This window comes from Cannabis sativa, chromosome 4 (genome assembly GCF_029168945.1).
Source record: "Cannabis sativa cultivar Pink pepper isolate KNU-18-1 chromosome 4, ASM2916894v1, whole genome shotgun sequence".
NCBI lineage: Eukaryota > Viridiplantae > Streptophyta > Magnoliopsida > Rosales > Cannabaceae > Cannabis > Cannabis sativa.
This window is the reverse complement of record NC_083604.1, coordinates 71,689,338-71,832,271: the sequence shown is the minus strand read 5'-3', so window position 1 is coordinate 71,832,271 and position 142,934 is coordinate 71,689,338. Positions and strand designations below refer to the sequence as shown.

The 142,934-nt window shown below is 35.1% G+C and overlaps 12 protein-coding genes and 3 non-coding genes across 20 annotated transcripts; 6 read left to right on the top strand and 9 right to left on the bottom strand.

Moving 5' to 3' along the window:
- Positions 1–861: 861 nt before the first annotated feature.
- On the bottom strand, positions 862–1,914 carry LOC133037129 (uncharacterized mitochondrial protein AtMg00310-like). Its single transcript, XM_061113958.1, has 2 exons — positions 1,246–1,914; positions 862–1,056 (listed from the first exon to the last, which is right to left on the bottom strand). The coding sequence occupies exons 1-2, from the start codon at positions 1,912–1,914 to the stop codon at positions 862–864; spliced, it is 864 nt and encodes a 287-aa protein (XP_060969941.1).
- A 913-nt stretch (positions 1,915–2,827) lies between these two features.
- LOC115714574 (uncharacterized) lies at positions 2,828–3,402 on the bottom strand. Its single transcript, XM_030643314.2, has one exon. The coding sequence runs from the start codon at positions 3,372–3,374 to the stop codon at positions 3,072–3,074; it is 303 nt and encodes a 100-aa protein (XP_030499174.2). The 5' UTR covers positions 3,375–3,402; the 3' UTR covers positions 2,828–3,071.
- A 2,349-nt stretch (positions 3,403–5,751) lies between these two features.
- Positions 5,752–8,524, bottom strand: LOC115712746 (subtilisin-like protease SBT1.7). Its single transcript, XM_030641098.2, has one exon. The coding sequence runs from the start codon at positions 8,363–8,365 to the stop codon at positions 6,092–6,094; it is 2,274 nt and encodes a 757-aa protein (XP_030496958.2). The 5' UTR covers positions 8,366–8,524; the 3' UTR covers positions 5,752–6,091.
- A 13,289-nt stretch (positions 8,525–21,813) lies between these two features.
- Positions 21,814–24,039, bottom strand: LOC115717658 (uncharacterized). Its single transcript, XM_061113957.1, has 2 exons — positions 22,467–24,039; positions 21,814–22,211 (listed from the first exon to the last, which is right to left on the bottom strand). Exons 1-2 carry the CDS (start codon positions 24,037–24,039, stop codon positions 21,814–21,816), a joined length of 1,971 nt encoding a protein of 656 aa, XP_060969940.1.
- On the top strand, positions 23,534–23,640 carry LOC115718263 (small nucleolar RNA R71). The gene has a single exon (XR_004011846.2). It is a non-coding gene; the product is annotated as a small nucleolar RNA R71 (small nucleolar RNA).
- Positions 24,040–52,816: 28,777 nt separating the features above from the next.
- Positions 52,817–56,760, top strand: LOC115712468 (uncharacterized). The gene is made up of 5 exons (XM_030640745.2): positions 52,817–53,831; positions 54,303–55,184; positions 55,269–55,354; positions 55,493–55,633; positions 56,021–56,760. Exons 1-5 carry the CDS (start codon positions 53,508–53,510, stop codon positions 56,163–56,165), a joined length of 1,578 nt encoding a protein of 525 aa, XP_030496605.1. The 5' UTR covers positions 52,817–53,507; the 3' UTR covers positions 56,166–56,760.
- Positions 56,688–59,342, bottom strand: LOC115712469 (protein CONSERVED IN THE GREEN LINEAGE AND DIATOMS 27, chloroplastic). Its single transcript, XM_030640747.2, has 7 exons — positions 58,920–59,342; positions 58,513–58,665; positions 58,192–58,269; positions 57,720–57,815; positions 57,438–57,473; positions 57,134–57,315; positions 56,688–56,988 (listed from the first exon to the last, which is right to left on the bottom strand). The coding sequence occupies exons 1-7, from the start codon at positions 59,151–59,153 to the stop codon at positions 56,826–56,828; spliced, it is 942 nt and encodes a 313-aa protein (XP_030496607.1). The 5' UTR covers positions 59,154–59,342; the 3' UTR covers positions 56,688–56,825.
- A 12,841-nt stretch (positions 59,343–72,183) lies between these two features.
- LOC115714987 (probable prolyl 4-hydroxylase 9) lies at positions 72,184–77,051 on the top strand. Of its 3 annotated transcripts, none has more exons than XM_061114437.1 (9): positions 72,184–72,476; positions 72,569–72,697; positions 73,075–73,232; positions 73,869–73,971; positions 74,533–74,628; positions 75,478–75,543; positions 75,629–75,748; positions 76,143–76,244; positions 76,660–77,051. In XM_061114437.1, the coding sequence occupies exons 1-8, from the start codon at positions 72,354–72,356 to the stop codon at positions 76,227–76,229; spliced, it is 882 nt and encodes a 293-aa protein (XP_060970420.1). In that variant the 5' UTR covers positions 72,184–72,353; the 3' UTR covers positions 76,230–76,244; positions 76,660–77,051. The 3 variants fall into 3 exon arrangements, with proteins under 3 accessions (XP_060970420.1, XP_060970421.1, XP_030499627.1); XM_061114438.1 differs by having other exon boundaries at positions 76,657–77,051; XM_030643767.2 differs by having other exon boundaries at positions 76,623–77,051.
- A 752-nt stretch (positions 77,052–77,803) lies between these two features.
- On the bottom strand, positions 77,804–81,267 carry LOC115715267 (uncharacterized). Its single transcript, XM_030644110.2, has 9 exons — positions 80,728–81,267; positions 80,291–80,435; positions 79,811–79,979; positions 79,395–79,653; positions 78,971–79,059; positions 78,625–78,807; positions 78,455–78,540; positions 78,261–78,345; positions 77,804–78,096 (listed from the first exon to the last, which is right to left on the bottom strand). Exons 1-9 carry the CDS (start codon positions 80,945–80,947, stop codon positions 77,962–77,964), a joined length of 1,371 nt encoding a protein of 456 aa, XP_030499970.2. The 5' UTR covers positions 80,948–81,267; the 3' UTR covers positions 77,804–77,961.
- Positions 81,268–82,162: 895 nt separating this feature from the next.
- On the bottom strand, positions 82,163–85,708 carry LOC115714627 (acyl-CoA-binding domain-containing protein 3). Of its 4 annotated transcripts, none has more exons than XR_004011088.2 (7): positions 85,549–85,708; positions 84,104–84,868; positions 83,356–83,461; positions 83,075–83,157; positions 82,882–82,961; positions 82,735–82,800; positions 82,163–82,620 (listed from the first exon to the last, which is right to left on the bottom strand). XR_004011088.2 is itself a non-coding variant. In XM_030643372.2 (6 exons), exons 1-5 carry the CDS (start codon positions 85,563–85,565, stop codon positions 82,931–82,933), a joined length of 1,002 nt encoding a protein of 333 aa, XP_030499232.2. In that variant the 5' UTR covers positions 85,566–85,706; the 3' UTR covers positions 82,163–82,620; positions 82,882–82,930. The 4 variants fall into 4 exon arrangements, 2 of the variants coding, with proteins under 2 accessions (XP_030499232.2, XP_030499233.2); XR_004011089.2 differs by having other exon boundaries at positions 82,735–82,786; XM_030643372.2 differs by lacking the exon at positions 82,735–82,800 and having other exon boundaries at positions 85,549–85,706.
- Positions 85,709–90,788: 5,080 nt separating this feature from the next.
- On the top strand, positions 90,789–92,307 carry LOC115715040 (uncharacterized protein At2g23090). The gene is made up of 3 exons (XM_030643828.2): positions 90,789–90,987; positions 91,261–91,301; positions 91,949–92,307. Exons 1-3 carry the CDS (start codon positions 90,912–90,914, stop codon positions 92,066–92,068), a joined length of 237 nt encoding a protein of 78 aa, XP_030499688.1. The 5' UTR covers positions 90,789–90,911; the 3' UTR covers positions 92,069–92,307.
- Positions 92,308–92,641: 334 nt separating this feature from the next.
- LOC115715039 (casein kinase II subunit alpha-2) lies at positions 92,642–96,272 on the bottom strand. Its single transcript, XM_030643827.2, has 10 exons — positions 95,805–96,272; positions 95,207–95,336; positions 94,842–95,036; positions 94,530–94,687; positions 94,344–94,434; positions 94,193–94,258; positions 93,666–93,748; positions 93,404–93,467; positions 93,226–93,294; positions 92,642–93,006 (listed from the first exon to the last, which is right to left on the bottom strand). The coding sequence occupies exons 1-10, from the start codon at positions 96,107–96,109 to the stop codon at positions 92,947–92,949; spliced, it is 1,221 nt and encodes a 406-aa protein (XP_030499687.2). The 5' UTR covers positions 96,110–96,272; the 3' UTR covers positions 92,642–92,946.
- Positions 96,273–97,307: 1,035 nt separating this feature from the next.
- On the bottom strand, positions 97,308–101,334 carry LOC115714129 (ribonuclease III domain-containing protein RNC1, chloroplastic). Its single transcript, XM_030642690.2, has 5 exons — positions 100,251–101,334; positions 99,304–99,508; positions 98,626–98,826; positions 98,113–98,199; positions 97,308–97,972 (listed from the first exon to the last, which is right to left on the bottom strand). The coding sequence occupies exons 1-5, from the start codon at positions 101,057–101,059 to the stop codon at positions 97,655–97,657; spliced, it is 1,620 nt and encodes a 539-aa protein (XP_030498550.1). The 5' UTR covers positions 101,060–101,334; the 3' UTR covers positions 97,308–97,654.
- A 6,935-nt stretch (positions 101,335–108,269) lies between these two features.
- On the top strand, positions 108,270–108,376 carry LOC133037532 (small nucleolar RNA R71). The gene has a single exon (XR_009687619.1). It is a non-coding gene; the product is annotated as a small nucleolar RNA R71 (small nucleolar RNA).
- Positions 108,377–118,143: 9,767 nt separating this feature from the next.
- LOC133037546 (small nucleolar RNA R71) lies at positions 118,144–118,250 on the top strand. The gene has a single exon (XR_009687634.1). It is a non-coding gene; the product is annotated as a small nucleolar RNA R71 (small nucleolar RNA).
- The last annotated feature ends 24,684 nt before the right edge of the window (positions 118,251–142,934 follow it).

The following is a 142,934-nucleotide window of genomic DNA, read 5'->3' as shown; positions in this document are numbered from 1 at the left end:
TCACTTTTTTTTAAAAAAAAAAAATAAATAAAATATCAATTTCATTGAAATGATTAGCATTCAGAATACAAGAGGGAGATTAAGTCATCCCAAGCATTATACTCAAAAATGCTACGATCAGAGAGAAAACGAGAGTGCCTTGCAACAACATGGGCAACTCAGTTTGCTGATCGTCTGATAAAACAAATCCTAACATTATTGAGAGAAGAAAGTAAAATTTGACAGTCATGAATAATCAAACCAAAAATAGAGTTCAAAGAGTGATTACTACAAATGCCTTGCACAGTGAGCATGCTATTCGTCTCAGTCTTAACATCAGACCAATTTTTGCTCTTAATCCAACTCAGAGCTTCTTTGACCCCCATTGTTTCAACAACTTCCGCATCATAGACACCGCCATAATACCACGTTTTGGCCTCAATGAGATTGCTAGAGCTATCTCTAGCAACGATCCTGAACCCATAAGAGTTATCATGTGGAAAAAGTGCAGCATCTACATTTATCTTGATTTTGTTTGCTTCAGGTTTAGTCCAACGCTCAGCTCCATCTCCTCGATTCTCAAAGAATAAAGAAGATAGTGAAGTGTTATCTTGAGCGTTACGCCAATGATCAAAAGTTATTTGTGCAGATGCAATAACTTCATTTCGTGAGAATGTTTTTTTCTTCCATACAACAAGGTTTCGGGCCTTCCAAATTGCCTTACAAAGCATAGCTGCCCGTGAGACAACCTCCTCATCAAGAGCCATAAGTACTTTCTCAAACCAACCTCCAAAAGATAAGGGATGAAGCGTGTCATAAGTGATACCAAGAGTATGCCAACATGACATAGCAAAAAGGACATGTAAGGAGAGCATGTACAATTTACTCGGCTTGGTTTGTGCACACAGGGCAGAGCGCAGAAATACTCACATGTTTAGTTACTAGTTGAAGGCAGGTGGGAAGACAATCAGTAATTGCACGCCATAGCAAGTTCTTAACCTTGGGTGGGATCTTCAAATGCCACATTTTACGCCAAAAACCAGAATTATCAGCACTAGAGTGCTGGGGTTTATTCTTCTGCAGCAAATAGTAGGCGGTTTTAACAGAAAAGAACCTAGTACGATCTCCCGACCAAGACTAGAAGTCAGTATCAGAATTTGGAGATAACGGAAGACCAAGAATCAAGCTAACATCTTGGTTGTTAAACAGATCCTTAACAACATCAGAATCCTAGGTACGAGTCTCCAAAGAGAAGAGAGAACTCACAGTATTATGCAAAAGAGCTGGATGAGTTGAGGTTACAAGTCTGTTTTCAGTGTCAGACATCCATGGGGTAGAGAGAATTCTGGTAGTTTCACCATTTCCAATAATACGCACGACCCCAAGACGAACCACACTTTGAGCAGCCCAAACACTACGCCAGACAAAGCTGGGATTATTTCCCAAATCAACAGAGAGATAATCACTGGTAGGAAAGTATTTAGCTTTGAAAATTTGACCCACCAGAGAGTCCGGTTTACACAAAAGTCTCCAATCTTGTTTAGCAAGCATTGCGATATTAAAGTAATGAAGATGTTGGAAACCCATACCACCTTCCAGCTTGGGCTTTGCCATTCTTTCCCAAGACATCCATGTAATGCCACGATCCTTGCTTGAAGTTGTTTTCCACCAAAAGCTGGCCATAAGCTTCTCAATATCCTCACAAATGCCTAGAGGAATTAAGAAGACACTCATAGCGTAAGTGGGCAAGGATTGAATCACAGTTTTAAGAAGGATTTCCTTGCCAGCTCGAGATAAAAATTTGCCATCCCAACTGTTGATCCGAGCCATTACCTTATTCTTTAAGAAGCCAAGAATAGAGGTTTTGTTTCGGCCAATAATATTAGGCAAACCAAGATAAAAGGTGCCATCTGTCGCTTCAAGCATCCCAAGCATCCCTTGAATATCACTTAAGAATACGTATAAATTAATTTTACAATTAACCTGAACTAAGGCAGATACACTTTTTTTTTTAATAATTTCTAAAACTACAATTAAAATATATATGTAAATTTCTTAAGATCTAACAAATCTCAAGACGACCCTGTTGTTTCCTGGGTGCGTAGACAACAATTTAAAGTTACTCTGTCTTTTAAGAATTTAAAGTGATGTTTAGTTGTAAGAAAAGAATAAAATTAAATTTAGAAAATGTATAAAAAATTTGATTAAAAAGATTATTAAATATTTTTTTATATAATTATTTCACTAAAATAATAAAAAATTAATACTTTAAAACAGAACCGCTTTCTATCAGAGAGAGTAATTCATCTTTTTTTTCTCTCTTTCAAAATTAAATTTAAGAATTTTGTGGTCATAAACATAAACATGCTAGTAGTGGTTCACGAGTCCAAGTTCAAATTCTCTCCAAAATTCAGAAAAAAAGTAAGAATTTTTAATACCCATTAATCTGTGCAGTAGAGACTAGAAATTACAATTTTTTAATCACAACAAACTAAATTTAATTTTTAAACACAATAAAAAGTTACTGCACACTAATTTAATTTTAATCACGACTAAAAATACATTTAGTCACAATAAATTATAATTTTTGTAATTAATATTTTTAACTACAGACTTTTTACTCACAACACAATAATGATAATTCATAATTAGGCATAATTTTTTTATCTTTAGTCACAATTTTCGTAGCGAATAGATTTTTAAAACGCTGACAGAAAATTACATTGATCGTTAAGGTTAAAATTATCAAGCTTACACTATTTAAACCTCAAAATTTAATATCCCATAATTGTATAATTTTTTTTTTGAATGAATAATTGTATAAATTTTAGTTACTGAGACAATAATCTGATACCATAAAATTAAGAATTATATATTATTTAAAATTACATAATGTATAAGAATTAACTTGGCGGTGGGAGACAAGAGTCTTCATTACGATATATTATTGCATGATATTAAATAATACTATTGTATTATTAATTATTATGTAGTTAAGAAAAGTGCTTGGTAATTAAAATCATATCATGCAAAAATTAATAATAAAGATGAAATACAATTAATTATATTAACTGACTACTATAGCAAGCTAGCTAGGGAACCCCAAGGCGGTTGATGGTATCAGTTGCGGAAGCTTTATTATGATTAGTCTGAGAAGTCGGGGCATCGGTTGAGGCTCCGGCACCGCGGCCGGCCACGGGCTCCAGATGTCCTTGGGCGCCGTACGCTTTCATCTTGTAATCCTCCAAGTCTTTGTACTGCAAGTACGGACTATCCTCCATCGCCAGCCCTTCTAATTTCTCACTCTTTCTCTTATCATCATCATCATCATTTATAATATTATCATTCACTGTTTTTTTCTCACTGCTCCGTTCTTCTTGCTTCTTATTCTCCATTATCGCTTTTCACTGATATTGCTTAAGCTTCGAGTCGTCTATTTATAATTAATACGTTACATTTACAATTAGAGTTGTTCCATAAGAGTTGACACGTGTTAGGTGTACGTGACACGTGTCAGTTTCTTAAGAGTTGTTTTTTCCACGTGTCACGTGGTTGGCATGCATTGTTAAACTATTGTTTAGGATTACTAGATAGTTTGATTAAATCTTTTTTCTTAAAAGTGATCAGCTAGCAATGAGAGTTTGGTTATTCTAAACTTGGACTTAATTTGATATTTGTGATGCGTCATGATATATTATTTCTGTCGGATTTGGTTTTTAATTTTCTTAAACAAAGATATCATTTTGAAAATTGAAATGTAAATATTCAGTCAAAAGCTAGTAGCTTCACATGCCTATATTGTATAACAAGAGATTCATTGGGAAATTCAAAATAGTATTTGTTTTTTTTTAAGCCAAAATAGTAGTATTTGCTTTAGTTATGTCTTTTTTTAAAAAAAAAAAATAAGTGAAAAAACTGTTAATAATATAAAAATAAATATGTTATTTTTTAAAAGAAAGTATAAAAGAAACAATAATGAACACAATAATAATAAATAAATAAATAAAATAAAAAGCTAACTCCATAAAAAGTTGATAAATTAAAAATTGCCAAATTTTTCGAACAATGTTTCAAAATACCATATTGACATTCAATTCTACCTCATCAAATAGTGATGGCCTTCTCAAGGCATGGCCGACCCAAATTACTGGGGCGGGCTGGCCCTCGGCCCAGGCTCCCACCCAAACCCAAAAATATTCTTAGAAGAAAAGGTCCTTACTTTATTTTTTAAGAATACCATTTTTAAACTTTTCCCATCATTATACGAAAACAGATTATTTGTTCAATGAAAAAAAAAATGTTTTTTTTGTTCCGAAGCTCCAACCTTGGCTGGGACGGCGTGTCTCAAGGCATAGGTCCATTGGGATGGCTTTCACTTCTATGAAATGATGTTTAAGTGTATGACTGTTATCAAAGCATGGAAGTGGAGAAGCTGCTGAGTCACATTGTTGGAGAATAATCTGGCATAGGCTTAATACGTTCGTTCATGACAAATTTTGGATAGCCGATGCATGATTATGTTTCTAACTGGTCATTGGCTTTCTTTCACGGTATCATGATATTATTGTGAAGATTGATCTTGGGGTTGTGATTAATAAATGATAAAGATTAATTTGAGTGAAACTAATAGATGATGTGTCATGAACAAATGAAACTCATTGAAGCATGGACTAAAACTCAAAATACGGCAGAGAGCGAGGGAGTTCATAAGAATAGAGCTCGGGGAATAAGGAGAAGGATATGAAAGTCTCATGACATGTTATTATTCCATTTATTTTATTACTATGAGGTTTTTGGGAAAGTGTTTAAAAAAAAAACTGAGGGTTTAAGTTTAAAGTGAACAATGTGAGAATTAAGGTAAGATGTTGACCCAACAAAATAAAAGAACATGGCCAACAAATAGAAGATTGTACATTCAAATTGGATCCTTGATCACACTAACTTGTCGAACCTTTGCTAAATTGCTTTTCCAATAAAATTTGCGACTTGAAAGTACACCATCGACTACGAAAATTGTGTGCCGCCAGGTGCCACCGGAAGAAAAGAACAATGAAGTAAAGTTTGTTTAAGAAGATCAAATCTAGTGTGAAAATTCCAAATCTAATTACAATTTTGTTGTTGAGCTATGCCACTGCAAGAAAAAAAGAATGAAGTAGAGGTTGTATGACGAGATTAAATATTATGTAAAAAATCTAAGTAAAGTCGTAATTTTATTTGTTGAACTAATTTTGAGTATCAACAAAATATATAATCAAGTAAAGTTACAATTTTGGATCTAGTGCTGTATTTGAGACTGGGGTATCTATCGCAAAGTTTATGCCTAAACTGATTGCTTGCCAAGCATTGAACAACAACCACGTGAATTTGGATTGGTGCTAGACGACTAATCGTCCTAACTATGTGATGAATCATTCCTTAGCAAACTTATCACTTTCCGTGAATGAATCCAAATTTGGTGATGTTATAACTTCTACCTTTTTAATGAAAGTACCCATTCAAAAAAAAAAAAAAGTTGGTAGAAAAAAGGGACAGATGAATACCATTGAAAATTGAAAAGCAACATAAATGCTCGTGAAAGGAAAAACAAAGGCTTTAATCCTTTTTTTTAATCAAAGGATTTAATATCTAAAACGGTGATTTCCCAATCCCATATAAAGCAGATAAAAGTCATCCGGAGTTGCATTGTATTAAACCGTTTATGCATATTTACAGCATATGTGATCTATCTTTTAAGATACTAAAAATTATAAAGTAGTTGTATGAGAGGAACAATGAAGCAAATCATTATAAAGCTTGAGTTTAAATCTTGGGCAAATAAATTTGACCAGACAATATTGTACACTGAAAAAAGAAAACACCCCACACTACCACCCATTCCCTTGTTGTGCTGTTTCTATTTTTCAAACTTTATCAGGTAACCAACATTAAAATACTAAAAACACTAATATTACAATAATTAACCTTAAAAACAATGACATTATATTATTTATAAATATTATATTATATTTAAAGAGCTTGAAATTCTGATTCAAACAAATCAAACCCCTCTTCGAGTGGGTGACGTTAGTATCTGTTTAAAACCATTTGTCCCAACTCTTATTAATAGTTATTTTCAGCTCCAGCTAAATGCAATAGGACTCCCCACTGTATGCTTCCCATCTGACCATTCAATGTGACCAAAGCTATTTGAGTTAGGCTTCATTGCTCCCACAGCATTAAACGTCACCGTATAGCTCTTCTTCTCGTTCCGTTGACTGAAAGTCAACGTTTCGGGCACAACAGATACTTTAACCATTTGGGTCTCGGACTTCAACGACACCTTATATGTTCCAGCTGGACCCACATTGGTCAGTGTTCGAGTGTATTTTGCTACGGTGGACCCACCTGTAGACTGAAAATTAACAGCGAACGATGGGTAATTGAAATCAGTGACACTGTACTTCTTTGCTTTACAACTTCCTTCTTTCCTGGTGAGACCACTGATCTGATCATCTGTATAATTTAATGCACAAAGGAAGTTCACGTAATCATCGACCGTTAGATCGTAGACTAGACCGGGATCATGTGCTGCGATGGGATCCACGTGTCCAGCACCGTGATCGAACGGTGTAGAAGGCTTTCCGGTGGCTATGTCAAGTATGTTTCGACCGTTTTTGTATACGGTGTAAGCTGTGGTCATAAGAGCCGATCTAATCGCGGCTGGGCTCCAATCAGGGTGGGCCCCTTTGAGCAGAGCTGCGAGCCCACTCACATGAGGGCATGACATGGAAGTACCGGAGATGATGTTGAAGGGCACGCGCCTGTCGTCGATGGGAAGACCCGTGGGACCCAATGCACCTGACCAACCCGCTAGGATGTTGACACCTGGAGCAATGATGTCAGGTTTTAGTATCTCTGGAGTTATTGAGTTTGGACCTCTCGAACTGAACGCCGCAACCACCGGCGATGGCTGTACTCCTACCTTTGTTCCTTCGAAGAGAATGGTTACCGATGGTTTTGGGTCTGAAGACAAGTACTTCTTGATGTCGTCGCCGGATTTTTGACCCACTGATGTTGCCGGTAATAGGTGCGCATCGGCTACTAGCTCTTCGCCGTTTGCGGCTGTGTTTGCCAATACCATTCCTAACCCACCGGCGGCTTTAACTACAGATCCTTTCTGGACCCTTGCGTTCACACCTCTATCGCAGAGAACAATTTTTCCTGCGACTTTCTCAGGTATCAATGTGCCCATCATGCACAAATTTCCATTGGTAGCATTGCTAGCGTTGGCTGCGTAAATAAACGGCAACAGGGTTCCGGGCAAAGTGTTTCCTTTGTAGAGCGAGACACCAGAGAAGTTTTTACCATTGCCGAGGCTGACGTAAGCTGGGAAATCCCGATCTAGTGTGCCGGCACCGACTGTTGTGATCCACGGAGCAAGGTTAGATAAGCTAAATGAACTGGGTCCGGCGTTTCCGGCAGAGCAAGAGACGAAAATGCCCTTCTCCATTGCCGCGAAAGCTCCGACCGCTACGCTGTCCCTGTAATAGTCTGACATTCCACCACCAAGAGACATAGAAAGGACATTAACGTTGTCCTCCACCGCCTGGTCTATGGCTTTCAAGATATCGGAGCTGAAACATCCGCCCACCCAGCAAACCTTGTAGGCAGCAATTCTAGCCCGCGTCGCCATCCCACGCGCCGATCCCTGTGCATACCCGAACAAACTAGCTCCCTCCACTACCGAACCAGCTGCTGTGCTCGCCGTATGGGTCCCGTGGCCATCGTCGTCTCTCGGAGACTTCGACTCCCGTGATGTATCGATGGGTCCAAGTGTGGCCTCGTAGCCTTTAGAGAAGAATCTCGCTCCGATCAGTTTCCGGTTACAATTAGAGGCACTGAAATTGGTGCCCGTTTCGCACGCGCCTTTCCAGCCACTGGGTACTGGTCCAAGACCGGTGTCGTCGAAGCTCTTACTCTCCGGCCAAACTCCGGTGTCTAGAACGCCAATTATGACATCACTACCCGAATCGGACTCTGGGTATATTGAATCGCTCTTGCCAAGGCCAAGAAATTCCGGCGTCCGAGTCGTGTGGAGCTCGTATTTGAGCTCAGGCCAAACGGAGAGAACTCCGGGTTGGGCTTTTAGAGCTTCGACTTCTTGAGCAGTTAACTTTGTGGAATACCCATGGACGACATTGTTGTAGGTGTAGAGCATTTCGGCAGACCCAGATACCGATTTCAGCGACGAGTCGTACCAGCGGGTATGGTGTTCGAAAACCGCCGGCATTTGGTATTTGGCCATTCTGATAATGTAAGTTGATTTTGGGTTCTCTTCCACGTTAGCCATGGAAACTTGGGTTAAACCCAGAAGAATAAAAAACACCAAATAAGGATTAAACATCATCGTTTCTTCTTTCTTCTTTCTAATTTGGATTTAGGAAGAAGAAGAAGGAAAATAACTATGGCAGAAATTATAATACTCTCTCAAAGAGAAGGAGAGTGACAGAGGTTGTAGGAGTGAAATCATTCACAACTTATAATAAAGTCATTTTTGAATAATTGCGTTATGACAAAAAGAGTGAGACCCATATTCATAAATAAATAATTAAAAAAAAACTAAAATTAATAATAATAAAAACAAACATTGAGATTAGCTTTCCTCACGTGCTTTCAGGCTTTTATGTTAACTTTCATTTTTCTTTTTACGTTCAGATTCTTTCAATGACCAAAACTTTCTCTCTCTACCTCTCTTTTATCAAAACTAAAAGATAACAATGTTTTTTTACGTCTTTTTTTCCTTTTTCTTTTTCAGAATATATTGAATTTTTAAAAAATAACATTATTTCTACACTCAATTTTTCTAAGGGGACCTACTCGACCAAGAGATTCCATCACCATGGGCCCATCCCATGGCACCAAATTCTTTGAATATATCACCTTGGGAAGGAGATAGCTTATAAATTTTATCACTAGTATATATATGAGCTTGATTTTGGGAGAGAGTAAAACATATAATTAAAAAGAGGCTTGAATTTGTAGCTTTATTTATCGTTATTAGTCACGGGTGTAGCTTATAAATTATGATTAAAATTAAATGTTGGTTGCTGAGTTTTTGAGTGATAATAGAAGGAGGTTCTACCTGCCAACTAACTTCTCTTTATAATTTTTATATATATTTTCTCCCACCGTAATAAACGGAGCTAAGCTTAGCCAATCTAATCTCACGGGGATATTTATTGAATTTTACAGATCTACCCCAGTTATGATGATTGATGACTATAAATTTCAAAATGTAATCTTTCTTACTTTCTTTTTTTAGGGTCTTTATGAGCTTTTAGATTGGTTGTTTTGCCTTTTAAAATTTTCTATTATTTTTGACGTAGTGATAAGAATTATTGAAGAAAATGTACAATCTAAAATAAGTTTTTCAAATTAGAATAACTCATCGTCTAATTGAAAAATAAATTTTGTCAAACCATGAACTTCTAAAATAGTTTCAAAAATTTAAACAGCAAAACAATAACATCCCTAAATAACATACTAAAAAAGCTAGAGCTTCAGCTTACATCACTGAAAAACTACAAGCTAACTCATTATGTTGGAACACTGTAAATTTTAATTTAACCCTAATTAATTCATGAGAATCAAATAATAGAATATAGATTAGCATAAGCGTACCGGAGTCTATTGAATTGCTTGAAAAAAGGTATGATCTTTCAATTTTGCATCAAAACCTTTAAAGCCTTATTTTTCTAATAATGGGGATTCATGAAGTCTAGATAATAATACGATATGTGAAGCGATGCAAAATGTTGCGATATTTAGCACACGCAAGTCTACGTATCGTTTCAAGTAGTAGACTCACTAGGAGTGAGGTCGATCCCACAGGGAGTGTAGTTAAGTACGTTAAAATTAAACTTTTACTTCTATTTGATTAAATAAAAAATAGGAAAAAAAAACAATGAAGTATAAGAAAAATAGTTGGAAGCAAAGATTCGAGAAAATTGATAGTTAATAAACTAGGGTGTTGATTTCAATTGTTTTTATTGAATATGGCCTAATATGATTATTTTCCTAAATATTAATTCCTATGCAATAGCAGGTTTACTAAGGTAATTTATAGTCTTCTCAGATATATAAACCTCTCGATTACATGTAAACTTTCTACTCTCGTGATAAATTTAACATGCAACAGGCATTAAACACAGAAACCTTATAAGCTATCTAAACCATATAGGTACTCTCGTCCTATATCGAAATTCAGTTCTATTCTACTATAGCATATTTGACACTCACTTCTCAGATCTCGCATCAAAATCATAAACAGTTAATTGGTGGCCAGACAATTAAAAATAATTAAGCACAAATAAAATAGAATACATAGAAATTAGGGGGGAAATAAATCAAATTAAAACCATAAAACAATGTTAAACAATATCCATCTAACCCTAATAAAGTGTTTAGTTACTCATGTTTATTGAAGCACAAATACACATATTAACTGATAGAAAAGAGATGAAAAATAGAGAAGAGAAGAAAAGAAGAATGCTCAAAACCCTGAGTAGTATGTCTCCAGTATTGCAGTTGATCTCTCTACTCTGTATCTGAACTATCACTTTTTTTCTCTCTGAAATTGCTTGCTGAAATCAACTCCCTTCTTCCCTTTATATAGGCATTGAAGGCATAAAAAGATGGAAAAAACGCACATGTTTAAATTCCAATTCGAATTTAAATGTTTGGGAAACCTCAAACAAGATATTTTTTCTGTTGCGTCGACTGATAGTATTTTGGTCATAACTCTCTTTGTAAAGCCCGCTTAGCTAATTTGGAAATTATCAGTTAATTGTGATTAATTATGAAATTATTTATAGCTATTTAAATAATTTATTACTGTTATTTATGGAATTCAGAAATGCATGATTATGTCATCAGTAGTTTTTATATTTCGCATTTCCGGTGTCCGGTATTTTGGAACTCGGCGTTTGGCTCAGTAGAAATCACAACTTAGTATGTTAGTAATTTGGGGACGGGTTTTAGACATTGGGAATGTCGGGAATGGCCGGGAATTTAGAATTTCCCAAAAATACCCCTTTAGTATGATTTATGTGATTTTATGGTGGAGGGGCAAAATGGTCTTTTTGCCCCAATGACTTTTTGTCTTTTAGTGACTTTTATTTGGAAATTAAATGTTTATTTTAATTGTTTTGTGGCTGAAATAAATGAGATAAATGGCTTTGTTTTATTCTCCAATTTTTACAAAATTAGACTAAGTGTTGAAAAGAAAGAAAAATTTCAAAGAAAAGCTCTTTTTTCCTCTCATTTTCGGCTGAAGCTTGAGCAGTAAGGAGTGGGTTTCCTCCTTTGATTTTTACTTGTTGATTCTTCTCATCTTAAGATCCTTTGCAAGCTAGGTTAGCTCATCTTCTTCCTTCCTTAAATTCTTGAGTTTTTGATGAAAAATATGAGTAAATGCATGTTAATTTGGATGTTGTTGCTGCTGCTTGTGATTGTTGTTATTTTTATGTTCAAAATATTGGATTAATTATGTTTAGTTAGGTTGGAAAGCATGCTAGATAGGTTGTGCAAAGCTTGAAATTTTCTATGCAAAATGTGTGATTTTGATGAAATATTGTGTAATACGTTACTATGTTGTTCTTTGTTGTTCTTGTGTGTTTTCAGAAGCTTATTCATGCTTAGTTAAGTAGAATTAACCAGGTTTTATTGCATGATTAGTGGATTTTAACCAAGTTGAGTTTTGGAACTCAAAGCTTGGTCTTTAATGGCATTTTGTGTATCTGTGAATTCTGGGTTAGTTTGATGCCTAGGATTTGTTCTTTAGGGTATTTAGAACAGGTCTGGAAGGTTTGGATTGATTTGGGTTTGAATTGATCAAGTTAGGAATTTTTGAAAAATTCCTGCGAGGAACCGGAATTCCGGTTGTGCAACCGGAATTCCGGATGGGTGTCCAGTAATTCCCAGAACCGGAATTCGGTTGGGCAACCGATCTAGGTTGGGGAATTTTTCCGAACCACTAGTTTTCCTCGTTTTTATGTTTTTAGGGGTATTGCCATGCTTTTTATCGATAGGGAAACTTTTAGTTCCAAGTTTTAGTCCCCGGGAAGTGATTTAGCGTGTCACTTATAGCGTTGTGATTTTTATGGTTTAGGAGCCAGTAATCCGCCGCTCAGCTTCGGTTCCGGTCGGGTTGACTCAGCACACCTGAAATCGGAATCCAGGTAAGATTAGTATAACAGTATGCATATGTAGATTACATGTTTAGCGTGCATGTAGGAAGCCTGCTAGATTACATTAGTTATGTATTTAGGCTTCGAACCATCCAACCCTGTCACGTCGGTACAGGCTGGAGTATGACCAGCAGCCGGAGTATGACCAGGATTCGGCCGTCAGTGACATTTGGTTGGTGGTTCGGTGCTATTGACCTATCCCGTCGGTACGAGTGGAGTATGACCGGCAGGCGGAGTATGACCAGGTTCGGCCAGATCGGAGGATACTTGTCAATAGTCATCCCTATGAACGTTCAAAACTCAGTACCATGTTGGACATGGCAGTAGTGGCTCAGTACCATGTTGGACATGGCAGTAGCGGGACTCAGTATCGTGTTGGACACGGCAGTTAGAATTATGTATGATATTATTATGCTTTTTTTACTGAGTCTGTCGACTCACAGTTTATGTTCATGTGTAGGTAAAGGCAAGGCTATAGCTGATGGACCGTGAGCGAGCTTATGAGATTGTACATGTCGGGGCGGTTAGGCCTGGAGCGTACGATCCTCGGGACAGCAAGGCTGAATTTTTGTAACTGGTCGTTAGACGACTTTTAATTTTATGTAATAGTTAAACAGTTAAAACTTTTGTAAATGATTTTGTAAATCGGGATCCCGAGTCTTTTGTAATATGGTTTATAAGTTTAATTAAAAAGCAAAATTTTAATTAATCACGTTTTTCCATAAACCTCGTTGATTAGCAACGAGCTGCACAGTACGTTTAAAAATCACGTAATACGCCTAAGTTAGTTAGGGTGTTAGAATTTGGTATCAGAGCCGCCAGGTTGTCTTCCGAAGATCGTCACGACATGTACAATCATCATCAGCAGTTAGCTCGGTTCACGGTTCAGTAAGCCTTTATTGCTTTAGTAGTTTATTTTATTCAGTTAAGAAAAAGAAAAGCCTGTTAGGAAGCATGTTAGTAGCCTGATAGTAGAATAGGCGCATGTTTCATTTCTAATTTCCAAATTAAGCGGCATTAGTAAGCTCGCCTTGAATACGACCTGATATGCCAACTCTTGGTTTCGCAAGTGGTTCTAACTAGATGGACGCCAGGCGGACTACCAGGAGTCAGGGCAACTCCGTAGGGTCGAATCAGGGACAGGGAGCTCAGTTTCCCCCACCTGCTAGGGGCCGAGGCAGAGGTCCCCGAGGCAGGGCTCGTGGCCGGGGTGATGAGAACCCGCCACAGGCTGCCCAGGCTCCCCCAGCCGATCAGGGAGCCCCGAATTGGGAGTTGCGGTTTGCGGAGATGCAAGCCCGGATCGAAGAACAAGACCTCGAGATTCAGAGGTTGAGACAGCAGGGTGCTCCTGCAGTTCCAGTGCCCATAGTTCCAGTGGAACCTGCCCCTGCTGCCCAGGCCGAGATAGTGGTGGCGGCCCATAGATTAGAACCATTGTACGAGCGGTTCCGGAAGCAAGCACCTCCGGTATTCCTGGGAGGTCCGGACGTGATGAAAGCCGAACAGTGGCTGACGGTGATCACTAAGATTTTGAACTTCATGGGTGTCACCGGTAACGACAGAGTGGTGTGCGTCACGTTTCAGTTCCAGGAGGACGCTCTAGTATGGTGGGACATGGTGTCTCAGATCCATGACGTCACCACCATGACCTGGGAAAGGTTCCAGGAACTCTTTAATGCGAAATACTACAACGAGGCGGTTAGAAGCGCCAAGAGGAAAGAGTTCGTTCACCTGACCCAGCGGGAGAACATGAGCGTCACTGAGTATACTACTCAGTTTGATCGGTTGGCGAGGTTAGCCTCGGGAATTGTGCCGACCGACTTCAGCAAGAAGGAGAAGTATCTGGACGGGTTGAATCCCAAGATCAGGCATGATCTGATGATTACCACCGTCGACAGCACCACCTATGCTCAGATGGTGGAGAAGGCACTGCGAGCTGAGGGCGCAGTGGGGTGCATGTCAGAATCAGCTAGTACTCCGGTTAGTGGCGGAGCTCCTACCCCTCCTGCATCAGGTTTTAGCAGGGGGAGTAGTGGTTCGGCCATTGATCAGAGGAAGAGAGCACCCACTGCTTCCGGCGGCTCGAGTCAGAACAAGAGGTTTCGGGGGAACCAGAACAGAGGGAGTCGTCCTGGTGGTACTGAGACCCGATTCTCCTACCCCGAGTGCCCTAGCTGCAAGAGGCATCATCGGGGTGAGTGCAAAGGTCAGGGATGCTTTCATTGTGGCATGCCCGGACACTTCAAGAGGGAATGTCCCCAGCTCCGACCAGAGGCACCGAGAGCTCCAGCGATACCCACTCCAGCCAGGGTGTTCGCTATCACGCAGGCTGATGCAGATGCCAGCCCATCAGTAGTCACAGGTCAGCTTTCTATTAACAACTCACTATATTCAGTGCTGTTTGATTCTGGGGCTACACATTCTTATGTGGCGGCCAGAATCTTTAGTAAATTGGGTAGACCCTATGATAGATATGAATCAGGGTTTGGAACCCTGTTACCTGGCGGGGAATTGGTTATCTCCAATAGGTGGATTAGGTCTATGCCGATCAGGATAGATGGTAGAGAGTTAAGCGCTGATCTGATAGAGATGAGCTTAGTCGAATTTGATATTATTTTAGGAATGGATTTCCTATCTAAATATTCGGCGAGCATTGACTGTAAAAGGAAGATGGTGGTCTTCCAACCGGAAAGTGAAGAACCATTTGTATTTGTTGGTTCAGTTCAGGGATCTCGGATCCCGGTGATCTCGGCTATGTCAGCGAGAGAATTGTTGCACGGTGGGTGCTTAGGGTTTCTGGCCGTGGTGGTGGACACCACTCGGCCAGACACCATTCGGCCAGAGGACATCAGAGTGGTTCGGGAATTTTTGGACGTCTTTCCCGAAGAACTTCCAGGGTTACCACCTCAGCGGGAGATTGATTTCGTGATTGACTTGGCACCAGGGGTGGATCCGGTTTCCAAAGCCCCGTATAGGATGGCTTCAGCTGAACTTAAGGAATTAAAGATTCAGCTCCAAGGGTTGCTTGACATAGGGTTCATTCGGCCCAGTGTGTCACCACAGGGAGCCCCGGTTTTGTTCGTCGAAGAAGGATGGGTCTATGAGGATGTGCATCGACTACGGGGAGTTGAACAAGTGACGGTGAAGAATAAATATCCATTACCTAGGATCGATGACTTGTTCGATCAGCTTCAGGGGAAGACGGTCTTTTCTAAGATTGATCTCCGTTCGGGTTATCATCAGTTGAGAATCCGAGAGGAGGACATTCCAAAGACGGCTTTCCGCACTAGGTATGGACATTATGAGTTTCTGGTTATGTCATTCGGACTAACCAATGCTCCTGCAGCATTCATGGACCTGATGAATAGAGTATTCAAGGATTTCCTCGATATTTGTGTGATTGTGTTTATCGACGACATCCTCGTGTACTCTCAATCAGAAGAGGAGCATGAGTTACATCTTCAGATGGTACTGCAACGACTTCGAGAACATAAGCTTTACGCTAAGTTCAAGAAATGTGAGTTCTGGCTATCTCAGGTGTCCTTCCTAGGGCACATTGTGAGCAAAGATGGGATCAAGGTAGATCCCGGGAAGATTGAATCCGTCAGGGATTGGCCGAGACCGAAGACAGTGACAGAGATCAGAAGCTTCTTGGGATTAGCTGGGTACTACCGTAGGTTCGTGGAGGGGTTCTCCAAAATTTCAATGCCCCTAACCGAGCTTACAAAGAAGAATCAGCGATTTATCTGGTCAGATAAATGTGAAGCTAGCTTTCAGGAGCTGAAGCAGATTGATTACCGCTCCGGTGCTAGCTTTGCCTTCAGACAAGGAGAAGTTCGTAGTCTACTGTGACGCATCCAAACAGGGTTTGGGGTGTGTATTGATGCAAGCCGACCGGGTTATCGCTTATGCCTCCCGTCAGTTAAAGGATTATGAACAGCGATACCCAACTCATGATTTAGAATTGGCCGCAGTGGTTTTTGCACTGAAGATTTGGCGGCATTACCTTTACGGGGAGAAGTGTGAGATCTATACCGACCATAAAAGTCTCAAGTATTTCTTTACTCAGAAAGATTTGAACATGAGACAAAGGCGTTGGTTGGAACTAGTAAAGGACTATGACTGCGAGATCCTCTATCATCCCGGAAAAGCCAATGTAGTGGCTGATGCCCTGAGCAGAAAGGGTCCCGGGCAAGTAGCTAGCATGGTTCAGATCTCACCTCAGCTAGCAGAGGATATGGTTAGATCCAGCATTGAGTTTGTGATAGGTCAGCTTCACAACTTGACGCTGCAATCTGATCTGTTGGAAAGAATAAAGGTCGCTCAGATGACAGATCCGGAGTTAGTGAAGATCCGAAATGAGGTATTGGCTGGTCAAGCCAAAGACTTTTCGATGTCAGATAGTGGGATGCTTTTGTATAAAGCCAGGGTTTGTGTTCCGAACAGTGCGGAACTTAGAAATGAGATCTTTGAGGAGGCTCATTCTACCCCATATTCTCTGCATCCCGGCACCACCAAGATGTACCAAGATTTGAAACCGTACTTCTGGTAGAGCGGTATGAAGAAGAATTTGGTAGAATTCGTATCGAGATGCCTCACGTGTCAGCAGATTAAGGCTGAACATCAGAGACCAGCAGGGTTGTTGCAGCCTCTAACCCTACCAGAATGGAAATGGGAAGATATTACGATGGATTTTGTGGTCGGGTTACCTAGGACCACGGGTTTATTTGATTCCATCTGGGTAGTAGTGGATCGATTTACGAAATCTGCTCATTTTCTGCCGGTCAGAACAACATTTTCAGTGGATCAGTTGGCAGAACTGTACGTCAGATAGATAGTGAGACTTCACGGGGTACCGAAGTCTATAGTTTCGGACAAGGATCCGAAATTCACCTCCAAATTTTGGCAAAGTTTGCAACGGGCAATGGGTACAAAGCTGAAATTCAGTACAGCATTCCATCCTCAGACAGATGGTCAGTCCGAAAGGACAATTCAGATATTGGAGGATATGTTGAGAGCCTGTGTTATGGACTTTGAAGGCTCATGGAGTAAGTATCTACCGTTGATAGAATTCTCTTACAACAACAGTTATCAGAGTACGATAGGGATGGCTCCCTATGAACTGTTGTACGGTAGGAAATGCAGATCCCCTATCCACTGGGATGAGACAGGGGAGAGGAAATACCTAGGTCCAGAGTCAGTTCAGCGGACCAATGAGGCGATAGAGAAGATAAAAGCTAGAATGCTTGCCTCACAGAGCAGACAAAAGAGTTACGCAGATCCGAAACGCAGGGATGTTGAGTTCCAATTAGGGGAACATGTGTTTTTACGGGTATCTCCGATGAAGGGGATTAAACGTTTCGGGAAAAGAGGCAAGTTATGCCCTAGATTTACAGGACCTTTCGAGATTCTCGAGAAGATAGGTCAAGTGGCATATCGGTTAGCATTGCCTCCAGCCTTGTCAGCAGTGCACAACGTATTCCATGTCTCAATGTTGAGAAAATACGTTTCAGACCCCTCTCATATACTCAGTTATGAGAGTCTTCAGCTTCAGCCAGACATGACCTATGAGGAACAGCCAGTGCAGATCCTGGATAGAAAGGATAAAGTCCTTCGGAATAAGACCATAGCTTTGGTCAAGGTTCTCTCGAGAAACAGTAAGGTGGAAGAAGCCACCTGGGAGCTTGAGTCAGATATGCGAGCTCAATACCCAGAGTTATTCAGGTTAGATTTCGGGGACGAAATCCTTTTAAGGGGGAATAGTTGTAAAGCCCGCTTAGCTAATTTGGAAATTATCAGTTAATTGTGATTAATTATGAAATTATTTATAGCTATTTAAATAATTTATTACTGTTATTTATGGAATTCAGAAATGCATGATTATGTCATCAGTAGTTTTTATATTTCGCATTTCCGGTGTCCGGTATTTTGGAACTCGGCGTTTGGCTCAGTAGAAATCACAACTTAGTATGTTAGTAATTTGGGGACGGGTTTTAGACATTGGGAATGTCGGGAATGGCCGGGAATTTAGAATTTCCCAAAAATACCCCTTTAGTATGATTTATGTGATTTTATGGTGGAGGGGCAAAATGGTCTTTTTGCCCCAATGACTTTTTGTCTTTTAGTGACTTTTATTTGGAAATTAAATGTTTATTTTAATTGTTTTGTGGCTGAAATAAATGAGATAAATGGCTTTGTTTTATTCTCCAATTTTTACAAAATTAGACTAAGTGTTGAAAAGAAAGAAAAATTTCAAAGAAAAGCTCTTTTTTCCTCTCATTTTCGGCTGAAGCTTGAGCAGCAAGGAGTGGGTTTCCTCCTTTGATTTTTACTTGTTGATTCTTCTCATCTTAAGATCCTTTGCAAGCTAGGTTAGCTCATCTTCTTCCTTCCTTAAATTCTTGAGTTTTTGATGAAAAATATGAGTAAATGCATGTTAATTTGGATGTTGTTGCTGCTGCTTGTGATTGTTGTTATTTTTATGTTCAAAATATTGGATTAATTATGTTTAGTTAGGTTGGAAAGCATGCTAGATAGGTTGTGCAAAGCTTGAAATTTTCTATGCAAAATGTGTGATTTTGATGAAATATTGTGTAATCTGTTACTATGTTGTTGCTGTTGTTCTTGTGTGTTTTCAGAAGCTTATTCATGCTTAGTTAAGTAGAATTAACCAGGTTTTATTGCATGATTAGTGGATTTTAACCAAGTTGAGTTTTGGAACTCAAAGCTTGGTCTTTAATGGCATTTTGTGTATCTGTGAATTCTGGGTTAGTTTGATGCCTAGGATTTGTTCTTTAGGGTACTTAGAACAGGTCTGGAAGGTTTGGATTGATTTGGGTTTGAATTGATCAAGTTAGGAATTTTTCAAAAATTCCTGCGAGGAACCGAAATTCCGGTTGTGCAACCGGAATTCCGGATGGGTGTCCAGTAATTCCCAGAACCGGAATTCCGGTTGGGCAACCGGTCTACCGGTTGGGGAATTTTTCCGAACCCTAGTTTTCCTCGTTTTTATGTTTTTAGGGGTATTGCCATGCTTTTTATCGATAGGGAAACTTTTAGTTCCAAGTTTTAGTCCCCGGGAAGTGATTTAGCGTGTCACTTATAGCGTTGTGATTTTTATGGTTTAGGAGCCAGTAATCCGCCGCTCAGCTTCAGTTCCAGTCAGGTTGACCGGCACACCTGAAATCGGAATCCAGGTAAGATTAGTATAACAGTATGCATATGTAGATTACATGTTTAGCGTGCATGTAGGAAGCCTGCTAGATTACATTAGTTATGTATTTAGGCTTCGAACCATCCAACCCTGTCACGTCGGTACAGGCTGGAGTATGACCAGCAGCCGGAGTATGACCGGTTCGACCGATCAGGCTGACACTTGGTTGGTGGTTCCGTGCTATTGACCTATCCCGTCGGTACAGGCTGGAGTATGACCAGCAGCCGGAGTATGACCGGTTCGACCGATCAGGAGGATACTTGTCAATAGTACCGTCCCTATGAACGTTCAAAACTCAGTACCATGTTGGACATGGCAGTAGTGGCTCAGTACCATGTTGGACATGGCAGTAGCGGGACTCAGTATCGTGTTGGACACGGCAGTTAGAATTATGTATGATATTATTATGCTTTTCTTGCTGAGTCTGTCGACTCACAGTTTATGTTCATGTGTAGGTAAAGGCAAGGCTATAGCTGATGGACCGTGAGCGAGCTTATGAGATTGTACATGTCGGGGCGGTTAGGCCTGGAGCGTACGATCCTCGGGACAGCAAGGCTGAATTTTTGTAACTGGTCGTTAGACGACTTTTAATTTTATGTAATAGTTAAACAGTTAAAACTTTTGTAAATGATTTTATAAATCGGGATCCCGAGTCTTTTGTAATATGGTTTATAAGTTTAATTAAAAAGCAAAATTTTAATTAATCACGTTTTTCCATAAACCTCGTTGATTAGCAACGAGCTGCACAGTACGTTTAAAAATCACGTAATACGCCTAAGTTAGTTAGGGTGTTAGACTCTTGATATTGCTTGGAATTGGACGATTCAAGGTGTTCCGGAAAGATAAAAGAGAGATCTAGAACTTTCATGTTTTGACCTTTTCCAAAATCTAATCAAAACATCGTCGAATTCAGGCTTTAAGTTTTGGCTTTATTTCCTTGCAGAATTTTCTCTATTTTAAATATCATGATATTTTTATCTTTTTTCCCATCTTTTTCTCTGATATTTTTCTAATCTTCTTCTATTTTAAATCTGCACAAATAAATAACAACAAGCGTAAAAATACTCCAAACATGATTAAAACTCAATTAAAAATATACTAAACTTAATCTAAAATTAATACTAAAAATAACTTAACAAATTCCCCCAAACTAAGCTTTTACTCGTCCTCGAGTAAGACACTAAATAAACATTAAACAAGTCAATATTCAAAACATGGGTAATTTTCAAGTAGCTTCAATAACATGATTGTGAAAAAAAATTCACTTATGCATATAATCCAGAATTTCAGTTCAATTACACCCTTGACAGATTTCAATTTATTTTCATTTAGCTCATGAAACCATAGAATGCAATTACCTAACAATTAAACCACTTTATGCATACCAATTAAAATCATCAATCCACTAACCCAAAATTCCATATGCTTGCACTACTTACTATTCTCCACTAATATAAATTAATGCACAACCAAGAATCAGAAGGTCTTTCTAGGCTTATAATGTTAGGCTTAGGGTAAAGGTAGTCGAAATAGTCATTTTAAGCTTTACTATACCATAAGCTTCTCCAATCATGTCTCCCAAAATATTTTTCACACAATCCCAATACCCCCTTTTCTAATTGTATGAGAGATATTTTTTTTTTCAACAAGGTTGCAACAACTTTATATTTATCACTTTTTTTTCTAGATTTGACACTAGTTGTCAGATTTTTTTTTTTTTTCAAGTTGTTGCCAATCAATTTTTTTTATATTCTCTCAATTTTGACACTTTTTTCACACACATACAACAAACTTCCCATCCAAATTCTCCCAAACTAAAGATCTACTTATGGTATGATTAGGTTTGAAATGTTGGATATTTATGGGTTTATCTTTTTAGGCTCAATATGTGTAGAACAAAGAATAGGTTAAGGCTCAAAAAGGGTAACTAGGATAAAAATTACAAGGATGGCTTGAAAGGCACAATCGATCCAAAAAATTGCCTAAATCACTTTCCTAGTCATGCATAATTTATTATTTCGCCTCAAATAGCAAGCAAGCAAGTTCTAGAATTTTTCAAACAACTTTTCACATATCAAATTAGCATACATAAACCAATTCAATTACTAGAAAATTACCTAATATGATTCTATGTTCTTTTAAGTATAAAATTAAAATTAGTCAAGAATGTGATATCACCAAGCACACGGATTTTTCGAAAAATAAATGAACTTTTCAAATCATGCTATCTACCTACTTTCAAATTGACTCATATTAAGAAAATTAACTTACATTAAAAATAAAAAATTAAAATTAAAATTTAAAATTTAAGTTCACCCCCCAAACTAAAGTGACACATTGTCCCTAATGTGACATTAAACTAAAGGGAAGGGAACTTACCTGAGCGCCATGTCAGTATGGCGGTGGTGGTGGTGGCGGGTAGAATCCACCTCTCGCATCCATGAGGGCCTTTGTGCCAAACGAAGAAAACTGACCTCCAATGTTGCAATTTTTAAAGCTTTCCTTAGATTGAGAGTCACCTTCATAATTCTCACACAATAGTCTTTTCATACGTCGTCGAAAAGTTCGAAAGCGTTCTTTAGACTTTCCTTTCTTCTTGTTAGTAGTTACTTCTCGATCATCCTTTACAACTTCCACTAGACAACAAGTAGGAATTTCAGTTGCGGCAAATACCTTGAAAGTCTCTTCTTCTTTTTGAACACGCAACTTTAACTCCCCCTTCTGTACATCAATTAATGCTCTTCCCGTTGCTAGGAATGGTCTTCCAAAGATGATAGGAATATTCTCATCTTCCTCCATGTCAAGTATTAAGAAATCAGCAGGGAAGATGAACTTACCAACCTTTACCAAAACATCTTCAATTATACCCCGAGGATGAGTCAAAGAACGATCTGCCATCTGTAAAGTCACTGTTGTGGGCTTGGCTTCCCCTAATTTTAATCTTTTAAACATAGATAAGGGCATTAAGTTGATACTGGCTCCCAAGTCACATAAAGCTTTTGTTTGTATCGAACCCCCTATTGAGCATGGAATGTTGAAACTACCCGGATCTTTTAGCTTGGGTGGTAGTTTCTTTTGCAGGACCGCACTGCACTCTTCAGTAAGTGCCACCATCTCAAATTCTTCCAACTTTCTTTTCTTAGATAGGATATCTTTCATGAACTTCAGATAAGTTGGCATCTGTTCCAAAGCCTCTATGAATGGGATGTTGATATGCAGTTTCTTGAATATTTCCAGGAATTTCAAAAACTGCTTATCCATCTTGTTCTTGTGAAGTCTTTGAGGATAAGGAATTTTGATGTGATGGTCAATGCTGATTGGAGGTGGTGTTTCTTTTTGTGGAAGACCATCAGTAGTCTTCTCTTTCTCTGGTGTAGGTGTTGTCTCTACATCATCTTCCTCCTTTGGCTTGTCTTTGTTTGGCCCATCATAGGTCTTACCACTTCTCAAGGTAATTGCATTACAATTCTCCTTTGGATTGACTTCAGTAGTGCTAGGCAAGTTACCTTGAGTCCTGTTAGTGTTTTGAGAAGCCAACTGCTCCACTTTGTTTTCCAAGACCTTAATGGATGACTTAATCTCTGTCATGAATTGTAGCAACATGTCTAATTGAGGATTAGACCCTACACTAGAGTCCTGTTGTTGTTGATGTTGGCTTTGCTGAGGATAAAACCCTTGTTGTTGCTGATTAGGAAACTGCTTCTGGAAGTTCTGCTGACGACCATAATTATTCTGATAGTTTCCAATGGCGTGGGCTTGCTCCATTGGCAAACTGTCGACATCTATAGGGCAGGTGTCAGTAGTATGAGGTCCTCCACACAACTTGCAGACAACTTGAGCTTGTTTGGCTTGTGCAGTCACCAACTTTGTTAATGCCTCCACCTGGGCTGTCAACTTGGTGATTGCATCAACTTCTTGCATACCTGCAACCTTTTTAGTTGGGCCTCTCTCTGTTGACCATTGTTGATTAGTTATGGCCATTTCTTCAAGTAATTCAAAGGCCTCATTAGCACTTTTCCTCATGAAAGCTCCACCAGCGGCAGCATCTATCAGTGTTCGGGTGTTGTTCAGTAATCCAGTATAGAAGTTATGCACTTGTAACCACTTTTCAATCCCATGGTTTGGGCACTTCCTCAATAAGTCCTTGAATCTCTCCCAGGCTTCATAAAGAGATTCGTCGTCATGTTGGGTGAAGTTGTTGATGTCAGCTCTCAGCTTGGCAATCTTCGCAGGAGGAAAGAATTTGGACAGGAATTTCAGGGCCAATTCCTCCCAAGTGTTGATTGAGTGAGTTGGTAAAGAAACTAACCAACTTTTGGCTCGCTCCCTTAGTGAGAATGGGAACAACCTTAACCTAATGGCGTCATCGCTAACTCCATTCACCTTGAATGTCTGACACAGCTCTTCGAAGTTGGCGAGGTGCATGTTTGGGTCTTCTGATGGCAGTCCCCCAAACTGGACTGAAGATTGGACCATCTGCAGTATGGCTGGATTGATTTCAAAATTGTTGGCATCGATGGCAGGTGGTCTTATACAAGATCTAGCCCCTGTCAAGTTAGGAAGCAAATAATCCCTCAGGCTACGGTCATTGTTGCCATTATTGGCGTTGTCAGCCATGACTTTGTTCAATCTCTACTGCCGCTCTTTCCAATCTCTTCCTTCTTCTGTTCTTTTTACAAGTCTTCTCTATTTCAAGTAATCTCACGATTGCACCTTGACTTAAACCTGAAAAAGATAAGATTCTAAAACAAACAGGATTAGTACTATAATTGAAAAGAAAAACCAAATTAGAACAAAATTTAATTTTTAATAATATTAACTAACAATCCCCGGCAACGGCGCCAAAAACTTGTTGCGATATTTAGCACACGCAAGTGTACGTATCGTTTCAAGTAGTAGACTCACTAGGAGTGAGGTCGATCCCACAGGGAGTGTAGTTAAGTACGTTAAAATTAAACTTTTACTTCTATTTGATTAAATAAAAGATAGGAAAAAAAAACAATGAAGTATAAGAAAAATAGTTGGAAGCAAAGATTCGAGAAAATTGATAGTTAATAAACTAGGGTGTCGATTTCAATTGTTTTTATTGAATATGGCCTAATATGATTATTTTCCTAAATATTAATTCCTATGCAATAGCAGGTTTACTAAGGTAATTTATAGTCTTCTCAGATATATAAACCTCAATTACATGTAAACTTTCTACTCTCGTGATAAATTTAACATGCAACAGGCATTAAACACAGAAACCTTATAAGCTATCTAAACCATATAGGTACTCTCGTCCTATATCGAAATTCAGTTCTATTCTACTATAGCATATTTGACACTCACTTCTCAGATCTCGCATCAAAATCATAAACAGTTAATTGGTGGCCAGACAATTAAAAATAATTAAGCACAAATAAAATAGAATACATAGAAATTAGGGGGAAAATAAATCAAATTAAAACCATAAAACAATGTTAAACAATATCCATCTAACCCTAATAAAGTGTTTAGTTACTCATGTTCATTGAAGCACAAATACACATATTAACTGATAGAAAAGAGATGAAAAATAGAGAAGAGAAGAAAAGAAGAATGCTGAAAACCCTGAGTAGTATGTCTCCAGTATTGCAGTTGATCTCTCTACTCTGTATCTGAACTCTCACTTTTTTTCTCTCTGAAATTGCTTGCTGAAATCAACTCCCTTCTTCCCTTTATATAGGCATTGAAGGCATAAAAAGATGGAAAAAACGCACATGTTTAAATTCCAATTCAAATTTAAATTTTTGGGAAACCTCAAACGAGATATTTTTTCTGCTGCGTCGACTGATAGTATTTTGGTCATAACTCTCTTGATATTGCTTGGAATTGGACGATTCAAGATGTTCCGAAAAGATAAAAGAGAGATCTAGAACTTTCATGTTTCGACCTTTTCCAAAATCTAATCAAAACATCGTTGAATTCAGGATTTAAGTTTTGGCTTTATTTCCTTGCACAATTTTCTCTATTTTAAATATCATGATATTTTTATCTTTTTTCCCATCTTTTTCTCTGATATTTTTCTAATCTTCTTCTATTTTAAATCTGCACAAATAAATAACAACAAGCGTAAAAATGCTCCAAACATGATTAAAACTCAATTAAAAATATACTAAACTTAATCTATAATTAATACTAAAAATAACTTAACACAAAAATGAAGATCAATATCTGTTTATTAATAACTGAAAAACAGTCATTAATCCTTTTTGACTATTTCTAATTTGACCCCTCATCAAATTAAAAATTATCTTTATGGTATCTACGTATTAAAATCATGACAATTATGCCCTTAAATCATAAACTTTATTCCAAAATAGACCACATAAATTTGATTTATTTATTTGATGACTCAACACACATTTTATATATACTATTGTAACCACAATAAATTTCTAACAATCTCTCACTGGTCCACATATGTATTAATATAATTGTGTTAACCTTATTAAACTCATAACTGTAGGCATGTACAATCTCGTCTATTAGCTATATCAACATAAGATCAAAGCGGTTTTCGTTGTATCAATCACAACTAAACCCATCAATGGTTACATATATCGATATAGTTAAATCATGACATAGATCAATCATGATAATGTGGTATGAAAATTATATCTATATATGGTGATCTATTTATGTTAATTTTTAATTGGTCTTACTTTACTTTATAGAGATTAAAACTTTAGCTTACAAATCTGTGTTTAGGGATACACAAAGAGGATACCAAAGCAATATATGATACTCGATTTTTTCAACAGCAATAAGAGAGAGATAAATTTTCTCACCTTGAATCTTTTAGTTGACCCTACTTCAAATAAAGCCAATTTATCAATGGTTTTTTTGAATTTTGTGACCTTCTTAAAATACCAACTAGAATCTGAATTGAGGAGAAACACCAAAAAACAATCTCTTTTAAATAAATATAATTCACTCATTTTAATCAGAAACTATCATACTTTGTTGAAATGGCCCAAAACAAACTTTACCATCAAAGCTACATATATGTTGAAATTCCGTATTTTAATATTCCCAGTTTTATTATTTAATTAAATGCAGAATAATGAAACTGGTACTGAAAACAGTTTTTCCATAGTTACAGAAAACAACTCTGTAACTCCAGAAGAAACCAGAAAAACAAACAGTACAGAAAAGTAAAAACACACAAGGTTTTTGTACGTAGTTTCAACAATCCTTTCACATTGTTACTAGTCCACGGGGTCACGCCCAGAGATTAGATTCATTAGATAGGTCTAAAAAATACAAAGTAATTGACTTATGCATAAAAAGACTCCCTCTTATTTTATGCCGCAAGCTTGATGTATTTCACCTTCTAACCGAACCTTGATGAAACTCCAAGAGCTTGAAATCCCTTTGATCTCCTTGAAGAGTGCTTGCTTCCTCCCAATGCAAGACTTGAAAAACAATCTCTCGAAAGCTTTGTAAAATCTTCTCCCGAAAGTAGCACTGATGTTCTTCTTCTTTGTAGACTTGAATATAGACTCAAGGCAATACATACAAATAATTGAGTAAGAGTCGAACAAGCTCTTCTCTACAAAACAAAGACTCTCTTTTCTAAAAATATGAGTGAAATTCAAAGATACAAGAGAGGTACTAAACCTAGCTGCAATAAGGAGTATTTATAACCAATATATACCTTATTGACAGCTTACACACGGTCTGAACAAGACCCCAGCCAACTAGAAAATACCCTAAAATAAATCTTCATCGATCAGCCCAGAAATTTCTATTTCTGTGCCTATAAAATCGTGGGCAGTAAGTACAACTTTCCTTTTCTATAAAAGGAAAGTTTAGCTCCGGTTTTCTCTTCAAGAAATCTGATCTAAGAAAATGGATAACTCATAGTACAAGATCAGAATATACCAGCTGGTTAGATAAGAATCAATTGTGTAAATCAAACTTACAATTTTTACCTCAATTTTCATAAATAAGAAAGCTAGACAACTTTCCTTCCAAGTTTAGATACACAAAATATGGACACAAATTAAAACACACCAGCCGAAATATACAATAAATAATAAAATATTTTTGTCAATTAAATATGCCAAAAATAAAATTAACATATTTAATACACAATATACTATTACAAAAATATTGTATAAATATATTTTCTTTTTCTAAAAAATAACTATATAAATATTATGAAATACAATAATTGACGTTCTAGACCTATAATTGCTTGCACATTATCCAAAAACTATAAGATCAAATAATTAAATTAATATAACACCATAACCAACCAGAATGTCCTAGCTACTCCAACTTCTAATAAGGTGGCCTTTGGTTAGCACTAATGAATTAAAATAGAATGGAAATAAAATAATTTTTATTTTATTTATTTGTTTGGTTATATTTTTAAGTATCAGAATGTTATTTTAATAAAATAATTTTTCTATCATTTCAGTAAAATAATTATTCTATTTTAAAATAAAATGAAAGATCATTCTAATGTGAAATAAAAAAAATATATAATTATTTTTTTTATCAATTTTTATATATATTTTAAATATGATTTGATTTTATTCTTATTCTCTTTTTTAATTTTATGTTTTTATTTCTTCTAATTAACGTCACTTATATTCTAACCTTCTATACAAAGCCGAAGTCTCACCCATGCCACCATCCGACAAAGTTTTCGATCGTATTACTACCAATTTGTGAATAAACTACTCACACATGTCATTAATTAATGGATCTATCTCATATTTAAAAAAAAAAATTATAATATTTCAATGAACTAAAAAAGATTATATTCTAATAAAACTAAAAATTGTTTTAAGTATAAGGTATACAAAATTCATATTTTATTATTCAAAAAAAAATCTGATTTTAGAAATGAGACAAAAGATTATGTTATTGTTACGTACGTTTTGTTGGGGAGTAAAGAGGGTAGTGGGGTCAAGGGATCACGTGCATGGTGCATTACCCTTCTTTGGTGATGATAAAGATTGAATTAAGAATTAATTAATTTTGTATTTACCATTCTTGGAAATATGTATATATATATATTACTAGTAGTAGAGGGCACGTGCGTTGCACGTGCTTATAAATAATTAGTGAAAAAAGTGCACAAAATATAAGTGCAATATTATAGATTAAATAGTCTTTTTTTCTAATACAATGTTAATAATTCAAAAGACAAAGCACTCATTAGCAAATTATTGGCACAAAATTTAAAATATCAAAAAATTAAGAGAAGCGTCCTTAACTTTGAGTCAGTGATAATATATTACACCCCACTGCTTGCAAAATGACTTGATCCTAAAACTAAAAATAATATCAAAGTAAATGAGATTTTACAAATTGACTTACCAAGCTATATAGTTTAATTTTTACTTATAATATGTATTCCATCTTTTTTGTATTGAATAGATTACTCTAAATTATATATGTAAATATATCTCATACATATATATTTATATGGGTGCACTCTTAATGGGTATTGCCCATCAATGGGTAAAATTGAACATTTTTGAGTTTTTATGCTTAATTTTTTCTATCTAATTAAAAAAATCTCTCATTTTTATATCATATGGGCTGAGATTGTTCCATCGGTAAAAAAAATTAAAAAAAAAAAGTTTTTTAGCAAGAAAAATAAGAAAAGAAAAAGTTGAGTTTCAATTAAATATTTTTGTATGAACATATTTTTGATATATGTAAAAATAGATATTTTTTGATATTTTTTTTAATTAAGTAGTTAAATTAAGCATATAAATTCAAATTTGTGATTTCATTATTCGTTATTAGATCAAAATTTGATGGTTTGATATTTTTAAAATTAATATTTATATTTAAATTTGTTTAATAATCATTCATGCATGGGAAGTGTTCCATATTTATATATACATAAATCAGGCTATAAATGTATCCTATAAACATAAAAGTTAAAAATTTTAGTTGTAAAAGAAACAAAGGAAGGCGCATTCTAATATAGAATTAATAATAATAATAAAAAAAAACTAATCTAACATAATCAAACAAAGCAAAGGCAAATGAAATGAACACAAATGAGCAAACCTTAGTGTACCATCAGAAGCAAGAGAATAAGTATTTTTTTGATTTAAGCTTTTATATATTACAATCATGTTTTAAGCAAGAGAACAAGTATACAATAATATAAAAAGTTGCTTTGATGACTTTGTTGTGGAATACAAAGCATTTCTACAAAAACATTGACTACAACAACAAAATAAATATGATAATAATTAAAATCCACAAAATTTACAAAAGGCATTGAGAGAGAACAATAACTTAGCCAATTATGAGAAATTAAATAAATATCTTGATAATTAAAATCCTCAAAGTATATTTATAAGTTTAGGATTTAGGGTTGAATAAAACAGTTGAATTTTAGTAGGTTGGGGTGTATTTATTAAGAATAAATTTTAAAAGAAACTTAATTTTAGAATTGTCTAATTTAGTCATTTTATAAAAGGATAAAAATACATTTAATTTGTGGGAAATTTTAGTGCCGTTTGGTAACACTTTTGTTTTCTAATTTTTAAATCACAAAACGAAAGTAAAATTTTTATTTTTGAAAAATAAAAATACGTTCTGGAACCACTTTTGTTTTTTAATTTTAAAATTAAAAAACAAAAGTGTGTTCTGTAAAATTTATTTTTATTTTTATTTTTTAATTTTATTTAAGTCGGGTTTAGGTCCGGGGTTGAATTCGGGTTCGGGTCAGAGGTCGGGTTTAGCGCCAGGGCCGTGGCGGGGGAGATTTAGGTCTGAGTCTGGTCAAAGTCTAAAATATTGATTAAAAAAACTGTTTAAAAAATATTGAAAGTGATTTTTTTTAAAAAAAAAAATTTGATTCTTAATTAAAAAATTGAAAAGTGCAAACAATTTTACAGAACATGTTTTTAAAAAATATTTCACTTTTCTAATTTTAAAAACAAAAAACTGAATAAAAAAGTGTGACCAAACGCCTGTAAAGACACTCTATTTTAATAATATTTATTTTATATAAAATTTATATCTTTAATTATACTAAATTTTCTTAACTTTTTTCTTCCAATTCATATTCTTAAAAAATATACCTATAAAATAAAAATAAATTATATTTTAAATATTATGACAAAAAATTAAAATAAAAAATTATATAAATTTTTCTTAGAAAAAAACAAAAATATATATCATGATTTGAAGAAAAAAATAATGAAAATAAAATTAAAATAAGTATTGAAATTCATATAAAATAATGTAAGGAAATAAATTTTAAAAAAAATATTAAGAGTAATTTTAAAAAATTATTCAAGTTTATATTTTTTGTAAATAATAGATTGTATATATTATTTTATGAGGTGTAAATAGAACTTTTATTAATTTGTTAGAGTGTAGTTATAATTATTTGGAATGTAAATATAACTCCCTTTTATATTATTGAGAGATTGGAAAGGGCTAGGGGTGGGAGTAGAATTGACAGTAAAGAAGGTGAAGTAGGAGGTTGAGTATAATACGTGTCGATTTTTGGAGAGTGGTGATACTGAAAGTCGGTGAAGCAAGGTAATTAAGAAGGTGAAGACTAAATGACACACAGGAGGTTTGATGTTTGAAAGAGAAACTTAAAAAGACAATTAAGGGTAATGAAAAATTAAAAAACTGAGGGTATATAAGAGAATCAAGCAGGACGTGATTAAGAGACTTATAATATATAAGATAAGATATGCAATGGTTATTAATGGATTGAACACATCGCATTCATAAACCACCATCACCACCACCACTATCACCATCTCATTTGGCTTTCTTATTATTTTCTTTTCAAAGCGCGTTCTATAGTTCATGAGTAAAAAGAATCTTCAATGATGTAATTATCATAATAAAAAGATTATTAGCTTTGGAATTTTACAAAACTCATATATAAATGTATGAGTGGTGACTTAAGAATTATAAGAGTGATGTGAATGAGAGATAAATAAGTCCAAATAAAATAAGCAGTAGTGATGCAAGAAACACGTACATACCTTTTACACGTTATATATAAGGGAAGGGAGATGTGCTGCCATAATCATTACAACAATAAAGCTTATTAACACTATCGCCCACTAATAAGGAGGTCATTAGCGGTGGAAAACGGAATTCGGTTCAAAATTTTTATTATTAGCAGATAATAATTCTTAAAACAAACGAAAAAATATTAGTGATGAAATCTGCCACTAATAATATTTTTTAATCACTAAAATATAAAAAAATTATTTTAGTACTGTTGACCGAGATTTTCGGCAAACAATAAAATAATAATAACTTAGAGAGCTGTAACAAATTAGAAGAGAGATTTTTTACGTGGTTGGGGCGTTAATGAGCCTTAGTCCACGAGTCTGTGTATTTATGATAGTATTTAATACAAAGAATGTTCTTGGTGAGTTTTTACTCTTCTAGCTCTTAAAAACCTAGAATTCTCGACTCCTCTTTAATGAGCTTTAGGGGGTACTTATAGTGTTTTTGTGGGGTGATCCCTAGAATTAAGGTACATGCCTTTCTGTAACTATCAGTAAAGTTATGCATTCCCAATGAATATATCGTGGGTAATGCATGGTCTAATCCCTATGTGCTGTAGGGATTTTATGAAGGTAGTCCTTAATCCTTTTTGACTGATGTGATTCCTCATAGAGTAGCCGTCACTAGACTTTATTGATCATAGCCTAGTAGGTACAAATTGGGGGTTGTGTCGTCAGACTTTATTGCGTGTGGCAGTTCCAATACGCTTCCTCCCATGCGGCATTAAATGCGAGATGACTATTCAGATGGAATCTGACACCACCCGGAGGTGCTTTGTGGCCATCTTGCTCTCCGGGAGCACATGAGGCTTACATGCCTTCTCCGGGAGGCATGTTTGAGATAATCCTTTGCTTTCAAGAAGACTTAGCTGTTTTATTTAAATGCTAAACCCTTCCCATCCACGTGTCATCATCCGGTTGGTCCACGTATTTTGGGCAAAATCAGGGGCAACAAGTACCATTAATACTATGGGTCCGCCGCTAATAGTTTTGTATATATAAAAAATACTAACTATTTTTTCTGCTTCTCATTTTTCCTCTTCTCTTCTTCTCTTCAACCCCCGACGGCGAGACTTCCTCCGCCTACCTCCAAGCACCATTCAGCCAATCTCAGCCCCTCCGCCACCTGTCCCAGGCTCCCAGCCCCCTCCAGCTCGCCTCACATCCACTTCCAGTCCACCATTCGTCCCCCTTCCAGAACAGAACATCTTTCCAGTCCCCATTCATTTTGATCGGCTCTCATTGGTAATATATATTTTTACATAAATATATAAATATAATATTGAATATATATATACTTAAATTAAAAAATATAAAAATTAATTTTTATTACTAAACTACCTCTACACGATATTTAAAATTTTTATACATGTATATTAACAATTTATAAAAATACCTCCTCCTCTTGCCTCACTCATTTTACACTTCTCACTTTCAATGGCAGCCACTTCCAACCTCCTACTGCCAGAAATCTCGTCTCTAATCCTCGTCGTCACTAGTCTCGTAACCTCCCCGGCACAAATTTTGTCTCTGAGCCCAAACGCCGTACGTCGTCACCAGTTCCTAGTTGTGAAGAACGCAACCCCTCCTATGTTGCGATCTAATGGGAAAATAACATTTTGGATTTCTCAGAATTGTACATATGTTCTTAAAACTATCACCTATGATTCAAAGTTTATTTTGTTGCTATTAATATTTTTATATTAAGATTTGTGAGTTTTTTTCCCTCTTATCTTGTTTGAATTTTATGAATAGAATTTTTGAATTTAGTATTTTTATTAAAAAAATCTTGCTGTTGATTTATTTATTTATTATTGCCTATGCTAATTTGCCCACAATTTTTTTTTATTGTTTCTTCTTTTATAAGTTGAGTTTTTGTATATATATGTATATAGAGGTACATTTGTCATATGTTTGATGAAATGTCTTAAAGAAAGAAATCATCTCCAATTTCTATTTTTCTTTAAGTTGTTTTTATTATGATATTATTCTGGTGTTCTTTTTGTTGATTTGGTTTTTATAATTTAGTATTTATTTACAAATTCTTATAGGTTATGTTAATTTATCGCTGTTTATTAGTTGTTTTGTAGTTTTTTATTTTATCAGTATTGTTATGTTTTACTTATTTATGAATTTTGTTATCGTTGTTTGAATTATTTTTTATTATTTTGTTATGTACTGATTGTGATGCTTTTGTTGATGCATTTGTTAAATTTTTCATTCAAGGGATATAATTATGTTTTAGTTATTTATAAGTTTTGTTATCCTTGTTTGAATAATTTTATTATTTTTGTTATGCATTGATTCTCACTACAAGAAAAAGTATTTTTGCCAGAAAATTTCATGAATATCACCGACAAAAATTGTATTTTATTAGTGAAACAAACTAAATTGCCAGCATAAGGTTGCCAATTTTTTGGCTTAAGTAAATACTTTTTCGGGCGCATAATTTTGACAGTGAAAGGTGGTTTTGCCAATGAAATTGACTTAATTCACTGGCAAAAAGTCATGGTGGGAATAGCCAAAGCACACGGAGTTTTTCGCGGGAAAAATAATTTTTACGGGCGCATTTACTCACCGGCAAAAGTATTGAAAATGTTGGTGGGAAAAATCCCATCTAAGAAAAATGTGCGTAGCAAAATTAGGGGGAAAATATTTTGCTGGTGAGATATTTTACTGGCAAAACATTTTGCTGAAAAAAAAATTCTAAATTGGTTTTTTGTCCTTGTCATAAATGTGGTAACATGGAGCATATCAACATTACTAAGATAAAAGAGCATTTGTTTAGAAACAGAATAGACAAGAGTTATAAAATTTGGTTCACCATGGGGAAAAGATTTAGAGTTCTAGGCAAGGGAACATCTAAGTCTAAGAAGGTTAGGGGTGTTAATTTAGACTATGAGGATAATCACATTCCAGAAGTGATAGGAGATGCACAATTTGAATCAAATGTCGATTCATTAAAATGTCAAAGTTTTGTAGAGAATGTTGACAAGCCTATTTACCCTAATTGTACTATGTTTACTAAATTATCGACACTTTTTAGATTATACAATATAAAATCAAACACGGGTGGAGTGATAAGAGTTTTACGGATTTACTAGTTTTTCTAATAGAGTTATTACCCAAAGGTAACGTGATACCTTTGTCTTTCTACGAGAAAAAGAAGATATTATCTTCCTTAGGCGTACAATATGAAAAAAATTCATGCATGTCCTAACGATTGCATCCTATACCGTGATAGGTTTGTGGATGCAATATCATGTCCCACATGTGGTGAGTCTAGGTAGTAAAAGAAAAAGAATTATGATGAGGTAAAGGTTGGTGTCCCTATAAAGGTATTATGGTACTTAACCCCAATACATCATTTGTTTCGGTTCTTTCTAAATGTTAATCATGCTAACAATTTGACATTGCATGCCAGCGATAGAAAATTAGATGGTTAGATGAGACATCCAATTGACTCACCCACTTGGAAATCAATTGATGCTTGGTGGCATGAATTTGGCAATGAACCTAGGAATATCTGTCTTGATCTTTCTGCAGACGAAATCATTCCACATACCACCCTTAGAAGTAAGTATAGTTCTTGGCCACTTTTGCTTGTGATGTATAATTTGCTGCCTAGGTTGGTAATGAAGAGAAAGTTCACTATGCTTACACTGTTGATATCAGGCCTTTCACAGCCTGGTAATGACATCGATGGGTACTTCGTCCCTTTAGTTGATTACTTGAGTCAATTGTTGTATGAGGGTGTTCCTACATACGATACCTTTAGAAAAGAAGAATTCAATCGTAAGGCCATATTAGTGTGGACCATAAATGATTTTCCAGTTTTCGAAAATCTTTCTTGATATAGTGTGAAAGGGTACAATGCATGTCCTATTTATGAAGAGAAAACATGCTCTATGTATTTAAAACACTCGAAGAAAATGAGTTATATAGGACACCAAAGGTTTTCACCAGTCGAACATGTATTTCGGACTTGAAAAAAAGTATTTGACGGTAAGCAGGAATTTAAAATACCACCGCTACCTTTGCAAGGAGAACAACAATTAGAAAAGTTGAATAAATTTCAATTCTACCTTGGAAAGCAAAAAGTAATTTCAAAAAAAAAGAAAAGGTTTGTGTGAGAAATGTGACGTTACAAATGAACCTCATGGGCCATGGTAGAAGAAGTCAATATTTTTTGAGCTCGAATATTGGAAGCATTTGCTGTTACATCATAATTTAGATGTGATGCATATTGAGAAAAATGTGTTAGACAACTTGCTTATTACCTTGTTCAATATTACTGGGCAGAGCAAAGATAGAATCAAATTCTGCCTAGATTTGAAATAGTTAGGGATCTGGGCCAATTTAGACCCACAAGTTGTTGGTGGACAAACATTTTTACCACCCGCTTATCATGCTCTAACTAAAGTAAAAGAGCAATCTTTGTGTTGTTCTATCTCCCAGGTGAAGGTACTTGAAGGGTACTCCTCAAATGTCTCAGATTGGGTAGATATGGACAAATTAATTTTGAGTGGTCTGAAATCTCACGATCATCATATATTGATTCAACATATTCTACCAGTGAGTATCTGTTCTGTGTTTCCTAAGAAATGCATTCACGAGGTTGTCTTTGTTCTTCAAATCTCTTTGTTGTAAAGTGGTTGATGTGACTAAATTTGAGAATCTCGGGTTAGAAATTGTAGAAGTTTTGTGTCATTTGGAACAATTTTTCTCGCCTTCTTTTTTCGACATAGTGGTTCACCTAATAATGCATTTAGTCTAAGAGGTGTAGTTGTGTGGACCTATGTACATGAGATGAATGTATCCATTTGAACGATACATAAAAATCTTGAAGGGTTATGTTAGAAATAGAAGTGTCCAAGAGTTGTATTGTTGAATCATACATCAATGAAGAGACGATTGAATTTTGCTTAGACAACTTGTCAAAGGTTACAATTATTGGCTTTCACCCTACTCGGGTCGATATTGAAATAAGTAGAAGGAGTAGAGGGGATTTTGTTTGCGGTGTAAGCTAAGCTGATCGTGAAGAAGCGCGCCGACTCATTTCGCAAAATATTGATGAGGTCCAACCATACATTGAGTAAGTTTAACTTACCTTTTCATACTTAAAAAATAATAATATTCAATCGAAACTAAAATAAATCGAATACTTGAAGAGAATATTTTAATTGAATCAAGACCACTAATCGACTAAGGCAGGGAATCAAAAATGGGTACAAGATGAACATTATCAAAATTTCAATACATGGTTAAAAAATATATTATTAACATATTGTTTTGTTACGTATTATATTAATTTACATCTGCTCACTAATTCACTTGTATGTGGAAATGTGTGAATCCCCAAGCAACGTATCCAACACACTACTTTGCATACAACGAGGTCCTTCGTGTGATGTACTCAAGTACCGATCGTATATAGATAGTACTCAATTTTGCACTCAAGACCGTGATAAATCTAGAAAAAATACAGAATAGCAGTGTTATGATAGTTGCTAAGACTTTCCAAATATCCAGTTCAAAAGAAAAAAAAACTTATTGAGACATGTCTTTTTACAGTGTAATTCAAGAAAATTGAAAATTAGATTACAATAGTTTTTGAATCCTTGTTTTCCTTTGTGGTTGGGTTAGGAGTGATAATGGGATTAAAGACGATGAATTTGGATTCAAGTTAGTGGACTTGAATCGAATTGTTCACAAGTCTGATAGGTTTATAATGGTGTCGTAAGCCACTCAAGCGTTTTACATGAGCAATTCATTAGATGCACACTTGTCAGTTGTCTTGATAACACAACCAAAAGATTATGCTATCTAAGAGTCTAATGGCGATGATCTAATGCTTAGTGACCAAATCATCAAATTACTCCATAACCTATTGATGTCACCGTTGGGGACGGTATTATATCATCTCGTGATGATGGGTGAACCAACCTATCAATACATGAGTTATCGAACATGTATTGGTATTTAGTTTTTTTTGATATATTTACTTTTAACTATCAATTTACATATTTTTTTTTACATATTTTTGTATGTTTTCAAATTTGTGTAGGACTATTCATTATGGAACCATCACCAGACAATGATTGGAATAATTGAGATCATTTCGTTTATGATCGTGAAGAAGCACCATCCATGCCAGAAGAACCAAGTGTTGAACCTGAAGAACCAAAGTAAAAAAATACTCGTGGTAGAAGCAAATGAGTCGATATAAATAAACAAAAAGCAAGGGAAAAAAATGGAAGTTGAGTACAGCAACTATAGACAACATTGGGGAAAAGGAGCGACTGCATCAGTTACCTGAATTGGGGCATGGGTGAGAGTTAATATTCCCCTAAGAGATATATCGTAGCCTAATGAGGATGAGGAACTTAAAAACCAATTATGTAATTACATTGAGGTAATATTAATTTTATTATTCGTATTTTTTACTGTTGACTATGATTTGTACTTATAACTATGGTTGTCAATTTTTTCAGTCTGAGTTTGATTTGTCAAAGACGGCGATGAAACAAACCATTTCAAAGCTGGAGAAAAATGGAGGGATTGGAAAAATATCCTAACAACATGTATTTTCAAATTTAAAGATAGGGCTCCCCACCTTCTTGAGAAGCCACTGAGATTGTATGAAGAGATAATTGATGAGGACAAATGGAAAGAGTTTGTGGCATTGAGATTGAGTACAGAATTTGCGGAGAAGAGGAAAAAGCCCAAAAGAGAAGGGCAAAAAATGTTTACAACCATCGCACCAGATGAGGTGGTGTGAGAATGGTACAAGAACAAATGGAGAAAGAGGCAGGCCACCATATTATCGATATTCATAGATTGAAAGTATGGAAAAGACTTCACGAGAACAAGAAAGGTGAGGTGGAGGGCCCAGCTGGGGAAATTGCTAAATGGATTGTAATTTTAAAGTATAATTCATTTATATTTTTATGCCAACGATATCTTGTTGGTAGAACTTCTACCGAGGATATTTGTTGTCGGGAGAAACCCATGGTAAAGATGATGCTCACTAAAAATAATAGATTCTTTACTAAATTGATAACAAAAAAAAAATACAAAAAACAAAAAAGGTACAACCATTAGAGAATACGTTCAATATTTGTACTATCTAAACATTTGAACTTCCTCGCGAAGGTACCCTACCCATTTGTAATGGAAAATTTTATTTCACATGCTTAAAAAATAGGGCTTTTTTCATAAATGTACAACAAAAACAACATAATTACAAAAAAATGTGCAAAAAAAAATTATTTTAAAAACTTATACATTTTAAAAACTTATTACATGAAACCATACATTTTAATCATTAAATAATATAATATGTTTATTAAAACTCAAAATAAATAATTTCGTAAAATTAATTAAATAGTTTTATAAAAATAAACAAGTTAATTTTTTTATTAAAAAATAAATATTTATTATCTATTTTTAGTATGAATTATTATAATTTAATATTTTTTTAAAATAAAATACAATATCAAAATTATAAACATTAATTTATATACATGTAAATCAATACTTAAAATTACTAAAAATAAACATGACACATAAAGTGATATAATAAACATATGTGAATATTATTATTTTATTTATTAAATTAGTATATATGTTTAATAAATAGAAAATAAAATAAACATATATATACAAAGTATTTTATATTATTAGTATGTTTATTATAATTGTAAACATAAAAATAGACATAGCCAATTTATATTATACTAAAATAAGTATATTTCATTTCTATTGTTTCTATATATTGATTATTTTCTAATCAGTTAGTGAACGAATTTTCTATTGAAGTATAATTCTTACATCAAAAAATAAATAAACAAACATATAACTTTATAAACTCTAAAAATTATTTAATTAGAAAAAAATACATAACACAATAAACAAAGAAAAAGATAAAGATAAATAATTTTTTTTATATATATATTATTTATTTTTTAAAAAATTACTAAAACATAAACATAACACACATAGAGTGATATAATAAACTTATGTGAATATTATTATTTTGTTTATTAAATATAAAAAATAAAATAAACACATATATAAAATATTTTATATTATTAGTACGTTTATTATAATTGTAAACATAAAAATAAACATAACCAATATTACCATATATATATATAATAATCAATAATTATTACCATATATATTATAAAAAAAATTGAAAAAAGTTTTTAATTATATATAAAAATGTATGAGAAAATGATAATAATTTTTTTTGCACATATTTTGTAATTAATTAAAATAATGTATACAAAATTGTAAAATGCCCTAAAAAATATCCCTTAATAAAATTTAGACTCCTAATTAATTTATACAATTAAATGCTATTGTTTTTCATTTCTACCCAAAATACCCTCCCTTTCATTTTTCTCTCTTTGTCTCTTCCTCTTTCTCGCTCTCTCTTCCTCTTCCTCGCACCACCGAGACACCCAGACCAGGCATCGAGACAACCAACCACTACCACCAAACCTCCTTATCTACCCAAAAACTCAGACGAAACCCAAAGGCCCAAGACCGGACCTCCATAGCACTTAATTGTCAAAAAATCCAGAGGCCTCGAACCTTTGTCTTTGTCTTTATCTGCGAGCGTTGACCATACTGAGAAGGCGACCTCATCCTTGAGCCCAACTAGAAGCTCACCAGATTTTCCTTCATCTTCATATTCGTGTTTATTTGTTTTTTTTTATTGGATTTGTATTTGTTTCAGACCTTAGATGGTTGTGGTTATGGTTTTTTCTGGCAAAAACATGCTTATCGATAGTTTATCGATGATTTATGATAGTGTAACATAATTTTGTCAATTTAACTTTATCGATAGGTTATCGATGTCATTTATCAATATGTTATCGATGATTTCTGTTTGCACACAAAAATAGCGGTGCAACCATCGATAAACTATCAATAACCCATCGATAATCACATTTTAGCTAGAAAAACCATACAAATACAAAAGAAGAAGAGAGAGCGAGGAAGAGCTTATAGTGGTCTATCTCAATCTCAATTCATGGGGTGCTGATGAGTGGCGATGGTGGTTGAGAGAAGCTAAGGAGGAGGAGGAAGAGAGAAAGATTTGGGTAGGTGAGATTTGGAGGTTGTTGGGTTGAGTTTTGGGTAGATGAGGAGATTTAGTGGTGGAGGAGAGGAGGTTCGGTAGTGGTAGTTGGTGGTTTCGGTGTCTAGGTCTGGGTGTCTCGGTGGTGCGAGAAAGAGGAAGAGAGAGCAAGGAAGTGGAAGAAACAGAGAGAGAGAGAAATGAAAGGAAATGTATTTTTGATAAAGATTGAAAATAATAGCATTTAATTATATAAATTAATTAGAAATCTAATTTTATTAGGAGGTATTTTTTTTAAATATGTAAAATAAAATTTCCTTCTAAAATTATTCTTCTTGGTTTTCAAACTCAATTTCTCATTTTCTATAATGTATATTGACTAGAGCATTGTGTTAGGTTCATTGTTTTGACAGATTATATTAATAGTGGGGTAAATACCATTTTAGACCCTGTGTTTTGCAAAAGTTACAGATTGGATCCTGTGTTTTGTTAAATGACAAAATGGACCCTATATTTTCTAAAATAGTAAAAATAGGACCCTGAGCTTAATTTTAGACAACTTTTTTTTTTAATACAACCAACTTGAAGATATTCCTGATACGAACAGATACAAAAAATGTAAACAGTTTTGTCATAGCAGTTTTAGATCGAATTATAATTAAACTTTAAAAATCAATTCAGGGTCCTATTTGTACTATTTTAAAAAATACAGGGTCCATTTTGTCATTTAACAAAATACAGGGTCCAATTAGTAACTTTTACAAAACACAGGGTTTAAAATGGTATTTACCCTTAATAGTGATTCCAATCTTATCTGTGCTATTAATTTATTATAACTGTATATCAGTATTCTTTTAATGTCCACGTGAGTCTGTTATATTTTAACAGTTGGCATAAATTGTTCTTATGTCGGTTGAACTATTGTCTATAAATAGCTAGTTTCATTCTGTAGCAGAGTTAGCTAGCTAATTCATAATCTTGGTTAGTTCAGATATATCGTGTTGTATTGTGTGTGGTATCTTGTATAGTTTGTTGCTATTTTTCAGGTCTGATTGTATAGCTTGGTGATGGATATCCATACTAGAAAGATCAGAGCCTGGTGGTGCTGAGTTCAGACTGAAGGGAGTTCAGTGTCATCTTCGTCATCAGATCTGAAGGGATTTCAGATTGAAGAAAAGTGTCGAAGAAGAACTTAGCTGATGCACAGGGAATCTTGTGTGTACAACCAAGAATCTTGGTTGTTGTTGGTAATACATTACGTATTGTTGTAAAGATTGCATTAAATTCCTAATAGTGAACTGGAGATTGTAATACGAATCTTTTGGATTTAGTGGATGTTATTACCCTGGTTTGGAGAACCCAAGCACTAGTCGACTGAGATTTGTTCTCAGTGCAGACGAAGCTTGTAAGTCACTGTGTTCTTTACTGCTTACTCTTTAATCCGATTCTTGAACGATAAAGTTGAGATTAATCAACCTAATCTTGAGCAAGTTGGTAAATTGAATCATGAAATTTGGATAAGTTGTTCTTTCAAGTGTATCAGAGCCAAATCTCAAAATTAGCCATGTGAATGTATCTCTGGATTGCCAAACAAAAAGAAGGTGAAGCTTGCTGCTAGAGCCGTCGGAGGTTTAGATTTGGTTCGAAGGGATTTCGAGTCTTGCTGGTGAATGAATTCATCTAGCTTACTCAAGGGGATCTTGAGTGGTTGAATCGAGGGATTCTTGTATTCGAAGGGATTTCGAATCTAGCTGGTGAAGGGATTCATCTAGCTTACTCAAGGGGATCTTGAGTGTTGGAATCGAGGGATTCAGGTTTAGATCTGTAATCGTTTGAGGGGAGGCAAAGTGATCCTTAGTTTGAGGGGAGGATTGTTGGGTGTACATCCAAAGTCCCACATTGGCTAGAAATGGGAAAGATCTTAGGTATATAAGGATGAACACTATCTTCATTGAAATGAGGCCTTTTGGAAGGTGCCTAAAAATGAATCCGTGAGGGCTTAGGCCCAAAGCGGACAATATCATACCAATAGAGAAATAGATGGTGTCCGACGGTCCTTACACATTGCTATAGTAAATGTGTTTCTCAATAACAGAATTCCTTACCTCGCTTACTCATCACAACTCAAACTAATATTCTTCTACAATACTCATACACTAATATTCTTAAAATAGATGCACTAATGTATACTTCTTTATTCTAATATTAAAAATAATTTTGTACTCAATTTTTTTATGATCATGTATGTTATAATTATTTAAAATATTTTACAAAATTTTAAGAAATTTAGAAAAATTTAACATGTCGAAAATAGGATTTAAGCAGTGTGTTTTACTTGTGACTTTTTTATTTTATACGCGTGTGAAAAAGACTATTTAAATACTCTTTTCTATATTGTTAATTATTTTGAATTTCTCAAAATTTTATAGAATATCTTAAATTATTATAACGTACACAAAAATAAAAAAAAAATGACTATAATTTTTTTAAATACCAAAATAAATAAATAGTGCATCAATTATTTTTTTTAAGATGTGCATTGTAAAAGTATCTTATTTTTTCGTTATTATTATTAATTTTTTTTATAGGAATTATCTTCTTCATTATTCCTAAAATGTGAATTATTATTTTTCATTTTGTTTGAGAGATACTAAACTTATAAATTATTGTGGGTTAAAGATATTCAATATTCTCACATCCACTCCTCTCTACCCCAATGGTACCACACTAACTAGTTGTTTCAGATAAGGATCAATCAAGTGACACATGGCATAGGTTATTATTTTTGAGTGGGATTAGAATAAATATGTATATGTACATTTCATACCAGAAATATTTAGGGGTACTAGTGGTGCTTAGTACATTCTTATGTGTTAATATCGCTATTGGTCTAACTGAGTATCGGGTCTCATATAATATAATTTAATATAATAACTTTTAAAAAGTATTACTAACCAATCGCAATGCGACATACAGAAAAAGTGTTAGACACTACTAGTTGCTTACTAGCGATGCTCATTTCATATTTCTTTTTTATGATCATGAAATCTAATGATGTGAGCACCGTACTCTATAATATGTATGTACGACACGTAATACTTTCTAGAATATTTTTCAACAAGTGACAGAAAACGACTATTATATCTCCATTGCATCTCTCTCTCCACCATATTAACTCCGCTCGTGAACACACAACACAACAAATTAAATATTCTCCAATTTGTTTGTGTGTATAAGACTAAGTCTATCCTACACCTTAGAAGTGAAAGTTCTTTTATTTTTTATTTTTTATTTTATAATTATAACTATTTAAAATTATTTATAAATTTAAAAAAAAAAATTAAAAAATTTATAATGTAAAAAATAAAATTTATATATTTTATTATATGCATAATTGTTTTTTTGTTAAGTGTGGTAAGTAATTATTTAAATTTTATTTTCGACACTATAAACTATTCAGAATTTTATAAAAATTTAGAACTGATCTTAAATAATTACAAAATATATAATTATAAAATAATTAGATTAAAAGTATTTTTTAAATATCGAAATGAATAAAAAATCTATCAAAACGAGGATCTCCTACATAAATAATTTCTTATCTTTTTCTATATAATGTCTTTTTCCAAAGCTCAGGCCCTAGCTAGCTACATGTTTTCCAAAATGGTCTTTTCATCCAAGTTCCGAATTAAAGAGTTTGATTTTTGTTGCTCATATATCCATCTCCTCATCATATTAATTTGGCATCACATTATTAATGTTCAGAAAATTAAAACAATTAAAATAAATATCATATCTTAAAGTTAAAACAAATTATGATCATAACCTTAGTTGGTGTGATCGGACAAAAAGCATGGAGAGCAACAACATCAATTATTGACCCAAATTAATGGGTGCTTAAATATTCACTGGTCACTCATGAGCATGACTGATTGATATCACAAAAGAAAAAAGAAAAACTAACATAGCTTTGTTAATTGTAGTGAAACTGACCCATATATGCCCATAACATATTATTAATTATTACGATTTACTTGTTTATTAATACTGTATTATACCCTTAGTGTGAGCTGTAATTGTGAATGTGAATGTTTTTTTACGTGGATATATAGGTAAAAGATGGCCTTAAATATCCACTTTACATATATTGATTGTAAATTGGTCAGTTTGTTTTTGTTCCCTATAGTTTGGCCGACGTTGTGTGAAGTTGAATTGTATGTATAGCATGAGCCTAACTAGTTTATATATTTGAGACTTCTATTTTTTACCCCACAAAATTATAAATATACTTTAGTATAAAAAAAAAACTTAAATTAATTTGAAAAAATTATTCTTAACATTTTTTTTATTTCCTTTTTTTCATATATATATTATCTCATGTTAATTTTAATAATTACTTAAGAAAAATTCATATGTTTTTTAATTATATATTATTATTATTTTTTAATTTTTATCTTATAAAATTTCATATTTTGTATTTTAATTTTTTTTTAATATTAAAAATATATATATTTTTTGCAATGAATAAATATATTTTCTATGCATATTTTTTAACAATATTACATGGAAAAAATTAATAAAACAAAAATACATTAAAGATATAATTTCATAAAAAAAGTAAAAATTATGAAAAAAAAGGTGCCTTTTAAGATTTTAGTTAGGTGCAAATAAAACTCTCCATACTCTCCATAGTTAATTAATTAGTTCAAGTATTGCCTAGTACTGCATATAAATTGTAACCCATTTTTTAGGATTCTCATTAACTATTATACTCACCATGTTTAATTTTATTTGTAATTATTCTTAGACATACAAAACAGAAAGAAAAAAACATTAATAGAAAGATATATTTTTTAAAATAATAACTTTACTTGGGAGTAAGCAACAATAATATATATTTATTTATGTGCTCCACTTACTATTATTTTTAAGACATATTAATATTGTTTAAAGAACGAGGCAATTAAACAAGAGTAATTGCAGTTGAACGAAACTAAATGTTAGTTGGAGTAAAGATATTGTTGAAGTCACATTTCTAATCACAAATAATTATAGTGTCCCTTTAACTTTATCAATATCTATATTCATAAGGTATATAGATAGAGAGTAACATTAATGCCGCCCTACCCAACTCTATAATTCGGTATTTTCTCATTTATGCAATGCAGCATGATGTGATCATGTGAGCCTGTCATCGTTCTATTTCTTATAATTATAACTGAATAAAAGCCACTATGTATATATAATATACATTCTATAAGAAAATACTTCTCTACCAAGCTATTAATAGCACAATACAAAAAATTAAAGTTTGTTTAGGGGATGGTGGAAAGACTAGAATAGATCTTACTTTAGGGTTGTTTAGAAATGAATTTGTATTTTGTAGGGTTGTTATTGTTACTCAAGTCAACTGTGTACAAATGTGAAACGTAGTTAATATAAAAGAGAGTCTTACATTAACTGTTGCGGCGTAATTTGTTAACTTTGCTCGTTGTGAATACAATATCACGTGAAAATTATATTGTGGTTTGGCAATAATAGGCGCAGTAGAAATTAAAGGCTGATCACAGGGTTGTTGTTTGTTGTGGAATTAATAGCATTCCTTCAGCTTTAGGTTTTCTTAAAAGGAAAAAAGACAAATATGTTAGCAAAGAAACTATTAGGCATCTATCTTCGATTGGTTCATTTACATGATCCCATCTTCAATGTAAAACCCAAAATGAATTGTTGTTGTAAATTATAATTACTCATATAAAAGAGTATATATAAATAAAGTGTTGTATGTCAACATAAATAAAGTGTTATATGTGAACATAAAGACACTTTTCTGGATTTTTGAAATTAAGTCAAAGCCTTTTTCACTAAGCATTTGAGTTGTCAAATGTGGTGATCTTTCTACACAATGTAAGAAAAAGATTATACAACTGTAGTAATAAAAATTATGAAAAGGGTCAATATTCCGTACAGGTAATTTGAAATCGCCCAGTATTGCCAGAGAGTGGCTCCGATGGGTTGCTGAGGGTGGCGCCGATAGTTTTCTGTGTTATTTCACTCTGTTTCTCTTGTAGTCTACTATGTTCAACAATTCCCTTCTTTGAAGTTTTTATGGGTATCCAATTTGGTTTATTATTACGAAATATCTTCTCCATGAGGTTTAGGGTTTCGAAAGGGGCCTGATTTTGGTAGTTTTGGTTTGGTCGTTTAAAGGGCTTTCTGGCCGGTTGGTTACTATTTAGATGTGCCTTAAGAGCTTCTTACTAGCAATATCTTCTATTGAAGTTTTCGAGACCTTTCGAAACCCTTAACAAGACAACTAATGGTCACCATTTTGTGACAACCACTCGCTTCTCTCTCTCTCTCTCTCTCTCTCTCTCTCTCTCTCTCTCTCTCTCTCTCTCTCTCTCTCTCTCTCTCTCTCTCTCTCTCTCTCTCTCTCTCTCTCTCTCATAGTTTCCCAAATGACATAGTTGTCAGTCGCAAAAATAGGGGCATGCGTTATAGTGCGAATTTTTTGCCTAGAAACTCGAGATCAAGCTCCCATAAGAATGACACGTGGACACGCATCCCTTGAGGATTGCTGAGCTGTCAAGAAGAGGCTCCTCGAGAATAAGCCTCCCCTGAATCAAACTCGCGAGATGATGTGATCGAGATAGAGTTTAGTCGCATTATTACGCCTCGCATAATGTAAAATAAGCAGGACTAAGAAAAAAGTATACAAGTTACGCATTTATTGAGATATATATGCGATGACCAAAGTAGTCTTCTCCTGCGACTTAATAAAGACTGTTTCTTTACTAAACGAATTGGTCCAAGTGACCCATCGTAGTCGATGACTCGATAAGAACTCGCATGTCCTATGTTATCAACGCTAATAAGGTATCCACATACGCGATTCAATTAGGATGCAGATACCTTAATACAAGGTCTGTTATAGCTTCCTTTATTGTGATAAAACGCACCTTAAGCCTGCGAACTTGTGCGAGAAGATGAACAGGCAACTCGCGCTATGAAAGTCGCATACGCGGTTGCATTTAGTATTAAAATTATTGGCCCACTGGGCCTCTTTCTCGGCCCATTCCTCTAGGGCAGATGCCTCCTTCCTTCTATATATACCTAAGTTGTATTATACATTCCATTCTTTTGGCATAGCCGTGTAAAGCATTACACAGATATAAAATGAGTCTTATTCTCTCTATCATGGTATCAGAAGTTAACCCCAAACCCTAGCCTCCATTTCCTTCACACCTTTTCCTTCCTTCCTTCTTCTTCATGGCTCCAAGAACTAGACATTCCATGGCCGCCGCCTCCCTCTCCGAACCCACCTCTGTCTCCGGCCACGAAATCTCCACCGCCGAAACCATCATCGCCGACGTCGAAGCTCCGCCGCCCGGTCCGATCGCAGCTCCGACTGCTCCTTCTTCGTCGGACACGATCGCAGCTCCCCTTCCCCGGTCCGATCCTCCCACTTCTGGTGTTTTTGGCTCCGGCAACGGTGCCGATCTCCCCATTAGTGGAACGATCGGACCACCCTCTTCTGTTCCGATCTTCTCCACCACGACGCCGGCCCCATCTTTCTCGGCACCTTCACCTTATAATCCGCTTCCGCATTTTTCCGCCACCACCACCACCCCGACGGTTCAACCGACGACGGCCACTTTTTCCGGCACCACCGCGGTCCCTGCCCCTATCTTTGGCCAGCCGACCTTCGGCCAGCAGAACCACAACAATGCATTCGGACCGAACCATGTCCTCCTTGGTGGTAATATTCCTAATCTTGAACATCCGAGCCATGTATCTTTTAATGATAACTCTATGTTTAATGTTAATCACGGCCTATCTCGTGCCGTTTTTGATCGACCTTCTCATGATGAGCGTACTCCGCTTTATCTAGGAACTGGAGATCACCCAAACAATCTCATTGCTTCATTTCTCTTGACTGGTCAAGAAAATTTCCAGTCATGGAAGCGTGCAGCCTCTATCAATATTGCTGCCAAAAACAAAACCCCCTTCATTGAAGGCACCATACCCCGTCCTCCTCTTAATGATCATTCTCGATCTGCTTGGGACATTTGCAACAATATGGTTATGTCATGGATTCTTCAGTCTGTATCTCGTGAGATCGCTGCAAGTATCATGTTCAAAACTACTGCTAGTGAGATGTGGTCCAACCTCCATGACCGCTTTAACCAAAGCAATGGTCCCCGCATCTTACAGCTTAAAACCGCTGTTGGAAATGTCAAACAGGGTGATAATTCCGTCACCACATATTTTACTCAGTTGCAAGCTCTTTGGGACGAGCTCAATGAATATCAACCTAATATTCCATGCACTTGTGGTTGTACTTGCGGCGCAATGCAAAAGGTTCAAGACTACTATACAAGGGACCAGACTATTCAATTCTTGATTGGTCTCAATGAGTCTTACTGGGGTATTCGGGCTCAGATTTTGCTTTACGAGCCATTACCTTCTTTATCCAAGGTGTTTTCCATGGTCGTTCAACAAGAACGACAACGCTGCCTTGGCAATACCAGCGTTGTTGCTGCTACTTCGGCCAAACCCAACCCCAACCAACCATCTCGAAACAAGAAACCCCGACCAACTTGTTCCAACTGTCTCAAACCGGGTCACCTTGTTGACAAATGCTATTTCCTACACGGTTTTCCTCCCGGATATGGAGACAAGAAAAAGACCACCACCACTGCTCGGGCTAATCAAGCCACGGTGACTCCCACTCCAGACCCCTCCGCGGCTGGCTCTTCACAAATCCAGCTCAGTCAACAGCTGATCTCTCTTCTCAATCAACAAATCCAAGGCGCCCCCTCCACCAGTGAAAACCTTCCTGTGGTCTCAAACGTCTTCGGTAATAACAACTCTTTTCCCCTTTTTTTATGGATTGTAGATAGTGGTGCTACTCATCATATTTGTCACTCTCTTCATTGTTTTACATCTTTAAATAAAACTAATGTTGCTAACTTGGTCACTTTACCTAATGGTCATCAGATTCATATCAACAAAACGGGAACTGTTAAAATTTCCGACCAAATTGTCTTAACGAATGTCTTGTATATTCCTCAATTTAAATTCAATTTATTTTCGGTTAATGCTTATCTTGAACATTGTCCTAACAAAGTTACTTTCACTTTTGATCAATGTTTGGTTCAGGATCCCTCCCTGACTTTTACGATTGGGACAGCTAAGAAAGTTGGACAACTGTTTTTCTTTGAACAAGATCATCGTCTTCTTACTACGGATATTTCTGTTTTTGCAAACACTGCATGTAATTTGAAGGATCCCTGGCATTTCCGCCTTGGACATCCTTCTATGAACATTTCTACTATGTTAAACAATAGTTTGCAATTTTGTGATAAACCTATCAATTTTATGTGCTCTATATGTCATTTTGCTAAACAAAGGCGTCTTCCTTTTCCATCTAGTAATAACTTTGCTAATTCTGCTTTTGATTTAATACATCTTGATATATGGGGTCCTTTTCATATTAGTAGTATTGAAGGTTATCGCTATTTCTTAACAATTGTTGATGATTTTTCTCGCTATACTTGGGTTTACATGCTCACTTGCAAATCTGATGTTTCTTTCATTATTCCCCAATTTTTTGCTCTTATCGCCACTCAATTTTCAGTCAACATTAAAGCTGTTCGATGTGACAATGCTAAAGAGCTCAATCTAACAGCCTTCTACGCCACTAAGGGAATCTCAATCAACAATTCTTGTGTTGGCCGTCCTCAACAAAATTCTGTAGTTGAGCGAAAACATCAACACATATTAAATGTTGGTAGAGCCTTATTATTCCAATCTCATTTATCTTTACCTTATTGGAGTCATGTTATTAATACTGCTGTTTATCTCATAAATCGTACTCCATCCAAATTACTTAACAAGAAAACTTCTTTTGAGATACTATATAACAAAGCTCCCAATTATACTCATCTCAAAGTCTTTGGTTGTCTTGCTTTTGCTTCGACATTAGAAACCAAACGGCACAAGTTTTCTCCGAGATCTCAACCTTATACTTTTATAGGTTACCCCCCTGGTATGAAAGCTTATAACCTTTTAAATATCGAAACTCAAGAGATCATTCAATCTAGAGATGTTTACTTTCATGAAGATATTTTTCCTCTTGCTAACACTACATCTCCAACATCTATAAATGAATTATTCTCACTCTCTTTAATTCCCTCTACAGGACATTCACATACATCCTCTGAGGACCCTCCACATGTTCCCACATCTGATGGAACTTCATCCTCTAACAGTTTACCTATCACCACTATTACTCACGATGAAGTTCCCTCCACACCTAAGAACATGTCTAAGTCTCCTCTTATCACTTCAACAATGGGAAGACTTTTATCTAAACCAAAACGTCTTTCTGATTATATTTGCAATACTACTATTGCTTCTTCTACTGCTCACCCTATTAATAAACATTTGTCTTACAATAGGTTGACACAGCCCTTTCGAGCCGCTGTTCTCGCTGCTCATACAATTGTAGAACCCACCAGCTACAAAATGGCAGCAAAAGATCCTATATGGCGACAAGCTATGGACACTGAAACTGATGCTCTAGAAGCCAATGATACTTGGATAGTTGTGACTCTTCCTGATGGTCACTATGCTATTGGCTGTAAATGGGTATACAAAATAAAATACAATGCTGATGGCTCTGTTGATCGCTGTAAAGCTCGACTAGTTGCCAAAGGCTTCAACCAAAAACAAGGTATTGATTATCTTCACACCTTTGCTCCTGTTGCAAAGTTTAATACCTTAAAACTTATGCTTGCCATTGCGGCCATTAACAATTGGTCTCTGTACCAACTTGATATAAACAATGCCTTTCTTCATGGCGATTTAAATGAAACTGTCTATATGACACTACCAAAAGGGTATAAACCCAAGGGACAAATTCCCCCAAATGTTGTTTGTAAGTTAACCAAAAGTCTCTATGGCTTGAAACAAGCCTCTAGACAATGGTACTCGAAACTCAGCAATTACCTTCTATCCACTGGTTTCACCCAGTCCCTTTCTGATCACACTTTGTTCATCAAAAATGATAAAGGTCTTTTTCTTGCCCTTCTAATATACGTTGATGACATTGTAATTACATCTAACAATGATGATGCTGTTTCTGATTTTAAACAGCAACTTAACTCTGTGTTTCAACTTAAAGACCTGGGTCCGTTACGTTTTTTTTTGGGATTGGAGATAGGTCGTTCTTCCTCCGGAATATCTGTCTCTCAACGCCCTTTTACCCTTCAACTTTTAACTGACACAGGTTTTTTAGGAGCATCTTCTGTCTCTACCCCAATGGAATCCAACATTAGGCTCTCATCCGATGTTGGAAAACCATTAGACAATCCCAAAACCTATCGTAGCCTCATTGGTAAACTCCTTTACTTAACTATTACACGGCCTGATATCTCATTCGCCGTAAACAAGTTAAGTCAATTTCTATCCAATCCAAGGGTTCCCCACCTCACTGCTGCACACAGAATATTACAATATCTCAAGGGTACCTCTGGTCAAGGACTATTCTTTTACTCAGCATCTTCTACTAATCTATCTGCTCATGCTGAAACTGATATGTCTAGCAAAGACTTTCACCTCAAATTTTTTTCAGATGCTGATTGGGCCTCTTGCAGTGACACTAGAAGGTCTGTCTCTGGCTACTGTGTTTTTCTTGGCAGATCTCTCATCTCTTGGAAATCTAAAAAGCAGTCAACAGTTTCCCGCTCTTCTGCTGAAGCTGAATACCGGGCTATGGCTCATGCCACATGTGAGATCACTTGGTTTTTGGCACTTCTTCGCGATTTTGGCATTTTTCACAAAGATCCCGCCATCCTATATTGCGACAACACTGCCGCCATTCATATCTCCGAGAATCCCGTCTTTCATGAACGCACCAAGCACATAGAGATTGACTGCCATGTCGTCCGAGAGAAGATCCAAGAAGGCACACTAAAGCTCATTCATGTCACTACAAAAAACAACATTGCTGATATACTTACCAAGCCCCTTCTCCCAAGCTATTTCCAATCAATTGTAACCAAAATGAACTTAAAAAACATATATAGTTCATCTTGAGGGGAGGGTATTAAAATTATTGGCCCACTGGGCCTCTTTCTCGGCCCATTCCTCTAGGGCAGATGCCTCCTTCCTTCTATATATACCTAAGTTGTATTATACATTCCATTCTTTTGGCATAGCCGTGTAAAGCATTACACAGATATAAAATGAGTCTTATTCTCTCTATCATTTAGTAAAACGAATTTAAACTGTTCTTCATTTACTCCCTTACGTTTATTTCAATTTAATGTTATAATATTTAATGTAAAACGATTCTATAACCGATTAAGTTTTGTGTAAATAATAAGACACTTCTTTTGTATATGAAAGAGTGATCCGACATGAATAAAATAAGACAGAAAATTTCTTGCAACAGTGTATTAATCAGACCGTGATCTAATTGAACCATTATATTTTTTTATATTCATTGTTTTCATTACTTTTCTATTTGTTTGGACAATTTTGGTTGAATACTCAGCTGTTTTCTAAGTATCAAATCTTTATTTTATATTTGGTGTTATTTAAATTTCTCCAACAGTTCACTTGAGAAACTTGTAATTTAGTTTTCTAGGTAGGTACCAATTTTGAATTTGACAAAGATAAAATATGCCAAAAGAACAAAGAAGAAATTAGCATGCTGTGTAATGGTGGTGTCCGTGGTTAGAGAGAAGTTTAGAGAGAAGCGGAAACAAAAAAATAAGTGTTGACTGTAAAATTGATTAAAAAAGAATAAATATAATGTAAAAATTCGTAAAAAAATAAAAAGAAGGGTAAATAGAGTGATTTGCCAAAATAAGGATAATAGTATAATAAAAAAAATATTTCTGAAATTTTCAAAAGCTGAAACATAGAGAAAACCGATGACGGGCGGCGCCATTTCGGCCGGGGTAAACGTCCGCCGGTGGATCTCCAGGATATTAATTAGACCAAACTGCAGCAGTTCGAGGCATTGCTTCTATCCGAGTTTCAGAGTTCAGTGGTTCAGTGGCGGCGCCGAGTCAGCTAGGTCGGAGTTCTCGAACCAGAACGCGTATGAGCTCTTGGGAGTTTCAGAGACCAGCTCATTCGCCGAAATCAAAGCTTCCTTTCGCAAATTGGCCAAGGAAACTCACCCGGACCTTGCTGAGTCGACGAACGATTCCGATGCTTCTAAGAGATTTGTGCAAATCCTTGCGGCCTATGAGGTGAATACTCTTTAACTCGATGAATCTAAGTACACAATTTCCTGTATTTCTTCTCAGAACTATACCTAGAAAGGTTTTGATTAATGTTCAAAGAGTTTTATTGGGTTTCTATTCATATGATTAATCTCTTCATCGTTTACATATGGGTAGGATATTTTGATTTTTTTTTGCTATTAATTGGGATAGAATGAATTTTACTGTAAATTAGCAATCAATATAAGTCTGAATTGTCCATTTTCCAATCTTTTATGAAGTTATCAGCTTTGTTTCTAGTTTAGTTTTTGGTACTCAATTGGCCATGGGCTTGCATTCACTTCTCTGCATGATTTATTTCCTGGGGATTTTATATATATGCTGATATCATGGTTCGTATGTGAATTTTATAGTTGGGTAATGGTGATGTTCGTCTTTGATAAATGCTGTGATACACAGGTGTTCTGACCTCACAGCATGATCAATAATGGATTGCAGATTCTTTCGGATTCTGAAAAGCGAGCCCATTATGATATGTATCTTATCTCACAGAGGAAGCTTGTGGTCAAACAATCTGAAAAAGGTGTAAGGTTTTATGCGAATGAATCCAATATTTCAAGTTATAAGGAGATGGAAGTAGTGGAATGGTTAAGGTGGTACAGATCTGCAATAAAAGATATTTTGTCAGAGAAGAAAGTGGTTGTTGGGACTGGATACTTTGATGTGCTTGAAGCAGATTTTTATTCAGCCATACATGCAGCTTACTATGGCCCCGAAATAGAATCGATGGATTTTCTTCCAGACTGCTTTGAAGCTGAGGAAAGATCAGTGTTTGATACTCCAGAGGTGCTTCATTTGGTTTCAGGGCGTGATCTTTTTGGGATGGTCTGTCTGATAAATAAATATCCAGAACTATCATTTAGCAGTAACCGAAAGCTGAATTCTTCAACATCTCGGGATATGGGGATTTGTCAGTCTGAGGAGAATGTCAACATTTCCGCTAACTTTGATGGCACGAGTGACTTTGATAACCCTCAGTTGCGAACATTGACTCTGGAAGATCGTAAATTGCATGCATATGCTGATTTGGAAATGCATGTGTATGGAAAAGTGGTTGCTCTTGCAACAAGGGTCCCTCCTAAAGGCTATTGCAATGGCATACAGAATGAAGAAAATCAAGATTGTATACATGTATTTCTCAACTCATATGAATGCCCCGAAAAGATTGGCAAAGAATTCATTCCAGGGGAGGCTGTTGGATCTAGAATTCCTCTGGGAACCATAACTGGATTAGGAACTAGCCCAGAAGAAGGGTCCTGCTTTGTCTACAATAGCATTGGTACTAAAACCCATGTGATTATGAAACATAGAACAATGCTGGTTAGTAAAATTTGCCTCCTTTGATTCCTACACTTTTCTAGCTTTTATCCTTGTTGACATATATCCTACCTCATATGTGTTCAGGTGAAGCACATGCACTGGTATGGAATGGAAAATGAAGTTTCTGTTTGCGAGTGTAGATGCAGTAGGGCCAGGTTACCGTCGAGCAAGTAAGCCATGGAGTTTTAATTAATTATTTGTGAAGGTGTTGTAATTGGTGCAGTTCAACCTAATGTATAGAAGTCCTGAAGCTAACTCTTCCTAATCCTTTAGATGTAGTGATGTTTTTAATTTGCTTACGTATACAGATTTTGGCTATTTGAGCCTCGGTGTGGTATGCACGACATAGGTGGTTGGTATATTGAAACATTTGGTAAAGACAAGAAAGGGCGAACGATACCTTCACAAAGGTATTGGGATGGTTTCAGCTCAAACGAACCATTTGAAAAGTAAGTAGACATTAGGCATCTCTAAAAAGTTGGGCTATGTTTGAAGGTTTCTCTTTATCAATAATATAAGCTTTGTTGGACACGGTGGTACCCTTGCATTTCATCATTGAATTATTGTCATTTCATAAAGCATGTCCTGTATATAATATCATATATTTTATGGTTCATATAATATTCCATAATCTTGTAAAAGTACTGGCTTTTGCATGTTTTGAATTCAGGGGAACATTTCTTTCCATCTCTGAATTAAGGGGAACATTTCTTTCCATGTCTGAATTTAATGCTTAGATGGTTACTAATGAATTAGGTGTAATTTAATTATTAGTATTTGTATTATGGATAGTTGTCTTTGGCACAAACTTACCATATCATTGATGTTATTTACAGGAGACTACATCCCGCGATGTATATCCTTGCTCTTGCATATAGAACTTTAGATCTTGAAGATGCAAAAATAAGGAAACATACTGTCAGAGATGTTGTTTCACGAAATTTGTATAAAATGCTTAGTTGGTGCAAGAAATTTGTTTAGCGAAGTCAGCATTGACCTGATGAAGTGCCTCGTCTCAAAAGATTTGCTCTGTTTTTATTCTTCAAGCTAATCAAGAGGTCCAGCAGTTATGCAAAAGCCAATCTTCCTAAATGTTGCTAAAAGCTTCACGAGTTCCTTGTTATGTATGATTCACTGGAATACATGTCCATAGTGTGGTAAACTTGTCACAAAGATGACTTGCCATGCTACCAGGATTCATGATCATTTGTGGAATATCTTGCGAACATGATCCTCATGCTGCTTTTGTGTTGTTACTCCTAAATATGTTTTCTGGCAACGCTCTTCGGGAATTGCAAACTGACTGGTGAAACTCAAATTTTGGCATGTTTCTGATGTTCGCATCTCACAAAAGGCCCCACTTTGAATAAACTATGTTCATATTTACAAATAAAAATATGTAGAGGCAACTGTAAATCAAGTATTGTTGGCTCCTCAACTTAGCCATTCATATGGTCTAAACTGTAACTTTTTGTTCATATTTTTTTGGATTGATGCTTGTGATTCCAATAGAATATATGTAGTTCCTTAAAAAATAATGCAATGATTCATAATGACATGTTCTATTTGATACAAACAGAAGGCATTCTATTAAATGTAGCTATATTTATTTATATGATTTATGCCTCCTTTGTAACCGCTTTACTTAACTAGATCTTCCCATTTGCAATATTGTCCACCGGCTAATGCACGATAAAACCTATCTCTGCAGTAAACCGGTCTTCCGTCAGCAGTCTCAGCAGCGGCTGCTGCGAGATCATCATCGGACAATACATCCACTGGCAATTTAAGCAAGTCTTCTTTCCTACATTTACAAGAAAAACGAAATCAAACGAGTTTGAATGAGTGAGTTTATCTTTATGTACATTACTAAAATACACAATAAGAGTCCAAGATTGAAATAGATACTAGACTCAGGTTTGTTAATTCTGTTTGTTTATTATTATTACCTTAAATTGAACTTTGTGTTGAGCTTTGAAGCTTGAACACTTGAGGAGTTTTCTTTTGTGATGAAAGTCGTCCGAAAAAAATCCTCCACTGGAGTTGCGAAGACGAAGAGTAAAACTGAACTTACAAGTAAGGCCCCTGTTCCCACTAGTATCTGTTTCAGTAGCTTCACAACTGGTTTTACCTATAACCATACAGGTACAATTTTACAATGAATTTTATATTCTACACAAACTAAGCCAATACAAATTTACCATGTTTTTTAAATTGCTTAAGATGTTAGTAATACTGGCTCATTTTTAGTACCTTGTAAGAACCCAACAATCTGTCACGAGCCAAAACCTACGAGAAAAGTAGAAAACAAAACATTACTCTAAAATTATTCAATTGGCCATATATTCTTAAGCTTGATTGTATTCAGAACTACATTCTATGTAAGTTCTAATCTTTCCTCCAACACTATTAGAATTTCTTCTTAGCTACAAATAATCCATAGAAACAAGAATCAAAGAAACCGAAACTTGTTTATCATCGGTGATTACTCTAGCAAGAGAAAAGGGAAGGAGGAAGCTAGAAAAGGGTGCTAACCTCAGGTGGCTTCACCCACATTTGTCCATCATACCATCCACTCTCCTCGTAAGGTATCACTGCTGATAAGAGTCTATCACCTACATAACTCCATCCCTGCAATATTCATATTCATGATTTGATTTAGTCACTTTGTTTGAAGACTGTTTCTTAAACTACATATTATGGATGAAAAACTGAAGGGCAGATCTTTATTCAGTTAAAATTGAAACAGAAGTATCTAGAATAATTATGAAACCCCAACTTAGAGGAATCATGTCATGAGTTTGTTTCCTTGGATTAATATTTACTAGAGTGAACTAGCAGCCTTTAGGACTGTGTGCATGTCAACATATAATGCATTGACTAGTAGTGCAAGTCTTTCATGCTCTTCCCCCTGAATGGGATGTGTTTTTGTTAATATAACTAGTCAACATTCTTGGTCTATTCTCTTTTTTTTAAAAAAAAAAATAAATAAAAAAGACAACCATACCAGATAGATTCGCAAAATAATCAGTGAAACAAGGAAAAGGGTTCCTGTCCCAGCAGCAAGCACAAATCTTAGAGGTTCCTGCAAGTTGAAACAAAAAAAAAAGCATAGACATAAGATATCTTTAGCAAATGAAATAAGTCTCACGCATATAAGATTCTCAAATGATAATAATAATAGTAAGAGAAAAAAGAAAAGAAACTGAATTGTGTATTGTTTTTCTAGCAGAGTAGTAGTTGGTGTGAGTCTTTTTCAACTTTCTGTAAACTGTTCTAATCCAACAAGTGCTGTATGCTTATTTACAAGAATGGCGTTTGAACTTACTCGAGAAGGATTAAAGCTTGCAGCTGCAATTGGAACACCAAGAACAGTAAAAGTCACCAGCCACAGTCCTCCAAGGCGAAGCAAAAACTCTCCAGGTCCCAGTTCGCCCCACGAATACAAGGCTCCATCTTTCAGAGATGAATACTCATTCACCTATTACTCAAACATACTACTCGTAAAATAACAAAAACAAGAACACTTACTTGCTTCAACTTAAATTATGCTATGCTATGCTTAGCCCAGATGGCATTTCAATTCACTCATTTTTTTCAACCCTCCAACATTAGACTTTGTTAAAAAGTCTGCATACTAGTTTTTAAGGTATTGATAGGTGAGAATCTTTAAAGATGATTTATGGCCTGATAAACATTATCATGTAAACATATATGTGTAGATACTGTACATACCGGTCTTTGCTCAAAAGGGACCTCAATTTCCAAGCCAGGCTCCCAACTCTGGCCAGGGGAACCGCTTCTTCCTCCACCGCCACCGGTTTCATCTTTCAGGGCCTTGACTGAGGCACCCTGATAAGGCCTGCGAGTTATAGTACGGTATTGGATCACCCAAGAGCCATAGTTATTGAATGCCTTCAATTGTCTTGGACTAGAAATCAGTGTGCAATAAACATTTGCTCTGAGCATCTATTCCAAGACTTGAATTGTAACTCTGCAATATGATTTAATCTTTTTCTTTTTTCTTTAATTTTTTTTTAGTTTTAAGTGAGAAAATAAGAGGAGGAAAGAGGGTTTAAGCAGCCTCTCTCATTAAAAAGGATGGTTGTGTTTTATTTAGGGACCATGTGTTGTTTACGTGGAGGGAAATAATGCATACCAAATAGTTTTTGTTGTTTTCTTGCCACTAAACTAATTATTTGAAAAACCCCATCAAGAAAAAAAGAGTATTATTTGTAGAGATTAAAATGGACGGCCAGTGGCAGTGTGCTTGGCTTTGCAGTATTCTCAGCCGTCCATCAAATGAGAATGGTCAATTAGATTATCCAAATTTTATGTGGTTTGTAGAAAGGGATTTTGGGTGTTACTTGTGAAACGTGGTAGTTGTTACTTTGCACGCAATTTTGTGTGTAGTTCTCATGCTTTCACTAGGTTGTCTTTTGTAAAAAAATCCAACCAAACGAATGATTCATCATCCTTTGGCTTCTAATTCCTATGTTATTCTTTTTTTAGGCCAACATTGTTAAAAGACATCAATTCTAGAAAATTTTAACGTATTTTATAATCTTCTAAGGAATTTCTAACAAAAAAAACCTAGAGCACTCTATAAAGCTTTGGAAGAAACATAGAATTTACTTGGACTAGTTGTAAATAGTTAGAGTTATTTACATAGTGGTAGAAACTTGTTAGTAACTTGAAAAGTTAGAAAAGTTTAGGTATCTCACTTGTAGCCTATAAATAGAAGTAAGATGTGTGCTAAATTTATAAGTTTGAGCTAAAGAGTTCAAGTGTGAGAAAGAGAGTCTAAAGTGTGTAAAAGTATAAGAGTGTCCTAGAGTCATTGTGTCCAAAGTGTTCTAAGTTTGTAAGTACTCTTCAATAATAATAAAGTGTTGTAATTTTTACTTAACAAGTGGTATCAGAGTTAGGTTCGTCGAGCTCATAGTGGTAGAAGAGCTTCTTGTTGTCGTGCACAATTTGAATTTGTGAAGCTTACAAGTTGGGAAAAACTTGTTTGGTAATTTGTTTGCCAAACCACGATGGGTGATGCTCAAGTAATTGGCAGTATTAAAAAGCTCAACAATCAGAATTACAACACTTGGTCAACGATGATGGAGTCATACCTCCAAGGCCAAGACTTGTGGGAGATTGTATGTGGTAGTAAAGTAAACCCACCTAAAGATGTTGTATCTTTAAATTAATGGAAGATCAAAGTTGGAAAGGCATTGCTTGTGTAAAGACCGCTTAGTTTAATTTGGAAATTAGCAGTTAATCATGTTTAATTTTGAAAATTATTTATAGATATTTAAATAATTATTTATACTGTTATTATTGAATTCTAAAATTTTTATGTCATTTAGTGATTTTCATAAGTTTGCATTTCCGGTGCCCGGTAACATGAAACTCAGTGTTTGGCTTAGTAAAATCACAACTTAGTATGTTAGTATTGTGGGACGGTTTATTAGACATTGGGAATGTCGGGATTGGCCGGGAATTTAGAATTTCTCAAAATACCCCTTTAGTGTTATTTATGTTATTTTAGCATGGAGGGGCAAATTGGTCATTTTGCCCCATTGTGAGTTTGTCCTTTAGTGGACTTTATTTGGTTAAATTATATGGTTTTAATTGAAATGTGTTGACTGAAATAAGGTTATTATTTGATTATTTACTCTTATTTCATTTTTCCAAACTTAAAAAAAATTAGAAAAAAAAATTCTCAAAAGCTCTCTCTCTTTTCCTCTCTATTTCGGCCCTTTGAGCAGCAAGAAAAAGTGGATTTTTCTCTTGTGATTCAAGTGGTTTCCATCAAGTTTAGAGTGATTCTAGTAGAGGTAATTTTGTCTAGCTTCTCTACTTTTGTTTTCTTGAATTTTTTTGATGAAAAATGGTGTAATGCATGCTTAGTTTAGGTTGTTGTTGTTGCTGTGATTTTGTTGTTGTTTGCAGAGGTTTAAGCATGATTAATTGAGGTTAATTAAGCTGCTTGTGATGCATGATAGTTAGGTTGTTTAGAGTTGTGGAATTTTTAGTTCAAAAGCTTAAGTTTTCAAAGAGAAAGTTGGAAATTTGTTGTTGTGATTGTTGCATGAGCTTGTGTTTATTTTCTGCAGCTTTAGTAAGCATGTCTAAGTAGTTTTGGCCTGATTTGAATGCATGATATGTTGCTTAGTCAAGTTTTGAGTTTTAGAACTCAATCTTGAACCTTCAATGGTGAAATGAGTTTCTGTGGTTGAAGCTCGGTTTTGTTGCTTTAGAAATGTTCTATGGGATGTTTAGAACAGGTCTGGAAGGTTTGGGTTGAATTGGATTTGATTTGATGAAGTTATGAATTTTTGAATGTGGTCTGCGAGGAACCGGAATTCCGGTTGTGCATCCGGAATTCCGGATGGGGGTTCAGGAATTTCCAGAACCGGAATTCCGGTTGTGCAACCGGTCTGCCGGTTGGGAAATTTTCAGGAACCCTAGATTTCCTCGTTTTTATGTTATTTGGGGTATTGCCATGCTTTTTATCGATAGGGAAACTTTTAGTTCCTAGTTTAAGTCCCCGGGAAGTGATTTAGCGTATCACTTATAGTATTGTGATTGTTATGGTTTAGGAGCCTGTAAACTGTCGCACAGTTCGTTCCAGTCAGGTTGACCGGCACACCTGAATTCGGAATTGAGGTAAGATTAGTATAACAGTATGCATATATATTACATGTTTAGCGTGCATGTAGGAAGCCTGTTAGATTACATTAGATATGTATGTTGGCTTCGAACCATCCGACTGTGTCACATCGGTACAGGCTAGAGTATGACTAGCAACTGGAGTATGACCAAAGGTATCGAGTATAGGCCGACACCGTATCACATCTAAGACAAAGAGTATGACTAGCAGCTAAAGTATGACCAGTGTGCCGAGTATAGGCTGATACTCGGGTTGGTGGTTCTGTACTATTTGACTTATAAAATCAGTACAGGCTAGAGTATGACTAGCGAGTGGAGTATGACCGATTAATGCGAGTATAGGCGATACTGTAACACATCGGCAGATGCTGCGTAGTATGACTAAAGAAATTCCGGAGTATGACCAGTGTACCGAGTATAGGCTGTTACTTGTCAATAGTACCGTCTTATGAACGTTCAGGACTCAGTATCGTGTGGGACACGGCAGTTAGGGTTATGGTCAGGGGTATGGGCGTCTGATCATAACTCGGGATTTATGTATGTTTATTATTATTATGTTTTTCTTACTGAGTCTGTCGACTCACAGTGCTATGTTTATGTGTAGGTAAGGGCAAGGCTAAGGCTGAAGGACCGTGAGAGCGAGCCGGTGAAGATTGTACATGTCGGGGCGGTTAGGCCTGGAGCGTACGATCCTCGGGACAGCAAGGCTATTTTTGTAATTAGTCGCTAGACGACAAGTATTTTGTATAGTCAGTGAACTTTTGTAAAAGGTTTAGTAATCGGGATCCCGAGTATTTTGTATAAATATTTTATAAGTTTAATTAAAAAGCAAAAATTTTAATTAATCACGATTTCCATAAACCTCGTTGATTAGCAACGAGCTGCACAGTATGTTTAAAAATCACGTAATACGCCTATGCTAGTTAGGGTGTTACAGCTTGCAATCAAGACCACGATCGAAGAGAAAATGTTAGACCACATTAGGAAAGTTGAATCACCAAAGGAGGCTTGGGACACTTTCGTCACGCTCGTTTCAAAGAAGAATGATGCAAGACTTCAACTTCTAGAGAATGAGCTCTTATCAATCTCACAACAAGAGATGACAATCAACCAATATTTTAACAAGGTAAAATTTCTTGGTTGTGTGATTTCTGATCTATTGCCTACTTTTAAAATGTTAGAAGCAAGAATAAGAATAATAACTATCATGGGTTAAGGCCCGAATATAGAAGTTTTGTTGCTGCAATACAAGGTTAGCCAACCAGGCCTTCTCTTGTCGAGTTTGAAAACTTGCTAGAAGATCAAGAATTTTTGGCTAAGCATATATCGGGATTTCAATAAAGAATGAAGAAGATCAAGCACTCTTCAATTACAAAAGATAAGGGCGACCCAAGCAACAAAATAACATCGGGAGTAATGAAATATTACATAAGCAACATAGAAGCTCTAAGTCAAAAGGAGCTCAAAAGAATCATGATATAATCAAACGAGTAAATAAAAGAACTTTCGATGTTATAAGTGTGGAAATAAAGGGCATATTGCTAGACATTATTATTCAAAGAATTATGTCGAAGGCAATGCAACAACCTCTAGCAAGAAGATTGATGTCGAAGAAGAGTGGGATTTCGAAACATCATTTGTAGTAGGAGAATCTGGCAAGAATAATGCAAGCTCTAAAGAATGGTTATTTGTGGCAGTTACTCCAGAGCATATTAATTACAAGAGCAACTGGATTATTGATTTTGGATGCTCAAATCATATGACGAGATATAAAGAAGTTGCGAAATGCGGCAGAGTACAAAGGAGAACGAGTATTGGTAACGAATAATTTCAGTTTGTCAATCACTCACATTGTTAAGGCTGATGTAGTCCCTCAGTCTAGTCCTGATCAAATTTAGTTTCAAAATATTTTTCATGTACGAGTAATGAAGAAAAATTTACTATCAATAGCTCAATTGGTATCATCAGGAAATTATGTCATTTTCGATACTAATGATGTCAAGATTTACCAAAATCTTAAGATATTTAGGACACCATTTATAAAAGGTTGAGGCTTAAATTTTATCTACGTTATGTCAACTAAGATTTCTTACATGGATAATGTTCGAAAAAATGAGACGTCAGACTTGTAGCATGCCAAATTAGAACATGTTACTTACCACTAATGAAAGGTGATGATGGAGAAAGTGGTGCTCAAAGGTCTTCCACAGCTTAATGTCAAAAGCGATATTATTTGTGTTGGATATGTCAATATGGGAAGGATAATCATTTTCTATGTAACGAGTTAAACTTCAATTTGCAATCCCTTTGGAGCTAGTCCATCTTGATGTCTTTGGACGAGTCAAGCAACTATCAGTTAGCTAAATGTGCTACGTGGTGACGTTTATTGATGACATCTCCAGGTATGTCTGGGTTTCTTTTATAAAAGAAAAATCTCAGACTCTAGAAGGAGAAGTAGGAAGAAAAATTCTATGCATGTGCATTAATAACGACAGAGAATATACATCTGATGATTTCTCCTAAACTTTACAAAAATATAAGATACGTCATTAGTTGACGTGTCTGCATACACCATAATAAAATAGTGTAGCAGAAAGAAAGAATCGACACCTTGCTGAGACCTGTCGAAGCATGCTACATGCAAAGAATGTGTCAGGTAGATTTTGGGCTGAAGGAATGAAAAAAATAGCTCATATAATTAACTAGATTCCTTAGCCAAATCTTGTATTTATATCACTCTTTGAGAAATTATGGAAAATGAAACCTACAGTTAGTCACTTTCATGTTTTTAGTTGCGTCTGATATGTCTTCATACTAGATCATCTACATAGAAAATTTGATAAAAAAAAGGCTATCAGGTGCATCTTTGTGGGATATGACAGTCAAAGAAAAGGGTGTAAATATTGTGATCCTACTAGTGGTCGATGTTATGTATCACGAAATGTTGTCTTTGATGAATCATCTTCATGGTGGTCTCCTCAAATGACCGTACTTCCTAATTCCAAAGAAATTGAAGAAAAACTTCTTTTGAAAGAATAAGAACGAGTAGGAGAAGCAAACCCTCATACACTACTACAAACACTTATACCCAAGGTTGTCTCAAAGTGTTGAAAGGCCTATGGCAAAATTTGAAACAGGGTCTTTTCCTTTTATAAAAATTTAAATAAATATTATTTAATTTTTTTTGAGATATTACTTACTATTAAAATTTTGATACAATATAATTTATTTTTTTATCTTCATATAACAAATAATTTTTTTCACTGCATAAGTTAACTTAAAGTAATATTTGGTATAATAGCATCTCTATTGAAGTGCTATATATTTTAGGACTTTTGTAAAAAAAATTAATACTATATCAAAAATTATGTTATTTTTTTAATATATGTTATAAGTTGTATAAATTTAAGAAGATATATAATAATTAATAAATATACTTTTTATTTAATTATAATATTGCCATTAAATTTTTAAATTATAATATTCTTGTTAGTTATTTTTTTTTTAAATATTTGATTTATTTATTATTATTATAATAGATTTTTTTATCCGTTTAATTACACCTAAAGTAATTTTTTTTAAAAATATTTACTAAACATAATTTTTGCTCCTTACCAAAATATTTATAACATAATATTGATTCTTTTTTTTTTAGATAATGTACCTTTAAAAAAAAAAAAAAAAAAAAACCCAACACTTCTATGTAGATCTATCCCTAAAATATTATGTTATATTTCTTTTAGTTAATGCATTGAATATATTTTAAAATATTATATTCTTATCAAATAAATAAAATTAATAAATAAACCCTACGTAACCTTTACAAATTTATAACCAATATATAAAATTCTTACAAAAACTAAATATATATATATGGGTGTTCTATATATATCCCTTAAAATTTTAAAATAACCAAAATGAGCGAGGTAAGAATTCAACCTAACATCCACACATCCATATAAGCCCTCCATTACCAATTGTGTTGTAAGTTTTTTTATGAAAATTATTGAACTAAAATGCATATATATATATATATTATATTTTTATTTATATATATTATTAATTTTAATATTTGGGGGCCTCCAAAATTGTGGGGCCTGGAGCCTAGGCCCCGGCTACTCCACCCTTTGGCCGGCCATGCTTATACCTATAGTATCAGTTCATAGAACTGACACTTATTCTACAGTGATAAAAGGTTAGAGTTTTGGTGTTAGTTTTAAACCGACACTATTGAGTTTTAGAGTCGTTTTACAACCGACACTTAAAATGTACATGTATATTTTTTTCTTTAGTGTTTGTTATCCCGATTTTTTCTCACTTGACGTGGTATGCTTACGTGGACAATATCAGTGTCACGTGGCAATACAACTCACCAAGAAGAAGGTCAAGTCATCTACTTAGTACCCTAGCCAACAGGAGGTCCTGACACTCAAACAGGACGACGAATGACAAACCAACCACCTTAAGGGGCTGGCGACCACCCTTGGCCGACCCTATGGCTGACCAGCTTTTGGATAGCACAAGGCCGGCCAACCTGGATCTTGCAGGTGCTTGGCTGGCAAAAACTTGGCCTAGCAGGAATTTGGTGCACAACCTTACACGTGGATTGCATGCTAGATTGCGAATTAGGCCTTAACAGCCCAATAAACTGGATGGAAAATACCTATTTTTAAGGGACATTTTAGTCATTTATATTTTACCAATTTAATATGTAAAATATCTACTTATTTTATTTGTTAATTAGGGTTTAAGCTCTCCTATATATAGAGTCTTAACTCAACCCTAAAACCCTAAGTCAGTAAGTGTTAAGTATGTCATCTAAGTCGTCAAACTCTAAGTCAAATAAGTCATTCTCTCTCTCTCTCTCACGCCCACCATAGCTTCTCTCTATACTTGAGATTTACCATCTTTGATTCCTAGATTATAACCTTAAGAGAGCTATATCATATCCCACCTATAGTGATATGAATAGTATTATCTCTCGGTATTAATACAACTAAAAGGGGAGTAGGTCACAAACCACTAACTCAGGGGGCCAAACCTCTATAAAATCCTTATGTTCTTTTACTTTCTAGTTCTAATTGTGTAGCATGTGGCAAGCATCAACATTAAGTCGACTCTGCTGTTGGTTGGCTAATTTCTGAGTCAACAATTTAGTACTTTCATTGATAGCGAGTTGTCAAGTAATTTGATCAAGCACCATAGTTGACACGAGGAGAACTCCAGTTGCACCATCTGCATCATTAGGTCTTCCTCAAGACCCTTTGAGTGCAGATCCTGATGTCCATGTTCCAGCCACTACTAGAATTCTCATGAACACTGCAGATGTGATCAATCCTGCCACCACGGCAGGCACCTCAAATCTGGCAACTACAGCTGGCCAGAGTGACACAAACATCCCAATGGATTTGAACAACAGGCCCTTGCCTCCGAGGGAGGACCCTCCACTGGCGCCTCCCACTGAAGGAAGGACCTTTGGGAAACAGCCCCAAGGAATAAAAATTGGATCTCTTCTTCAGTACTATGCTGGAGAGATAGGACCAGGAATTGGCGAGCCCCATGTGGACTTGGGAAAAGATCTCGAGTTAGCAAGACTGAAAGAGGTCGTCTATCAAGCCAGCCTAACTGAAGAACCACGCACTGCTGATTGTGATTTATTCGCTCAGTATAGATGTGAATTCTTGAGATAGATAGATGACCAACAGTACATCCTTCAATCTCACCAAGCAGAGCCAGATCGCTGTAATAGAGAAGTCAACAACCTAATAAGGCGGTTCAATCAGAGAACCAATGGAAGAGGCCAGGATCTCATCAGAGATCCACTCCAAGGAAGACTAGTTGATATATCAGGGAGGGTCTATCAACAAGCTGACCAACCAGGTTCTTCAGGAACCAAGACAAACCTTCCCTTGCCCAAGGAAGGACAGGCCTTGCCACAAATGTCTAATGGCGAGAACAACCAGATCTCAGCAACTAACTGTTGGGTTTTATGCCCTAAATAAAACTCATTTCAATATAATCAGATTTACTTATTAATATAGATCAGAAATAACATTTAATGTTGCATGGTTCACATGATTTATTTCATGATTATATGTACATAATGTATAAATTCATCTGAAACCCTTTTCACATACTTGATCCTGTTTATTGTGCCGTCAACACATTGGAAAGTAAACATGACTATGTGAATAAAGTTTCCTAGATTTATCAGACACAGGGTTTTACTGATATGATAATCTACAACAAGAGTTTACTTGTATTTGGAGAAATACTATGTTCTTTCCAGAACATTGGTTAAAGTAAAGCTCAGGTTGGATGCATGGAGTATGCATCGGAAGGGACCGATATTGAACTTTGACTTAGATTTAATTAAACTTACCATAAAATCTATTCAAGTCAATATCGCCTAGTTGATCCTAGATCAAATGATCTTAATCCTGTTATGATTAGGCTCAATCTTGAAAGGCTATTCGTGTTCCTTGAATTGTTAGTTAAGCCTGCTTTTAGGTCAGGGTGATACGTACTTTTTGGGAACATGGTAGTGCAATTGAGTGGGAGCGCTAGCATAAACATGGAATCTATAGCTTCTATCTGGCGAATAGTAAGCAAAGGATGATCACCTTCGAGCTTGACCAAACGAAAATAAATGGTGGAGATCTCATTTCACATAAGCTGAAATATCATTTATACGGGTCAAGTGTTTTAAGGATAAAATACATAGTAGGGTGTTACGGTAATTTAATCCCTTTACTGTGTAGATCATTCATATAGAGGATAATTGATCACATTAGGATTATAACAATGGATAACTAATGATGTGTCTATATGGTGGAACATATAGAGCATTCTATATACTGAGAGTGCAATTCTAAGTTCTATGCGTGGATTCAACGAAGAATTAATAAGTTAGTGAATTTTAGTGCTAAATTCTTGATCTACTTATTGGAAGCTCGGTTATATAGACCCATGGTCCCCCCACTAGTTGAGATAATATTGCTTGTAAGACTCATGTAATTGGTTTTGATTAATCAATTATAATTCTCAAATTAGACTATGTCTATTTGTGAATTTTTCACTAAGTAAGGGCGAAATTGTAAAGAAAGAGTTTATAGGGGCATATTTGTTAATTATGATACTTTGTATGGTTCAAGTAATAAATATGATAAATGATAATATTATTTAATAATTATTTATAGTTATTAAATAGTTAGAATTGGCATTTAAATGGTTGAATTAGGAAATTGGCATTTTTGAGAAAATCAGATACAAAAGGTGTTAAAATTGCAAAATTGCAAAAACAAGGCCCAATCCACTAAGTGTATGGCCGGCCACCTATGTAGGTATTTTAAGTTGATTTTTTCATTATTTTAATGCCATATAATTCAAATCTAACCCTAGTGGAATGCTATAAATAGATAGTGAAGGCTTCAGGAAAAACACACTTTTCTTCAGACTTCTGAATTAGAAAAACCTGAGCCTTCTCTCTCCCTATCTTTGGCTGACCTTTCTCTTTCCCTTTCCCTCTTCAATTTCGAAATCCTTAGTGCATGAGTAGTGCCCACACACATCAAGTGATACCTCAATCATAGTGAGGAAGATCGTGAAGAAAGATCATCAGCAAAGGAGTTTCAACATCAAAGATTAAGAGAAAGAGATCCAGGTTCAGATATTGATAATGCTCTGCTACAGAAAGGAATCAAGGGCTAGATATCTGAACGGAAGGAGTCATTATATTCCGCTGCACCCAATGTAAGGTTTCCTAAACTTTATATGTGTTTATTTCATCGTTTTAGAAAGTTCTTATTTAGGATGCTAATAAACATACTTGTGAGTAGATCTAAGATCCTGGTAAAATAATTTCCAACACCAACGGTCTAGGGGGCCAGCTAGGGATCTCAGGCTCAACAACAACCCTCATCAACCAACCTTTGCCCGACCAGCCACCTGCAAGAGTACCTCTGGCCGGCCAGGGGAGTTCACTCCCTCCCCAAGGGGAGTGAGCCACTCAAAGGTCAATCTTCACTTGGCTAGGATCGAGAGCGGGTGGAAACACCCAAAGCAATAATTTGAGAAGTGAAACTAATCACTTCAGGTATCTAGATCCACCTAATTCTAGCAACTGGTGTGATCTACCTCATGTCAACACACTAGCAACATCAACCAATCAGGGAATCACGGGCGGCCAGGCCTTGCCTAGTATAGTTGGCTGACCATGGATAATTGCCCAGTATGAGCTTGACCAGCCAGAGCCTACATCCCTTCTTGGGGTCGGTTGGCCAAGGCCAGTAACACAACACAGGGATGGCCGATCTCCACCATACACTCTCCTAGAGTATGGGTGGCGAGACCTTGACACTTTCAAGCTTGCAGCCCCTCCAAGGAAGGTCAGTCAGTCAAGTCTCTACAATAACGGATCCTTTTGTGCAAGCCCAGTTGGACCAAATGAGAGACATCATCAAGGGCCTAGCTAATCCAAAACCTTCAGATATTGACCTGGGACCGAGACTCGGACCCGGGACCCAAACTCAGACCTAGACCTGGACTCGGACCCAGACCCGAACCCGCACCCAGACTAGGACTCGGGACTCGAGACTCGAGACTAGGACCTAGACCCGAACCCGCACTCGAGACTCAGACTCGGGTCCATGTCAGTGTCTAGGTCCCGAACCCGACTCCTGGGTCTTGGTCTTGGTCTGAATTTAGGATCTAGGTTCGGGTCAAGTTTATTAAAAATATAATATAACTTTACACAACCTATTAATACAAGTTAATACCAAATATAGTGTTATATTAAATAATACTATTACAATACAATACAATCCCATATAATACAATACAATCTAATACAATACAATGCAGGGTACCCAACGAGCCCTAATTTATTACAATAATGTAAAATAAATCATATACTTTATTAGCAAAAAAATTAGACTTCTAAATTAATAACTAATTATTTATTTTAAAATTATACTGTAGTATCTTTATATTATTTAAGTAACATTATACTTTAATGTAGAAACTAATTAGTTTATACATTATAACTTTTAAATATAATAACAAAATAGTAACCCGCAAATTTGATGGCATATTATATTTGTTTAACATTAAAATTTAATTATTTTTTGGTTAATTAAAAAGAAAATAAATGACTTTTGAATATGGTAATTTTGACATGTAAACTATATATATATTTCTATTGTTACCATAATAAAAAATAATTATTTAGTTGCTTATGATACTTAAAATGAAACAATTAGCATGTTACTTTTCCATACAAAGGACAAAAATAATCCATTTCTTTATTAATTACTCTACTTTATTGAAAAAAAAAAACTTTTTAGTTGCTTGAGATGCCAATACAAAATATTGTGATGTTAAAATTTTTTATGGTGACCAATGATATTTTAATTGGTAAATTAACGTAGTACTAATATATTACTTATTTATAAAATTTTATTTTTATAATTATTTGTATACATTGTAATTATAACTAATGAGTCTATAATTGATATGGTAAGCAACTAAATAGTTGCTTTTATTTTGAAATAGGCGAAAAAATATGTGTTTCTCATACCTCAAAATAATCACATTAAAAAATATATCGCAATGGTAATATTTTTTAAGCCAAACAAGTAGCAGTATGACCATTGTTTTGCCCCCAAAAAATTGATTTTTGTAATTTTTTTTAGAAATTAATTGATTTTTGTATTTAAGTGTTAAAAAATTTAAAGTTCGGGTGGTTTAGCCGCCAATATTTTAAAAAGAAAACATTTTTAAAATTATTTTTTTTTTCTAATTTTTTAATTTTTTAAATATTTATAATTATTTTTAAAATTAATATTATGTGGGCCATTAAAATTTTGCCACGTATACAAGTATGTACACGTAGGTAGTCCACCGTGATACTTAACTGATTTTTGGCTGAAGGAGTACAGAGCAGAACATAATAAGAGTTTAGGTAGTTTTGACCCTGTTAAAAAATTTAAAATTCAAGTAATTTAGCCACTAATATTTAAAAAAGAGGATAAATGTACTGTAATTTATTATAGAATTTTTCAATATCTTTAATTTATTTACTACTTTAAAAAAACATTTATATTGCATTAGCATTTCTTGCACTACCACTCAAGAGATACACCAATTGTTAAAAGAAATTCACTCATTGATCCCTTCTCAAATAATAATAATAATAATAATAATAATGCACTTATTGATAGCCATTTATAGTTTTTTTTTTTTGGGCTGTAAAAGACATTTATGGTTGAGATTGAGATCAAAGAAAATCCACTTAGTTTTGAAGAAAGGAAAATAAATAAATATTTTAGGTTAGGTAGATAAAATTTGTCCCGCCTGTGTTTGTGCTGTGAAATATAAATTTGTCCTTGTCTTGTCTCTTCCTAGCTCATTGACTTTCAGATTGACTTTTCCTCCCATAACCGCTTTTCTTAAACGAGAAACCTTCCGCCATTGGACAAAATCTTCATTTTGGATGCTCCAACAATGAGAGGGAAAAACCTTAAACCCAACTCCACCTTCAAGACCAAGCTAGGGTTACCATTCGTTTTCCTTCTCTGCATCTTCTTCTTCCTTCTTGGATTTTTTGGCTCAAATCTTATCGCACAGGTATTTGTTTTCATAAACTAAACTCCTTAATCCAAGTAACATTTTTCGACTTTGATTATTTTTGTAATTTTTTTTTTTTAAAAAAAATGTAGGATCAGGAATTTAGCGGTGATGGTAGAGCGATAGAGAGAAGGCTGGAATCGACGAAAGAACAAACAGAGTATGAATTGTTGCTCACTGGAGAGACCGGTGACGATTCAATTACTGAAATTCCTTTTCAGGTTGCCTTTTGACTTTTTTATTTTTGTCAGATTCTCTTTTTTCTTTATACTAAATTAGATTGTCGTTCAATGTACATGAAGGATATTCTGTTAACTTTAATTATAATGTGTTTTGAATTTTAACCTAATTAGACAATGGTACTATGTTCATCATGATTAGAAAGGAGCTCAAGTTCGAATTGTATTTGGTAGCGATGTGAAATATTGTCAACAGTAATATGAACCAAATATTTTGTTAATTTGTTTTTCAGTTGTGAAGTGATTACAAGTATTGGAACAATTTAACATAAGTTATATTAATCCAAAATGGTGATTGAATCCTATGGAGATCGAATTTAGTTTTAATAAAGAAAAATATATATTTTGTGTTCATGAAGGTGTTGAGCTGGAACCCTCGGGCCCTTTATTTTCCTAATTTCGCAACTGCAGAACAATGTGATAGCATAGTTAGTTTGGCAGAGCCAAGCCTAAGACCGTCGTCATTGGCTTTACGAAAAGGAGAAACGGAAGACAACACAAAGGGAATTCGAACGAGGTATACTTTGCCATGCTCAAGATAATTGAACCATTACTTTTTCTTATTAATGTATATATTCTTTTGATTTTGAGATGTTCACTTACATAAGTACAAAGTACTTATTACCTAAGTATGTGGCTGGAGGAAACTCTTTTTTTTCTTTCATTTTTCTCCCTGATGGATTTTGGATTGGTGCTCTCTTTCTGTATTAGGTCTTTTAAAACAGTTTTGGTTTCAATTAATGCAAAGTTACATGTTCTTCTCTGACTTTGGATTAAAAAGGTTTCTGTTAAGATTCTTTACTTGATATATTTGTGCATTAGTATTAGTAAAGCCTCGTAGGAAGTTTTACAAATGAAACTTTATGGTACTTTGCCTGGTGTCTATTACTCTCTCTCTCTCTCTCTCTGTGTGTTCTGGAGCCTGTTCTCCTTAGAAATAGAACAACAAGGAATGGGTTATCAACTATTCAATAAAACTTCTGATGCATCAAAAAAAAAACTATTCAATGCAAATTATCTCTTTTGTAATATCTATGTTTTTCGGTCTATATTTAGGAAAATTCATGAAGTCCTCTAAACTGAATTTATGTTTGTTAAAAAAAAATATTACGTCTGTTGTTTTTTTGTTTTAATTATTTTTTTTTCCGAGCAGTTCTGGCATGTTTATTAGTGCTTTTGAAGACCAAACAGGGACTTTGGAAGTTATTGAGGAAAAAATTGCAAGGGCAACAATGATTCCCAGAATTCATGGCGAGGTACTTTTTTGGTAAAATAATAATTTCAAAAGTCATCTCTCACCAACCATTTTATGCTGCCTGCTTTAATGCTGCTGAGCATGCTTGTAGAAGTTTAATTTTAAATGTCTTTCCTTACACATATGGGAAATTCAAGGGGAAGGGGTATTTAGTTCATCTACTTTTGTCCCTGTTCTCAAGATGGTAAACCAAGTCATAAATTCTTCTTCTCTGACTCATGAGATGGGGTAAAGTTGCAGAGTGAGTTTAAAACTAAATTTACATAACAGTTGACTCCTTAAAATTTCAACATTATTTGTTATGTGACTGCATTTTTGCTTTAAGACAAATTAGTATTCAACTTACAAAGTCACTATAGGTGGTTGCTTTTGAAGAAGAAAAAGAGAAAAGAATAGTTACAGCTGTCTGCCCCTTTTTTTTATCTGGAATTTATCTTAGATCTATGTTTTTCTTTAAAAAAAATATAAAATCTTGATGAACTATCATGATTAATTGAGTGTTGTAATTTTGGTTGATTTAGCAGTTTATATACTAAAATTGTTGTGGATTATCATGTTTCAGCCTTTCAACATTTTGAGGTATAATCTTGGTCAGAAGTATGACTCTCACTATGACGCGTTCAATGCAGAAGAGTATGGCCCTCAAAAGAGCCAAAGGGTAAATTTCTAAATTTAAACAATATGGATTTTGTTTGATCATTGTGCATTCTGGTTATAGGCTTTATGTCTTTGTCGAAATAGTATTTGTACATGCTTGCCCACACAAACTCATGAAAGATGTATAGATAGATGGGTAAGACTTGATAATTTTCATGCTCCGGTGGCAAAGTCTATAAAGTCATAAGCTTTGATGAAGAATTTCAAGCTAAATTTCATCTTCAAGCTTAAAGCAAATTGCATTCAAGTAAACCTTGTAATATATAATAGCATCTCTAATGGAATGCTAAAATGGTGGTGCAGTATTATATTTTAATACTTTTAAAATAATTAGCTCTCCAATGGTGTGCTAAATTTGGCCTATGCTAAAAATTATACTAAATCTAGTACACAATAAATTCACATTTTTTAATTATAGTTTTGTCATTGAACATTGATGATAAATTTTAATACACATTTTTTAATTACAATATTGCTATTAATTATTTTTTAAATATTTAATATATTAATAATCATTAATGCTATTTTACATTTTGTTATAATTTGCATCATAAAATGTTATTGTGCATTAGAGCACAATAACAAACATTGTAACAAATATAGCATTTGTTAGTTTTTTGTGCCTTAAGACAATGTTTAGACTTTACACTGGAGATGGTGTAAGCATGACTACTGATTCACTTATCTGAAACAAACGGATTTACAGAGTTGCATATAAACTTTCTTCTTTGTTTGTATGCCTTGATGATTTATTAAATTGAATTATTACAAATCTCTTTGTTAACATTAGAATTTGTGACCAAAAATCTATTAGAGAACTAACACATTGGTCTTGATTTGAGTGCGACAGGCGGCCTCTTTTTTGTTGTATCTATCTGATGTGCAAGAAGGTGGTGAAACAATGTTTCCTTTTGAGGTACAAATTGGGGCATCCTTTTTTGTACTTCATTTTGGTTTCTTTATTTTTTTCGATGTAAGAAATCATCCAGTTTGATGTGCAGAATGGTCTTAACATGAATGGGAACTATAATTATGAGGATTGTATTGGTTTAAAAGTGAAGCCTCGGAAAGGGGATGGGCTTCTGTTTTATTCATTGTTTCCAAACGGTACAATTGATCCGGTTAGTGTTTCTTGATCTCATCAACCTCACTAAAAAAATTGTACAATTAGAATTTTCGTTCCCCATTAAATTTATCCAAGTTTATAGCTAACATTGTAAACTTCAATGGAAGTAATAGGATCAAGTGGCAAAAGGGCTATTCTTCATTTAAATTTTTATGTTTTTAGTTTTTCTACTTTCATAAGTGAATAAAGCGTGGTGAGATATTGAGATTGTCCTCTAGATGTGGTTCATATATCTTCACCATTCCTTTCATTTCACTTTTTCCTTTTTCTCTTTTAGAAAAAAAGAAATATAAAATATGAGAAGTCCTTTTTTCTTTTTTGAAGTAAAGTAGTTAAACCATCTTAAAATCAGTTTTTTTTTTCTTTTTCTTTTTGGTTACTTTTACCAGACATCACTTCACGGTAGTTGTCCTGTAACCAAAGGGGAAAAATGGGTGGCTACCAAGTGGATCAGGAATCAAGAATTTGAGGATTAGCATTTGTACATACATGTAAGTGTGTTTTTTTTTCTTCTTCTTCTCTTTTTAGGTGAGCTTAGAGTTTTTCATTTAATATTTGACCTACCACTCTGAGAGTTGCAGCTGCAGTGCAGCTGTTTGGAAATGTAATAGTGGGGGCATTATGACTTGGGTATTCTTATAATAATAACTCAGTTTCAAACTCAATATTTTGTTCGTTGTCTATTATCGATATAGATAAACTATATGTCTGTATTATGTATATTAACTAGACATGTCTTGAACAGTGATGAATAAGTTTCCAGGAAAAAAAAATAATTAGTATTTTTACACTATCAAACCTCTGAACAATTGCAATTACTGTAATGTGGTCCTCTTGTCACAATTTGCTCTATTTTTTTGTGAAATTAGTGATGTGGCAATGTAAATTTGGAGGATAAAATAGCAGGAAAAACCAGTGTAAAGGGAATCACACTTTTGGTGCGAGGGTGGTCAGAGTGAGTGAGACGGTGGGTGTGGCTTACAAGTACTGAAGTTGAGAATGGGAAAAAAGAAGTATTGTTGAGTTAAAGAATAAGGGCTCTCAAAGAACCAGAGAATCGACATTCATTTTATGGTCACTCATTTTACAATAAAATTAAGCAGAGTGTGACATAAAGACCACATTATTGTAAAACTTACAAGTTATATTTTGAGGGGTATTATTAATAAGATAGAGGGTGGTACAACTTTGTAGTATAAAAAGTTCAGGGGATGAAATTGCTATATTCATTTTAATGTATAGTAGTTTCTTGTCAAGGCTACTTATTCTACTTTAATCAAAGGTTATGATTTTCGTTCCTTACAAAAGTGATTAAAAACAAAAAAAAAACCCACAGGATCAAAAATAAATAGGTAGAATGTATTATACGAGCATTGCTATTTGGCACCAGTGGTGCCTAGCACCTTCTCGGCATGTCGCGTTGCGATTGGCTAGCGATACCCCTTAAAAACTATTATATTAAATTATATGGAACCCGATACTTATTTGGACCAATAACGATATTGACACATACGAGGGCGCTAGGCACCACTGGTGCCCTTTAGCATCTCTTTTTTTTTTTTTTTTTTTTTTTTTTTTGGATAAATGCTACCAAATAGTATTTTAGTAATTAGATAAATGTTTTTTTAAATAAAACCTAACCAAGTGGTTAAGAGCACGAGGATTTGGTGAATGACTAAAATCATCCTCCCCTCACACACGCAAAAAAAAAAAATAATAAGCATTTGTCAATAGATCACTAATAGTGTATTTTTTGCTTTAAAAAATGAACAATATACAACAAAAGGATCAATTTTGCAATAGTTACAAAATGAACAATTTTGCTATTTATCTTTTATTTTACTAGTGTAAAAGGAAAACAAAGAAGTGTCCCACATAATCATTTTCTTTTGTCTTCTAAATTCTAATTATATTTAAATACCTTCTATTTTATTTTTATTTTCAAATAAAGCAATATATACTCATCATCATAAATACTACCGATTTTATTTTTTTTTTTGAAATAAACATATATAATAAAAAATAACAAAAGTTGCTCTACAAATTGATCTTAAGTAATAATTCCTTCACTTCAAAATCTTTATGTCTAATATCCTACCATGTACAAAGCACCTTCAAAACTTTTAAAAATAAATTGGTAAGCGCCAAAAAATAATGACACATGTTTCCCATATTAGCATTCCAAATTCATAACATTGACAATAAAGTTCATGACTTGTGCCAATTTTGATATGGCTGCTTTCCCCATCGTTTCAGCATATGCATAGAGCCTGCTGCTGTAAACAGCCCCATTGCAGCAATGACCATAATCGTAGAATTCTCAATGTTTCGATAGTAGCCTCCCTGCAACAAAAATGTTGTAGAAAAAAGAAATCATGGTCAGTTCAGAAGTTGTTCCGAGCTATTCTTTTTGTATTGTAAGTCATCAAAATAAGTGAATCGAGTATCATTATTATTTGACCATAATAAATGCCTTCACTCAAGTGACAAAAGATAGAGAAACGCACTTGCACCAGAAAAAACAGAATTGTGACATTTGCAGGGGCTTGAGAAAGGCTTATCATCCCTCCACGCAACTCATTGGGCACATACCTGAGAACATGAGGTAACAGAAAGCCATGGAAATTAAACTCAATCGTAATAACAAATGACTAATTTTTATTGTCAAAGAAAAAAGGGAAAGAACTCTTATTCAATGTACATGGTCCTTAATCTGGCAAGTGAAGGCGAAATCAGACCAACAGAAGCACTAAACAAGCAAAATAGCATCACTAAAACTTCAATTTCCTGCAAATTAACAATAAAATCATTATAAACTCAATAGCTAGAAAATAAATATTGCATTCTTAATACTAAAAACACGATTCATACCTGATAATCGTAAGCTGTAATACACAATACCATCCCGGCTATAATAAATGCACATGTTAAGTAATCCTCAGTTCTGAGAGATGATAGTCCACCAGTAATCCATGGGAATAATGTGCTTCCTAGCATTCTTGAGCCTAGAAGACATGGAAATATCAATCCTAGGTGCACTTCTCGTCCATCAGCCTAAAACCAGAGGCACTTGAAATAAATTTATGGAATTCAAAACTTGCCACAAAATTAATGGTTAAAAGAAACTCCATTAATGGTTGAATTGAAAGACAAAAGACAAGGAAAGACAATATAATCACTTGAGTTTTGCAAGCAATTCTTGAAATGGTTACCATACCACCACAGTTGGAGCCCACAGAATCCAGAAGACCACATAGGAAAAGTGAAGGCAAGCTTGTGCCCAAGCCAGCAGCCATATCCTTTTATCTGTCAACTAACCAAAAAATTATCAAAAACTAGATCATTTATGTCGACCTTTTCAAGCAGCAGTTAAATATCTTTCTATTTAATTATATTTTACATATTTTTGCCACTCCATGACATCTATAAAATGCCCCAAATTACAACAAAAAAACAGAAGGCATTTGTGAGAAATTCCTCTTGGAACCTCGTTTCAATAAACTCAAGAAGCAAAAAAGCTTTGCCAAAAGAGAAGTAATTACTGTATTTAGTGTACATTGAGCAAGTAAGCAATGTAGTTCAAGTAGAGAAGGAAAGAAAGTGGGATGAACTTATAAATAGTATATAACTCTCAACCTTACCGCCAAGAATATATGTTGAGAAGGAAATCTTATACTCCTTGAACGCTGCTGTTTGTGGGACTTCTGCCCATCCCTTGGTTATATAAACAATACACATCATTGCAACCACAACAGCTACCGTAGAAGGTGACCGAAGGTTTCTCTCTACATTATTATCAATTAGCCAATTTGAAAGGATTTGACTTCCAATTAGCGAGGCAGACTCAAAGAAACTCATCAGCCAAAATGTTTCATTCAAAGCATCACGTCTGTGCCCTTGCTGCAACGATAGAACATATGCATAATTATAAATGAAAGAGTAACTATATCTGCCGTAGGAATATAAAAGCACAAAAACTCACAAATTTTCAACATTGTATTGGAGAAATGAAACAGGATAAACCAACAAATCAAAACTAAAGAATGGAAAAACAAACCTTTTCATGATGAACTACCATCCAGGTCTCAAAACTGAACGAAAATATGGAAGCAGAAACTGACAAACAAATACTAGCCACCAAAATACTTGGATGTGCAACAGTTCTCTTCAATAAGGCAATAAAAAGGTGTAAGATGCAAAAGAGCAAACAAATTTTCTTTTGTCCTCTGCATAAAACACAAGATAAGATAAATATTAAAGTTTACCAATGTCTGAAAATGGAAAATAAAATTAACGAGATTCATTGCCAAGAACAGAAGTTGCTGAAAAGCATTAGCCCTAAGCTATTAAATAAGCAGATTACATTCTGGCTATAATGTAATGAGTATCCTCACCTTAAATAGATTATGCAAACTAAGTTCTAAATTTCTGGAAGGGAGGAAATTCTAATATGTTGATGTTCTGCTAGTATAACTAATGAATTAAGATTTAGAAGTAGAGAAAAGCACTGATCAAGAAAATAGATGAATAAACTTACATTAAATCCGATACTACTCCTAAGATAGTACCAAAGAATAGAGAGGCTCCAGTTCCTACACTGAGAGACAATACTATGTGTTCTCTACTCACACCGTAATATGCAAGCTCCATTTCACCAAAAACTGACCATAATCCTTCAACAACTGGCAACAGTGGGTTATAAATAAAACATCATTAATAGAAGAAAACTAATTGAAATACACTCTGCTCTTCTGTTTGGTTGCCGAGAAAATTTAAGAAAGAACAAAGAAATTTCAAAGACCTCAAATCATCCAGCCTTACTGCTTGCGATGCTCAAATTCTCATTTCATTATCATGTCAAATCAATTCAACTTTCAAAGATTAAACAAACTTTCTACATTGCCTACATGCTGTAGGGCACCCAACTTTTTGAAAGATGGATCAATACGTGAAGTTAAGGAAGTGTGCACAGACCTGAAGCAAGAGAGTAAAGGAGAATAAAGTTCCTCTGGAAACGAAGAAATGAAGAGGAAGACGAGACTCCATGGTCGAAAACAACAGGAGTTCTGCTACTGCTGCTGAAATTTTTGGAGGCGTAAGGGAATAGAGCGATCGAGAAGACACAGGCCAAGAATAAGAGAGTATACAGCGATGGATTTGGCTCCCAAACGGAGCTCTCAATAACCACTGCCATTGATTCTCTCTCCTGAAATAAAGGTTGGTTTGGATCTCAGAGAAAGCGAGCCATTTTTGGTCCCCCTTGAAGTTGGGGAAGAGTGTAACTGTAAATGGGTTCCGCTTTTCAGTAATCCGAATAACCCGACCCGACCCGACCCGAATAACACTGTTAAGCTGGCTTTAAAAGCAACGACGCAGTTTTGGAGCTTCCAATGACTTGTACGGATCATACTAGAAAATCACTACAATTTAAATCTTTCAACTTTGATGTGTAAAATATAGATTCCTTCTACAAAAGTTAAAAGTCCAAATTTGTCATTGACATTTTTATTTCCACCCAACAAATTTATAAAAACATTCTATTTAATTATTTTTATTTTATATAAAATTTATATTTTTAATTTATAATATTCTTTCTTTAAACTTTTTTTTTTTTTTGAAGGAAATTCTTTCTTTAAACTTTCCATCTGTTTAACATTCTTTAAAAAAATATACATACAAAATAAAAATAAAATATACAAGAAAAAAAATGATGTGAAATTTTATTAAAAAAAATTATAAAAAATTAAATTAAATTAAATAATTATTGAATTTAACACAAATAATGTGAAAAATAAAATATTATGTGATTATTTAAGACCAATTTAAGTGTTTTTTTTTCCATGAACTTTAATGTATTATAATTGTAACTAAAGTATAGGTTAGTAGTTGGGTATTTTGTCAATTTCAATAAGAAAAAACTAAAAAATAGGTCAAAAATTTCTAACTCTCTTCTTCGTCTGGCGATGCATGTTTGTTGGTTTGGCATCATTTTCTACTCTAAATCAGTATATATGCTGCACAATGTTCTATTTGTTTTATTATTTTTTTAATCTCACCATATTCAACTTTTCTTCCTTCCAAGTTAATTTTTTACTTTCTTTGCATTGAAAATATTCTAAATTGAGAAATGATTCTCGAAAAACAATATTTCATTTAATAGAAGATAACTTGAAAAAACTCAAATCCAAACAAACATAAAGTAGATATATCTTGACTTGTACTTCACTTCTCAATATTATTGATTAGCTGAGCTCAATAGTCAATACTCTCTCTTTCACAACTTCAAGTACACGTACGTACCTTGTATTGACTCAACATGTTTTTCATAATTATGAAAAGAAGCTTCAGAAAAACATAATAAATTGTTGTTAATTAATACTAATAGTAAGTACTAAGACAAAACATTATATGCCTTGTAATATACGTTTCCATCTTATTTATATGTTTTATTCACACCAATGTTAAAAGACCCATCACAACATTTTTAAACCTCCAATGAAGATGACTACTTTGGAAACAGATACTTGGAAAGTAATAACACTAATCTTCATATAATTATATACCCAGTAAGGACCCAATTAAGTATAATAAAAAAGACCTAAACAAATAAAGAATATTAAAAACTAAGTAATAGAGTGGGATAATTCTAGTGCCATATACACAATATATGTTTATTTTATCAGAAACTATAAACACTTTAATATGTACTTGTTATAAAATGAGGCTAATTTTTTGAACCCTTCTTCTCCTTTGAATAGCGGTCAATTCATCTACTGCTGTAGAAGAAGCTCCCATGGTGCTAAAGGGTGTAGAAGACATAAAAGCGCCAATTATTGTTTGTCTTGAATTGGAGACAAAGGCATGTTACTGAAAACAACACGATGTTGAGATTTAATCTTAATGGCAAACACAATTGTCTTAATCAGAAATTAATGTTAGTCCCTCCAAGTTTATTATTTCAACTCATTTTTCTATACTTACTGTTTGCACGTCATGAAATTGCTAGTTTTCCTAGTATAAGTGATTTCCACTCCTAGAAAATGTTCACTATGATTTTGCATAAACCAACAATTAAGGCAATGATAAAAATAGGGAAAAAATTCTATATAATAGTTGTCAGGTACACACCTAGTTGCTTCAATGGGTCCCAACTCCAACTTATGTGACATCTGTACTTTCAGTGATGAGGCTTCAGTTCTTCAAGTTTTCTGTAAAAAAATCATAGATGAAACTTAAGTGGATGGGCAAAACTAGATGAGCTACACATATTCACTATTTCTATCTGTCAAAAGAGATGTCAATGTTGAAAGTAAATTATTACCTCCCATTCTCTGAAATAGGTTGGTTGTGTGCAATTGTCTTCAGACCATCATGCTTTCCGAATTCAGAAGCATCAATAAATCCCTATAAACCAATAAGGCAAGCACAACAGGAATCTTACAATTTGTACAAAAAGAAAAAAGAATAGTCCACAGAAATTATTAAGCTACATCTTTAGGGAAAAAAAATAGTTATAACTAGGAAGTAATAAAATACGAAACAGAAGATGAAGATAGTTCTTTGCAAATCTGTAGCTTTCGAAAAGAACTGAAATTTTCTTACACCAGATTCATCTTGCATCCACCCAGGAATTTTTTCTGAAAGAAGTGAGATATAACGCTCCATAGCCGTCTCTGGAGTCATTTCAGCAAGCTGTTGCCAAGCGTTCCTTGCAAAATTTGACCAATTTCGTCAATCACTTAATCAGGCAAAGGCCCCCATAACTTCTCTCATTAAAAAGTACTAAAGCTGTTATGTAAAACTAGAAGGACAATGCATTTGTGATTTGAGAATGAACAGCATAATTTAATCTCATAGCACTTCAAGAATCTGTTCCTTAAATCCTTCATAGCATAATTAAAAGTCATTGAATTTCTTACATACAAGGTTGCTGCTAAGTCTGCTTCACAATTAGTTTGACACAAAAGCATTTAATACCACCGACAGTGGGGGAGGACCGGAGGAATATAAAGATGAGTTAACTCTAAGAGAAGCATGTACAAATTGAATATATCAACTTTTACTTGTCAGTTCAGTAAAATATATCCCCTCCCAACCATCTTTTCTTTTATACAACTAACCCCAGAAATTTAAAACAATCAATTTATCCTTTAAGTAATTGAATGAGACAATTCAACTTTTTGTTCTTTCCCACTAGACTCTATAACAGATGATGTTTACCTGGTAAATAGTTTAAAATGTCATTAATGCAGCATTAAGGTTTATTGACAGATATTAAATTCAATTGACAAGCTTAAAATACTAAAAGAGACAGTCAACTAAAGAAGGGTAAAGTGAAGTTAAGAACTACCATTTTGCTCTTGCGAAAAAATTCAATGCCATTGGTTGAGGATCAAGGCAAGGTCCTTGAGTAGCAATCTTGTAAAGCCCATATAACATCATCTTCACATCATTATCAAGAGCTGAAACTCTATCCACATTACTAGAGGAACCAACATACCCCATTGCTGCACCGAACAGCCTCTCCAACTCAGTTCTTTCTATTCCCACCCAATCATCATCTTCATCAAACAAACCCCCCTTTGCATCATCACCACCTCCATAATTGTCCACTTCATCAAATTCAGCCACCTCAATTTCATCACATTTAGCCAGACCCTCTTTCTCATTGGTGCCCGTACACTCCTCAATCTCTTCAATTATATCCCTTTCAGAACTTCCATCAAACAACTCACCCGCTCTCTCATTAATCCCACCATTACCTCCATAACTTTCTTCCTCAACAACACTCTCATATTCTCCTTCAGTCTCGAAAAGGTTTCGTAATTCTACAGACCCAAAATCACGATCAGCAAATTCCTGAGCAGCGGCAACCAACCCACCTTCGGATTTCTCAACCTCACAAACTTTTTCAACAAACCCAACTCGCTCCTCCTCACTATTCAAACCACGAATATCCGATTGAACAGAGAACTTACACTCAAAAAAACCCAGTTTGCTATCACCATGATTGGAATCACCACTATGAGGAGAAGAAATTAGCTTACCGATAATGTAACAGAACAGAGCAGTAAGAACAACGGTGGAAACTAACTCAAGAAAAAGCTCCATGATCCTTGCACAGAGAAGAAAAAGAAGACGAGTTTTAGCTTAAAAAAATGAGAGATTTTGTTGACGAAAACCAAAAATAAAAAAAAAAAAAATGATTAAAGAGAAAGAAAGAGAAGGATATTGAAGAACAGAGCAAAGTATATTCCAACTTTTGCATAGTTTCTTCGTACGTGTCGGTCCAATTTTTGGTGTCAAGCTTTTACAAAATGAGGTGTGTGCGTCACTCTGTTATTTCAAAATTGAAAACGACTCTTCTACCACTAAATACTAATTGCTAACCGATCAAATAGAATCCCATAAGAGATTTTTCTTTTTCTTAAACAAGAAAAAAAATGAAAAATTAATAATAATAATAATAAATGAGGGGGGAATTGGTTTTAAGAACTGTTTAATAAGATGCTTAAGAACTCTAATGAGGGCTACTTTGAGTGAATTAATGGTACCGAATATATTTATTTACAATTTTGTTCATTCACGCAAAGGTTTTCACCTTTTTATTTTTCAGTTCTTGTCACAACTTTTTGGTTCATTACTGTCAATATAATTCAACACTAAATTTTTTATCATATGGTTAAACAAAAACAATATTATCAATATTATTTGACAATAGTCTCGTGTATATGCAAAGAACATACCCCTATGAAAATTGGAACTGAAATTAAATTAAAGTTAATAAAAACTTACATTATTAAACAACCCATTGTTTCTGATTATCTGTGGTAGTAGCAGAGTGTTGTCAATGTCAAGAATTTGAAGAGAGATATAGAAGGGGTTTGACTAGAAAAGAAAAGACTTGCTTTCTGATTATATTTACTAAAATTCATCAATACACGTAGCACCTATTTATTTATAGGTTTCACCGAAATCTTATTTAAATAATAATAAATATGAGTTTTTTCCCAGTTTTTTTTTTTATATATATATATTTTTTTTTACCAAATAACAACCCACATATCAAAAATAATTTAAATTGTAATTCAAATTGGCATAAAAATATCTCTAATAGTATTTTTAAAAGTGTTAAATTTTTTTATATTATTTAAAAATATAATATTTTATTTTTCTTTTATATTATTTTTGACCCCCTTAATTCTAAAAGTACTTCAATAGTAATAGTATAACACCTTTCAAAAATATTATAATATGATAGTATTTTACCAAATAAACAATCTACATAAGTAAGTATCTTCCAAAATTTAACTATTAGAAATGCTTTAACAATCCACCCACGTAGCAACACAAACCGTAAAAGTAAAGAAAAAAAAAATAATATACCAGATGATTCAAAAAAAAAAAAAATAATAACAACAATACTAGTAATGGGCTTAGAAATTAGAATTCGTCATTTAAATTTCAAATTTATAAAGTATAAAAAAAATAATAAATGGGTAAATAGTGGCATTTATGTTTGTAAGCATCATAAACCCAATGTTTATTTTTAGCGGCATAAGTACTCAATGTTTATAAAACTGTAATTTTTCTCTAATTTTGTTAGTACAAACTCTGATATTGCCTTAAACAGGGCACATATAAAGCCTAAATTTTTTATTATCCAGTCTCAATAGAAATATATAGTATCAGTTACTTCCAAATGTTCTTTTAATAAATTACAGTTTTACAAACATTAGGTACTTATGCCGCTAAAAATAAACATTGGGTTTATACCGCTTACAAACATAAGACTTTGGATACTTATAGCGCTATTTACCCTTTAATTATTTATTGAATAAATGAAGTGAATTTAAATTTAAAGTTTGTTGTTTTTTTTGTTTGGAAGAAATTGATTATATTAATTAAATAATATAAATCTATACATAAATGTTTTATGTATCTTTATATATAAAAATTGGACATCTAAAAAATGGTTAACGTTTTATTATTTTTCTCCGTTTACTTTAACAGTTAATTAACAAATTTGTCTTTCTAGAAAATTCAAAATATTGAAGGCAAAAGCGCGTTAACAAATTCTAATCGACTTTAATCCTAAATGATATTAAAATCTTATCTTCAATTTGGTAACTCGGACACCGAATCTTAATTTGTCTTTTCGCTCCAAATATTTGATCGAGGCAAATGGTGATGTTCCACCATTGAAGCTATCCAGGGCCGGCCCTGAGCATAGGCGGACTAGGCCTGTGCTTAGAGGGGCCCAAAAAAAATTTGTCCCCTTTTAAAATTACACATTTTTTTTATCAATTTTGAAAAATATCACATTTTTTTTCTAAATGAGGGCCCAAAAATATTTTTTTTTTTGCTATGGCCCACTAAATTTCAAGGTTGGCCCTGAAGCTATCTTAGAAAACCGAGTTCTCTTTTTCTTACCTCTACACCCAACTTTGATCTTTCTTTGTCTTTGTTACTTGCCTCAAACATGATTGATCAAGCTTAAGGATGCACATTTCCCCACGGGAATGGGCCCGCGGGGACCCGCCCCTAATAGGACGGGGATTCCCCGTCTAAATGGGGAACGGGGCGGGGATGAGGATTACTTTTTGTGTCCAAATGTTAAACGAGGCGGGGACGGGGATCACACTCCTCGCCTTGATGGGAACCCGTTTTATATTTTATCTTATATTTCTAGTAATATTTTATAATTTATGTTTACATTTTTTTTAGTATATTAGTATTTTTTTTATGAATTTTAACTTGTGTTTTAGATAATAATTAATTTATTGAATAATAATTAATGTGTAATATTTTAATTTTTATAGTTTAATATTTTTGTATATTATAAATTTTATTTTTCTATTAGGGGATTCTCCGTCCCGTTTTCGCTACCATTAGGGAATTTCGTGTCTCATTCTCAATAGGGAATAAGTGGGGATGAAGATTAAAATTCTTAACGGGGATGGGGATGGGAGCACTCCCCGCCAATTTCCCGCCTCGTGTGCATCCCTAAATTCAAGCTGAATATTTGAATTTTGATTGTAATTTATTTTTTTGGTTTATTGATTTTTAATTCTAAATTTGGTGAATTCAGCATCTATGGTGACAGTAAGGGAATGAAGATGGACTTCAATACCACTACTCTTGAGCAGAAGAAATCTAAACAATGTGCCTTTTTTCGTCCTGTATTCAAGTTCACTCTTAACGATTATTTTGGACAATATCTAGTGGTATTGGTATATGGGAATAATTTGGTTCATAAGAACACCTTGCCAAGTGCACCAGTATTTATGAAATAAGTTCATGTTATCTTTTGCTGATTTCAAAGGTGTCATAGCTAGTGGACTTTCATGGAGTCTCAACCCAAAAATCCTGGCTTCTTGCTTCTTATGAGAGATGGAGAAGAGTGAATTTTGGAGACCATATTAGTGGTGCGATGGGGTTTACTGTGAGCACATATTGTTGTGATGTCTCAGCTCCTATTGTACTAGTGGAGGAGGCAAAGGCAACCCTTAATTCTTGCTTGGTCTTAAGCCATCTTTAAAGAACATAAGTTCATCATCATTTAAGGGTATGTCTGAAATGTAATCAAATGACCTAATTTAGTCGTGGGAGTTAAATAGTTTCTTGAGTCAGTGAATGTGCTGAGATGAAACAAAAAGTCCACGCAAGAAAATCCACGATTTAATAGTGTTACTTTTATAAGAAAACATGTAAAATAAGTTACTTCTAAATCTTCTTTCTATAAATTCAAAAATTAAATTTGGTTACAAATTTTAAGACACTAAGGAGGCGTTTGGTTGGGAGGAATGAAAATATAGGAATAGGAATGGGAATGGGAATAGGAATAGGAATGGAATGGAATAAAATTTAAAATGCATAAAAAAAATTGATAAAAAAATAATTAATTTTTTTTTCTTGTTACATTGGAATGGTCATTCCTTCCTTTTTAAAATGGAATAGCCATTCCACCAAAATGGTGGAAAGAGCATTCCATTGGAATGCCATTCCAATACTTTAAAATGCAACCAAACAAAGGAATGGAATGAAAATTGTTTCCTTTCTATTCCATTCCATTTCATTACCTCCAACCAAACGCTACCTTAACATTGCACCATCCCCAAAATTAGTAGCGTGTGGAATTTTCACACTATTCCACTATAAGAATATATCAAATTTTACAATTTACACTATAATTTTAACGTTATACCAAATTGGTGTATAAGTTTTTCTTTACATTTTACCTCTTTCTCTAATTTGCTATAAAAATCCTCGTAAATTATTTGTTGAGACTATTTATAATTATAGTATAAATTAATTATTAATGTAAATAGCATAAAATACAAAATTATTTAAGCAAAATATATTTATTTAGTATCATATTTGATATGAATGATTGGAGTTTCTACTGAAAGTAATAAATTATATACAAAATTGGTGAAAAAAATATTTTAAAATGGTGTAACTATTGGAGACAGTCTAAGAAAGCCCATAGTGACCGAGCAAGATAAAATTACAGTTTTATAAATATTACGTACTTTATTTCCTAAAAATAATTATTGAGTCTATGTCAGTTACAAACTTAAAATTTAAATACTTAAAGCATTTCTAATATGGACAACACTTAGAGTTGTCAAAAGTGCATACATCATTCTAAAATATATATATTTTTTTCATTCACATAAGATTCGACAATACAAAAATCACCCTGATAGTTGACAACTCTAAAAATTACTCACCATGGTCCCACATGCCACTATTTAAATGATTAAAATTTATTAAATACTATAAAATAATACTATAAAGTATTTTTTTTTAAAAAAAATAAAAAGATAAAGTAATGTTACATGACTGTTGCTAAATATAGACAATAGTGTTGATAAAATTGTATTGAAAAATGATAATCGCATTGTATATGTGGCAAAATAACTCCATGGGCAACCCCCATTGGAGATGCTCTTATATTGCAAATATCCATTTTATTTTTTAAGCTAATTAGGATTTTTTATTTCTCAAATTTTGATATATACTAAACTGTGCACCCGGAACTTTTTAGATGGATACAAATACCCTATCAACTGTTAATATTGTTAGATTTAAGAACTTCCGTCTAATTCCGTTCAATTTTACAAACAGGAGCCTAATGTGGACAGAAGTTCGGGAGATACGATTTTGTATATGTCAAATTTTTGGAGCATAATTCGATACATGTCAAAGTTTGGAGGACACAATTTGGTACATAGACAATCAAAACCTTAAACATCCGTTAATATAATTGAAAAATATTAGATGTGTTGAATAAAACTATATAAAAGTAACAAGAAAATAACATCCAAACAATATCAAAACAACAATAAAAAAAATTACATATAATAAACAAAAAATTAACAAAATTACAACATACAAGACCGTATTTTTTGTAAAAAATCATAAAAATCGTAAAAATATTTAAAATTTCGTACAACAGTATTTTTATAATTTTTTTTGTTATTTTTATATATTTGTGAAACAATTCATTTTTTTTTTTTGTTGGGAAGAAGTTGAAGAATACTCATTTTTTTATATATATTAACTAAATTTACCTCCAAATAAATTTTAATTTAAATATACTTCTTTTCATAAATATTGTACTCAAATTATCTTCACACAATCACATAACTAAGATATAATTTCAAACATAATAGATTTGTATTTTTTGTAGATAGATGTGTAAATTTCTGAAAAAGTTGAGGCAAAATCTTGATTAGAGAATAATAAAAATTATCGTGAAGTGATAGGAATAAAATTGGTAGAATAATTAAAAAATAAATAAATATAATAGACTTTAAAAGAGGGTAAAAATTAAAAACATCAAATTAAATAAGGTATGTATAATATAGTGTAATTTTTTTTTTGTATGTACAATTCATTTGCAATTGCAAGGCTTTGATACCAAACGACAACTTTTGAGAAGGAGATAACAGTAAAACGACAATAAAGTCTGGGAAGCGACAAATGGCCCTTTTCTTTTGATCGGTCTCGGATTCTCTCTAGGCTCTCTTCTTAGCTATAAATGAACCCCTTTCGAACAATTTGTTTACTCTGGTGCCTCGCAGGTGTATATTGCTCATCTTCAAATTAGGGTTCGGAGGTTCTCATCTTCTTCGTTCCGTCTTCAAGCCATGGGAGGAGGCAATGGACAGAAGGCCAAAATGGCTCGTGAGAAGAACATAGAGAAGGCAAAAGCTGGCTCCAAGGGTAACTTCTTTTTTCTTGCTTTATTTTTCAAAATCCAAATCAAAATCAAACTTGTAGAGGGATCTTGAAATATTATCGTCCCCGATCATAAGAGATTCGATTTTTTTTTCCCCTTTCTTTCTCAATATCCAAAAGCCGTGGCTTTTGTTTATTTATTTAGTTATTGTATGAAAAGTAATTGAAAATAGTAATCATGGGTCATTTGAGGTAGATCTAGTTGTGTCTCTTGAACCATTTACTTTTTCTTATAAATTCGTTTGATTTATTATGCAGGAAGCCAACTCGAAGCAAACAAGAAAGCAATGTCAATCCAGGTATATATCTATATTTTGCAAGGACACACTTTATAACTAATAATTTGGTTGAACTGTTTATACATGGATTATTATCCATGTAATTTCAATTCATCTACTTAAGCCAATATCCTGTAGTTTTCTTTTGTTTCCATTTGAGAATGGGAGGAAAAGATGAATTTAGTGTCGTTTGGAGTTTGTGTAACCACCCTTTAAGCATGTATCTAAGGATTGTCTGTTCATCTATGCATGCACACACTCATATATGTGAGAATTAGATTGTTTGATAAATTGTCTCGCTCAAAATCAAAAACTGTAAATTGCAGTACTTTATAAATTGTTTGTATTCTCGTATGTGTATTTAATTGGTTGAAGCATATTGCTTATATAGCATGTAACATCTTTTTGTGGTATTTTCATACCTTTGGGTTTTACTTGCTAACATGTCTAATTTCATTAATTGACATTGAGAGAAGATCTTCACACTGTATTTTAGCTTATTAAACGAAAACTAGAAGTATTACCAAGCATGTCTTCGTGAATCAACATTAATTTTAAAGGCATTGGCATTAGTAATTCGATAACATGTAGATACAATTCAATTCAAAACAACTCATTGAGCAATAATGTTTTCTTTGACTGATAATACTTTGATATATTGGACACAGTGCAAAGTGTGTATGCAAACATTTATGTGTACCACGTCAGAGGTGAAGTGCCGGGAACATGCAGAGGCAAAGCATCCCAAGTCTGATGTTGGTACTTGTTTTCCTCATCTGAAGAAATGAACAATTATGTTACTTTCAGAACTTTGCTGGGAGGATTGTGAAGGTGCTGTGCTTCTTTATATTGAGGGTTCTATAATTTTAGAATGATTCTACCAAGAATTGTCTTGTGTTTAGTAGGCTTAAATCAAGCTTCAAAACTGCGTGTAAAATATAGTCGTTGCTGAAGTAAAACTTGGTGGTAATGCCATTAATATCACTGTTACTATTCTATATTAAGTTGTGGCGTTCTGATTCTGTTACTAGTTTCTATAATTGGGTCATTTCTATTTTCTTTACCTTTGAATTTTTTTTTTGCGAAATTGTGTTCTCATACAATTGTGCTTGGTAACCTTCTGTTCTTTACAAGATATTGAAGGTTTAGGGGTATCTATCATAAGTGACAGGGATCCCGGTTAACATAATCAAAGACAATAATCCAACCGAATGCTTCAATTATCAACTGGCCATATTTTGAACAAATTGCTTATGGAGTTACGTTCGTTACTTCACTGATTTTTCAAACAATATTGTATTCTGATTTCTGGCATAGTTAAGAGCAAATAGTAAAACCAGTATTAAAGTGAAGCATGATGGTAATAATAAGGTAAGAATACATAATGCTTAATCAATAATATCCAAGTGTTTTTTGCTAAAATACCATACAATTTTAATAATAATCAAAGCTCGAAATACCCCTGATCTTCACTCAAACCCTTCAATAAGCAATAAAGTGTTCAAAACCCATTTTGTCAATCTCAATGGGCAGTAGTTCGACAAGGGATGCAAAAAACCCATTTGGCTTAAATGCCTATAGTTCAATAACGGAAACAATACGTTGAAAGAGATGTATAGTACATTCTCAAATGGGTTCATACATAAACAAGTCTTGATCAGGCTTATTATTGCGTTCGCATCCGGCTGCTTTCTGCTGCCCTCACTTGAGAAAAGTATGGATGAGCCTGCACAAATAAGAATATCAGCAAATTGAAAAGGATGGTAAAATGCCCCAAAGCAGAAAAGAATTCAATGAAGAACGATACTAATGAAGTTTGAAAGAGTGAAGATGAAATTGGTGATACCAACATAAAAGGTATGCAACTGATCAAGAAGGCTGTTCTTTAGTTTAATGAAACGAGTAGATGCTATAAGTAAAACCATTGAAGTATGAGTAAAATTACCATTGCTTCTCTTGCAGTAAGCCTGTCCTGATGATCATACCGGAGAAGCTTATCAAGAAAATCAATTGCCTGCAGATTGAATACCTTAACAATCAGTACAAATAAAATAAGAGTTCTTACTCATCTGCCAGAGCCTAAATCAAGCAGTAAAACATGTACAAGGGAAGAGACAAATGACCTCTGGGGAAACTAGGTGCTGATTATCTGCATTAATGAATTTAGACCAGGGTTTCCTGCTGTGCCTGTAGGGAAAACACAAGAAGTTCATCAACACAAGTTTTAAGCTAATAAAGCATTCACCACCAGAAATCAAATCATAGTAAGCTCTGCACTAAATTGGGGAATAAGATGAATTTCCAGCATTGAACCACTAAGATATAAGCAAGAAATTTCAGATTACCAATCTAATAACTGAACACAAGAATTGTTACACATCTTACCTCCCAACGAGTGCATCAAGTTGTGAGTCAAGCTCCAATTGATATTTGTTTAAATATGCATTTAGCTCATCAGTCCCAAGTACCTGAAAATGGAAGCAAATCATAATTTTATGAATATAACTTTGCAGACAATTAACCGTGTCTCTTGCATACATTTACATAACTGTTTCACACCAATTCTGATTATAATGAAAGAGAAAAATTATAATATGTAAGGGTAACATAAATGGCAGAAGGGTCATAACATAGCTGTTTTTTTATTTATTTTTTCATTTTGAACTTAACACACTATAGGATTGTTTATTTCATTCTTTTTGGAGGTTAAGTCCTCCCTCTAAACCTACAATTTTTGAAAGGCAAGAATCCTAAAAACTTACAAGGTTGGTATTCATGACAATTCAAACCCATTATAAGATCCCATTTAGCGGAATCAATAGTTCTTACTGCTTGGAAGTTGCACAGGTTGTCGTAGTATGCATACAATATAGATTGAATTCATTTAAGCTAAAAAAAACAAGTAAAATTACCTTGGCAATTTTAACAAGCTGATCATGATTGTCATGACCATAGAAGAATGGTTCCTTGCGAAATATCTGCATATGTTACAAGTACATTGAGCAAAGCAAGCATAAACAATCTCACTTAAGCTAAAAGAATATGTAGTAACTATAATCTCACCATTCCAGCAAACATGCAACCAAGGCTCCACATGTCTAAAGAGTAGTCGTAATCTTGAAGGTCAACTAAGAGTTCAGGACCCTTAAAGTATCTGAAACATGAAAGTGAAAGATGATTATACCATGATAATCAACCATGTGTGGTAATTTCATCAAACAAAAAAAATTTAAGATTTCAAAAATTTACCTTGAAGCCACGCGAACATTATACTCCTTCCCTGGATGGTAAAATTCTGCAAGACCCCAGTCTATCAAGCGGAGTTTTCGCAACTCGTGGTCTATCATAACATTGTGAGGCTTTACATCGCGATGCATTATTCCTTGTGAATGGCAGTAGTCTAGTGCCTGTAGGCAAGGAAAGTTGGGTCATTTAGCTAAACATCAAGTGTAAAAAACTACCATTTTCATTTCCTTGTTTGATTTATTATTTTCTTTCTATTTCTAGTTCTAAATGAAGCAAGACATTCATGCAGTAAATAAATGGTACTGAATGAATTACCTTGAGAAGCTCATAAATGTAGTAGCGAATGTCATAATCAGTGAGGGTAGGGTACAAAACTTTAAAATCGGTACTGTTCACATACTCAAATATCAAACTAGGAGTTTTTGAGTGCTGATCTCTAACAATATCGAGAAGCTTGACAATATTAGGGCCTCCACAAAGGTTCTGGAGAATTTTTATTTCTCTCTTGATCTGCAGATACATTATTCACAAACAAAATTAACTTCAAACACTAACAAGGTTCTCTTGGGTTTTTGGTTCTCAACCACAAAGATTATTGCAACTTCAACAAAACAATGTAATCAAACCATATATATTAACAAAAATTTCATCAGCAACCTGCCCAAAGTTTAATACTTCACCTTCTTTTTCTTAACAGGTTTAAGGATCTTGATAATGCACCGCTCATTGCTATTGACATTTATGCCTTCGAAAACCTCACTGTATTTCCCCCTTCCTACTTTGCGAACAACCTCATAATCATCTTGATCACTGAAAGTAGCACACAGAAAAGCAAGTTTTAATCGAATTGCAGAATTAAATAAGAGGTAATCAAACAATAAAAAATAAATGAAAAAGGGTACTCAAAGTAGTTAAAAAAATTCATGGGATTGGGGGAGCAGAACTGGCCACCTCCCCTTTAAACTATACCATATCAATGAAATAATATTTCAAGAACATGAATCACAAGATACTTCTCAAATCCCTCAAATGGAATCGACGATCAGATTATAATACAGAGGAAGAGATCCGAAACGGAATAACACAGACACAGTTTTCTTTCGATATATATAAAAAAATCTCTTGTAGTCACATCCATACACGATCTTGATTCAAATCATTCGTAATGAATTAATAAAAGCTAACGAGCTAAAAGATTAACGGATTCTATTTTCTCGGCAACCAAACACATCAGAAATGAAAAAGAAAGGCTGTAACGTTAGGGTTCAAAACCTTTACCCCCATTGAACAGCGAGGGACTCGTAATCCCAGTACTCTTTAGGGCGAAGGACATTGACATCTGTGTAGACACGAGCTTTGGACATAGCTTGGAGGCTTGGACCCAAGATCTCGTTGGGCTCTGTGTGATGATGAGCCTTATTATTAGAGTGGCTAACGAAGGTGGTGATGGTTTTGTTATTAGGCGGATTTGGAAGAGACGAGGTGCGCACGATAGGAGAGTGTACAATCGGCGCACGCCAGACAACAGCAGTGCACACTAGCAGAAAGCGTAGGAGTAGTGATGAGTTGTGCGCATCCCTCATAAGACGCACCACCACTCCCGTTAACGTGCGCCTATTTGGCTAACTAAAGCTGCGCCTGGTTTTGGTTGGCTATTGTCTTGTGCTACTAACAGGGTTTTCTTTTTTTTCTATATTTTCTTTCTTTTTGTGGAAATATCGGAATGAGGGGTATTAATTGCGTACGGTCGTAAGAAGTATATTTTTGGTACGAGCTTTAAATAAATAAGACGTGTCAAAGTCTAATTGGGTATGTTGAGCGACATTAGATTCACCAATCGTGTAATTTTAGATGTTCTGATAGGGTGGTTGATCTTAACATAATTTAAGGTAGGGCCGTAGGCACTAAGTGCAGATGGTATAATTTTGGATTCAATTTAATTCATCTAATAATTTAAATTTAGTATAATCAAATCTAATTATTTTAGAGGCTTTTTCATTTTTATACTTCAAAACAATTTTTTTATTTTTTTTTTTTTTTTTTTTTTTTTTTTACGGAATTCTACATAGAAACCTCTATTGCAACTAGCACTGCAACCTAAATTACAACAAAAAATCGTACAGAAACTCATATTGCAACTAGCGTTGCAACCACTTTAAAAACCCAAACCGTAAAATTAAAAAAAAGTTAAAAAAAAAAATAGTATATGGGGTCCCATTATTTTAATTAAATTATTTAATATTTATTAAAAAAATATTTTTTTTCTCATAACTAACAATAAAATATTAATAAATTAAAATAAATAAAAAATAATAATAAATTCATAAGAAAAAAATATTTAATTTTATTTTAAATTATACTTAGATAAATTTTGAAATTTATTTGTATAATAATATATCATGTATTACTATTTCTTACATTCAAATATTATATATAATTTTATATACATATATTACTTTTACATCTAAATTAATATCTAATTTACATTTAATCAGCACAAATGAGTATAAATGAGTTGGCTTGGTATTTTTGAAGGGTTTTCTTATGGTATTGGTACGCATTATTATTTGTCACTGCAGCGGTGGCTTTATTTCTGGTATGTACTATGTATTATTTCCAATAACTTCATATAATTCTTTTTCTTTTCATACTTTTTCAATCATATTAGTTGATATAAAATAATTTAATTTGAAATAATAAAATCTGTAGTGAAGTTTAGATGACAAATAGCATTCAAATAAATAAATATATTATATATATTAAAAACTTACATATCTCAAATGATACATACAAATATAATATTTCTTTTGATAAAGTGATACATACAAATATTAAACACTACGGAATGTGACCAAATTAGGTGCATCAGCCTCTTCCACTAGTCTATTATTATTATTATGGTGTTATACATCCACAGGGGTAGCAATATTGTCTACCAATCAAGATTGCCTAATGAAATTATAATCAGAATAAGAAAACACTTTTGACACATCTAAAATGAATTATGAAATACAATAACATGTAACAAAATTCAATTCAGTTTAGTTGATGTAAGTATATCCTATTCTTTTTTTTTACCCATCTATTCCATTGGATTCGTACCTTTTTTTTTACCCCTTTTTTCTATTTTACACAGCTTTTGGTTGGATTTGCTCAAAATCGAAAACCTCAAACATGAGGCGCCTCACATCTGGCTTTCCATATACAGTGTATGAAAGTCCATGGAGGGCTTGTTGAACAGCAGTGGTGGCTGGATTCCTTAATCTTCGATTGTGTTCGTATTTATCTTGCACCTCTTCTGAATAGATGATAAACTGATGAAGACGCCTGTCCCTCAAATATCTCCCACAGAACTTGTTCATGAGAACACGACGGTGCCTCTCCTGCAGCCACTTTCCGGGTGCATCTAAGTGCTTCATCAATAATCTTTCCGCCATTACTAGATCCTGGTAATAAACGAATGAAATAATTTAACAAAGCTTTTTAAGTACTTTATAACAACTGACAAAAGGATAGGCCGACTGCGAATTTAAAGCATTATCTTTAGATGTGCAGAGACAATTGCAATGATAAAGAGAGTTTTCACCTGAATCTTTTGCCCAACGTATTCTAATCGCTCATAGCAAAAGCGGGGGTGCTCAAACTTGTGCTTTGATGGATGCAAGAAACTTAACTGTAACAAAAATGAAAAATAAAAAAGTTATTAATCTCCAAAAAAAAAAAAATACATACATACATATACAAACATACATAACCAATTCTAAAATTTACTCAGAAGACTAGATGTTAAATTCAAAAAAAATCTTTTCCAGCGTTATATTCTCAAACAAGTTGATCCATACTGAATAATTCTCTTGAAAACTTCATAATTCTAAAGGAAAAATAGGAGCTGAGTTGGTATCAGTAATTGATATAAAAAATCAGATCAACAGCCAACATTAAAAACACGCAATAGTAGGTTAACATACAGCTAGAGAAGCTTTACATAGTTTTCCTGGTTTCCTTACTTCTTGGCGTTGCAACCAAAGTCAAGAGCCAGTTTCGTAAGTAATTGAAGGGCCAAAGTAAATGTAAAGATGAAATATAGGAGGAGACCTACCTGTAACCCAAGTCCAAGTTCAATGTTCCTGGCTTGGGTGATGTCCGGATTGCTATCTTTCATATCTAAGGGATATCCCAGGTTTCTCATGACTTGGGGTCTGCTGTCATAGTCCCATATATTTCCTCTGAATCTATGCATACCTGGTGGAACACAAGCCCTGAAGAGCCTAGGGTGTGCAAATAGAGCATCTTGAGGAGGCTGAAGAGGGGCAAAACATGGCATTAGGTGAATAGCAGGAGACTTCAAATATTCCAGTAAGTTTAAATTTTAACTACTTATTTATCAACAGTAAAGTTCGAGATGAACTGGGAATGTCATTGCTTTTCTATATAACTGACCGAAAATTTATTTGCTCTATCATGATTCTAAAACTGCAAGTGTAGAAACTAGTTAATTGTGATATCATTAATTGAGTAGCCACTAAAAATTCATCTCTCACAAATCAGTCAATTTAAAAAGAACAGCCTGATTATAAAACTGCAGCAAAATCTATGTCTATCAAGTTCTATGTTCACTTTAGTCTAAATCAACTTATCTTGTATTCAGTACCCTCGTGCTTGGATGTGAAAATATGTGCATTATGATTGTAACTTGTAAGTAGCTAGAGTCTTTATCATCAAGGAATGCACAACGTATAAAAATAAATAATAAAAAAAGAAAAGAAAGAGAGCTCGCCTTATAGGTAGCTACATCTTGCCAGCTGAGTTTGTTGCCTTCAAATTCAACTGAAACATAGTCAACATCTTCAAGTTGTCTCCTTAATCTTGGCTGGCAGTCCTCAGCTTCTGGGTCCATTCCAAACACTTCAAAAAGAACTCGATACACTTCTGGCATACCAAAGCACAAATAGATAGCACCAAAAAGAGCCCAGAATACAGACCTGTCAAAAGATCGAATATCTCAACATACTGAGCCTTTCTGTCTACTAAAACGGTTCAAGCCAAAATTGTATCTTACCCAAATGAAGATACTTCATTGTGTAAAATATTATTTGTGACTGACATGTTGTGTGTATAAGCTAATATAAACTGAAACAAAGAAGTTAGGCTAAGCTAAGGACCACCCAGTACTAGGGAAAGTTTGCACCTTTTAAGGAATTATGAGATGGACAAACACCAGATAATAAATAATCAAGACTAGTTCGATTTAGTATAGCAAGGATCATTATCACAATATCTTCGATCTTCACAAGCAAATGCGTATAATTAAAAACAAAACTCATATTAAGTGATGATGAAAGAGATGTACAAAAAACTTTTTAAGTCATTAAGGTGTAAACTACTAAAATGTTTAACCAAAGTCACAGAAAAAGAAAACACAAGATAATGTCTATGGAAAAACTCAACATCAATATGCATCATCATATGACTCTCATTTTCACCCACTCAGTGATCAATCAATCTCCCGGGTACCATATAGAACTACTACACTTATTGAGTGTCAAGCAGACAATCTTGTATAAACAGTATAAATTTCAAACTAAACAATTTAGACTCTAATAAGAGAGCATTTAACTAAATAATGCAAAACCTTTTTTGATCATTCATTATCCAAGAAAAAAAGAACAAGTGAAAATCACAACAATATAATTAAACCAAGTTGAAGATAACCAAAGAACTTACTTCACCGGGGCCTCCCTGTCCTTCCTAAGCATCTTATCCATATCATCGTATGGAAATACCAGATTCTGTAAACTTGCAGCTTTAATCCACTTGGGCAAGAACCTCTTTCCAATCAAAGCAAACACCCTTTCTCTCATTGGACCCGGTGACTCCCTAGGATAACGCTGTAAGAAGAACTCAGCCAATGCCAGTTCAAGCACGTACTGACCCAGAAAGCTCAACCTCGAATGGCCAGAGCGAACGTGCCGGGTTTTCGTCCTCTCACACGCCGGATGTTGAAATGCCAAATAGAGCAGCGTATCGAATTGCTTTGCTGGGTTATCGTCCCCAAACCTATCCGACGGCTCAAGAGGGTACCCAAGGGCCTGTTTGGCCTCAAGCAAGTACTCTTCCATCCAAGTCTTATCCGCATTGTTAAGCCGCGAAGAAGGCAAACAAGAACTTAGCAATGGAAAAGATTTGAGCGACAATTGAGGGCTATTGAGAAACCTATCTGTTAATTTCTTGTCATCCAAAGGGGGTCTTAGTACGAACCTCTTAGGAGGAACCTTCTTCTTCGGAGAAGTAGCCCTTTTACGCTCGGCGAGCTCTTTAAGGAGTCTTTGTGGGCTGTTTTGGGGAAGCTCTTGTTGTGGGTCCACAGCAACGGCGAAAATTCGGAAGTTGTGCAAAGTTTGGTTGGCTAATTTCTGGTTTTGGGGTCGAAACTGGAATGGGAAAGTGGAGAATGAAGAAGAAAAGGAGTAGTTTTTACATGTTGGGGATGAACATGGTTTGGAGAGTTGTATGAAGGAAGAAGAAAGTTCCATTTTTTGTGTTTGTTCAGATATATTTGAAAAAAGGTTAGTATATAGGGGTTGAGATTTAGAAGATAATGGGTGTTTGATTTAGAGGGTGAGAATGGGATTGGGACTGAGCTGCCATTGATGGAGGGTTTAGTTGTGAGGGTTTTAGTTTTAGAAGGCTGGATAAGGTATTAAGGTGGGAAGAGCCCAGCACACAAGCTTAGCTCCAGTCACTTGGATTATTATGCGTCGGATCGGACTGCGGGTCACTTAAAATCATATTGATCGTCAAACGGTGTCGTTTATGTTGTTGTTGTGTTTTTTCATTACAACAAGAAAAGTGGCTCTTATCATTTTAATGTTGATTAATTCGCGGCATAAATACTTAAATTTAATTCCTAATTATAAATAAATACTTAAGTTTAATTTTGACGGTAATAATACTTAAGTTTTAATTCTATAATTTGTGTAGGTATTTGACTGTTAAGTATTAAGTAAATTGACAGCTGACAATTCCTAATTGGTACAAGTCATTAAATTTTTATTTTTTTTTTAAAAAAAATAGTTTAAATATACTAATAAGAAAATGATACGTGAATAATAACTTAACATTTAAAGGAGAAGTACCTACAGAGTTTTAAAAATATAACTTAGGTATTATTACCCGCCAAAAATTAAAATTAGATATTTATTTGCAATAACTTCCTTATTTATGTTGCAAAATACTTTTTAATTTTTATAAATTATTAGGTTATTATATATGTATATTTTTAGCTGTATAATTAGTTTTTTTGTGTAAATTTTATTCAATAAATAAAACTATTTTTATTAAAAATATTTAAATTAAGTATTATTTATAATAAAAAAAACATAATAATATTCAAAATTTGTTGTTACTTATAATTTAAATTTAATTATTGTAATATTTTTAATTTTATAATATTTTTACTATTTTTGAAATATCATACACTTTTTTTATTTTTTTTAAATAATAATAATAGAAATATATTTTTTTGTAAAAAAAATAGAAAGATAATTTTTTAAATATGTGCAGTATGTTTAAATTTAAGACTTAGAGTCGTTGGCTAAAAACGAAGTGAACAAACTGAATAACAGAATTCAATTATATCTTATTATTTTATATATTTTTTTAATTTAAATATATTAAACTATAATATATTTAATTTAAAATAATATTATTTATTTTGTAATAAATAATAATTAATTAATTCTCATTAATCTCTTATTTAACTAGGATTAAATAAATATTATTTTACACTAAAATAATATAGGGGAATTATCTCATATACTATTTTTTTTAACTTTTTTTTCTCAAATTTACGGTTTGAGTTGCTCCAGTGGTAGGTCCGGTAGTTTCTATGTGGGTTACTATGTAGATTTTAGTTGCAATTTAAGTTACTCTGTTGGTCGCTATGTGTGTTTCTATGTGTATTTCTGTAAAAATACAAAAAAAAAATTGTTTTGAAATGTAAAAATAAAAAAATCCTAATAATATCTCTTTAAATATTAATAACAATAATATTATCTTTAATTAATTGATATAGTCTCATCAAATAAAACTAAATAGTTAAATATCATTTTAATTATTCAATTTATAAATTACATAATTATTCAAAATAATAATTTATACTAAAATTATTATTTTGCCCTGAAGAATTATTTCTCATAAAGATTAATTCTTTCTTAATTCATTCATAAAATTAAATCTTCTTCAGTACATCTGTTAGGCTATTTTTAGCCTATGTTTTGGATCCAATTTATGTGCGTTTTTAGCTGTGTTGGGACGGAATTACGCTTGTTTTCTATGTTTTCAGGTTCTTTGGAATAAAAGAGGTCTCTGGTGCAGAAATTCGTTAAAAGACGTGCTGAGCCGAAGAAAACTCAATTTTTGAGCAATTGTGCATATCTGGCCGCGGCTAAACACAACTTGGCCGCGGCTAGATCTCGAGGTTTTACAAGGCATCAGTCGCCGCGGCGATGAAGAGGCTCGCCGCGGCCAGATAAGAGATACAGAGAGCACCCAATTTTGCAATATTCTCGCCGCGGCGAGAGGAAGCTTGGCCGCGGCGAGATCCCGTACGGACCAGGGGCATTTTCGTCCATCGAACCCTAAATTTCAATTATAAATAGAAAACTGCGATTGGAAGTCTGGGAGAGCGATTTGGAACCCTAAAACACAGCTGAGAGCGGCAGGAAGAGCATAGAGATTCAAGTGAAGATCCAGAATTCATCCACCAACAGTTCTTTTCTTTATTCCTCTTTAATTTATTTATGTTGAATATTGCTATAGGAATGGTTATGGATTTATTTCTGAACTAAATTTCCCATTTAGGGAGGATGATGATTGTTGTTTAATGTTTTGCCTAGTTAATGTTTAATTACCATTCCTCAATTCTTGTGTGTGAAATTATCTTAGTTTGTTCTTAATTTCATGTTTAAGATTGATCACCTTGTGCATGCTTTATGATCTCAATTCAAAATCTGAAAAGTGAGAATTGAGAATGCTAAAATTAAGATAATCGATGTTCTATGTGAAACGAAAGTATTTGCATGACTTATGTGACGAGTAGATTATTACTTAATGCTGATTTCATGTTAGTTTAATTAAGGAATTAATTAGATAACATGTGATTTAGAATCTAGAAGATCTGAAAGGAGCTAGGTTATTTCATAATCTGTCATTCATTCCAAGAATAGGATAGTAATTAAGCATTAACGATTTGGGTAAACAACAACAGGATTCTCCTCCCTATTGTCTCATCTTGCTCAACTTTAAATTGTGTTATTAAGTTTTCTGAATTTCTTTCAAATTTTACTGTTTTTAAATCATAATTGCTTTTGATTTACCGAATAGAATCATAAGTATAATTTAGTGGTACTTAATCCAATTCCCTGTGGGATCGACCTCACCTGTGTGAGATTTACTACTTGATTGCGTATACTTGCGTAGTGTTTAAAATTATAGCAACAAGTTTTTGGCGCCGTTGCCGGGGAGTGTTAGTTAATACTATTAAAAATTAAATTTTGTTCTAATTTGGTTTTTCTTTTTAGTTTTAGTATTATTTTTTTTTTCAAATTTTTATCTTTTTAGTACTAATTTAGTTTTTTTTTTATTATTTTACTAATGTTTTATTGATGAGCTTGACCTGGAAGGTAAATCCAGATGCTATATCTTGAGGATTTTGCCCAACAACATAATGAGCCATTCTATTCTGCTTGGAGGAGATTTAAAGAGTATGGAGAGAGATGTTATCCCACTTTCTCAAGTGGATGTTTTACGTGGCTCTTTTATAATGGACTTAATAATGAAACAAGAAGCTGGGTTGATTATGGAGCAGAGACAACCGGAGCACCTCTATTAATGAGAGGCTATGATGTAATAAATCTGTTGAATAACATGGCAGATTTTGATTACGACTGGCATTGGGATCCATCACTTCAGGGTTGGAGTCACCAATACCCACCTTATTTCCCAAATTCATCCCAACAAACTGAAAAAGAGGAGCAACTACTAGCACTTTTACAATCACTTCCAGGAGAGATTAATCGCTTAACAGACATGGTGAGGTCCTTATGTGATAATTTAGTGGCTCATGATTCAGAATGTAATAACTCCAATATTGAAAGTTATGAGAGTTATTGTTACAATGAAGAAGGGTCATTAGTTGAGTACAAGGAAGATAATGAGCCTACAATTGAAGATCAAGATCCTTGTGAAGAGGAACTCATTGAATATGAAATCACAAGTGAGGGTATGAATAGCCACGTGGAGAGTGAGCAACAAGAAGAAGGTTTGTTAGATGAAAGTGTAGATACTGTGACATTGGAGGATGAGGAAGAACATAGCATCATTGATTCGACTTCATCAATGATATTGACTAATAAACCACCAATGAATCCATATATTTCATCAACACCATATTATATCCTCTGCAAGCTACGAAAGACTTCTCCCCAAGCTCATCATCCAAAGTCTTATGTTGTTGGTACTGACTTTGATTCTTGTCTTTTATGTCAAGATCAAATTCTTGCAAAAGAAGAACCCATCGAATCAGTCGTGGTTTGGCATCCTTCTTAGTCATCAAGTATTTGATTGCTGAATGATCTGTATACACTATCACTTTATTGCCAATCAAGTAGGGTCGAAATTTGTCACATGCAAACACTATAGCCAGCATCTCTTTTTCTGTAGTAGCGTAGTTTAGTTGGGCATCATTCAAGGTTTTGCTTGCATAGTAAATGGTTCTGAATACCTTGTCAACCCGTTGTCCCAAAACTGCTCCAATAGCATAATCACTTGCATCGCACATGATTTCAAAAGGTAATTCCCAGTTTGGTGTAGTCACAATCGGTGCTGAGATTAACTTCTCCTTGAGAATCTGGAATGCTTCAAGACAATCTTTCCCAAATTCAAAAGGTACTCCACTAGCAAGAAGATTGGATAGCGGTTTGGCCACTTTGGAGAAATCTTTGATAAATCTTCTATAAAACCCGGCATGACCCAAAAAGCTTCGAACTCCCTTAACTGAAACTGGAGGAGGCAAGTTCTCAATTGTAGATACTTTGGCTTTGTCAACCTCAATACCTTCTTTTGAGATTTTATGTCCCAGCACTATTCCTTCTGTAACCATGAAATGGCACTTTTCCCAGGCCAAAGACTAAATTAGAGTCTTCACATCTTGCTAAAACCAATTCCAAGTTGCTCAGACATTGGTCAAACGATGAGCCAAACACTGAAAAATCATCCATGAACACCTCGATGCACTTTTCTATTAAATCTGAAAATATGGCCATCATACACCTCTGAAATGTTGCTGGAGCATTGCACAGCCCAAATGGCATTCGTCGAAAAGCAAAGGTACCATATGGACATGTGAATGTTGTTTTCTCTTGATCCTCCGGTGCTATAGCTATTTGGTGATACCCTGAGTATCCATCAAGGAAACAATAGTACTCTTGTCCTGCCAACTTGTCTAACATCTGATCAATGAATGGGAGTGGAAAGTGATCTTTTCTTGTGGCCTTGTTGAGTTTTCGGTAGTCAATGCAAATTCTCCATCCCGTGACAGTTCTAGTTGGGATGAGTTCATTCTTCTCGTTCTTTACCACCGTCATCCCTCCTTTCTTTGGAACAACTTGGACTGGACTCACCCATTTACTGTCTGAAATAGGATACGCTACCCCGGCATCTAACCACTTCAAGACTTCTTTTCTGACAACCTCCTTCATTGGTGGATTTAATCTACGTTGTGCATCAATGGTTGGCTTCACTCCTTCCTCCATTAAGATTCTATGCATTACAGTTGAAGGGCTGATCCCTTTAATATCTGCTAAAGTCCATCCAATGGCTTTTGAATGCTTCCTTAGAACCCGTAATAGCTTATCTGTCTCTACAGAAGATAGGGAAGAAGCCACAATAACAGGAAGTGTCTTATTTTCTCCCAAATATTCATACCTGAGATGCTCTGGTAGGACTTTTAACTCTAGTTGAGGAGGCTTTTCAGTAGATGGGGTAGGCTTTGTTGGTATGACTCCTAACTCTTCATAATATTTTCTATTCAGCGGTCCATAAGAATCGAGCCACAAAGCATACTCATAAGCTTCCTTACCGTCTTGTTCCACCACCTCTTCTTGTACCAAACTCAGATTAAGAGGATCTTCAGCATGTGTCTTTGTCTCCATTAACTGGTCCACCACATCAATTGCAAAACAGTTGTCACTAGCCGTAGGATAGGTCATTGCTTTGAGCACATTAAATACAACTTCATCTCCTTGTACCCTTAGCTTTAACTCTCCTTTCTGAACATCAATTAGTGCTTTCCCTGTTGCCAAGAAAGGTCTACCCAGGATGATAGGAACATTACTATCTTCTTCCATATCCAGAACAATGAAATCAGCTGGAAAGATGAACTTGTCCACCTTTACTAACACATCCTCAATGACTCCTCTAGGGTGAGCTAGCGATCGATCTGCCAATTGAAGAGTTACAGTAGTTGGCTTTGCTTCACCTAGCTGCAATCTTTTAAACACTGACAAAGGCATTAAGTTTATACTGGCTCCCAAATCACATAGTGCATTTATTCCTTCAATTTTACCAATAGTACAAGGAATAGTGAAACTCCCTGGATCTCTGAGTTTTGGAGGGAGTTTCTTCTGTAGAATAGCGCTACACTCTTCAGTTAGAGCCACTGTCTCATAGTCTTCCATCTTCCTCTTCTTTGACAAAATTTCCTTCATAAACTTCACATAACTTGGCATCTGCTCTAGAGCTTCAGCAAAAGGAATGTTAATGTGAAGTCTTTTGAAGACTTCTAGAAACTTGGTGAACTGCTTGTCTAAGCTTGACTTTCTAAGCCTCTGAGGATAGGGTATTTTTACATGATGATCAATACTAATTGGTGGGGACAGTGGCGGTGGTGCTGGGCTGTCAGTAGCCTTCTCTGCTGTTGGTGTTGGTGTTTGCACTGGTTGAGCATTTATTTCTTCGTCTTCCTCAATTGGTTGTGGTAACTCGGGCCCATCATACTTCTTACCGCTCCTCAGGGTAATTGCCTTGCAATTTTCTTTGGGATTAACTTCAGTTGTGCTAGGCAAATTCCCTTGAGGGCGGGTTGCTACCTGAGTTGCTAGCTGGCCCATCTGAGTCTGCAGGTCTTTAATTGAAGATCTAGTTTCAGTCATGAATTGGAGCAGTAAATCTGTCTGCAAACTAGAACTTCCACCAGAGGCTTGTTGCTGATTAAACTGTTGGTTCTGATTTCTTTGTTGATAGAACCCACTATTTCTTCGGTTGTTATTCTGGTTGAACCCATAATTGTTGTTGTTGTTGTTCTGTGAAAAATTCCCAATGGCTTTAGCTTCATCCATTGGCAAATCATCCACATCTGCTTGACACTCCGAAAAATGATGACTTCCTCCACATAACTCACAAACAATTTGGGCTTACTTAGCTTGCCCTGCAATGATTTTAGTCAATGCCTCAACCTGAGCTGTTAACTTTGTGATGGCATCAACTTCTAACACACCAGCTACCTTCTTAGATTGACTCCTTTCAGTTGGCCACTGCTGATTGTTTAGAGCCATCTCCTCCAATAGATCATACGCTTCATTAGCACTTTTTCTCATAAAAGCTCCGCCCGCTGCTGCATCTATTAAAGTTCTAGTATTACCAACCAGCCCGTTATAAAAGTTGTGAACCAGCATCCACTTCTCTATACCATGATGAGGACACCTCCTGATCAGATCTTTAAACCTCTCCCAAGCCTCATGGAGAGATTCATTATCTTGTTGGCAGAAATTATTGATTTCTCCTCTTAGCTTTGCAGACTTAGCTGGAGGAAAGAACTTTGACAAGAATTTTGTTGCCAGATCATTCCATGTAGCAATAGAATTAGGTGGCAAAGAATTCAACCAACTCTTGGCTCGTTCTCTGAGCGAGAATGGAAACAACCTCAGTCGAATGGCATCATCGCTAACTCCATTAACCTTAAAAGTTTCACAAAGTTCCATGAAGTTAGAGAGATGCAAATTAGGATCTTCAGAAGGGAGACCACCAAACTGAACTGAAGACTGCACCATTTGAAGGATGGCAGGCTTAATCTCGAAATTGTTTGCATCCACTGCCGGTGGCCTGATACATGACTGCACTCCCGTCAGAGTAGGGAGAATGTAATCTCTCAAGCTACGGCCATTAGCTTGATCTTCCACGGCACCTCCATTATTACCGTTATTACCCCCATTGTTTCCAGCATTATTGTTCACATTCGCAGCCATGATCTCTGATGTTTCAGCAGTTGCTGAAACTCTTTCTTGCCTCTTGTTCTTTCGATTCCTCCTGCAAGTTTTCTCAATTTCAGGATCAACTGGTAATATGACTGTTTGTCCTTGACGGCGCATGCACTTAGGATTCCTGAAATAAATCAAGAAAATATTGCAAGAAAAAGGTTAGAAAAATCAGCAAGAGAAAAAATATACCAAATTAGAAGTTAGTATAATTTTATGTAATATTAATCTTTAACAATTCCCCGGCAACGGCGCCAAAAACTTGTTGCGATATTTTTGCACACGCAAGTGTACGTATCGTTTAAAGTAGTAGACTCACTAGGAGTGAGGTCGATCCCACAGGGAGTGTAGTTAAGTACGTTAAAATTAAACTTTTACTTCTATTTGGTTAAATAAAAAATAAAGAAAGAATTAAGAATAAGAAACTAGTAAGAAACAATTATACAAGAAAATTGAAAGTTAATAAAAACTAGGGCTTCGATTTCAATTGTTTCTATTGAATATGGCCTAATATGATTATTTTCCTAATATTAATTTCTATGCAATAGCAGGTTTACTAAGGTAATTTATAGTCTTCTCAGATATATAAATCTCAATTACATGCAAACTTTCTACTCTCGTGATAAATTTAACATGCAACAGGCATTAAACACAGAAACCCTATAAGCTATCTAAACCATATAGGTACTCTCGTCCTATATCGAAATTCAGTTCTATTCTACTATAGCATATTTGACACTCACTTCTCAGATCTCGCATCAAAATCATAAACAGTTAATTGGTGATCAGGCAATTAAAAGTAATTAAGCACAAATAAAATAGAATACATAGAAATTAGGGGGAAAATTAATCATATTAAAACCATAAATAATGTTAAACAATATCCATCTAACCCTAATTAAAGTGTTTAGCTACACATGTTCATGAGAGCACAATCACACATATTAACTTTAAGAAAATAGATGAAAATAGAGAAGAGAAGAATGCTGAAAACCCTCTGAAGAATGCCTCCAATATTGTAGTTGATCTCTCCACTTTGCATCTGTATTCTCTCTGTTTTTCTCTCTAAAATTGCTTGATGAAATCAACTCCATTCTTCCCTTTATATAGGCATTGAAGGCCTAAAAATATGGAAAAAAACGCAATATTTAAATTCCCATTCGGATTTAAATTTTTGGGAAACCTCAAACGAGATATTTTTTTTCTGCTGCGTTGACTGATAGTATTTTGGCCATAACTCTCTCAATATTGCTCGGAATTGGACGATTCAAGATGTTCTGGAAAGATAAAAGAGAGATCTAGAACTTTCATGTTTTGACTTTTTTCAAAATCTAATCAGAACACCGTTGAATTCAGGCTTGAAGTTTCGGCTTGCACAATTTTCTCTATTTTAAATATCATGATATTTTTATCTTTTTCCCATCTTTTTCTCTGATATTTTTCTAATCTTCTTCTATTTTAAATCTGTAAAAATAAAAGATAACAAGCGTAAAAATGCTCCAAACACGATTAAAACTTAATTAAAAATATACTAAACTTAATCTAAAATTAATACTAAAAATAACCTAACAAATTCCCCCAAACTAAGCTTTTACTCGTCCTCGAGTAAAACACTAAATAAACATTAAACAAGTCAATCTCCAAAACATGAGTAATTTTCAAGTAGCTTCAATAATATGATTATGAAAAAATTCACTTATGCATATAATCCAGAATTTTAGTTCAATTACACCCTTGACAGATTTCAATTTATTTTCATTTAGCTCATGAAACCATAGAATGCAATTAACTAACAATTAAATCACTTTATGCATGCCAATTACAATCATCAATCCACTAACCCAAAATTCCATATGCTTGCAATACTTACTATTCTCCACTAATATAGATTAATGCACAACTAAGAATCAGAAGGTCTTTCTAGGCTTGTAATGTTAGGTTTAGGGTAAAGGTAGTTGAAATGGTCATTTAGGCTTTCCTATACCATAAGCTTCTCAAATCATGTCACCCACAATATTTTTTTCACACAATCCCAATACCCTTTTTTCTAATTACATGAGAGATATATTCTTCAACAAGGGTGCAACAACTTTATATTTATTTTTTTTTTCTAGATTTGACACTGGTTGTCAGATTTTTCTTTCTTTTCTCCTTTTTTTTTTTTTCAAGTTTTTGTCAATCAATTTTTTTCTTTTTATATTCTCTCAATTTTCACACTTTTTTCCACTCACATACAACAACCTTCCATCCAAATTCCCCCAAACTAAAGATCTACTTATGGTATGATTAGAATTGAAATTTTGGGTATTTATGGGTTTATCTTTTTAGGCTCAATATGTGTAGAAAAAAATAAGTGAATAACAACAATTGCAAGTCAAGCACACAGTTATGTTTTAATCCATTGCACAAGTGAATAACAACAATTCAATCCATCTTTCAATTTAACTATCACGAAAGACTAAAAAAAACTAAAACAAACTAAACTAAAACAAATAAACGCGAAAAAATAAATTAAGTTCCCCCCCCAAACTAAAATGCACATTGTCCCCAATGTGTGAAAATAAACCAGGGTGAGAGAAACTTACCTGCGCCCCTTAGAAGGGGTTTGGCGGCGGTGGCTGGTCATAAGGGTTGAAACGGGGTGGCATGGCAAAATAGTTCGGTTCTTCCACACCAATATTCATCCTCGTGACAAGTGTATTCAATTGAGCCACCTGTTGCTCATCGAAGATACTCCTCTGGGCCATGTAATTTTGCATATGCATGTTTTGCTGAATCAGATAATTCAGCTGATCGTGAGTGTACTGCATGGCAGGGTCAAGAGGCCCGACAAGACGTGGTGGTTCAATGTCCTCACGTTCCTCTTCTTCTCTTGCCGGAGGACCTCTTTGAACTGGCGGTTGCCCATGAGGATGAGGAGGTTTGAAGCGAAGAACAGTCGCCAAGTTAATAGGGCGCTGTGGCGGTGCCTTTGTATCATATGAGTACTGTGGTACCCCATGTTTCTCACATAGATCAGTGATTATTCCAGCCAACCCAAGTCCTCCACCGGAAGATCCCTCAACCATAATGTCAAAGGTCACTCGAACAATATCCCCCACATTCAAATTATACCCTTTCATAATGCCGTAAACCCATTTAAGTCTGTCCATTTGAGCATCAGAAAAATGCTTGTTGGGGAGCATCCTTGCACTAACAAAGTAAAGCCAAGCCTTGGCCACTGGATTGAGTTCACATCGGTACAATTGGTATGGTTCTCCATTAAGCTCATGGAACCTAAGGCCAGGATACCCTAGAGTCTCAGCAATATCCACATAATTCAAACTTCTCTCATAAAATTGTCGTTTCAAGGGTTGTTCTTCCACAGTGAAAGTTTGGAGTTCATAAAGGGCATGAATATCGGCTGTGGTAGCAGGCACTCTAACCCCCCTAACTCTAACTTTGCCATCTTCTCTTTCGGGCCGCTGGCTAAAAATTCCAAAGCTAGAGTTTGATTACCACGCTCAGTGACATCTACGAACTTAGTCCACTGCCTATGTAGGATTTGATCCCTAATAGATGCAAAAGCAGGGGGAATGTTGGCAGTTTGGCTTAGGTTCACAATGTCTATCCCTCTATCTTCAATGAATGCCCTATCTTTCAACTTCAAAAACCGCTCTTGAGCATCCATGTTGGCAAACCTAACTCTATCAAGATTAGAGCGTCCCCTAGGTGGGTTGGATGATGAAGCTCCCTCCTCATTAACTCTTGACCTCTTGGGACCCATCACACCAAAAAAATTATATCCTAACTCCCAAGATTTTTCAAAATTTCGACAGCACTTTCCCTTAAAAATTGACTTCCCGGGATTAAAATCCCTTTCAATTTAACCCAATTCTATTCACACAATCAATTTCAACAATGTATATAGCAAAAATCCCAAATATCCACCAAATAATCCAAAATTATCCAACAAATTCACAAATTCTTCAATAAAAATTGGAGTGGAAGTCTTAGAATCAATACCTCAATGACAATTCTTCCTTTAATCATCCTCCATTGTTGACATCTTGAAGCTTTTGAGAAGAAAAGGATGAATAAGGTATTTGGGTGAGGTTTTAGGGATTTGGGGTTGATTTTGAGTGGGAATTAGTGTTTAATGAGAGAAATAAGGGATTAGGATGATTATTGATGAAAGTTTATGGTTAGAGTTGGTGGAAAAGAGTTTAGAATGGGATTAGATGAAGAAAAAATGGTGAAAAGTGGTGTTTTCGGCGTGGAGAAGAGAGGGTTTGAATGGGGTGTGAGTTTTGAAATGTTAGGGATTTGGGGTTTTTAAACTTATTCTGACCATTCTCGCCGCGGCGAGATGTATCCTCGCCGCGGCGAGATTCCGTGAAATTGGACCCCTTTCTGTAAGGCCATTCTGGCCGCGGCGGTATGTCCCCTCGCCGCGGCTAGAAATCGTGAAAATAAGGCCCTCTCTGTAAGGTTTATCTGGCCGCGGCTACACATACCATCGCCGCGGCCACTGACAAAAAATATTTTTTTTTTTTTTCAGTAACGAAAAAGAATGAACAACAAGAAAAATAACAGTAAACTTAAAAAGAGTTCAACTAAATCAAAAGAACACTTGGGTTGCCTCCCAATTAGCGCTAACTTTATCGTCGCTCAGCTAGACGTTGATTGAGATCTTCAAAGTGGCGCCAGAATCATGGCGGACTTGGTTTGATCAAATTGACCTCCCAAGTAGAGCTTTAATCGCTGTCCATTCACTTTGAAAGTATTAGGACTTTCACCTTTTAGTTCCACTGCTCCGTAAGGAAACACTTTGATCACCGTAAATGGCCCGGACCACCTTGACTTTAATTTACCAGGAAACAACTTTAGTCTTGAGTTGAAGAGTAGAACTTGTTGACCAGGTTGAAACTCCTTTCTGACTAGATTTCTGTCATGCCATCTCTTAGTTCTTTCCTTGTAAATCTTGGCGTTTTCATAAGCTTCATTTCGAAATTCTTCCAACTCATCCAACTGTAGTAGTCTTTTCTGCCCAGCAGCTTTTAAGTCCATGTTTAGAGTTCTCATTGCCCAATAAGCTTTGTGTTCTAACTCCACCGGTAAATGACACGCCTTTCCAAACACCAACCGATATGGTGACATCCCTATTGGCGTTTTGAACGCTGTTCTGTAGGCCCACAATGCGTCATCCAACTTTCTTGACCAATCTTTCCTTGATCTCTGCACCGTTTTCTCCAGAATCATCTTTATTTCCCGGTTAGAAATCTCAGCTTGGCCATTACTTTGCGGATGATAAGGAAGGGCAGTTCGATGACGCACACCATACTTTGAAAGGAGTGCTTCGAACTGTTTGTTGCAGAAATGACTCCCTTCATCGCTTATGATCGCTCGGGGAGTACCAAACCGTGTGAATATATTCTTCTGAAGGAACCGAAGAACTGTTTTTCCATCATTAGTTGGTGTTGCTGCAGCTTCTACCCATTTTGATACGTAATCCACAGCTAGTAAAATGTATAGATTGCTAAACGATGAAGGAAAAGGACCCATAAAGTCTATCCCCCATACATCAAACAACTCTACTTCCAAGATTCCTGTCAAAGGCATTTCGTTTCTCCTTGAGATGTTTCCTGTACGCTGACAACGATCACATGCCTTCACAAAAGTACTAGCATCTTTGAAAAGCGTTGGCCAAAAGAACCCGCTTTGCAACACTTTGGCAGCTGTTCTAGTTCCACTGAAGTGTCCCCCACATGGTAAAGCATGACAGTGATTAAGAATAGAGTACATCTCCTCTTCAGGCACACACCTTCTTATTATCCTGATCTCGCACAGGTTTGCAGAGGATTGGCTCTTCCCAATAGTAATGTTTTACCTCGGAAAAGAATTTCTTTAATTGTTGGCGAGATAACTCAGGAGGAGTGATATTAGCAGCTAAGTAGTTAACATAATCAGCATACCATGGTACCATAAGACTTTCCCTCACACTAAAGAGTTGTTCATCGGGAAATTGTTCATTTATTTGTACCTCTTTCGTATTCTGACTTTCTTCCAGTTCTAGTCTTGACAAGTGATCTGCCACCAAGTTCTCAGTACCCTTCTTGTCTTTTATGTCAAGATCAAATTCTTGCAAAAGAAGAACCCATCGAATCAGTCGTGGTTTGGCATCCTTCTTAGTCATCAAGTATTTGATTGCTGAATGATCTGTATACACTATCACTTTATTGCCAATCAAGTAGGGTCGAAATTTGTCACATGCATACACTATAGCCAGCATCTCTTTTTCTGTAGTAGCGTAGTTTAGTTGGGCATCATTCAAGGTTTTGCTTGCATAGTAAATGGTTCTGAATACCTTGTCAACCCGTTGTCCCAAAACTGCTCCAATAGCATAATCACTTGCATCGCACATGATTTCAAAAGGTAATTCCCAGTTTGGTGTAGTCACGATCGGTGCTGAGATTAACTTCTCCTTGAGAATCTGGAATGCTTCAAGACAATCTTTCCCAAATTCAAAAGGTACTCCACTAGCAAGAAGATTGGATAGCGGTTTGGCCACTTTGGAGAAATCTTTGATAAATCTTCTATAAAACCCGGCATGACCCAAAAAGCTTCGAACTCCCTTAACTGAAACTGGAGGAGGCAAGTTCTCAATTGTAGATACTTTGGCTCTGTCAACCTCAATACCTTCTTTTGAGATTTTATGTCCCAAAGTATTCCTTCTGTAACCATGAAATGGCACTTTTCCCAGTTCAGCACCAAATTAGAGTCTTCACATCTTGCTAAAACCAATTCCAAGTTGCTCAGACATTGGTCAAACGATGAGCCAAACACTGAAAAATCATCCATGAACACCTCGATGCACTTTTCTATTAAATCTGAAAATATGGCCATCATACACCTCTGAAATGTTCTTTGGAGCATTGCACGGCCCAAATGGCATTCGTCGAAAAGCAAAGGTACCATATGGACATGTGAATGTTGTTTTCTCTTGATCCTCCGGTCTTTATAGCTATTTGGTGATACCCACGAGTATCCATCAAGGAAACAATAGTACTCTTGTCCCGCCAACTTGTCTAACATCGATCAATGAATGGGAGTGGAAAGTGATCTTTTCTTGTGGCCTTGTTGAGTTTTCGGTAGTCAATGCAAATTCTCCATCCCGTGACAGTTCTAGTTGGGATGAGTTCATTCTTCTCGTTCTTTACCACCGTCATCCCTCCTTTCTTTGGAACAACTTGGACTGGACTCACCCATTTACTGTCTGAAATAGGATACGCTACCCCGGCATCTAACCACTTCAAGACTTCTTTTCTGACAACCTCCTTCATTGGTGGATTTAATCTACGTTGTGCATCAATGGTTGGCTTCACTCCTTCCTCCATTAAGATTCTATGCATTACAGTTGAAGGGCTGATCCCTTTAATATCTGCTAAAGTCCATCCAATGGCTTTTGAATGCTTCCTTAGAACCCGTAATAGCTTATCTGTCTCTACAGAAGATAGGGAAGAAGCCACAATAACAGGAAGTGTCTTATTTTCTCCCAAATATTCATACCTGAGATGCTCTGGTAGGACTTTTAACTCTAGTTGAGGAGGCTTTTCAGTAGATGGGGTAGGCTTTGTTGGTATGACTCCTAACTCTTCATAATATTTTCTATTCAGCGGTCCATAAGAATCGAGCCACAAAGCATACTCATAAGCTTCCTTACCGTCTTGTTCCACCACCTCTTCTTGTACCAAACTCAGATTAAGAGGATCTTCAGCATGTGTCTTTGTCTCCATTAACTGGTCCACCACATCAATTGCAAAACAGTTGTCACTAGCCGTAGGATAGGTCATTGCTTTGAGCACATTAAATACAACTTCATCTCCTTGTACCCTTAGCTTTAACTCTCCTTTCTGAACATCAATTAGTGCTTTCCCTGTTGCCAAGAAAGGTCTACCCAGGATGATAGGAACATTACTATCTTCTTCCATATCCAGAACAATGAAATCAGCTGGAAAGATGAACTTGTCCACCTTTACTAACACATCCTCAATGACTCCTCTAGGGTGAGCTAGCGATCGATCTGCCAATTGAAGAGTTACAGTAGTTGGCTTTGCTTCACCTAGCTGCAATCTTTTAAACACTGACAAAGGCATTAAGTTTATACTGGCTCCCAAATCACATAGTGCATTTATTCCTTCAATTTTACCAATAGTACAAGGAATAGTGAAACTCCCTGGATCTACGAGTTTTGGAGGGAGTTTCTTCTGTAGAATAGCGCTACACTCTACAGTTAGAGCCACTGTCTCATAGTCTTCCATCTTCCTCTTCTTTGACAAAATTTCCTTCATAAACTTCACATAACTTGGCATACGCTCTAGAGCTTCGGCAAAAGGAATGTTAATGTGAAGTCTTTTGAAGACTTCTAGAAACTTGGTGAACTGCTTGTCTAAGCTTGACTTTCTAAGCCTCTGAGGATAGGGTATTTTTACATGATGATCAATACTAATTGGTGGGGACAGTGGCGGTGGTCTTTGGGCCGTCAGTAGCCTTCTCTGCTGTTGGTGTTGGTGTTTGCACTGGTTGAGCATTTATTTCTTCGTCTTCCTCAATTGGTTGTGGTAACTCGGGCCCATCATACTTCTTACCGCTCCTCAGGGTAATTGCCTTGCAATTTTCTTTGGGATTAACTTCAGTTGTGCTAGGCAAATTCCCTTGAGGGCGGGTTGCTACCTGAGTTGCTAGCTGGCCCATCTGAGTACTGTGTCTTTAATTGAAGATCTAGTTTCAGTCATGAATTGGAGCAGAAATACGTACGCAAACTAGAACTTCCACCAGAGGCTTGTTGCTGATTAAACTGTTGGTTCTGATTTCTTTGTTGATAGAACCCACTATTTCTTCGGTTGTTATTCTGGTTGAACCCATAATTGTTGTTGTTGTTGTTCTGTGAAAAATTCCCAATGGCTTTAGCTTCATCCATTGGCAAATCATCCACATCTGCTTGACACTCCGAAAAATGATGACTTCCTCCACATAACTCACAAACAATTTGGGCTTGCTTAGCTTGCCCGCAATGATTTTAGTCAATGCCTCAACTCCGAGTCGTTAACTTTGTGATGGCATCAACTTCTAACACACCAGCTACCTTCTTAGATTGACTCCTTTCAGTTGGCCACTGCTGATTGTTTAGAGCCATCTCCTCCAATAGATCATACGCTTCATTAGCACTTTTTCTCATAAAAGCTCCGCCCGCTGCTGCATCTATTAAAGTTCTAGTATTACCAACCAGCCCGTTATAAAAGTTGTGAACCAGCATCCACTTCTCTATACCATGATGAGGACACCTCCTGATCAGATCTTTAAACCTCTCCCAAGCCTCATGGAGAGATTCATTATCTTGTTGGCGTAAATTATTGATTTCTCCTCTTAGCTTTGCGTACTTAGCTGGAGGAAAGAACTTTGACAAGAATTTTGTTGCCAGATCATTCCATGTAGCAATAGAATTAGGTGGCAAAGAATTCAACCAACTCTTGGCTCGTTCTCTGAGCGAGAATGGAAACAACCTCAGTCGAATGGCATCATCGCTAACTCCATTAACCTTAAAAGTTTCACAAAGTTCCATGAAGTTAGAGAGATGCAAATTAGGATCTTCAGAAGGGAGACCACCAAACTGAACTGAAGACTGCACCATTTGAAGGATGGCAAAGCTTAATCTCGAAATTGTTTGCATCCACTGCCGTGGCCCGATACATGACCGCACTCCCGTCGAGTAGGGAGAATGTAATCTCTCAAGCTACGGCCATTAGCTTGATCTTCCACGCACCTCCATTATTACCGTTATTACCCCCATTGTTTCCGCATTATTGTTCACATTCGCGGCCATGATCTACGATGTTTCGGCGATTCTTTGAAACTCTTTCTTGCCTCTTGTTCTTTCGATTCCTCCTGCAAGTTTTCTCAATTTCAGGATCAACTGGTAATATGACTGTTTGTCCTTGACGGCGCATGCACTTAGGATTCCTGAAATAAATCAAGAAAATATTGCAAGAAAAAGGTTAGAAAAATCAGCAAGAGAAAAAATATACCAAATTAGAAGTTAGTATAATTTTATGTAATATTAATCTTTAACAATTCCCCGGCAACGGCGCCAAAAACTTGTTGCGATATTTTTGCACACGCAAGTGTACGTATCGTTTAAAGTAGTAGACTCACTAGGAGTGAGGTCGATCCCACAGGGAGTGTAGTTAAGTACGTTAAAATTAAACTTTTACTTCTATTTGGTTAAATAAAAAATAAAGAAAGAATTAAGAATAAGAAACTAGTAAGAAACAATTATACAAGAAAATTGAAAGTTAATAAAAACTAGGGCTTCGATTTCAATTGTTTCTATTGAATATGGCCTAATATGATTATTTTCCTAATATTAATTTCTATGCAATAGCAGGTTTACTAAGGTAATTTATAGTCTTCTCAGATATATAAATCTCAATTACATGCAAACTTTCTACTCTCGTGATAAATTTAACATGCAACAGGCATTAAACACAGAAACCCTATAAGCTATCTAAACCATATAGGTACTCTCGTCCTATATCGAAATTCAGTTCTATTCTACTATAGCATATTTGACACTCACTTCTCGGCATCTCGCATCAAAATCATAAACAGTTAATTGGTGATCAGGCAATTAAAAGTAATTAAGCACAAATAAAATAGAATACATAGAAATTAGGGGGAAAATTAATCATATTAAAACCATAAATAATGTTAAACAATATCCATCTAACCCTAATTAAAGTGTTTAGCTACACATGTTCATGAGAGCACAATCACACATATTAACTTTAAGAAAATAGATGAAAATAGAGAAGAGAAGAATGCTGAAAACCCTCTGAAGAATGCCTCCAATATTGCAGTTGATCTCTCCACTTTGCATCTGTATTCTCTCTGTTTTTCTCTCTAAAATTGCTTCATAAAATCAACTCCATTCTTCCCTCTATATAGGCATTGAAGGCCTAAAAATATGGAAAAAACGCAATATTTAAATTCCCATTCGGATTTAAATTTTTGGGAAACCTCAAACGAGATATTTTTTTTCTGCTGCGTTGACTGATAGTATTTTGGCCATAACTCTCTCAATATTGCTCGGAATTGGACGATTCAAGATGTTCTGGAAAGATAAAAGAGAGATCTAGAACTTTCATGTTTTGACTTTTTTCAAAATCTAATCAGAACACCGTTGAATTCAGGCTTGAAGTTTCGGCTTGCACAATTTTCTCTATTTTAAATATCATGATATTTTTATCTTTTTCCCATCTTTTTCTCTGATATTTTTCTAATCTTCTTCTATTTTAAATCTGTAAAAATAAAAGATAACAAGCGTAAAAATGCTCCAAACACGATTAAAACTTAATTAAAAATATACTAAACTTAATCTAAAATTAATACTAAAAATAACCTAACAACATCGTTGCATAGAGGTGAACTATTCAAAATAATAATTTATACTAAAATTACTATTTTGCCCTGGAGAATTATTTCTCATAGAAATTAATTCTTCCTTAATTCATTCATAAAATTAAATCTTCTCCAGTACATTGTTGCATAGAGGTGATTTGGGAACCATGGATCTATATTTTGAATTTCCAATAAACGCTTGATATTATTGAACTTGAATATAATAATCCGATTTATTAATATCATTATTGCTCCACTATAAATATGAAATTGCACTCTTTAACAATATAAAAGTGTTTGCGGTGCGGGTGGTGCGGTTTTTGACAATTTTTTCAAACCAACCCGCACATGCAATTTTTCCAATTTCCCGAACCGCACCCGCTTCGCGAAACTAAAAAACCGCAAAAATCGCACCGTAAAAAATGGTGTGGTGCGGTGCAATTCTTGCGGTTTATGCAGTTTGGACTATCTCCAATAAATTAACTATCACAAATACAACAAAATTAAACAACACTTGTCAAAAATACCATAAGACTTGAAAATAAATATAAAAAAAGTTAAGTTTCAATAATACAATAATTAGTGGGTTTTGGATTGGACATTCACATATTGGACCTAAGTAAATATAAAAATTGGTGTTTTTATAATGTGCGGTGCCGTGCGGTTCGAACCGCATATTAATAATTTAAAACCACAAACCGCACCGCACCGCACGGTTAAAAAAAATTCAAACCGCGACCGCACCACAAAGAATTTCAAACCGCTTTTTTTTTGCGATGCAGGCGGTTTGATGAACACCCCTAAATTATTTAGAGAATTCTTACTTGTAGTCCATTGGTATAATTAATATAAGTAGCTTGCCCTCCAATTACTAATTCATAATTAGTGTTGGTCAAAATTATCATTGTACCCTTCTAATTATCTACTGAATTCTTTATGTACCATTAATTCAATGTGAATAGTTAATCTATAATCTAATTATAGATTTGGATCCAACCGTTAGCACTTTAATACTATAAAAGAACTAATGTTTGTTCCTCTTGGAAAGCATGAATTCTATTATTGTATAACTTGTTCCCAGCCACTCATGTTATTAAGTTCCAAAATTAGAAGTTATAAGAATCATTTTCCTTGAGAAGCTTAACGAGTGAATCAAATAACTCAATGAACACAAACAAGAGTTCATGCATACTCGGGATTCAGACTCATCTACTGATGATCATCATTGTAATATGAATAACTCTTTCTTGATAAACGGCACGTTGATGAAAGATGTTATTTCATATCGAACCAATCATATATAATCAAATTATAGACACTACCTTTACTAAATGTCTATCCACATATGTGATCCACTTCAAAATCACACATACTCGAGTATAGTGCTTGGGAAACCGTACTTGGTAATTTCATATTAAAGATTCAATACTTTAATATCCTACCGACTTATTTTATTCATATTGTATGATCTTAATTCTCTTGTACTACCTTACAAGATCATACCTTCTTTATATGAATATGGAATTTTTAGATATTTATTAAAGTGTATTATAGTAGTGCCAGACAAGGTTAGGAACGTTCAATTATAACCGTTATCTTGCCAAAATTTCGGTAGAATTAGAACTAATTACTACTTAGTAATTTAGAGTAAGATTAGTTACTAGTTGGTTCAATGTTAAAAATAACGCAAATAAGCCTTGAGGCATAAGCCTCAAAAATTATATTGAATTAATATTTTAGAACATCTAAGAATAAATAAAATACCACATAAATTTCAAACATACTATAAATATCTCATAAAAATTACATGCCATGAACACACTTGACTCATAAAACTCAAAGTAAAATATTAATGGCAAATGCAATGATAATTAGAAATCATTTAAGTCGTCATCACTTGACGAATTGTTGTGTAAATTCCTCTCATCATCACCACCATCAATATAACTAGTTGTGAGAAACTAATTAGTTACAACTCATATAACTAGTAACTAGTTAGTAATATGAATAAACAATTGTCTCAATTGCTATCATTTTAGGGTTATCTCAATTAATAAACACATAAAAATATATTTAGAGTTTGAAATTGAGTCACTAGTTAGTAATTCAGTACTAAACATTGACATTTTTTTGTTAGGATTTTCGTTATGCATAAATCATTGATGCACAAGGAGAGAGACACACGACGATTTCAAGTAGGATTCGAGGCATTTATGAAGTTTGCCCTAAAGAATTCTAAAAAGGTCGAACGTATTCGTTGTACATGCGTAGATTGTTGTAATAGATCAAAAGGAAATATTATGATGATTAAGGATCATGTGTATTTAAGAGGTTTCAATAGAACTTACACTACATGGTATTGGCAGGGCAAACATTTAACTGATGATCCATATCTATTAAGGAAGCGGCGGGTAAATAATATTTAGAGTAATGATTTTGATGATCATCTAATAGACTTGCTTGATGAAGCACAAGAGAAATTTCTTTATGATCCTAAAAATTTAATAATTTGCTAAGTGATGCAAATAAAAATTTGGAAAATAAAAATCCTAATTAACCCTAAAAATATAATACCACTTTCATTACTTTCTACTATGGCTAGAGATGCACATTTTCCCCATGGGGATGGGCCCTCGCAGGGACCCGCCCTTAATGGGGCGGGGATTCCCCGTCTAAATGGGGAACGGGGTGGGGACGGAAATCAAATTTTGTCCCCGAATATTAAACGGGGCGGGAACGGGGATGACACTCCCTGCCCCGACGGGGACCCGTTTAATTTATTAATTATTTTTTTAGTAATATTTTATATACGCGTTTGTATTTTTTTAGTATATTGAATAGTAAATAATATGTAATATTTTATCTTTTATGTAATTTAATAGTTTTATACATTTAAATTTTTATAATAAACTTTATTTCTACAATAGAAGATTCCCTGCCCCGTAGGAGATTTCCCGCCCCATCCCTGATGGGGAATAAGCGACGATGGGAATTAAAATTCTTAACGGGGATGGGGACGGGGAGAGCACTCCCCGCTAATTCTCCGCCCCGTGTGCATCCCTAACTATGGCTCATTTGACTAAACATGTACTTTTTCCAATAGCTAAAATATAAAAAGTAATTTTTTTTATTTATTTGTTATGTTTGAATAATTATTATATAATTTTTTTTAATTGAAAAGTTCTCTTCAAAGCGCTAGGATATTATTAAAAAAAATTGTTGTGAGTAAGTTGGGAATATAGATGATTTATTTTAATTTTAAAAAAGAATAATTTGCGGAATAAATACTTAAGTTTAACTTTCAGTTGCAAATAAATACTTAAGTTTAATTTTTGGCGGTAATAATACCTAAGTTATATTTTTAGAACTCCATAAATACCTGACCGTTAAATGTCAAATTATTATATATCCACGTCTCATTTTCTTATTCATATATTTAGACTAATTTTTTTTTAAAAGAATAATAGATTTTAATGACGTGAACCAATTAGGGATTGTCATGTGTCAATTTACTTAACACTTAATGGCCAGTGCAGTACCTACAGAAGTTTCAGAAATATAACTTAGGTATTATTACCGTAAAAGATTAAACTTAGGTATTTATTTACAATTCAAAGTTAAATTTTTAAAAAAAATTGGGAGAAGTTACAAATTCTAACTAGTAACTTCTCTAAACAAATGATTTCTACATTAATTTCTTTTTTTTTTTAAATATTTTTAATCCAAATCAAACACTTTTTTTTTTATCATAAATTAAAAAAAAAAAAGCTTAAAATGTGTATTATTACTATTAGGAATTATCATTTTATTACAATTAATGAAGAAAATGATAATTGAAAAGGAGGACAGGGTAAGTGTTACTCTTTTAATTTAATTTAATTTGATGACAACCAAGGCTGAGAACTCACCAACCGATTCAGCTGACCTCCTTTTATCCCTACTCATAATCATCAGTCCCATCCACACACCCACCACTCATCATCTCAGCCTCTCATCAGGTACGTACTTGGTCGGTTTGACCATATAATATATATATGAGAATTGAGAATCATGTGTTGATTTCTAAATTACTATTCTATACAAGACAAGCCAGCCCAGGTTTCTTAATTTAACATAGTTTAAGAATTAATTTATGTAGTTAATGATAAATAAGAAACACGAACCATGTTGATGATAAATCATGCTGATCTCTGGTCAGTGCTAGCTTTTTCTGTACAGTAGTACTCATCTCTTGAAGCGTCTTCATTTTGTGACAAATAGGCTATGTATTATTAGATATTGTGGCCCTATAGCTTTTGATTTAACATTACATTATATATGTTCTTGTTCATACGAATACGATCACACACACATATATCCAAGTGAGTAATAGCCAATATTGATTCTATCCACTAGTTAACGGGTCGCATTCCCTTGTCCATTCATATTCCAAATCCGACCATTTCCTATGAATATATATCTTCTTCATCAATGCCAAACCTTTGTTTTTTTGTCTTCATTATTATTATTAAAGCATTGTTATTAGGTACATGCGCACCTAGCTATCTCCTTCGCGTTTCACGATTGGTTAGCAATATTTTTTAAAAGTTATTTTTTTAAAAAATTATATAACATCTGATGCTTAATTATACTAATAACGGTATAACACCGAAGAGAGTAAGACACTAGTGGTATCTTTTAGCAATTCTCTTATTATTATTATTATTATTATTATTATGTAGGAGACAGGTGTCAAAAATGAAAACCCTCCATCTCATAAAAATTCAAAACCCTAAAAAACTGCACTCTTATTTTGTTTCTGTGGGGTTTTAATTCTCTTTCCATTTCCAGTTGTAATATTCATTTGATTTGTTTTTGGATATTATGATACATAATCTCAATCAGTCTGAATGGTCAAATTTTTCTTTGTGAGGAATCTTGGCTGTACAAGATCTGGGAGGCCAATCAGTTAATTGTGCAGTATATATTAATTGAATCTATTTGATGAATACACACATATATATTTTGAAAACAGATCAGTTTGCTATACGTGTTGTTGAAACATTAGCTATATTCCATGCGTTTATATGGGCCATATATTATATATAGTGTACATATATATAATTTTTCTTGTCTCCACTCTAATGTTTTTTCTTTTCATGAGCTTGTATCTATAAGACATTGTACTCATTAATTATTATTGATGGGATCATAGAAGTTTTAATTGACGGTACAATTATTGTATCCACAATGTCAAATACAAAAGATTTATGTATTTGTTATAAAAAATTACAATAAATTTCATAGTTAGCTAGATTTCATTTTAACGGTTTCTATTTTGCCCTTCAATATGTTGTTCGGTAAAATTGACATACAAGTATATACGTAATTAAATTAAGTAATATAATAATAAATAAAGTATCATTTATATTCATTTGAGAATTAATTATCAATTATCAATTAATTAATTCTTTAATTTTATTTAATGAATAATAATTGGTGGATAAAAAGTAAATTAAACATACAATAATTATTTTTTTTTTTAAAAAAATAACAATGATGAAATCAAAAATTATTAAGACAATTTCTAACACGAACAGATACAAAAAATGTAACCAGTTTTGTCATAACATCTTTAGATCAAATTATAATAAAGTTTTATTTTGACAAAAAATCAGTTTAGTGTCCTATTTGTACAATTTTAGAAAATATAGGATCCATTTTGTCATCTAATAAAATAGATAGTTCAATTGATAACTTTTGCAAAACACATGGTTCAAAATAGTATTTACCATTTATTTTATTACTTCATAATGTAAGTACCTAATTTCTTTTCTTTCTATTCAATTGATAAGTTTAGTTAAGAAATTTATAATCTGGTTAAGACTTATAAATCCAATCTATATGAAAACTTTCTATATTTCCATGGTAAGTTTAATCACAAAAATAGCATTAAGCATATCAACTAGTAAAAATCATACAAATACTCTAGATACACTCATCCTAAATTGATTTTCATATCATAGCATATTTAAATCTCACTTAACCTTTCAACGAGATAGTGTTTTTTCACTCTCTCAAAATAGAATATATTTTTCAGAATTTAATTTAAATTCATAGATTACAATTAAGAATGATCAGTCAATAATTGTACAATTAGAACATATTGTATGGAATTGAATAAAGAGAAGAAGAAATTGAATCATCACATTAATCTATAAAATAAAATCAAGTGGTTCACATAACAATCCTTAAGAGAATTAATTCAGCTATTAGAAGACATTCTAAAACAAAAGAAATTATCTAAAGACATAAAAGATAGAGTTGAAGAGATGGAGCAATGTTGGAGTCCTTCATTGGTGCCTTCTGCTCCTTGCTATTCTTCTACACTCAAAATTCACCTCAGTTTTTGAATGGTGTACAAAGCTTGCCATCAACCCCCTTTTTATAGTGAAAATTCGAGTTTCCAAAAAAAACACCAAGGCCGCGGCCTTACAAACGAATTTTAAAATTTCAACACTCAGCTGATTCTTTGTTTCCAGTTAATTTCCATTTTTTTTTTCAGCGAACAAGGCTACGACCGTGACCTTACAAGCCAAGATGCGGCCTTACAGGCCAAGTTTCATTTTTCTTTGATTTTCCACCATAAACTTGGAAATTGACCATTATTACCTTTGACTACGAATTTAAGAGCTGAAAATGCCATTTTGACCTATTTTTGAATAGGAAATCCATCCAAGCTAAAAGAAGTTTCATTTCCCCATTATACTTTCTCAATTTTTTCTCAAAAAAGCTTGTAGAATACCAAAATTACCAAAATTGAAGATCTCTAAATATTTTTCTTAAAAAACAAATGAAAACAAAAACCAAGCATAAATCTGCACGATAAAATTATAAAAATACTAAAACACACCCTAAATTAGACTATAAAAATATATAAAAATAAACCTAACAATTTTTTCCAAATTTAACCTTTACTCACCCTCGAGTAAAGACCAAGATAAACTAACAAAAAATAAAATAAAATAAAATAAAAGCAAACACACAAAGAAAGTCATCATTTTTTATCTACATTACATATTACACTTTCTCTAAAATCTCAATTGTAATTTTTAACTAGATTTTCAGTTCAAGTGCCTCAAAGTTCAACTTTAAAGTCCAATAGAAAATAAATAATAGGATTCACAAATGACCACAATAATTTGTACTCCACCATATATGCTCAACTCATACAAAAAAAATCACAATCTAAATTTTTATTTAACCTTCTCAACTAATGTCAACAATAAATATTTTGAAATCAAAATGACTTTAAGGGTTATAACATTGGCTTAGGTAAGGGTAGATGAAAAAGTCATTTAGACTCAATTATACCATAAATTTTTTACATTCCAAGAACCTCAAGTTCATCTTAAAACTATCTTGATACCCTCTTGATGCAATACACACGAGGAATTTATACTATTGCAACTCAAACCAATAACTCTTTATTATTCAATTTTTTTGTGAAACTACTTTTCTTCTTCGTTTTTTTTTTTCATTTTTGAAGAAAATGATTGCGACATACTAAAAACATTCTCTCACAATCTTCTTAAGCTTTTAACTCTTCAAGACATAATACCCAATTTCAATTTTCCCCCAAACTTATGTGAAGCTCATGGTATAGTTAGGACAAAAAAAAATAATAAATGAGTCATTTATTTTTGGGAAATTTACGGCATAAATACTCATTTTGTTGCTAATAAGTACCAAATTTTAAACAATTACGACATAAATACTCAAAACTCAATTTTAACTATTTGTTATTGGTACCCATTAACAGAAGTTAGTGTAGTAGACACGTGTCATGCTCTCATTATTTTCAATTTTTTTACCTAATATATTATAAAACAATACAAACATAAAATCAAAAACTTTCTATTGACACAAACCCTCAATTAATGGTACCACCACCATGATCAACCAGAGTTCATATGTTCTCTCTTCCTAAACCCATATATATTGAGACCAAAATTTTTTAGGAATATTAAATCTCACAGTTCACAACCATAAAAAAGTTTCTTTTTTCACAAAATAAAAAGATTTATGGTCACACCAGACCCTTAAAAAAATTAAAAACTTCACAGTCGCACTGACAGTAACCTTCAATTAGAAATCGCACCACCATGATCAAGAAATCGCACCTGCCCTCTTCCTAAACCCATATTTTGACCAAATTTTTCAGCAATCTTCCATTTTTAATCGCTTGATTGATGATGATGATTTAGCGCAACTTGTCGTTGTCAGAGGGGGGAATAGAGGTGCTTCTACTCGACAACTGATAGTCTGTGGTGGTTGCTGACGATATCCACATCGATGCGGGTTTGTTGTGAGCTAGCTGAAAAATCCATGGTGATGTTCGATAACATCAGTTTCTTATAGTTATTATTACTTTTGGTACTGAGGCTAGGGGAGAGCTGTTATTCAGCTATATACATTTGATTACAATAATAATAATGATAATAAATTTGTATTTGTAATTATAATATGCAAGACTTACATATACGAAAAAAATTGAGCTCAAATTATGTAAACATATATTTTATTTTGTGAAAAAAGAATTTTTTTTTTATGGTTGTGAACTGTGAGATTTAATATTCTTGAAAATTTTTGGTCCCAATATGAGTTTAGGAAGAGAACAGATATGAACTCTGGTTGATCATGGTGGTGGTACCATTAATTGAGGGTCTGTGCCATTGTGAATGTTTTTTTTTTTGGGTCTACTGCAATTGGGAATAGGAGTTTTTTTTTAGTTTATGATTTTATGTTTGTGTTGTTTTAATAAATTAGGTAAAAAATTTGGAAATAATCAGAACATGACACGTGTTTACTACACTAACTTCTGTTAGTGGGTACTAACAAAAAATGTTTAAAATAGTGTTTTGAGTATTTGTGGCGCAATTTTTAAAAATTGGGTACTTATTAGCAACAAAATGAATAAAATAAGTATTTATGCCGCAAATTTTCTTGTATTTTTTAGTTCAAAAATAGTGCATTAAAAAAATCAGTTTGAGACTCAAAAGGGGTAAACTAGGGATAATCGCAAATAGGTTAGTTTGAAAGGCACAAACGTTCCAAAAAAATTGCTTAAATCATTTTTCAAAGCATAAGTCATCAAGAATTTTGCCTTAAATGCCAAACAATGCAAGTTCTATCAAATTCAAACTATCACACTACAAATCCTAGTCAAGCATATAAAATAAAATCTAAAATATATAACAATTGTGAAACATATTAAAAATTTCCTACAGAACTTTTTAAATTAAACTCCAAAATAGTTAAATCAAGCTCACGATTATTAATAATTTTCTTTTCACAGGCAAAGTAATATAATATAGGCAAAAATAATGGCTTACAAACTAAAATAAACAACAAAAACAAATAACTAACTAACTAAAAGAAATTAAACAATTTTAAGTTCCTCCCCCAAACTAATGATTCACATTGTCCCCAATGTGACTATTAAAATAAAGAAAAAAAACTTACCTCGATATACATGTCACATTAGTATGGTGGAGCTATTGGTGGCGGTGGCCATTGGTACAATATGTACTGTGTCAGATCTGTAAAGCCCGCTTAGTTAATTTGGAAATTAGCAGTTAATTATGATTAATTATGAAATTATTTATAGCTATTTAAATAATTTATTATGCTGTTATTAATGGAATTCAGAAATGCATGTTTATGTTATTCAGTAGTTTTCAGATTTTGCATTTCCGGTGCCCGGTATTTTGGAACTCGGCGTTTGGCTCAGTAGAAATCACAACTTAGTATGTTAGTAGTTTGGGGCGGGTTTTTAGACATTGGGAATGTCGGGAATGGCCGGGAATTTAGAATTTCCCAAAAATACCCCTTTAGTATGATTTATGTGATTTTAGTGTGGAGGGGCAAAATGGTCTTTTTGCCCCAATGACTTTTTGTCTTTTAGTGACTTTTATTTGAAAATTAAATGTTTATTTTTAATGTTTATTTGGCTGAAATAGATTATTAGTCAAAGCCTTCTTTTCCTTTATTTTCATTTCACTCAAAGTCATAAGTTTAGAAAATAGAAAATAGAATTTTCAAAAAACTCTCTCTCTCTCAAGCCTCTCTCTTTTCGGCCAAGCCTTGGAGCAGCAAGGAGCTGATTTCTCCATTGAAGTTGCTTGCTAATTCATCTCATTTTAAGGTCCACTTCAAGCTAGGTTAGCTCTTGTAACTTCTCTTGTGTTTTGTTGAATTTTGATGAAAAGTTGGTGATGCATGCATGGATTCTTAGTTGTAATTACTGCTGGGTTTTATGGTTTACTTCTGGAATGTATGTATGTTATTTTGAGGTTATTTAAGCTGTTAGAAATGCATGTTTAGTACCTTGTTTAAAGCTTTGAACTTTCTATGTAAAATATGTGGTTTTTGAAGAAATGTTGTGAATCTGTTACTGTGATGTTGCTATTGTTTTTAATAGTTTTCAGAGGTGATTTTATGTATGTTTTAGTAGATTTGAGTGGGTTTGAATGCATGCTAGGTGGTTTTGCTCAAGCTTGAGTTTAGAACTCAAAGCTTGAGCTTTAATGGCAAATTTTGATTCTGTGCTTGAAGCTTTGTTTTATCACTTGGAAAATGTTTTATTAGGGTCTAATTAGCAGGTCTGGAAAGTTTGGTTGAGTTTGGAAACGTTTTGGTTGGTGAAATGTTTTTTGAGGTTTTTCTGGGTAAAACCGGCTAACCGGTTTTACACTGCGTGTAAAACCGGTTACCCGGATTTTGCAGTAGGGTGAGAAACCGGTTTTTCTCAACTTGCCGTTTCGTGCTAGTTTCGGGTTTTCAGACAGTTTGTTCTCTGCTAGTTTGGGGGTATTTTAGTATTAAGTTGCAGTAGGTTAAGTTTGGTTTTAAAACCTTTGTCCCCGTTGTGATTTAGCGTGTCACTTATCGGTGTTGTGATTTTTACGGTTTAGGAGCCTGTAATCCGCCGCTCAGCTAAGTTCCACTCGGGTTGGCCGCACACCGAATTCGGAATCCATGTAAGATTAGTATAACAAGTATGCATATGTAGATTACATGTTTAGCGTGCATGTAGGAAGCCTATTAGATTACATTAGTTGTATGTTGGCTTCGAACCATCCAACCCCGTCACGTCGGTACAGCCGGAGTATGACCAAGAATGAGTATGACCGGTTCGGACCGATCAGCCGACACTTGGTTGGTGGTTCCGTACTATTGACGTATCCCGTCGGTACAGTGAGTATGACCGACGGCCGAGTATGACCGGCTCGACCGATCGGAGGATATAGTAACACGTCGGTACAGCCGGAGTATGACCGGCTGGAGTATGACCGGCTCGGCCGATCAGGTTGTTACGTGTCAATAGTACCGTCCCTATGAACGTTCAAAACTCAGTACCATGTTGGACATGGCAGTAGTGGCTCAGTACCATGTTGGACATGGCAGTAGCGGGACTCAGTATCGTGTTGGACACGGCAGTTAGAATTATGTATGATATTATTATGCTTTTCTTACTGAGTCTGTGGACTCACAGTTTACGTTTATGTGTAGGTAAATGCAAGGCTTTAGCTGATGGACCGTGAGCGAGCTTATGAGATTGTACATGTCGGGGCGGTTAGGCCTGGAGCGTACGATCCTCGGGACAGCAAGGCTGAATTTTTGTAACTGGTCGTTAGACGACTTTTAATTTTATGTAATAGTTAAACAGTTAAACTTTTTGTAAATATTTTTTATAATCGGGATCCCGAGTCTTTTGTAATATGGTTTATAAGTTTAATGAAAAAGCAAAATTTTAATTAATCACGTTTTTCCATAAACCTCGTTGATTAGCAACGAGCTGCACAGTACGTTTAAAAATCACGTAATACGCCTAAGTTAGTTAGGGTGTTACAATTTGGTATCAGAGCCGCTAGGTTGTCTTCCGAAGATCGTCACGACATGTACAATCATCATCAGCAGTTAGCTCGGTTCACGGTTCAGTAAGCCTTTATTGTTTTAGTAGTTTATTTTATTCAGTTATGAAAAAGAAAAGCCTGTTAGGAAGCATGTTAGTAGCCTGATAGTAGAATAGGCGCATGTTTCGTTTTTAATTTCCAAATTAAGCGGCATTAGTAAGCTCTCCTTGAATACGACCTGATATGCCAACTCTTGGTTTCGCAGGCGGTTCTAACTAGATGGACGCCAGGCGGACTACCAGGAGTCAGGGCAATTCCGTAGGGTCGAATCAAGGCCAGGGAGCTCAGTTTCCCCACACCGCCGGGGGCGAGGTAGAGGACCCGAGGCGGGGCTCGTGGCCGGGTGATGAGAACCCGCCACGGGCTGCCCGAGCTCCCCCGGCCGATCGGGGAGCCCCGGAACCGGGAGTTGCGGTTTGCGGAGATGCAAGCCCGGATCGAAGAACAAGACCTCGAGATTCGTAGGTTGAGACGGCGGGGTGCCCTGCCCCGGTTCTGTGCCCGTAGTTCCGGTGGCACCGCCCGCCGCTGGGGCCGAGATAGTGGTGGCGGCCCATAGATTGGAACCTCTGTCTGAGCGGTTCCGGAAGCAAGCACCTCCGGTTTTCTGGGAGGTCCGGACGTAATGAAAGCCGAGCGATGGGCGACGGTGATCACCAAAATTCGAATTTCATGGGTGTCACCGTAACGACGAGTGGTGTGCGCCACGTTTCGGTTCCGGGAGGACGCGTTGGTCCGGTGGGACATGGTGTCTCGGATCCATGACGTCACCACCATGACCTGGGAAAGGTTCCAGGAACTCTTTAATGCGAAATACTACAATGAGGCGGTCAGAAGCGCCAAGAGGAAAGAGTTCGTTCACCTGACCCAGCGGGAGAACATGAGCGTCACTGAGTATACTACTCAGTTTGATCGGTTGGCGAGGTTAGCCTCGGGAATTGTGCCGACCGACTTCAGTAAGAAGGAGAAGTATCTTGATGGGTTGAATCCCAAGATCAGGCATGACCTGATGATCACCACCGACGACAGCACCACCTATGCTCAGATGGTGGAGAAGGCATTGCGAGCTGAGGGCGCAGTGGGGTGCATGTCAGAATTAGCCAGTACTCCGGTTAGTGGCGGAGCTCCTACCCCTCCTGCATCAGGCTATAGCAGGGGGAGTAGTGGTTCGGCCATTGATCAGAGGAAGAGGGCACCCACTACTTCCAGCGGCTCGAGTCAGAACAAGAGGTTCCGGGGGAACCAGAACAGAGGGAGTCGTCCTGGTGGTACTGAGACCCGATTCTCCTACCCTGAGTGCCCTAGCTGCAAGAGGCACCATCGGGGTGAGTGCAAAGGTCAGGGATGCTTCCATTGTGGCATGCCCGGACACTTCAAGAGGGAATGTCCCCAGCTCCGACCAGAGGCACCGAGAGCTCCAGCGATACCCACTCCAGCCAGGGTGTTCGCTATCACGCGGCCGATGCGGATGCCGGCCCATCGGTTGTCACGGGTCGGCTTTTTATTAACTACTCACTATATTCGATCTTTGTTTGATTCGGGGCTACACATTCTTATGTGGCGGCCGAGTCTTTAGTAAATTGGGTAGACCACATGATAGATATGAATCGGGGTTTGGAACCACATTACAGCGGAGAATTGGTTATCTCCAATAGGTGGATTAGGTCTATGCCGATCAGGATAGATGGTAGAGAGTTAAGCGCTGATCTGATAGAGATGAGCTTAGTCAAATTCGATATTATTTTAGGAATGGATTTCCTATCTAAATATTCGGTGAGCATTGACTGTAAAAGGAAGATGGTGGTCTTCCAACCGGAAAGTGAAGAACCGTTTGTATTTGTGGGTTCAGTTCAGGGATCTCGGATCCCGGTGATCTCGGCTATGTCAGCGAGAGAATTGTTGCACGGCGGGTGCTTAGGGTTTCTGGCCGTGGTGGTGGACACCACTCGGCCAGACACCATTCGGCCAGAGGACATCAGAGTGGTTCGGGAATTTTTGGACGTTTTTCCCGAAGAACTTCCAGGGTTACCACCTCAGCGGGAGATTGATTTTGTAATTGACTTGGCACCAGGGGTGGAACCGGTTTCCAAAGCCCCATATAGGATGGCTCCAGCTGAACTTAAGGAATTAAAGATTCAGCTCCAAGGGTTGCTTGACATAGGGTTCATTCGGCCCAAAGTGTGTCACCACAGGGAGCCCGGTTTTATTCGTCAAGAAGAAGGATGGATCTATGAGGATGTGCATCGACTACAGGGAGTTGAACAAGCTGACGGTGAAGAATAAATATCCATTACCTAGGATCGACGACTTGTTCGATCAGCTTCAGGGGAAGACGGTCTTTTCTAAGATTGATCTCCGTTCGGGTTATCATCGCCTGAGAATCCGAGAGGAGGACATTCCAAAGACGGCTTTCCGCACTAGGTATGGACATTACGAGTTTCGGGTTATGTCATTCGGACTAACCAATGCTCCTGCAGCATTCATGGACCTGATGAATAGAGTATTCAAGGATTTCCTCGATATCTGTGTGATTGTGTTTATCGACGACATCCTCGTGTACTCTCAATCAGAAGAGGAGCATGAGTTACATCTTCAGATAGTACTGCAACGACTTCGAGAACATAAGCTCTACGCCAAGTTCAAGAAATGTGAGTTCTGGTTGTCTCAGGTGTCCTTCCTAGGGCACATTGTGAGTAAAGATGGGATCAAGGTGGATCCCGGGAAGATTGAATCCGTCAGGGATTGGCCGAGACCGAAGACAGTGACAGAGATCAGAAGCTTCTTGGGATTAGCTGGGTACTACCGTAGGTTCGTGGAGGGGTTCTCCAAAATCTCAATGCCCCTAACCGAGCTTACAAAGAAGAATCAGCGGTTTATCTGGTCAGATAAATGCGAAGCTAGTTTTCGTGAGCCGAAACGAGAGGTTGATTCTTGCTCCGTACTAGCTTTGCCTTCGGACAAGGAGAAGTTCGTAGTCCAGACGCATCCAAACGGGGTTTGGGGTGTGTATTGATGCAAGCCGACCGGTTATCGCTTATGCCTCCCGTCGCTAAAGGATTATGAACAGCGATACCCGACTCATGATTTAGAATTGGCCGCAGTGGTTTTTGCACTGAAGATTTGGCGGCATTACCTTTACGGGGAGAAGTGTGAGATCTATACCGACCATAAAAGTCTCAAGTATTTCTTTACTCAGAAAGATTTGAACATGAGACAAAGGCGTTGGTTGGAATTAGTGAAGGATTACGATTGTGAGATCCTCTATCATCCCGGGAAAGCCAATGTAGTGGCCGATGCCCTGAGCAGAAAGGGTCCCTGGCAAGTAGCTAGTATGGTTCAGATCTCACCTCAGCTAGCAGAGGATATGGTTAGATCCAGCATTGAGTTTGTGGTAGGTCAGCTTCACAACTTGACGCTGCAATCGAATCTATTGGAAAGAATAAAAGTCGCTCAGATGACAGATCCGGAGTTCGTGTAGATCCGAGATGAGGTATTGGCCGGTCAAGCCAAGGACTTTTCGGTGTCGGACATGGGATGCTTTTGTATAAAGCCGTGGTTTGCGTTCCGAGCAAAGGTGGAACTTAGAAATGAGATCTTTGAGGAGGCTCATTCTACCCCGTATTCTCTCGCATCCCGCACCACCAAGATGTACCAAGATTTGAAACCGTACTTCGGTGGAGCGGTATGAAGAAGAATTTGGTAGAATTCGTATCGAGATGCCTCACGTGTCGGCGGATTAAGGCTGAACATCAGAGACCAGCAGGGTTGTTGCAGCCTTTAACCCTACCAGAATGGAAATGGGAGGATATTACGATGGATTTTGTGGTCGGGTTACCTAGGACCACGGGTTTATTTGATTCCATCTGGGTAGTGGTGGATCGATTTACGAAATCTGCTCATTTTCTGCCGGTTAGAACAACATTTACAGTGGATCAGTTGGCAGAGTTATATGTCAGAGAGATAGTGAGACTTCACGGGGTACCGAAGTCTATAGTTTCGGACAGGGATCCGAAATTCACCTCCAAATTTTGGCAAAGTTTGCAACGGGCAATGGGTACAAAGCTAAAATTCAAGGTACGGCATTCCATCCTCGGACAGATGGTCGGTCCAGAAAGGACAATTCAGATATTGGAGGATATGTTGAGAGCCTGTGTTATGGACTTTGAAGGCTCATGGAGTAAGTATCTACCGTTGATAGAATTCTCTTACAACAACAGTTATCAGAGTACGATAGGGATGGCTCCCTATGAACTGTTGTACGGTAGGAAATGCAGATCCCCTATCCACTGGGATGAGACAGGGGAGAGGAAATACCTGGGTCCAGAGTCAGTTCAACGGACCAATGAGGCGATAGAGAAGATAAAAGCTAGAATGCTTGCCTCACAGAGCAGACAGAAGAGTTACACAGATCCGAAACGCAGAGACGTTGAGTTCCAAGTAGGGGAACATGTGTTTTTACGAGTATCTCCGATGAAGGGGATTAAACGTTTCGGGAAAAGAGGCAAGTTATGCCCTAGATTTACAGGACCTTTCGAGATTCTCGAGAAAATAGGTCAAGTGGCATATCGGTTAGCATTGCCTCCAGCCTTATCAGCAGTTCACAACGTATTCCATGTCTCGATGTTGAGAAAATACGTTTCAGACCCCTCTCATATACTCAGTTATGAGAGCCTTCACTACACCGGATATGACTTATGAGGAACGTACCGGTGCAGATCCTGGATAGAAAGGATAAAGTCCTTCGGAATAAGACCATAGCATTGGTCAAAGTACTCTGGAGAAACAGCAAGGTGGAGGAAGCCACCTGGGAGCTAGAGACAGATATGAGAGCTCAATATCCAGAGTTATTCAGGTAAGATTTCGGGGACGAAATCCTTTTAAGGGGGGGATAGTTGTAAAGCCCGCTTAGTTAATTTGGAAATTAGCAGTTAATTATGATTAATTATGAAATTATTTATAGCTATTTAAATAATTTATTATGCTGTTATTAATGGAATTCAGAAATGCATGTTTATGTTATTCAGTAGTTTTCATATTTTGCATTTCCGGTGCCCGGTATTTTGGAACTCGGCGTTTGGCTCAGTAGAAATCACAACTTAGTATGTTAGTAGTTTGGGGCGGGTTTTTAGACATTGGGAATGTCGAGAATGGCCGGGAATTTAGAATTTCCCAAAAATACCCCTTTAGTATGATTTATGTGATTTTAGTGTGGAGGGGCAAAATGGTCTTTTTGCCCCAATGACTTTTTGTCTTTTAGTGACTTTTATTTGAAAATTAAATGTTTATTTTTAATGTTTATTTGGCTGAAATAGATTATTAGTCAAAGCCTTCTTTTCCTTTATTTTCATTTCACTCAAAGTCATAAGTTTAGAAAATAGAAAATAGAATTTTCAAAAAACTCTCTCTCTCTCAAGCCTCTCTCTTTTCGGCCAAGCCTTGGAGCAGCAAGGAGCTGATTTCTCCATTGAAGTTGCTTGCTAATTCATCTCATTTTAAGGTCCACTTCAAGCTAGGTTAGCTCTTGTAACTTCTCTTGTGTTTTGTTGAATTTTGATGAAAAGTTGGTGATGCATGCATGGATTCTTAGTTGTAATTACTGCTGGGTTTTATGGTTTACTTCTGGAATGTATGTATGTTATTTTGAGGTTATTTAAGCTGTTAGAAATGCATGTTTAGTACCTTGTTTAAAGCTTTGAACTTTCTATGTAAAATATGTGGTTTTTGAAGAAATGTTGTGAATCTGTTACTGTGATGTTGCTATTGTTTTTAATAGTTTTCAGAGGTGATTTTATGTATGTTTTAGTAGATTTGAGTGGGTTTGAATGCATGCTAGGTGGTTTTGCTCAAGCTTGAGTTTAGAACTCAAAGCTTGAGCTTTAATGGCAAATTTTGATTCTGTGCTTGAAGCTTTGTTTTATCACTTGGAAAATGTTTATTAGGGTCTAATTAGCAGGTCTGGAAAGTTTGGTTGAGTTTGGAAACGTTTTGGTTGGTGAAATGTTTTTTGGGGTTTTTCTGGGTAAAACCGGCTAACCGGTTTTACACTGCATGTAAAACCGGTTACCCGGATTTTGCAGTAGGGTGAGAAACCGGTTTTTCTCAACTTGCCGTTTCGTGCTAGTTTCGGGTTTTCAGACAGTTTGTTCTCTGCTAGTTTGGGGGTATTTTAGTATTAAGTTGCAGTAGGTTAAGTTTGGTTTTAAAACCTTTGTCCCCGTTGTGATTTAGCGTGTCACTTATCGGTGTTGTGATTTTTACGGTTTAGGAGCCTGTAATCCGCCGCTCAGCTAAGTTCCACTCAGGTTGACCGGCACACCTGAATTCGGAATCCATGTAAGATTAGTATAACAGTATGCATATGTAGATTACATGTTTAGCGTGCATGTAGGAAGCCTATTAGATTACATTAGTTGTATGTTGGCTTCGAACCATCCAACCCTGTCACGTCGGTACAGGCTGGAGTATGACCAGCAGCCGGAGTATGACCGGTTCGACCGATCAGGCTGACACTTGGTTGGTGGTTCCGTACTATTGACGTATCCCGTCGGTACAGGCTGGAGTATGACCAGCAGCCGGAGTATGACCGGTTCGACCGATCAGGAGGATATAGTAACACGTCGGTACAGGCTGGAGTATGACCAGCAGCCGGAGTATGACCGGTTCGACCGATCAGGTTGTTACGTGTCAATAGTACCGTCCCTATGAACGTTCAAAACTCAGTACCATGTTGGACATGGCAGTAGTGGCTCAGTACCATGTTGGACATGGCAGTAGCGGGACTCAGTATCGTGTTGGACACGGCAGTTAGAATTATGTATGATATTATTATGCTTTTCTTACTGAGTCTGTGGACTCACAGTTTACGTTTATGTGTAGGTAAAGGCAAGGCTTTAGCTGATGGACCGTGAGCGAGCTTATGAGATTGTACATGTCGGGGCGGTTAGGCCTGGAGCGTACGATCCTCGGGACAGCAAGGCTGAATTTTTGTAACTGGTCGTTAGACAACTTTTAATTTTATGTAATAGTTAAACAGTTAAACTTTTTGTAAATATTTTTTATAATCGGGATCCCGAGTCTTTTGTAATATGGTTTATAAGTTTAATGAAAAAGCAAATTTTAATTAATCACGTTTTTCCATAAACCTCGTTGATTAGCAACGAGCTGCACAGTACGTTTAAAAATCACGTAATACGCCTAAGTTAGTTAGGGTGTTACAAGATCGGTGAAAAAGTTTTCCATGACGAGGCTCGCCATTAGCCTTTGAACCAACTCAATTAGATGATCCACCTGAATCCTCTCATCCTTATTCACTGTAGGTCACTTGGCCTTTTTACGACTAAGAATATAATAGGGTTGTTTCTTGGTCTTATCCTTTCTCCTTTTTACTCTCAGACCATCATTCACCACATCAACTCTACAACAAGTGGGAATATCAGTTGCTGCAAAAACATTAAATGTTTCCTCTTTGTTTTGCACTCATAGCTTCTATTCTCTCTTTTGTACATAAATCATCGCTCTCCATGTGGCTAAGAATGGCCTCCCTAGTATAATTGTGATATTTACATCTTCTTCCAACAGGAAAGATGAAGGCTCAATTTAGAAATTTGATGGTTTTGGAAAATAAAAGGAGAAGGCCTATTTTAGAAATTTGAGATAATGGGTCGATGGATACTGCTGATGTCACTATGGGCTTGAGTGAAATGGAAATTATAAAAAATTTGTCTAGGGCAGATTCTGTTTCACAGATCAACCATACAATATGAATGTGTTAAACTAGAATTGTCGTGGGCTTAGGGATCGATGGATTGTTCCCTTAAAAAAATTGTATCTCAAAAGAAACCATATTTTATTTTTTATGTGAAACCAAATGTAATGAAACAAGAATTGAGTGGCTAAAAAGGTATTTGGGCTTTGAGGGTAGTTTTAAGTGGTGGTGGACTTGACTTTGTGGAAAATTAATTTTTTTGGTTGTTGAGTTCGAAGATGGTATTCAATGGCGATTGGCGAGGTTCTACAGTGAACCTAACTGTGCTCTTCATCGTAGCTCTTAGGATCTTCTATGGTGGTTGGCCAACACAAATTTCTTGCCTTGGTTTGTAATAGGTTAAATTAACAATATTATTAGCCATGGTGAAAAGAGGACAAGCCAGAGATACTCGAATTGGCTTACTGATGGGTTCTAGAAAAACCCTTTCCGACCGTGAGTTAGTCAACATAGAGCTTCCCGGCCACCCGTTCATTTGGGAGAAAAGCAGAGGTACAGAAACTTGGGTGGATGTGTGTCTCCACCGTGCTATGGGTAAGTTCTTCTTGGGCTCAATCTTTTCTTTCTTCAAAACTTACCAATTTAGAAACCTCTACCTTCGATCATTCACCTTAATTTTTGGAGTCGGTGATCCAATAGGAAGTGGTTCGTTTTGAAAATGCATGGCTCAAGGAGCCAATGTGCTATCAGATCGATAAAGAGAGCTGAGATTTTTAAAATTTTGTTGGTATTTTTGATAAATTAAATTCTTATGTCGTTAATTTAGCTAGTTGGGGAAAGGAAATCATTAGCAATTTTAAGTAGAGAATTAAGAGTTGCAAAGCTGTTATGAGTTCCTTGAAGAACAAAAGACGCCTTGTTTCGACAAAGCAAAATAGTGCAGGCAGAAAGAAATTTTTTGAGATTTTAGACCAGCATGAGATATTTTGGAAGCAAGGCTCAAAATAATTCTAGATAAAAGAGGGGGACCAAAATAGATTTTTTTTTTTCACATTGCTGCTTCAAATAGAAGACGAGACAATCATATTCAACAGGTAAAAATGATTAGTGACATTTTTTTCATTGGGAGAATGGTCTCTCAGGTAGTATTGTGGATTACTATTCTAATTTGTTTTTAGCTTCTAATGTGGATAGTGCTGAAGTGGTAAACTGTGCAAGAAGCTCAATTTCAAGTGAGGCTAATTGAGAATTATTGAAACCAATTTCTGAAGAGGATGTCAAAAAGCAATCTTCCAAATACACCCTGATAAGAGTCCATACCCCGATGGTATGACACATACATTTGATCAAAAGTGTTGGTCCATTGTTAGCAAGGATGTGATTGAAATTGTGCGCATCTTCTTTCAAACTAAAGATTTTGAAGTTGGTTGTGGTAATGCAAATATAGTTCTCATTCCAAAGAAAAAGAACCCTAATTTGATAACAAATTTACAACATGTTGCATTATTTAATGTTCTCTACAAGATCATCACTAAAGTAACGACCAATCGCATGAAGTCGTTAATGGATTTTATAGTATCAGAATCTCAAAGTGCTTTCATACCGCGACGCACAATCTCTGATAATATAAAATTCTTTCCTTTGAGGTACTCCATTATTTGAAAAGGAAAAGATAAGGAAAGCAGAGTTTTATGACTCTGAAGTTGGATATGAGTAAGGTATACAATCGTATTGAATGGTGCTTCTTGGAAGTTGTTCTTCTTAACCTTGGATTTTCTCTGGATTGGGTTCATTTGAATTTGAATACACAATCATCAATGGGGTAAGAGAAATGAGTCCTATTATTCCGACTAGAGGGATTTAACAAAGAGATTCACTGTCGCCTTACTTGTTCATTTTTTATGCGGAAGGTTTGTTAGGTATTCTTTGTAAGTATGAAGCAAGGGGTGGATTCATAGTTATAAAATCAATAATGGATCTCCAAGAGTTTCTTACATGCTCTTTGCGGATGATAGTTACCTATATTGCAAGACTATTGTTGAAGAGGCTAGAAAAATTCAGCTACTCTTTTTCAAGTTTGAGTGTGCTCCGAGCCAAAATGTTAATTTTGCAAAATTCTCAATTTTTTCAAGCTCCAATACCGATGAGGGGATTCAAAACCACATTTGTCAAATGCTTAATATGAGGCCTACAGATGAGAAAGCTTTTTACTTGGGACTTCTTAGTATAATGGGGAAAAACAAGTCAGCTTTGTGGGGTTACCTTAAGGATCAGGTGTGGAAAAGACTTCAAGGATGGGAAGGAAAAATTATTTTGAGAGTCGACAAAGAAATACTCAATAAATCAGTCGACCACTCATTACCAAGCTATTCCATGAGAGTGTTTCTTCTTCCTTTGGAAATCTCTCGCGATATTGAAAAAATGATGACTAGTTTTTGGTGGTAATCTTCTAGTAGTTCGAGTAAACGAATTCATTGGATGTCATGGGATATATTAAGTCGGCACAAAGATAATAGAGGAATGGGTTTTTGAAACCTCAAAGATTTTAGTCTAGCTTTTTTGGGTAAACAAGGATGGAGGCTTTTGACTCATAGCCACTCTTAGTAGATTGTGTCTTCCAAGCCAGGTACTATCCAAATAAATCTTTCCTAAATGCTTCTCTTGGTAGTAATCATAGCTTTGTTTGGTAGAGTATATGAGAGTCTCAACAACTTGTGAAATCTGGGATTCAATGGTGTGTGGGGGATGGAAGTTCTATTTAACCAAATAGTACTCGTCGTCCTTATGTATTATCAGATCACCGTAGTTTAATTAATGCTAGAGTAAGTAATTTACTGAGAATGGATGGAAAGGGATTAGATGTGAAAGTTATTGAAGATCTATTTGAAGAGAGAGATAAGAAGCTGATTGTCAGTGTCCCACTTCATGTGACTCAAACCCGTGACCATTTAACTTGGACCAAAGAAGCTTCGAGTATTTATACAATCAAAAGTCTCTA

Excerpts from the sequence above, each read along its gene's own strand:
- LOC133037129 (XM_061113958.1), bottom strand. The coding sequence starts at position 1,914 with ATGCTTGGGATGCTTGAAGCGACAGATGGCACCTTTTATCTTGGTTTG. Across the intron at positions 1,057-1,245 it reads CAGCTCTTTTGCATAATACT|AAGAATAAACCCCAGCACTC; the intron begins GTGAGTTCTCTC and ends TATTTGCTGCAG.
- LOC115714574 (XM_030643314.2), bottom strand. The coding sequence starts at position 3,374 with ATGGAGAATAAGAAGCAAGAAGAACGGAGCAGTGAGAAAAAAACAGTG.
- LOC115712746 (XM_030641098.2), bottom strand. The coding sequence starts at position 8,365 with ATGATGTTTAATCCTTATTTGGTGTTTTTTATTCTTCTGGGTTTAACC.
- LOC115717658 (XM_061113957.1), bottom strand. The coding sequence starts at position 24,039 with ATGGCTGACAACGCCAATAATGGCAACAATGACCGTAGCCTGAGGGAT. Across the intron at positions 22,212-22,466 it reads ACCCAAGCTAAAAGATCCGG|ATGAGAATATTCCTATCATC; the intron begins GTAGTTTCAACA and ends ACATGGAGGAAG.
- LOC115712468 (XM_030640745.2), top strand. The coding sequence starts at position 53,508 with ATGACGGGCGGCGCCATTTCGGCCGGGGTAAACGTCCGCCGGTGGATC. Across the intron at positions 55,355-55,492 it reads GCCAGGTTACCGTCGAGCAA|ATTTTGGCTATTTGAGCCTC; the intron begins GTAAGCCATGGA and ends TTACGTATACAG. Across the intron at positions 55,634-56,020 it reads TCAAACGAACCATTTGAAAA|GAGACTACATCCCGCGATGT; the intron begins GTAAGTAGACAT and ends TGTTATTTACAG.
- LOC115712469 (XM_030640747.2), bottom strand. The coding sequence starts at position 59,153 with ATGCTCAGAGCAAATGTTTATTGCACACTGATTTCTAGTCCAAGACAA. Across the intron at positions 58,666-58,919 it reads TCCCTTTTGAGCAAAGACCG|GTGAATGAGTATTCATCTCT; the intron begins GTATGTACAGTA and ends TTTGAGTAATAG. Across the intron at positions 57,474-57,719 it reads TGTGGGTGAAGCCACCTGAG|GTTTTGGCTCGTGACAGATT; the intron begins GTTAGCACCCTT and ends CTTTTCTCGTAG.
- LOC115714987 (XM_061114437.1), top strand. The coding sequence starts at position 72,354 with ATGAGAGGGAAAAACCTTAAACCCAACTCCACCTTCAAGACCAAGCTA. Across the intron at positions 72,698-73,074 it reads TTACTGAAATTCCTTTTCAG|GTGTTGAGCTGGAACCCTCG; the intron begins GTTGCCTTTTGA and ends GTGTTCATGAAG. Across the intron at positions 75,544-75,628 it reads AAACAATGTTTCCTTTTGAG|AATGGTCTTAACATGAATGG; the intron begins GTACAAATTGGG and ends TTTGATGTGCAG.
- LOC115715267 (XM_030644110.2), bottom strand. The coding sequence starts at position 80,947 with ATGGCAGTGGTTATTGAGAGCTCCGTTTGGGAGCCAAATCCATCGCTG. Across the intron at positions 79,654-79,810 it reads TGGTAGTTCATCATGAAAAG|CAAGGGCACAGACGTGATGC; the intron begins GTTTGTTTTTCC and ends CTATCGTTGCAG. Across the intron at positions 78,541-78,624 it reads TTACAGCTTACGATTATCAG|GAAATTGAAGTTTTAGTGAT; the intron begins GTATGAATCGTG and ends GTTAATTTGCAG.
- LOC115714627 (XM_030643372.2), bottom strand. Across the intron at positions 83,462-84,103 it reads TTTTTCGCAAGAGCAAAATG|GAACGCTTGGCAACAGCTTG; the intron begins GTAGTTCTTAAC and ends AAATTTTGCAAG. Across the intron at positions 82,962-83,074 it reads CCTATTTCAGAGAATGGGAG|AAAACTTGAAGAACTGAAGC; the intron begins GTAATAATTTAC and ends ATTTTTTTACAG.
- LOC115715040 (XM_030643828.2), top strand. The coding sequence starts at position 90,912 with ATGGGAGGAGGCAATGGACAGAAGGCCAAAATGGCTCGTGAGAAGAAC. Across the intron at positions 90,988-91,260 it reads GGCAAAAGCTGGCTCCAAGG|GAAGCCAACTCGAAGCAAAC; the intron begins GTAACTTCTTTT and ends TTTATTATGCAG. Across the intron at positions 91,302-91,948 it reads AGAAAGCAATGTCAATCCAG|TGCAAAGTGTGTATGCAAAC; the intron begins GTATATATCTAT and ends TATTGGACACAG.
- LOC115715039 (XM_030643827.2), bottom strand. The coding sequence starts at position 96,109 with ATGAGGGATGCGCACAACTCATCACTACTCCTACGCTTTCTGCTAGTG. Across the intron at positions 95,037-95,206 it reads AACCTGTTAAGAAAAAGAAG|ATCAAGAGAGAAATAAAAAT; the intron begins GTGAAGTATTAA and ends ATGTATCTGCAG. Across the intron at positions 94,688-94,841 it reads ACATTTATGAGCTTCTCAAG|GCACTAGACTACTGCCATTC; the intron begins GTAATTCATTCA and ends CCTTGCCTACAG.
- LOC115714129 (XM_030642690.2), bottom strand. The coding sequence starts at position 101,059 with ATGGAACTTTCTTCTTCCTTCATACAACTCTCCAAACCATGTTCATCC. Across the intron at positions 99,509-100,250 it reads GACAGGGAGGCCCCGGTGAA|GTCTGTATTCTGGGCTCTTT; the intron begins GTAAGTTCTTTG and ends ATCTTTTGACAG. Across the intron at positions 98,200-98,625 it reads AACTTGGACTTGGGTTACAG|TTAAGTTTCTTGCATCCATC; the intron begins GTAGGTCTCCTC and ends TTTTTGTTACAG.